The following is a 144179-nucleotide window of genomic DNA, read 5'->3' as shown; positions in this document are numbered from 1 at the left end:
ATTTCCTTGAAGTCCCTGATTCCCTGTTAGTATTTAATCCATTTTTATTGGCTAGGCTGCCAGTCCTGATTGAAACATTAGCATGTGCTACATTTTTTTTTTTTTTCCCCCCTGAGAAACCATCCAGGTAGCTTGTTATTTGAGGGGAAGAGAAGGGGAAAGAAGGGGAATTAAATTGGATATTAGTTGCTGAAATAAAAGCCTTGGCTTAGGATAAGGTTTAAAATACGCACATGGATGTTATTGTTATTTTATTTCCTCCATGGAGTTCACCGTTGCTATTGGTGGTAGATTTCAAACTCAACTGAAAGGCACAGCATAGTTTTCTTGTCCATTTTAAATAACTTTCTAGAGAAAGTGATGCTTTCAACAATACATAAGGGAATAAGATACTTCTGAAAACTGAACCTATTAGATTCCACTAATAAATGTAATGTTATTGATGATACTTGGACTTTGGAACACAAAATTCAGGTAAAATGTTTTCAGTCGAAGGAGATAGTATCTGTGCTTTTGATGTTCCTTTCATTTCGTGTGTGAGTGAGTACAAAACACCTCCTAGGCATGGGCATATGCAGCTGAAATAAAATGATTAAATTGTTCTCTAGCTCTCAAGATGGCTAATGCCTTTTTTTCCTTCTGTGTGAAAAATGTGTAAAATTATTGAAGTTCGGTATGGAAAAAAAACAACTATCACATTCTGACTATGTTTGTAAACTCTTATCTGTGTATGTTATATATTTGTTCCGTACCTTGGTACTCAACTTGCTTTTCTGAAAAATAAACTTTACAGAAAGTTGATCAAAAGAAAGGGTAAATGAAATGTTTATTGTGTGCCTTGTACACAGCACAGGCTATTCAGGAGAAAAATAAGATCAAATTGAGAGCAAATACCAGTCAAGAGAAGTAATATCCAATGCAGGCTGCATTTTTAATACAGTCCGATTCCTAGAATTTTAAAATGATTTTATGAAGGAAATGAAAGGATGATGTTTGTATAATTAATCAGAGAAAGAATTTTCTTTAAGGTATTGTTGGCAAATAAAGATTTCAGACATGGTACTCAGATGCTTGGTTGCACATCTTTGAAGCTGAGAAATTATGAAAAAGAAGTTATGAAAAGATACTTGCAGCTTTACAATATTCAGTCTGTGGTCTTGCCTGTCAAGTTGAAATAGAAATAGCAGCATGAAACTAGTAATATGTTTTTAATCTCATATTAGCATAAAATTAACTTAAAAACATGAATTTTGTGTATTGTGTATTTGTATTTGCAAAAACAAACAAACAAAATGAATTGAGCACAGAATAGTGCAAGAGGTTTGCTTTCTGTTTAAACTGTTTTTTTTTGGCCAATGCTGGAGACAAGTTACTAGACTGGATGTGTATTCGGTTTGTCTCAGATTTTATTTTCTATGATGCTGTAACTATCTGAAAGAAATATATATATATTAAAACTAGTATTTTTTCACAGGGATCTTTAGGCATGGAACTCCCTAAAGGCACTCAGAACACCTCCAGATACATTTCTGCAGTCTTCAAATCAGACTTCTTTAAATAATAGAACGTTTTAATTGTGTAATGAAATGTGTGGAACCAAAAATTCTTAACAGCTAAGCTAGAGCTCCTCCTGAAATCTTAAATGGTTATACTTATTGTGCTCTTATTAAGAAGTTAATTGCTGAACATGCTTGTCTCTAATTTTGACCTTTAATTCATGGTTTTCTACTATGCCCAATATCTTTTAAATTATAATATTAAGATTATATGTGTACGTGATTAGAAAGCAGGAAGGATTTGTACTGTTAGGTACTTCTCTGTCATAAGAAAGCTAGTTTCATCTGAATACAGGAGCTAAACATCTACAGAATATCTGAGAAATTCCATGGATCTTGAAATAAGCCTGTCGTGACTTTACTGCAAGGTATGACATATGTGACTTCAAAGAAAGGTTCCTCCAGCCACCCAGTCAAGTGGGGAAACATAGGGCTCCCATAGTCTGAACCAGTTATCTAATGGAGTGAAACTACTTACAGCAGTAACTGTCCATGCGTGAAAGGAAGCACAGTTTCTATGATCCAAAAATAGATAAGCTGTCAGTGTCCATTCTTAATATTTGGCACCGAAGAGGTGTGTCACATGACATTTTCTTTTCTCTACTTATGCATGTTGATTTGACAGCAATGAGGGTGTTGAAAAGCTTAAGTGCTTTTTCAGATTGATGAGAAAAAAATATATACCTGCTAATGCTAATACATAGCAGGTAGTGTATTTTCCATTTCAGTCTCTCTCTTTTTTTTTTCTTTTTTTTCTTATGTTGTCCATTTTGGTATTTATTTTATTTTATTTTTATTTTAATCTTTGCATCATAAAAACTGACTTTAGTAATTCTGTTTAGATGATGCATTTCTGGTAGGATTCTTGGAATCAAATTCATCAAATTGCTTTTTTAATGATAGTTTTTCTCTGGAGTGTTAGCTGGTGAGGTTGTGCAATATGTTTTAAGAAATGCATTGCTTTCTCTGGGAAATGGTTTATTCATACAGCAATAACACAAACACATCTCATTGTCACGGATTACATAAAATTCAGTTGTGCCTCTGCAAATTTCTTCGGTACAAAGAACGAAAATGTCTTGCTGAAAGGTCATGACTCACTGGTGTTGGTAATTAAACAGCTTTTGTAAGTTAAGCATTATAAAAATGCACCACTACCTAAAATATAGGTAGACTTAATTTTATCTCACAGGTATTAGGAAGATGATGCCAAAGGAATTCTGCTGAATTTGTAGATATTGAGTTCATAGTTCTTCTTCCTGTTACTGACCAGAATGTTCATATTGGGTAACAGCTGTTCCATTGAGAATGTGAGCAGGATAGAAGAGCCAAGAACTTATTTCAGTTTTTATTGGTGCTTACCAGGTCGTGGCATTACTGTATATTGTATTTTAAGATGATGTGATGTACAGTATCAATTTTTGTCTCAGAATTTTTAAAGATCTATTTGGAAACGTCATTGGAAAAATTGGATTAGTTTGATTCATTGCCATTTCAATAACTACAGAGCTCATGTTATTACAGTATATATTTTCTTTCTCTTTCATGCTTCCTCTACAGTCACAGAATCTAGCTTAACCTGATACCTTACAACTCTTGTTTTTCAAATGCAGCTATTTCAATTAAAAACACCACTGGTGAACGAAATATTGTCTTATTATATTACGTGAATATTTTATGCTTGCAGTGAGGATCCAGTAATAATAATAACAATCTTAGACTAGTCTATATGAGTCTTTCTTACCTTGATGCATTCACTGGAATGCAAAATCAGTGGGTGATTGCTTCCCTTGACGTGTGTGCAAAGATTCACTAGGGAAGGAGGTCATGCTGATTGTCTTCAATTTGCCTTTTTTTTTTTTAAGCTTTAGATCTTTTGATATACAATTTGATAGCATTTTCATATCAATCTGGGGTCATTTCTCTCACATATTTGCAGCTCAAAGGTTATTCTTAAGGGAGCAGAGGGAAAATGACTGAACCCTCTTAGAGAGTGTATTCTATAGGGTGGTAAAACTTATAAAGCTCATTAGTTACTTTAAAAATGAATTTGAACAAAGATAAAGCCAATGCAGTTGCTTTACCTTGGAAAGGTACAGAAGTGCATTCAGGGGGTGTCTGCATGGACCTTGCTCATGGGCAAATGGCCTGGTGGGGGTGTGAGGAAGTGCACGAGCGTGTCTGCAGCAGTAGGCCTGTCAGAGAGGGCATCTGTCTGGACAGTGGTCTTGCTGAAGATGATAACCACCATTTAACCTTAAAAAATAAACTGGCGATGAAAGCTTTTTTGAAACAAAGGTGTCAGCTTTTAAAAGTATGAAAGAAACTTGAAAATATACAACAGTCTTGAGGGACCTTAGAGTGAAAAGATAGAGCAGCCATCTGAACCTCATTTGGCACTGGCAGAAGTCACCCCACCAGCACGTGCCCTCTTCCTAGGCTGGGCAGAGCATCCTCTTCTGGACGTGGCAAGCAGCCTGGCCCAGACAGAGCAGTGGCAGGGCTGGGTGCAGCAGCAGGAACCCCTGCCTGGGTGCACGTCGCATCACCCTGGTGGCTTTCTCACCACCACCTGGATTAGCAGTTTGCAGGGAGTAGCAGTTGTGCTCATAAAGCTGGGCAACTGCCACTCCTACAGGAGATGTGTGTGTCAAGGGGAATCTGCACCCCTGAAAGAGGTGTGGGGTGGCTGCAATTATGTATAACATCGGGGGGGGGGGGGGGCGGTATTACAGCTTGGAGTGATTGTGTATCAAAGGATGTTCAGACAACTGCTTCTTAGACAACTGCTTCTCATTCTCCAAATAATTACTTGGCAATTACTTCTCAAAATAATTACTTGGCATTCTAAGTATCTCTCCCAAGATTTCAGTAAAATTGCAGAAGTCCTAAGTGGCCACAAGGGTCTGTTTTGGCTTAAAAACAAAACTTACTGATTTGTTCCAGTTGCTAAGCCCATTCAGTATCTACCGAATAAACTAGAATCAGATGTACCAATTCCTTTGTAAGGAAGCACTTTATAAAGAAGCCTTCAAAGATGTAATGCAAAAATGTGAGGTTGGATCTGCTGATTAGCACCTGTAAATGAGCTAGAATTGACTACAGTGGTAAGATGCTCATGTCCCCTCTGTATAAAAGTAGAGATAGTTACCCCAAAATTATTTCCTGGATGGGCTTAGGTGCTAAGAGTTTGTTCTTTTTGAATGCATCGTCTGGCTTCAGTGGAAACTTGCTGTCAGGCTGAAACCATCATCTGATATTGTCTTAATCTTACACCTACAGAGGACAGTAGGAAAAATTCAAATTGTTTACATCAAGTTTTGACTTGGTATTGAAACCTGATTAAGTAGTCTATAGTATTTTTTTAACACTAATGGCAAGAAATGCATGATTTCCCCCCCCGCCCCAGTCTGTAATCTGCTTCTTAGAAATGTCAGGTTCAAGGTATCTCAGAGCTCTTGTGATGTTTATAGTTCATGAACTGAATTACTTTTCTTTGATTTGTTCAGCCATATGTTACTCTTGTTGGTTGGTGGTCATTTTTCAGCTGATGTGCTGGTGCCAGAGTCTGAATTAGGTATTTTTAAGTCATCCTGAGAACAGTCTGTTACTTAATACACAGGTATTTACAAAGAATTAAACATTTTAAGGAGTTTTATTTATTTATCTAGTTATTTTTATTTTTATTTATTTATTTATTTAAACTTAGGAAGTTTGAAACTTCAAAATTATAAAGTTTATAAATATGAGACAGAGCAGGTCAGCTTCCTGGAAATGATTCTAAGGGAGTTTTCCTCGAGAGCCGCTTTCTTACAGAAAAACTTTAAATAGTCTCCAGATAATAAGCAGGTGAATCATGCCCACTGGGTTATCTTTCACAAGCCTGAAATCCTTTCTTAAATATAAATTGCAATAAAATTGCAGCAACACAGTTGCATGGATAAATGCATCCTTGTAGCAATGACAGCTGTGATGCTCAACACAGGTTCTCCAGGAAAGGTGCACCATTGGTCCTGGCTTGTGATACAAAGGTTTCTGATGGCTGTGACTTGTAAGGGCCTTCATATCCAGCCCAGTCAGCTTCACGGAAGTCTTAATGATTCTGTTTTGGCTAAAGCTGCTCTTACAAAACAGTTTATTAGATACTTGTTGCCTATTAAAATAAGTACCTATAAATGGAGACATCCTGTCTAGGTGGCTTTTTGTTTGTTTGTTTGTTTTTTAAGAGTGAAAAAGTGATATGTTGTGGTTTAAAGCCATCATTTTTTTTCCTTTTAAGAACTTCTGATATTTTTATATAATCCTGAATATGAAGGATGAATTTCTTAGACTAAACATCTTTACCATTTAAATATTTGAACAAATGTTAATTAGGAAGATTATAGTAGGTAGTCATACTTAAATCAGATGCTTGAACATTAATTATACATACACGTATGCTATATATATATATATATATATATCCAGAAAAACCTATCATGAATATTATGCTTTCAAACAATTGCAAGTATGAAATAAATCGATGCTTCAGTGAGTCACTGAACACCCACTAGGTGAGGGTCCTTCCAGTTCTGAGTTGCTGCTCTCTTGGGAGATGCTTTGACAATCAGGCAAGGATTCACTGTCTGGCAGACACCTGTATTAAGAATACTTTAGTTCATAGCACTGTTCTCATATCGATTTACGAGTAATGCAGTGTACTTAGATTTAGAATTTTTCATTGAGTTTTTTCCTCCGGAAAATGAATTATTATTCAAAGCAATTCTTATTTCAGGTACACATATTTTTATCAAAATGATGTTCAGTGTGTAGTTCACAGAGATAAGGGGAGAAAAAGACTTGACTCATTATCATCAGTATTCTGGGATGTCAGAGCTGTGTTCTCTTCCTTTTTTTTTTTTCTTTTTTTTTTTTTTTTCTTTTGGAAGGGAGAGTGCTTGAGAGGAAGGAGTTGAGGGAAACAAACTGTTTCTGGTATATCCATCTATCAAAAAGCTGTGTCTTCTAATAATTTCCAGTATATCTGCACAAATCAGTAAGAAAAAATTGCCTTATGCTTACCTATCTTAAATTAAAGCTAGTAGTGATTTTGATGATGGATGTAAGCTGTTTGGACCCAAGCTATTTTCAGAAAATGTTTATGATCAAATAACCAGCTGTACTATTAGAAATGAATTGGACCAAGAAAGCTTTGGAATTGGTGAAATAATGTTGGAGAGTTGACCCTTTTTTATAATTGCATGTAGTTAATCAGATTCTTTTTTGAAATATTATTTTAATGAATATACAAGAACTAGCCCCCCCCCCCCTCCAGCTCCATAATGTTAAATTAGTCACTTCTTGTGACTATCATGAGCCATCCTCAAACTGAATGGAAACGAGGCTTTACTTGCATACAAGATGGAAAATAAAAATAAATAATGTTAAGTTGCAGGTGATCTCCCAAGGTGCAGATGTGAGTTGAATGGACACGGTCTCTCTTTATTTTTTATTTTTATTTTTTTAAGAAACCTGTATCAAGCCATATCCTTGAAGTTAAGTTTGAGTTCATTCTATGCCAAATGAGTTGCACTTCTGTCACTCTTGACAATAGTGGGCAGTATTTCAGTGGAGAAGCATTTGCTCTAGAGATACAACTCTCTGAAGGATATGCTGCTTTGCTCCATTTTAAGTTGTTATTTTGATTCTAACAGCTGCTGACAGAACCAACCTCATATTCAGCTTCTTGTTAGTACAGCATGTCAGCTAAAATTCCTCTGGGATCAGAGGGGAAAACTTTTCTTAATTTTTATTTTGTACTGTCACAGGTGAATTGTTAATTACTGGCCTGTTGTGGTCAGGTAAACAGGAGATAAAGTACTCTTGTTTAATCATCTGAGAACAAGATGGTTCTTTCAGGACCAATGGTACTGTTTCATAGCATTTTTTGTTACCTGTTCTGAAAGCAGAGTTTTTTGCAACTGTTTAGTTGTTTACTTTTTTTATTGAGTAGTGTCACAGGCAACAGTAAAAGTTCAAGGCTGTGTGGTGGCATTGTATGTGCTTCAAACAAAAGATGTTTTTTGCTATAAAAAACTTATATAATGAGATTTATACGGGAAAACTCTGTAAGAGAAGACATTTAGCCTCATGCTTGTCTTTCTATTTCTTCATTCAACCTAGATTCTTTCACTTATATTCTGGTTTGATATCTTTTTTTTTTTTTTGCCTGATTCTTTCTCTCCTTTAATCAAACCTATTTATTCTTTCCCACTTTTCCTTTTTTATTCTTCCATGTTATCACTATTTAGTACTTTTTTTTTTTTTTTATCTCTTGTTCTTTAGATATACAGTTTCCCTGTAGCCCTGGTTTCTCAACTTCTGTTGCTAGCTGCTTTGATGTCCTAGTTTTCTAAGTTGAAACATTTTTTCTGGATCCTGTGAACTTATTTGTGAAATTGTGAATTGTGAAATTATATTGTGAAATATACTGTGAAAGTATTTCTTTATTTGAACATAGAGAAATGTATGGTGTTTTTTTTGTTTGTTTGTTTAATTTCATTGATAAATAATTGTGTAAAATAAATTTATAATGCTCTGGTAGGTAAAGAAATAGTACAAATCTCTGCCTACCTGTGCTTCCACTCTACTTTCACTGGGATTTTCCCAGCAAATTGGTGAAGAAGCCTGTAACAATGTACTGAGAAAGCACCCTATGGTCTTCCTCCCAGCAGCTTCACCAGGTGAAATGAACTTAAAAGAATTGTACCTGGGATATATTCATACCCTAAAGTGGAACATGTAAATCACAATTTACGTACATACAGGGGTTCCAAAACTAATTGGATACTTGTTTCTAATAACTAACTTGTTTAGAGTTTTATTTTTACTCAATTTCCAACTTTCGCGTTATGATTGTCTTTGTAAATTCTAATTTATATTCACTAAGTTTTTGATGATGATACTATGTATATTAATTTTCTATACAGTAAGGGAATAAAACGTAGGGTCTAATTGTGAGCAGGACTACTGGTATTAGAAGCTAATGGGCATTTTGTCATGACATAGAATAATTAATGGTCTCTAGAAGGTCTACACTTCGTTATAGTTTTTGAATGACTGACTTAATTAGGGTTTCAGGGAGATGCTAAATGAACTTATTCTTCTTGCCAGCATAGATTTCATCAGAAAATTAAAGTGGAAACTAAGACTTTCTAAAAGTTTTAGGTTTATATTGCACTTGCAATAATCTCTTAATGCCTGGAAGCTACAATCCTACAGTGGGAGAACAGCAAATGCTGCACTCAGGAGGGCGCTGATGTCCCCTGAAGGTAATGGAGCTAAGCACAGGCTAGATCAGCCTTGAAAATACAGAGACCAAAGAAACAGATCAGATTTTCACTGACCTGTTTTGCCCATTGTAAGGAATAAAGAAACCTGGATTAAATAGCTCATTTTCCTGCAGTAATGTGCTGGGAAAGATGAGAAAGCAAAGAGATTTCAGACAGCAATCTAAGACTAGTGAAGCATGCCCAATCAGGATGGAGAGTTCACCCAAAAGGTTAACTTAAAGCAACTGTGATGTTTAATTTTAGAGTCTGTCTTGTATTATTAGAGGGAGAAATTGGTTTAGCTGTATATTCTTGGGGTCTAAGTGCGAGATCAGGCCTTCTGCAGTTGACTTTTGTTGCAATAATTTTTAGCAGTACACAGTTTTTTACACAGTTTTCTTAGGATCTAACAAGAAGATGTATTTACCTGTTTGTACAAATGCATGTGAAGTTCTGGAGGAAATGTGTCTTTGAAACATACTGTTAAACCTGTAAATGCCTGGGGAAGAGAAATGGGTTTGAAGTAGGAGTAATCAAGGAGTCTGCATGTGGTGCATCTTGTGATTCTCTCTTCCATGGTGCCATGTGGCTTGCATGTAGTGCAAAGTGATGCTAAGCATTCATTTAGGATTGTGGAAGGATTGTGGTGGTGTTCTGAACTGTCTTCAATATTAGCGTTGGGGTAGCTGCACAGATACCAAAGAGAAGTGTCAACTGAAAGGAAGGCATCACTTATAACAGTAGGGGCACTAACAACAAATTAGGGTCAGGGTGTGTCAGAGATGCTATTTTCAGTGCACACATCTTTGGTCACTAGTTAGCATTACAGACCAGTTTCTCAGAGATCAACAAGAGAGCTGGGGAAGCACATGTGGTTGTTGCTTTTCTTTTTCCAGTGTAAGCAAGAACAGTCTCCTTGTATCTTCTCCATTGCTTTTATATTGTGCAATTTATAGGCCATAAATGTCCTTCGTTATTCTTCTCTCCCTCCTCTTGCCTATTTAAAAGGGCACAGCTTCTAACATTCAGGGTTCATAATTCCATATCGGCACAAACCTGTATGTATATTCTTTATACTGTTGTGTTTTCATCACAAAGGGAACCTTGACTCATGCTTATGTGAAATGAAATATTAGAAGTAGTTACTGTAATAGACTTTGGACATTGTAGTTAATGTAGAGGAATGTACTCTGTATGGATAGTATTTGTGCTGTAATTTGAATCCAAAATGCAAAGCACGGTTATAATCATACTGTTATTGCAGCAACAATCTTTTTATTCATAGGTGGTCATTAATATTTACTAAAGAAAGTTGTGAGTCAAAATCCTGAATCCAAATAAATCTTAAATTTGTGAAACTTTGGAGTTTTTGATTGTTGGACTGTTTTAAATTTAATTGATAGAATGAAACAGTGCGCATGTTATACAGGAACTGTAGGCTCCATGGCAACTGAGCAATATTGCAAAAATTTAATAAAGAGCAGCTACAGCATTAAAGATAGTCTAGAAAAAATAGCCAAATTGGTTTTATGCAGCAACAGAAATTCAAAAAGATAAAAGTTGGTCAGCTAAGCAGTAAATCAGCACAAGACACATTACATTTCCTGAACCAGTGAAGGTGCCCTAATATTGTGGCAAAAGGGTAAACTTTAGTTTTCCAGCACAATTTTTGCAAATTGAGTTTTAGACAAAAGTTTATATGGGTCAAATATTTGGACACAACATAGAAATATTAAAAGATGTTTGATAGGAATACAGTCTAGTTACCAAAAAGCACAGCTGAACTGAATATTTTAGACTTTAAGACTGTTGGACAGTTTTAGGCTCTAAACTGTAACTTGCTTCACCCAAAATATTCACGTTATTGTTTACAGCACTCCTAAATATATTATTCCATGTTATACCTGTTGGAGGTGCTCATGCTGACTACAGGTTATGGCTTACTGAGGACCAGTATTCTCTAGGTGCATCACCCCTGCCTACGATCCTGTCTGCTCCCATCGTGTGTCCCTGAAAGACGTTGACCTATTTGTGTGGTACTTCAAGGCTCATTTGTGCTTTTAAACTCTTCTGAAGTGGTCATAGTCTGGCCCCAGATCTTTCTACTTTGAGTCTTTCCAATTTTCTGTGATATGCTAAACCAAAAGTAACTAAGAAAATTGCCAGTGTTATCATGCTTTAGGATAAATAACGCTCTGTTCTCTATTTTACTGAAAAGCATAACTATTTATAGCGTATTCACTGTCCCAGAAAATTAGTCTGCAAATACCTGAATCTTTTAAGCAGTTGTACAAATTTGTGATGGAGACTGGACTTACTAATGCTAATCAAATAATGAAGTAAGACAAATACTATTTTCTTACTTTTTTTTTTTTTCCCCTCAGGTGTAAAGACACTATAGAAATACTAATCTGACCATTCTCTAACAGTGTTCTTCAGTCCTGCGTAGCATAATTGCTGTCAGGCCGAAATTTTTGGGAGGAGTGGGGGGTCAGGGATTTGTTTGACTGGAAGGACTGAGAGTGCAGCTGAGTCAGGTGGGAAGGACAGAGATGGAATCGGACTGGATACTGACGGGCTGCTTGCTGGTGGCTCATGCCAGGAGTTGCTTACTCTGTTTTTTTCTGTGCAAAATATGTCAGCTTTAGCTTTGGAAAGGGAAATTGCCCCCAGGATTTTGAAGATGTATATGCCATGTATATGTGGGGGCTTTTCAACATTAAATTTTTGTGTTAGCTATACAACATTGCTATTCTGTTTGTTAAATATTTGTTTGGCATGTTGAAACTTGTACACTGAATCTTAATCAGCAATACACAAATGTAAGTATGACATTCTTGTAGTGCCCTGTGTCCTAAAGCACTTCAGAAATTAACCTCTGCTACAAGGCAAACACCAACTCCACTGTATTGTTTTGAATTTCAGAAAGTACTGGGTTGGTATAATGAATCGCACGAATCAGAGTTAAGGTGTGAGCATGATTTATTTCAGATGATTCCATGAACCTTTTCTCCATTTGTGCACATAATTGAAAATCAGCCCTTTTTGTAAATGACATTTTAAAGAGTTTGACATTTTAGTCGAGGTGACCACAAGCTGCTAACTTCTTGAAAAATCAATAATGCAAATAGTGGTCTGTTAGGAGAAATATCAGTGAGGTCATCTTTAAAAATAAAGCTCACTTTACTTGCATCATTGCATCTCCTTTTGCGAAAAGGGAAAAAGTCACTGGTTATTAATTAATATCTATGCTGTGTGACACTGAAGTGACTGTTTATATAGGCAATCTGCCAGTAAGAGCTGTTATTTTGCTTTGTTAATATAGGGGAACAAGTAGTTTAATTTTAAGCTTGCATACTTGTCTTTTGTTAGCAGCAAAATTGTCAGTATAATATATGAAAGCAAGGGTGGTGGCTTTGAAATAAATGGTCTGAATCACGTATCAGCAGGCACACTGTTAATATGATTGTGCTATTTAACAAGACCATCTCTAGTCTGAGAAAGGAGGATAAGTTGTTTCCAGAAGTTAAATCCTGTATAGAACAATATTTTGTCAAAGAGGGGGAAGTCTATACGGTTCATGAATAACTCTGCTTTTCTTTTTTTTTTTTTTTTTTTAAAAAAATATATATATACTTGATCTTCAAATAGAACTTGTTTGAATTTCAGTTTGTACTTTTCTTTTTCTTTCTAGTAATTTAAGTATATGATAATCGACTGCAGTATTACGCAAATAAACTTGATCTATGCTATTCTTTAAAGATCTGTAAGAAGCCCCTTCCTGAAAGGGAGGAAGTTTTTACAGGAAGTGCATGAGAGAATACACATATGTAATGTTTCTTAGCATCTATTACCTAGCATCTATTTTAGTTATGGTGAAGAAACCCAGAGCTGAGAAGCTATTACAGTGTATAAGCAAAACAAGGACAGGTTTATGCAGGAAGATACCTCATAGTATCCCCACGTTTTCTGAGAGGTTAATAAAATGAAGCTTTAACAAAACCAGGAGGCATCACAGAGCTTTCAGCAGGCATTTGAAAGCTGTGACAGTTTTTGTGGATCTTTGACAAACTTCTGTTGGAGGGTTGTGTAGGCACACTTGCCAACAGCAGAAAGATCATTGTTAAAACAACCTGACTATGAACAGATGCATTAGCTCCAAAGTTGATGACTGATACTGTGTAAGGCTGATACTGTGTAAGTTACAAGGTCCGCAGTCTTTTTCTTAGTGTTTGTAGGTCTGGAGGTTAGGAAGAACAGACTAAATACTGGCTACAGAGGGTGTGGAGAAAGACAGAACTGGTTAACAGAAAATGCATGTGGCACTGTCCTGATTGCTGTGCTCCTTGACACAGACTTCCTGGAACTATGTGCTTCTGGCAAGATTTCTAAATCAGTGTAGGCCCTCTGTGGGCATTCAGCTGCTTTGTTACAAAGGCCTTATTCAAAGAAGTTCTTAAACATCACTTAACTACCTGAGTAGCTTGTGGAACCCAAAGTTAGGCACATCCTGAAGCAGCCTGTTCAGTTGGTACAAATGGATATGGGGATTTATGGTAGGTGTATTACATTAGGAGAATCAATCTGTAGTCATTTTCATCTGAAATACAGGGTAGCTCTGTGGTAACATTATTTTGGGTCAGGAGTGTGATTTCTGAAAGAAATATAATCATCCTCATCAGCTGTGCTTTGGGTTGCATCACGGAGTCATGAGACAGAGCTGAACAGACATAGTCAAGGTCTCTCTCGTGAGTGATGCTTTTGGGTTGGTTTCACTCCCTGATAGTTTCAACTGTTTCAGTATTATATATGCTGTGTATGTTACAGAAGTGCTCTACAGAAAAGAACTGTCTTGTCTAGCATGAGGGTAATCCAATAGAGTAGTCAAAGAATTGTAAAAATGATTCCATAGTGATCATTCAGTAGCAAATTCAATAGTGATTGTAAGTCTCGTTCAGCAGCAGTAGATTCCTACAGTTCTGGCAACAGTCAGCTCTGTTTTATTTTATTTTCATTTCTTAAATTATCTAGCTAATGACTCAAGCAAAGCTTATAGACCTGTCAAGTCAATACCTTGACAGCATGTGAAACTTGTGGTTCGTGCTCCCCTGGTGGTGTTCCCAGCATCTCCAAAATTGCTGAGCCAGCAGTGCAGCCTCTCATGGCAGAGCAGATAAGCGCGTTGGCTGGCTTTGTGCTCTGCTGGCCAGCAACACAGCCAGGGCCCTCCTGCAGGCTCTGCTGTCAGAGTTAAGATGCGTATAAAGATAATAAAAGGGAATCTGTTACCATGTAGAGACTATAGCAGGTAGACTGTCACATGCTTGTTTGCGAAAGCAGTGTTTCAGGACCTGCTTCACAATATTGACTCATGAATACAACAAGAGAAAGTAAGATGGCTAGATTTTGTAATGGCATGACTGAACAGTCTGCTCAAGTGCACTGATATCTTCTGGGTAGTGTTGTCACATTTCATAATTGCATTGGATGAGATAGAATATGACTTCTTCACTAGATGGACACCCTGGAGGTGGTTCAGCTTGTCATGCTAGATAAGATGTGTCCTTTGCCTCTGTATTAAAGTTCATTTATATTTGCTCAAATCTGACAAAATTAGACAAGGAAAGTTTAAAAAAAAAAAAAAAAGTCAGCTCAAACTAAATGAAAAGCTGCATGATGTGCCAAAGTGAATGATATTTGTTAACCATATTGAAAATACTTATTTTGAAATCATTAAAAAAAGTATATAAATATTGTAAGTGATACAAGACAACTTTATTTTCATTTATTCTTTTGTGTATTAATACTGCTCTGGTTCTGTGATAGACATTAAATAATTGATGAAGATGGTAATTCCCTCCTCATGAAAAATCAAAAGTAAACTTTGAGCATAACTAGTTTTCCCTTCTCTTTTTATATTGCTATGTACAACACTTAGGGTTGAGGAGTCTAGTGAGCATTTTGAGTTTTTTTCTTTTTTCTACCATAATGTGACAACTACCTCTCTCTAAGCATCCTATAGTCTTAATGGCCGTTTTATTTTCTTAATATTTGTGCCATGTCTTACATTCGTGTCAATTTTGGCATTCCTTTAGCCAGTCTTTGCCTTTCCAAGGCTTCACTTTTGTTGTGTGTTAGAGTTCAAGTGCTCATACTGATGGCTTCCATTTATATGAGCTGCAGTCCACTGTGTTAACTTGCTGTTCTCATCAGCGTTAACCCAAAATTGGGAAGCACTGCTGTTGTTTTCTTCTATGCGTCTTTCTTCACATTGTTTTTATTTGTATATGTATGTGCCACAGTGAATATTCAATGCATAAGTATTAAAATTCTGTTTTAATCCTAGATCTTATAGAACCTGTGGAGCTGCATGCAATGGGCATTTAAAAGAATTTAGTGCAGTGTAGCCTTGATCAATAATGTAATTCTGATAGCAGTAGGTGATTTTCTGAACAAATAGAAAGCTTCTACCTGATTAGACTACTGTATATTAGCCCTTGTAGATTTTTTAAAATTAGTTTTAAATGCAAAATATCTAGTGTAATCAGTATTATACACATTAATAGTTTTCATACTCTTTGAGGAGGAGTTGATTCAGAATAATGCCTATGTGGCTTTCTAGGTGAACAGAAACATCATTTCCATAAATAACACACTACTTGTGCTGTGCCTGGAATTTAGTGCCACCACTTTTGATAACTGGGTTTGCAGACTACTATAAAAAATAATGTTTAGATAATGCTCATCAAATTCAAGTTTGTATGTAATCCTCAGTGTCCTTCTCTAATGTGGTTAGACCTGAGGGGTGTTGGGAGGGGCATCATTTTCTGAACTTTTTTTCCTGAACACATTGTAATTATTTTTACGTTGGCCCTTTCAGTCACAATCAGTGACATTCGGTGGTGCTGTCATCAGAAGAGTCACCCCACTTCCAGAAAGCGTGATGTGAATGAAAGTGATGACTATTTCCTAGAACACATTGCGGATAAGGAAAATGTAATTGCTTCAGACAGGAAAGTTAAGCATAACAACTGTTGTCATCTTTTATAAATGATAACAGGTGGAATAAAGATGAATAAGAAGTATTTTCTTGAGATTATGTGATGTATACTGTTCTTGTCTGTCACAGACTGCACCTGAGGCTGGTACTGACCCCCCACCTGCCTTTTTTTTTTTTTTTTAATCTATTTACTATTAGGAAACAAGAAAATAAAAGGTGTGACTTTCCATATTGGTACCGCATGCTTTGGGACAGTCTGGTTTTGTTTTCCTTGTCTCATTAATAAATTTTCTTCATGAAACAGAGGAAATGCTCATGAACTCTATCAGGTCCAGACATATATATTTATTTCCTAATTATCTAGTGAAATGCTACATGAAAATCGACTCACATTAGTCTGCTGATGAAAAATATTTGTCTGGTATAGTACTTACAGAATACTTGATAAAGTAATTATGGTCAAGGAGATACTGTATGGAAAAAAAAACAACACCCTACTTTGTGTGCTTTTTAAGGGTTAACTAACTGATATAGAATTGAATATTTACAGGCTTCAAGCAAAAAGCATTGGCTTGAAGTTTTAAGATGTTATGTAATGCACACAATATGACAATATTTATTTTAGGGGGGAAGAAAAAGAAATTACTTTATATTTTCAGATAAATTAACATATTAATCTTGCATTATAAAATGCTTTCATTTACTCTGGCTGTATAATGCCAGAGAGACAAACTGTTCAAATATATAAATTGAAGAAACAGCTTCAGAAATTCCATAACAATATTATATTGCTGTCTCGCATTCTTCCTTCCTAGAAAGCCTTTGTGCAGGATTTTATTGACTTGTTAATGGGATAGCTGAAGTTTTATGCAGTCGTCTTGTTTAGTGTCTCTGTTAGACAAATACCAGATGTCCTAGATACCAACCACCTCTTATGCAGTAAATGAGCATTATCATTTCTGGAATCAATTCCTGTATTCTCAGTGGTTTTACTCCTTAGACAAACTTTTCTTGCCTTGTCAACAACTTTCTGAATTGGGGAATATTCTGGATGTTGTTTCACTAAAGTTTCATGGGAAAGATGTGGTCATGCTCAGTTAGAGGTCACAGAGGCCATGGTTTTCATCAGGTAAACTGTTTCAAAGGAATTCTGCTCCTTCCCTAAGTCTGCATATTTCCGACTGCTAAAAGCAAAACCAAAATGATTTGATCCTGTTTTCCTTTTCCAGTTGGTTTCTTGCTATTTTAGTTGAAAGGAAACACTTTAAACTGGGCTGTCTAATTTTGAGGCATGGTTTAGCAGTTTAATAGCAGGGTTAGGCAAGTCTCTTGCTGTTTCTTGCCCGTTTCAGCTACATGCAGGATTTGGTCCAAAGTCTCTTGTGTGTGTGTCTCATGTGTGTTCTTCATATCGAGTCAGTAGAAAGCTTTCTGTTGATCTTAGTTAGGATTGGCAATGGCACATTATTAATTCACAGAAAATACTGTTTGACATAGATTATGATTTATGAAAAATAAAATGTTGGGGTGGGAGATATTAAAACAGCTGTGATTTTTCACTATGGCTGGAGAAATGCCCCGAACAGGTATTTGGGAACAGATGAGAGTAGCTAGTTTATACCTTCTACTATCACCTTAATCCTAATGGCCTTTAAGGACACTTTTTATTAAATTCATTAACCAGAAGGCTTATAACCTTTACATCAGAAAGTATTTTTAAGAGGTGATAGACATTTAAGGAAATTTAGTATCACTACATAGCCATTATTTGAAAGTTTTACTGATTTTTACATTGGTTTGAGTTTTCTTCTATAAAATTAATATCATGAATAAAATGTATAATAATAGTATGAATAATGATCATATTAATATATAAATATCTTACATATACACACTTCTTTCACATCAAATCTCATGGCATCTCATCAGGCAGTATATTACACTCAATACATAAGATGATAAAAAGCATTTAAATTATTTTGTATGAAATGACATAATCCACAAGGAGAATTAAACATAAGCAAGTACTTAACATTTATGTGACCTACTCAGGAATTTCCCATGTGTATTTGGGGGGGGAGGAATCTGTTTTCCATGTGAAAATTTTGGAAATGAAGATGAGCTCAAATTTCACAGGAAATCTTACGAGTTCAGTATTAAACCTAACTTTCAATGCACAGTCCAGTAGTTTCAAAAACTTCCTTCTAAGTTTCTAGTTCAATGTTATTGAAATGAGAGGGACTAGAATTCATAGCTTTCTCAGACTTAAGATCCAAATTCTGTAGTACTTTTCTTTTTATTTCTTTCTAGTAAAGAATGTCTATCATGATATCTAAGCCTTCCCTCATATTAATTCAGCTTTGCCTAACTATGGAAGTCACAGATGTTGTTGGTTCTTTTAGCACGGTAGTGACTTACCAACTATAACATTCTGCTAACTAAGTACAGAACACTCAGATATCCTGCCTAATACATGAAAAATATTTCCATTTTACTAGTCAACAGAAGCATTTCATAGCATATTGGGTTTTGTTCAAATTCAGGCGCTGCTACAACTTGGAAAAATTATTAGACTATTTCATCTGGTTCTAGGTTGCTACATATTTTTCCATTTGTTTTTGACAGAACAATATCATGCATAGTATATAATATGAAAAGTACTATAAATGATTTTTCAGGCAGAGATTTAGGCACTTGGAAAACGTGCAGAGAGCAACATAAATGAGGCAAACTTCCATTTTCAAGTTTATAACACTAATAAATTTTTACAACATTCAAGTTATTTGTAGATTCTGCATTAAAATTCAAGCAAACAAAGTTATATGTGGAGCTCCTTGAGAAGACAAATTCAGATATATCTAGAGGAACATTTAATACACAGTGTCTGTGGCTGCAGGGGTTTCTTAGTGGTCTGACTCCAATGCACTTATTGTCTCACTTGCACCTTCTCTGACTCTGTCAGGGAATAAGGTATTAATCAGTGTTAATACTGGATCATTACTCATTCTGTATATTATGTCATGCAAAGATGGTAACTGGAAATATGTAAGCACTAAGCATGGTAGTGTTCTGATCTTGCTGTTCTTTAGGTGTCTTGGTAGGATAGCCGTTTCTGTTCTACTAGTGGCGAAGTACAAGGAAAAATCTCAGCATTTACCAAAGTTAGAAAGTGACAAGTATTTGATAAGAGAAGATTCTCGAATATGAGTTAATGGTAGATAAAGAAAACAAAATGGTCAAGCAATTTTTGCTTGGATGCTGAGGTAGCAGGATCTTCAAGGCTGTATGCTCTTACTCGGTGCAGTAGAAAAGACTGAACATTGTGATAGTCCGGTTTGCTGGCTACCTGAACGTTTCTTCCTTGTTAGTCAAAGCTAACACTGTCTGCAAACAGTTGCATCATATTTTACAAATATATGTGATGAAATTTAAAATTCATAAAGTCACAGTAAGGCACAATCTGTGCAATAACAGGCTCTAATTTAGATATTAAACTCAGAACATATGAAAATGTTCAATCAGTAAAGCAGCTAAATAAAATACTGAGGAAAAAATGAGCACTAGAAAAAACATTAGATGTTGCACAAGGAAAGCTGCACACTGTATGTAAGATTATCTAAATGTTACAAGACAGCATTTTTGAGTCTTTTAGGTGATGTCTGTTCAGAAAGATGATGTATGAATACACACCAGCATTCTTTGATTTGCTACCAATACAAATGTAGAAAATACTTCTACTTCATCAGCTAACCTTACATTCTCCACTCTGAACTATGAAAACATCAGAAGAAAGATAACTCAGAACAAATATCAGCATCCAAAGCTGAGTAACCATCTTTTCTGTTAGAGTAACATCTAAAACGGAAAACCAAAGTAAAATGCCTGTAGTCAGCACATAAAGCATATTATTGCAACTGGGTTGCTACTGCAAGGAAAGAAGAAAAGTGATTTAGGTTTGTGGTCAGTGTGATGTTTTTCCTTCTCTAAAATGTTAAAGAAAATATCATTTAGTGATTCTAGGAGGCATTTCTGTCCCTTGCACAAAATCCTGTGATACTCCTCTGTGCATCAATGGATGCTGCTCCTTGTATGGTGGTGAAGTGGTTTCTAACATCACTTCCTTTGCCTTTACAATATGCTTTGTCCTTTCATACTTGTAAAATGAAAAGGAGAGAACTAAATAAATTTAAAAAAAAAAAAAAAAAAAAAAAGTGTAGCTCAAAGAGTTCAGTCTTGGCACATTGAACGAGACCAAGTGCTTCATGTATAATGAAAAGGATTGTTTGAAGTCTTATGTTGTGCCTGCCCTTTTCCTTCCTGCCAAGGATACTACACAACATTTTGACTTTAGCTATAAACCCTCTTGCTAGGGCTTATAAAATGCCTGATATTGTAAACATTTCTTCAGAAATGAACTTATATAATGAAAAATTACTCAAAACTGTATAAAAGTGGAAGGAATGTCATAAAGAAATAAGAATAAGGCAAGAGGTTTTTTTTTTTTTTTTTTTTTTTTTTTAATAGAGCCTCAATCTTCAGCTGCTGGGATATATTAAGAAAATTATTAGTGAGCTAAATATCCTTACTGTTAAACCACTTGCAGCTACCTTTCATTAGGGCTTCAAAATCCTCAAGAAAAGCTCCAAACTAACAATAGTATATCAAATCTTGTCTCAGTGAAAAGCAGAACTTATCCAACCTGAATAGACTAGTCAAATGAAGGTTAGATGAGGCAGGGGATGTTTCCTTTTTCCATGTGTATGCATTGCACAGCTCACCTTCAGGGACCTGCTGTCTCTGCCATTCTTGATAATGCGCTGCTCTCTCCTGACAAAATGAAAGGAATTGTTGCTGATGATGTTGGATAATATTGATAGAGACAGACCCGTATCAGTATACAGTGCAATAGGACGGCAATTATTCTAATTCAATGCATGTGTTTTTAAAAGTTCATGAAGTAATGAGATTAGTTTTAGGCCATGGTTGTGACCCCACAGTTCTGGTTATTACTGCAGGAAGTTTGCTAATATTTCTGAGTGTTTTTCACTATCTGCTTTCTTTGTTTGCGGAAATAACCTTCCCCACACACCTCCCCTGTTCCCTATTCTAGCACAGAGGTCTCTAGTACAAATACAACAAACAGGTAAACCAGTGTATGCAACAGATGTAAAGTTTTGCTGCACACCGGTAGTGTGGCAGCGGTAATACAAGAGTTGCTTTGTTTCAGCTTATCAGTGAAGGATTACAATAAATCAGTGACTATTAAAAAAAAAAGTGTAGAATCAAGTATACAGAAAGAGTGAGTGTGCAGAAAGAGCAAACTGTGAAGAATAAACCATCACTTTGAAAAAAAAAATAAAATTTGTGAGTATCTCGTAAAATAGTTAGGTTTAAGAAAATCTTTAGAGAACTGAGCTTACATATTCATGACTTCAGAAAATGATGTCTCCTGAGAAGTGAATGAGTGAGATCCTTAGAAGAACATAATAAGGGTTAGAAGTTCTGTGAAGATTTGGTTTTGCTAATCCTGTCTTATTTTTCAAGGCAAGGTCCTTTCTATACGTTTAGTAATAATAGTTGGATGATTCAATCTATAATTTCTTGCAGGTTTAAACAATTAAGAACAAGCAGAAAGAGACTGACAACTCTTAATAAACTGGTAGAAGTACCAGTACCAGATGAGCACAGAGTGTTTTAGAGTAAAGAAGTAAACAAATCACCCTGTTTTTCCTGTACTTGTCTCAAGCCTCATTTCAAGCTCTTTCAGATGAGCCCTGTGAGCAGGGTGACCAGATGGCACTCACACAGGACCAAATTCTTCAAACTCAGCCAATATTAATGACTCCCACAAAATATATTTCAAAGGATCATAGAATGACCAGCTGGTTTGGGTTGGAAGGGACCTTAGAGATCATCTTGTTCCAAACCCCAGCCATGGGCACAGACACCTCTCATCAGACCAGGTTGCTCTGAGCCCCATCCCACTTCGTCTTGTGCACTTCCAGGGATGGGACACCGACAGCTCCTCTGGCAAACTTGTTTTGGTGCCTCATTGTGAAGAAATTTCCCTTTCCTCAACAAAGAGAGCACATTCCTTGCATCAGTAAAGATAGGTATAAGTGTTGCAGGTTTTTATCAATGTTTATATTTGAACTTAAGACTTCCTAAGTAAGAAAGACCATCTGAAGTGCAGTAAGTCATGGTGTTGAAAAAATCTAAAATTTTTCATGTTTCTCAGACGTAGATATATTAGAGCTGATATTGAGGTTCTGGAAAAGGAGAGTAAAATTGTCCTGACTTTTGCAGATGTGATCACTTGCAAAATTTGGCATTCAGAAGCTGTGGAGAAATTCATGTCCCAAAAAGTGTTTACCATCATTTACCTGACTTCTTTTTTTTAAATGTAACTGAACTGTTTGGAAACTGGCTTAGTTTATAAGCCAATTTATGAACCTTCTAGCTGAATAAGATTCAGTAAGTGTATTTAAAGGTTATTTTCAAATTGAAGAGGTTCTTGGACTGGTATTAATTACTTTATATCTCTTTTAAAAGTTCAAATAATCTTGAAGTCACAAGTTTTGAAAAAACGTATTCAGCATGTAGTTAGGCATAGGATGGATTATTTTATTCTCTTACATGTGGCTGCTAGTTAGTTCTAGTAATAATTGCTACCAACATATCAGAGTTTGACCATTGTTTGCAGTGGTTGGTTTTCTGAAACATTAATTTGTGGTTTTACCATATGTGCAAATTATGAAACGTCAGAAAAACTGTATGGTTTGATCTTGGTGCAAATGTAGCATGCAGATGTTTTTTATCCCTGTTAAATGAACCTGAACAAATGATATGGGTCACAAATTAGAGACTTTGTGTAAAGGCTACTAAGATGCTAGTATCTTAATAATGCTTTATGTGTTTTACATATGGTCATTATGCATTCAAGTGTATGCATACCCATATGCTTGCAAACACACATGGACTTTTCAGAGGAGAGCTTTCTTATTGCTGATGAACAAAGGTGTGGGCATCTTTCCCTAGGTTGATATTGAAGGTGATCCTAGTCCTATAAATAAATGAAACCCTGGGGTTTCATGGCTGAAAGCTGATGATTCAGAGCCTGGCTGGCTGATGCCCTACAATCCACTTCATTTAGCAATGGTCATCAGGCCAGAAAGTCCCCTGACTGTGTGACTGGAGTGGCTAGCCTCAGGTCTGAGGATGGTGCAGAGCTTATGTGTTGCAGACTTGAAGAAAAAGCTACTGAGATTCCTACATTGCATAGAATTTTTAATTTCATGTTCTTATTTTTTACTCTTCCCAGTTAGGTGACTCACTGACTCTTAGCTAGTGAAAGCAGATTTGCACTGTCAGTATTGTGCTGCGTCTGATCTTATGTCTTTGTTACTCTTGTAAATTAAAAAAAAAAAATCTCATAATTACTTCTCATTATTCATTTTATATTTATGCATTAAACTTACATAACGTTTTAATGTGCATAGTATAAATTTGTTGGTCTTTTTTGATCATGAATGGCTCAGGTTGTATAAATAGTGGTTGTCCCAAATATTTGCAATACTTTTTATGAGTAACTGGCAGAGATGTGGAAGGAGCTGTAATCTCATGTGAATTTCTGGTAGGTGAGTTGTGGCTATTCCTGGGTAATATAAGAAAATTGTTACTTTGAGGTAACTGTTGATTTCAGTCAGCACCCTTTCATTATAATAGCTATAAAAAAACTAGTGTTTAGTGTTTTCTAAACTATTTAGAAAAAGTCCAATTGACCTTTGAAGGGGGTTGGAGGAACAAACAAAAAAACGAAAAACCAAACCAAAACAAAAATGGAACCATAGTGCTGTATGTTGGCTCACTTCAATTTTCCTAAAGTCTCTCCTGGAGACGGTGTTCCTAGGTCTCAGGAAGATCTGTGAAGACTGAGAGAATAGATAGGGAATGGAGGAAGCAGGGAGGAACAGGTAAAGCAAGAATGTAGCTTAGGACAAAGAGGAGTGAAAGTAGTAAAAAATATTTTTTCTTAAATGTGTTGATTGGAAAGTTGGTCAGCATAACACTGTAATTCGAAATGGTGGCATGTGTGTTTTATGTTGCTGTTAATATTTTACATTTGAGAAGAATAAAACTGCAAGGAGTTTTTCTTTCTTGACAAGATTTCACATAATTATTGTTGGGTCAAGGTCCAAAGATCCAATATTTACCAGCATGTTTATAATTTTCAAATACATAGATCATTGCTAGACCTTTTTTGGTCTATTTACCATCATCAATATAGTGAGCTTATTAGCATTTGCTCTCGTCTCTCAAGCCTTTTGATGGTGGCATTCTTTGGAGTGTAGTCTCTCAGTGAAGTGATATTGTTGTCTACTTCAGATTATACTTCGGTCTTTCCTGGGTATCAAAGTACAATAAATCTCTTACTGAAGAATTTCAATAATAATGTGTAACAGCCTTGGCGCAGGGGAGAGGGATGCAGGCAGGGCAGAAAGATGCAACTGAAAGCTTGCAGAAAATCCTAAAAGTTGTTTTACCTGTTCTCAAACTCAAATACAGAACAGACTCAGCTGTCCCAGTGAGGTATTTACAATGACTTTGATATCTGCCAATTTTTGTTTCTGTTTGGGGGATATTTAATAGACTGTTATAGAGAACATAAACTGTCAATGGAAAGTATAAAGGGACCCATGTTTCCTCAACTAAATAAAGAAGGGCATGGCTCTGCAGAATGTTCCACGTTAAAATAATCATTTCTAAATGAGCCTCGAACTTTGAGAAATCAGGGCAGAGACAAGAAGGGGCAGCGTGGCAGCAGCTTTTCTCTATGCTGGTAATTAATCTTGCCGCAGGCATTCTGTGTCAGCCAGAGTTTTGCCAGCATGTTCTGAAAGTAATTGAGGTCTACGCTGGAATTCCTAAAGTGACAAACAGTCCCTAAAATGACAGGCATGGATTTGTATGATAGTCTTCACCAGATAAATAGAAAATAATAATTCCCTTTTTCTTCAAAAGCTTGAAGAAAAGAATCTGAATGGTGTTGCTGTGGTCAATGACATCTGTTTTCACTTTTTTGGGGAAGGGATATATAAAATATTTTAAAAGCATTTTAGTGTTATGAGATTAAAAAACATGGATAAAGTTAACGAGAAACATTTTTTCTAGAAATAACTGAACAATGGAGCTGTCTGCTCTTGAGGGCATTTGTGTGAGCAACAATAGGAACAGTTCTGGGTTAAAGCAGCTCTTGGCTTTAAGTCATTCTGGGTCAGCTGACACTCAAGTCCCCTGATTCGGAGTCGATTCCCTCATTCCCCCATCCAAAGCGTCAAACTGATCTGCTGATAACTTTGGGTTCCATCCAGATGCGTACAAAATAAATGAGCAAAACTTGCTGGAAGTAGATAAGCTTGGATATTTGACAAGTGTGATCATTTAAAATGTTAATGTGGTTTCAGCTGTGGCTAACTGAGTGAAATAGCTGCCAGTTCTGTTCCAGAGACATCACAAGTAGAAGTTATTTTAAGAGCTGCTTACATCATAGCTGCAGGTTCCTCTTCACGTGACCCCATGTAGCCTGCCCACTGCCCCCAGGCTGGGTGTTGGCACTTGCTGAGCACCCTGCAGGATGGGGCCATGGATAGGAAGATGCTGTGTCCTGCCACTGAGCGCTGATGGAGGGGTGCTGCAGCCATTTCTGCCACTTCTGTGCTGTCATTAGTGCCTCCCTGCTGTGGGGAGGTGGCAGTCACTGTGGGTAGAAGAGGTGGTTATGGCTGTCCCTGTCTGCCTGATTGAGACAGCTTCTTTTGGCAGTCAGCACCTAGTTTTCCTGGTTCCTTCCATCTCGCATTTCTTAAGTTCTCTCCCGTCACATATTCGGATGCTCCGATTCCGTTCTCTTCACAAGCCTCTTGTGAGAGGAGGAGCAGGAGCAAGCCTGGCTCACTGTGGGTTCCTTTCACACCATGTTGGAGGCATGCTCTCTTCTGCATAAGTTTTTGGCTTTCACTTACACAGCTCTGAAGCCAAGTTGCCTCTCTGGGTTCTTTTCCTATCTCTTTCAGAAGAGAACCTGGGTAGTTTTTCACAAAATAGGAAGTAGCAAATGAGTAACATGTTCAGTGGCAATGTGGAAAAGAACAGGATGTATTTGTAGTGTGGTGTTACAGACAAAGCTGAGCTACCAAGTAGTCTAGTTTTGTAAAATACTGTGTGGACAGGGAAGTTTTTTGCTGAAAATAAAGATGGCTCTGGAGCTGCGTCCCTGTCATTCTTGCATCAATTGCGAGTATTTAGTGTAACTAGTGGATAGCATACGTCCCTTGTGGATCTGTGTGCTGCCAACAATCAGTACCATTTCCAGGGTGAATTTTTATTTCGTGTAAAGTAATAATAAAAAAGACAATCTGGATAGCTGCTATTAAGCCCTGACCCTGAATAATACGTATTTCTTCATAGCACAATTAGCATTTTCTTCATGTACCGCTGCTTTGAATTGTGTCCTTCTGGTGTATTTACATAGGAAAACTGCACTTTGGGACTCTCCAGCCTTGACTAGAATGTAAATCTTCCTTTGGAGGAAAGAATATTGAGTGATCCAGCGGAAATTATGCAGAGGTGGTTGCAGTACTGACAGCTATTGTTCTGTGTCTGAGTAACTCACGCAGCAAAACTTAAATGCATACGTTGAATAAATATGCAAATAGATTAAAGGGAGTTTAAAATACTGAACAGTAAATGCCCAATTATTTTTGCTGTGCAAAAGAATTGTTTCTCTTGGTGCTAATATATTCAGGTTGATAATGCGTGCAGCTAAAGCTTGTTTGCAAATTTATTGTAATCAATGTTATTAAACTGAAGAGTGTTGCTTTACTCTTTAATGTTTCTTATGAATCATAGTAGTTTCTATAGAGAGAAATCAAGTAATTATCTTGACTGTAACCCTGGTGACCATTTCCTCTGAGGGGACTGCACTGCAGGTTCCAGTGATCCATGTAGTGGCGATGGTCTATATTCTGACTCTAAAGGATACCATTTACATGAGTTTGAGCTGAGTCCAAGTTAATAATGGATGAAGAAGCGAGGTGATATTTTTAGTTCAAATTTAATGCTGGGCTAATATAGTCAGGTAGCTTCTGGTTAACTTGGGGTCTGCAAAGAGTGCATGTGCCAGTTTTTCAGCTTTTGCTTTTTTTTTTTTTTACTTGTGATCTTCAAACCTAAAAAAAACACCCTAAATTTCTAAAAAGGCTCAGGAGTATGTCTGATCACAAAGTCTTGACTCTGTAAGACTCCTCAGTTTATTAAGGAGACTAGGTGTACAAGATTTGCCTTAAATCTTGACATTTAAAATCAGTAAAATAAATCCAGAGATTAAGGCAGGGAAAATGGCTACAGATGACTTGTGGGTACCTACAGATACTAAAAAGAGCCCCACCAAATGATTTGGTAAAGTACAAAACACAAAACCTTGTAATACTTCAAAATGTTACCTGTAGTAAAGAATTTTCTTGGACGTTCAGGAAACTGCTTGAATTTAATAGTAGAAATAATTATGAAAAGTCATAATTAAAATACTGAACAGTTGGATTTGCATTTTTCTCTTGTGATATATCTCATTTTTTAAAATGTAAACCACTAAATTCTAGCTTTAAAATTGGATTTTCAAAATTAATCATTAGTACTTGAAAAAAGGCAGATATTCACTTGATCTTTTCTTCAGCTTCACACTCATTATTAATTTTATGAGCAATAAAAAGCTCTTTGATTAATGCTTTTTATAATTTCCCCATATAGGACATCTGAATATAAATTTCTGTATTTAGGAATACAATGACAAACTTTTAATTCTTGTGCTTCAGTAGTTCTCCAAGGTGCGGAGAAAGCTCAGCTCCTGTAAACCAAACTTCAACCTTTGCAATTGGGCCCCTTCATATTTGCAAACATCCCTGAATAATCTGGAACCACTTCAGAGGAAATGGAAGTGAATGCTATAGGCATTTGTGTGGTGTAGCAGTGACTAAGCCAAATTCATGACAGGAACAAATCTGAAGATTTCAGTGCAGTTTATATCCTTGATTTTAATCAACTTTTAGAAAACTGGCCCAAACTCAAATAGATATAACTTGCTAATACAAGATTGGCTTAAAGCAAAACCAAAAATCTTGTAGAACTTATGAATCTTGTGTTGGTCAGATATATTGCTTTGCTGGGTGTTTTGTAAACTTGCCTAATGATCAGAAAATATAGTGTATATGTTTGTGTACATACATATATGCATACATACGTAGATGTATTTAAAATATTTATAAGCACAGGGAAGAGGGACAAAGGCTTGGATTCCTTCTTTCCATACTGATCTCTTTACTCACTGTCCCTCCTTTCATGAAAAAATATAAACAGGTATGCTGAATAAAATTGTCAGAGGATGAGAATTAATTTTGCCACAAGCTGTGAATGTGATAGAATTCAGTGTAACAGTAGATCAACAGTAAGTTGGCCACAATGAGACATTTTCCATAGGCTTGCTTACAGACATGTTTGCTTGTGTTGTATATTGAATAGACGTTGCCTTTCAGAAAGTTTAATACAGATTCTGAAATGTCAGCCATTGCAGTCACCCAGAGTTTTGTAACTGGTGTTGAAAGCTGTGGTGGCCTCCTGAGTTCATATTGCCTCATCATTTGCATTTAATACAATTTTCTAGTCCATAAAATGAAGTAAAATGTTTTTCTGAATGTCTATACTTAATATAAAAAGAAAGCAAAAGTGGTTTTGACTACTAGATAGCTGGGAGCATTCGTGAAATCAGCACAAAGCATTTCTTTGTATCCTCTCAGCTGTGGCGGTTGCAGTTAATTGCTAACACTTTTCCCAGAGGTGCATTGGCAAAAACACTCATTATGCTGGTGCATCAGCATTGGAGTACACTGAAATTGTTATCTTACATGCTGGTATTAAAAAAGAGAAGAGGAAAAAAAAATAAAGTCAGTGCTAACTAAATATTTCAAATATGGAAACATAAAATCTTGTAGGAAAGTTAATATTCACCTTTATGATTTCTAACGGAATATCATTATAGAAAACGTAAAAAAAAAAAAAAATCAAAATTGATCATGACTTAATGGGAAGTATGAAAACTGATTCAGGAAGAATTCTGGACAGTGAAGGTGAAGAAATATTGAACAGGTTTACAGTAAATAAGAAATGTTACATTAGAGTTGAGATGAAGCAACCTCTTTAAATTCAAGCAATTAATGATCAATACCCTAGATAATGACTCAAAAATATTTTAAGACAACAAGTTAATTGGTTTCTGCTACCACAATCTAGTCAGGGCTCTACTCCTATCAAAGATGGAGTTTGTGTAAAATATTCCTCCTTTTTGCTTCCTGAAGCTTGTTTTGTTTCTGGCTATTCTGTTCCTGTCCAAATTCACAGCCCTGAAGTCTATTCCACAAGGAAGTGAATGATGGCCATGTCGCAAACATCTTGCAGTGAAACTCCTGATGGAGATTCCTATTGATGTCTGCTAGCTTCAGCTCTTTTCTTTCTCTCCCTTTGCAGCCACACACTACAGAGACTTGTAAAGTAGGAAACATCCTCTATGGCTTTTAAATAATAATTTTTGAAAACACCAAGGAACTTCTAGCCAGAAAAGAAAAGGGACACCAATTTCTTTTGACCAGTGTGAATAAGACTTCAGCATGTTTCATGAAATTGGTCTACAAAATTCCATTCCCAATAATGTATAAATGGAAACAAAATCATACAGAATTGAGGGATTTTTTTTTCCCTAGATAGAAAGCACCTGTGTTTTCCCCAAATGCGTTTATTATCACCTTTAATGAATGCGTTTGAAGGACTCTTGGAAATTATACTGATAGGATCTAGCAAAGAGCTCATGTTAATCAATATCATACCATTTAAACAATTCACAAGTTTGGTCTTTCCTCTGTGTTTCCAGAAAAGTAGTTTGAAGTAATCTGCATTGATGCTAGCTAATAAAGATGTATTTAAATATATATATATATATATATATATGCTTGTACTGTTGATACTTAAAAGGTTTTTACAGAGAAGTTGTAAAGTTCAAACTTGTAACTGTATTCACTCGCTAGTATATTGATTTGGTTTTGAAATGTTGTGTTATGAAATACAGTATGTTAATTAAAATGAACCAAGATGGATTCTTATTTTTGTGTAGTGCCTAAGAATTTTTCAAAAGAGTAAACCCATTTGAAAACTGAATACCAGCACTTTCTTTTTGTTGCTGTAATGACAGCATTTTAATAATGTTGAATATTTAATTATTTAATGTTATCATTTAATATTCATATGTGTATTCCAGGAGCATCTGATCTAAAAAGTTCAGCGCAATATTAATAGTAAAGAATTACCTCAACTGAAAAAGTGCAAAACAATGAAATTGTTTAATGCTTGAAACTTACATTGAATATGGAGGAAAAGTCTACTCAGTGTATGACAGAGGCAAAAAAGGCTTTTGGCAAACATAACTGCTTGGAATTAGGCAGTGTCCAGATCAGTTACTCAAACTGTCACTGCAGGCTGTAATGAAGCTCTCTGGTCATATGTTCAGGTAACCATGCACGTACTTTGTGTATTGTTAGAGGTTTCCTATTTAGTATAAAGTTTTATATATGGACACAATACTCTAATTACTATGTCATTATACCAAAGCTGTATTTTGTGATTTGTGATTACTATTAATTCATGTATTTGAGAATTTTATTTCTAGGTTGTGAGGGATCAACATAAATATGAAATTTCCATAGCTGGGGCAGGTCTTTATTGCTTAGTAGTAGCTGAATGATGCTAACCAAATAGAACTCTGGAATTGCATTTAAAATACTGAAAGTGTATCATCAGCTTTGATACATGTGCAAGCATACTGAGTGATTTTGTGTATCTCACATCAGGGTGATCTCCTGGTTATATGAAGAGGTGATTGTTATGCATTGAAAAACAAAAGTAATGTGCTTCCATCTCATAGCACTATGCCTGCAGCACCTGTGCTTTGCAGCAGCAAAGGTACTCGTGTCCTGTCCAAGACCAGAAACTCTTCCACTGCAGTATCACTAAAGGGGGTGCTCTTGCCTCTCCTGTGCCACTGCCCACTGCGTTATATGAAGGCAGGAAAGTGGCACTGTCATTTCAAGCCCTGATGGTGACCTCTGAATCCCAGCTCCCAGAGGCTCAGGGTTTGCAGGCGTAACTCTGCACTGCGTGGTTCTCTGCACCTTGTCAGCTTCCTGGTGAATCGGGGTTCCCTGCTGTCAGGCTTCCCCGCTCTGGTAGTGAGGCTACATCGACGTCTGCCAGGCCTGCCTCTTCTGCTGCACCCTCCTATGTTAGCAAGAGGCTAAAAAGGTGCTAAAAGAAATCAGGAATGCTGATTGTGACAGAATGCAGTTACACACTGGTGTAGTAGTCATGGGTATGAAAGTGTGTTGCCTACATGTACTAAAAATACTGAGCACCTCCGTTTTTTTCCACTTCTGATTTGATCTTGAAAATGCTTTCTGTTATTCAGGGTACTCAGAAATAGACGTGCTGTGTAACAGACGCTGGGATGCCTACATGCTGACATGCAAATTCCTGTGGGTTGCATGTGTCTGGGACAGAGTTCATTGCCCCTGTTCAGTGATTCACTACAGAATCCCTCTGATTTGCCTGCTGGAAAAGCAGAAGAGCTAGTGAAGTATTCAGCATGCTCTGAATTATTCAGTGTGACAGATCAACTGAAAGAGGTGGTGGATTACAATCTTTTTAAGATTTTTATCTTCTACTACTCCAGGTTTATGAATATTGTGTAGATTAAAACGTTACACAAGTCAGGTGAATGTTAGTGTCGTAGGCATTTTAAATAGAAACAAAAAGTTAATATTTCAACATATGCTTCTTTTTTTTTTATATTTGCAGATGACAGTGTTTTGACACCATTTCTAATAATAAGTAGCAGCAAAAGGTTTGTTTCTCTCAGTTAGCTTAATCCCTTCAAAAATAACTGAAAGCACCATTATTCACCATGAAAAAAAAATTTCTGTGCAAAATGGGATTTTGCTAGTTTCTAACAACTTGAACGTTGCTTATCCTATAATTAATACAATCCATCATCCAAACTATTCTTAATGTGTACGATTTTGGTGGGCTACTGCACAGATTTTAATCTTCATCCAGTTGTTCCTAGCAAGCCTCTTGGACCAGTGTCTTTGTCTTCATCAGTTAGATGATAAAACCACAAGAGACCTTAATCCGAGCTTTGTTTCTCATCTAGGTACTCTGAGATAAAATAATCTCTTAACCTTCTTTCTGAGAATGTAACATGGTATAAACTCCAAAGGTTCTCATGATTAAAATACATATATATATATATCTTTAGTAATAAAAGGCATTCCAGTCCTTTAACTACCTTTTTTTTTTTTCTGAACTCTTCAAATTCTGAAATTGTGGACGTGAGAAATAGATGATCATATTCCAGCAATGGTCAGTCTAGCACCTGTATTTCCATTGATAATGTCAAAAGTTCATATGTCTAAAAATTACATTAGTCTTTCTGGCAAAATTAATATTGATTTTTTTTATAGATGAGAGAATGAATGTAATAGTTCTTAAAGGGCTGGGGAGGAGGCACACGTTTCTACAATGCATTAAATATTGTGCAGACATTTTTAATTTTGATATCTGAAAGGAATTTCAAAATACACAGATTTTCATTTGAAGGCTTTTGCTTCTTGCTTCCTGCCTATGAGTTCTGTGAGATTACTTACAATGGCCTTAAAGTAATTCCAAAGGAGCCTTCAGTACAAGAGAAACAAATCATACAAGTACCATGTTAGAGACCAAATGCAAGAGAGATGTTTTCTCTAAGCGTCACTTGGGATCTAACCTTGTATGGCTTTTCTAACAAAAATGGTTAGAGTAACTATCTATAAACAGGTGCTGCAACCTGGCAAACAGCAGAAAGAAAGTAAAAATACTTCTGCCAAAGAGTTTACAGTTCAGCTTGCAGGCTAAATATATAGGGAGAAAGAAGTAAATAAAGCTTTGGTTTAGGAACAAATATTTTAGGTATATTAATATTTCAAAGGATGAAGGGATAGCAAAAATTCTCTATTCACCCACAGGTCACTATGCAGTGGTTTTATTTTGTATTTCAGTACTGAAAATTAAATATATTTCAGGGTGGTTTTGGGGGGTGGTTTGTTTTTCCTGTAGAAGTAAATAATGCTGCCATAGCATCTTTTATGTCAGAAACATGAAATGCATGAAGGAAAAATGAAAATGTGAAATATACAGAGAAAACAGTGCATAGAAATTACAGCTAAGTAAATGGTTAGGGGAAAAAAATGTTGCATAAAAGTGATCCTGGATTCGCTGAATCATTTCACTGAATTGATTACAAACATGCTGCTCAGACTAAGCAACGTAACTACTCTAATATCATGATGCAGTCATTGAAGAGTCCAGTGCCTAGGACCTGGTCAGAACAAATTTGACAGCAGGAAAGTCATTGCTATGTCAGGGTTCTTAGAGTGTGTGCTGCCCAGGCCTCTGCTCTGTTCTTTATCACTATCCAAATCCAGAGCTGAATGGTGAAAGTGGTGAGGAAATTAAACGTAAAGAAAAATAGAATAATCTGCATAGCATCTGGCTTTAGGCCACCAAAAATAACCATAATTTTGAGTTAAGTAAAAAATGCCATAAATGTTTTCTGCTTTGCTGGTTGCTTTTTCAATTCCCTTCTGTGTATTCTGAATTTAGGATTTGGCTACACAACCAAAAATTGTGATTTTTTTTTTTATTCCCTGCTGGGAGGTGGAAAGTTTGGATTTAATTTAGCTTCCACAATACTTTGGCTTATCCCAATTGCTGTTCAACATTCATGATGTTTCTCTGTTCATATTACTAAGCCTTTTTAGTTCAAGGTTTTCAGAAAGATGATTCAAATCCCTAACATTCTTGTTCTAAACTTTCCACTTCTTTAAATATATGGTCTTTAGTAGTAGGTTACAGTTGTGTCCGAATAATTTTGCTATCAAAACAAGAATAAGAAAGTATTTTAAGAATATTGAGCTGCATGCAGATATTTGAGAAATAGAGGGATATGATCTGAAGCAACTTTTGCCTGGTATTGTTCTATTTTGGTCCTTGTGCATATGCAGTTGTCATTTGCTTCCTTGAGTACTGGAACCTTGTGTCACAGATGTGTCAGTCCCCATTGCATCCAGCAGCTCTAGTGGAGCAATGCTGCAACAGTGGCTGTAGATGAAATAGTTTTAGTAGACTGCTTTGAAACCTAATTTGATTTTGTGTGAAATTGGGATCCCTAGTATTTTTATTAGTGGAACCAGGTTTTTGAAGTGATGTTGGTCCTTTTCTTTTTTTTTTCTTGTAATTGTTTTTTATGCTGTGTAAAGTGACACGTTTCCCTGTTGTAAGCAGGATTCAGTTCTTTATTTTGCCCTGTTTCTGTGTTCTACATAACAAGATAGTAAGAATGTGTAATAAGATGACCATATAAAGCCTTGGGTCCTTCATGCACTTTTTTTTTGGCTAGCTTTCTTCCAGAATGTGAATCGAGTGGCACTGTCCCCCACCCCTGTGCCCCCAAAAAAAAAAAAAAAAAAAAAAAAAAAGGCTTAGTAGTTTTTGTTTTTTAATTGGATGTCCTTGAGATGTATTACAGTCAAAATACTATTGTTTTATCCACAAATAAAAGCTTATGCTATTGAACCTAGTAACTAGATTTCTACTGATGCTTGAAATGTTTCGACTAGGAAATGGGAGGAGAAGGAGAAAGTGTATTAGCAGAACGTAGAATGACTGAGACACAAATTTATTGATCTATTCAGCAGGGTATTTCACAAAGAAAGAAGTACAATTGTATGAAGAGTTGGTAAGAATGTCATGGGATACTGTGCCTGTCTCTGGTTGCTGAAGATCAAGCGATATGAATTCAAAGAAGATTGAGTGTAAAGTGCTGTTCCTTTGTGGTTGAGGGGAAAATACAGCAGAGAGGTTGGGAGGAATGGGAAATGACAAAGGGACGGAGGCTTAGGGTGATGTTACATCAACCAAATGTGAATTATGTGTTTTGTCTGTGCTTAATGAAAATTAAAACTAGGAATCTCTAGGAAAAAAACACATTGTTACATGAGATCCATGAAGCATCCATATGACTTAAGTATTATAACTGTGGAAAAGAATTATGTAGATATAAAAACTTTGGCCAGAATTCATTATTACTATTCACATGAAATTTTCTGCTAATGAATCTCTGAAGTGACTTTAGTTTTTCCAGACATTTTTATATTATTATATATTTTCATGTTTTGAATAAGTAGCCTGTAACCTATTCATTTAATCATAAACCATCTAATTTGCTCACTTGTTATTCATTATTTTACAATAAATGATTGGTTTACAGTATATAATTTACTGTGCTGTAGCTTTTGCTTGCTTGAAAACTTAGAGATAGTGGCTTGAATAACATTTGAATATAGTCAATATTCAGAATTCATACATATCTAGTGTGAGATCAAAACCACCACACATAGGTACACTGAAAAAATGAGTGAAGTAATTAGAAAGTTGTTATTAATGCAGTAAGAGATTTAAATGCAAAGCATAACAGAATGTCAACAGAATAGAATTGTAAACAAGGTCAGACTATGAAACAGTGCAAAAATCATTAATTCCCAGAGGAAAAAAAAATGGCTACTCATACCTGTTATTTCAAGGTAATTATTTCTGTCCAAAATAGAATCAGATTAATAGAGTTGTGTTTCTTAACAGGACATTCTGAATCAGAGTATGCTAAATGTGCCTATACAGAATTACTTCGTTATATTGAAATATAAGGTCGTCCAGATACCTATGCAGGTACATAAAGATACCAGTCCTCTTTCTTACTGTTAAATGTCAAGACATCTTCTCTCATAGTTTCCCATTATACTTATTTTGTTCTTTGTTATTGTCCTTAATAGGTTCTCTTCCATTCTCAGTGGGTTCTTTTTTAGCATTTCAGAAACCATTCACATCTGCCAGAGAGAGCCTAAACAGCAGAGCTGATTTCCCCAAGGAATTTGGGAAGGACAAGAGTAGTTTGTGTGGATAGGGTGTTCTCTGATTTTGTAATGATCTTCATATATAACACGTGTGTTAGTTTTAAAGTAGTGCCTAGAGAGCCCCAGGTCTGTATGTGGCAATAGGTACATACAGACTCCTACAGACTAGAAGGAGTAGGAACGATAAAGAAAAGTAAAATAACTACTCTAGAGTCAGACACTAAGACAAGAAGAACAGAATTTGGATAATGCTCTCCTTTGCACAGAGCTGTTTTAAAAGCATCCAAATGTATCATTACCCTGTAAAGGGTAATGACAATTTATATATATTTATATAAATACATAATTTATATATATATATATATTTATATATATGTGTGTGTATTGCTTTTTAAAGATTTGTAATAGGATGTGATTTTTTTCTATTAATATATTTAAATTTATTTTCATCTGGCCTTATTCTTTTATTGGACTTCCTAATGAATAGTTCCAAACAAGTTGGCTTCTTCTGATAAAGGAGAGAATTTATATTTTTTTCAATTTCATGTAGTTTAACTTCAACAAAATCTGCAAATTATTTTTCTCCTTGATAAAGGAACCAGCTAAAACTATAGTTGTATTTTGACTTTTTAAATGCAGTTGTGATCAATTGTAGAGAATTTACTTATGTTATTTATTTAAGTTCTTTACTGTTTTTTTATTATTATTATTATTATTATTATTATTTAATATGAAGTAAGGCAGTGTTTGCTTTTTACAAAGTACTCCCAGCTGATTTAACATTCTAACATGCTGAAGCCTGTGCTGCACTAGATATTAGTTTGAACCATTATGGCTCAAGATCTGCCTCTCAGAAGGTATTGTGAAAGAATATATAAATTACTGCATCTATATGCTTAATATCTTTATATACTTTATATGTAAATTCTTATAATGGAATTGAAATCAGTGGTGACTGCCTCTCATCAGAAGCCAGAAAATTATGAGACTCCATGTTAGGCAACCTGAATTCAAAATAAGAGTAAGAAACTGATTCAAGAACATTCCCCTTTTGGGGGAAAGCAAAGAATTGTTTGCCAGTTAGCAAGGGCAGAAGCTTGTTACAGTTGGTTACTCAGGCGCACGCACAGTAGCGGTCAAGGTATCTCCATGACAATATTGACCATGTCTGTTCATCTTGATTTCTGCTTGATTTACATGCTTTGCATTGAGAGTGCTCTGTCAAGCCAACACTGACTGAAGCGTTTAAATGGATGACTTGGTGCGTATATAAGAAGTTCATTCGTGTCAAAGATATTGATCTTTTTTTTTTTTTTTTTTTTTGGATCAGGGTACTGTTTATTCATATCGTCTGACACATCTACCGAAGTTAATAAATGCAGGAACTTCAGTGCTGCAGTAGCACTCAGAAGATGGTTGTCGTTTCTCAGCAGCAGGCTGTATCGAATAAAATCACGGGACACATTCTTTCAAATTAACCTAATAATATCAGCATAGACTTGGCATACATATTCCCTTCCATTCAAAGGGAAAAGAATAATGTAAGGCTTTATTCATTCTGCAGAAACGAAGTAATGGGAAATGGATGCTTATGGTTACTATGGCAGTTGCAGCTTCTCTGCTCCCATAGTTTTAAAACCAAACTCCAAGCAAAGTAGGAGCTGGAGAACAAAATTCAGAACCAAGAAATAGTGTCCTTTATTTTGAAAGAATGGGACCTTCTTTTATAGTGTGGCTGTTCATGGGTTACAAGCTGAAAACCCAGCATAATTGGAATCACAGGCTGATGCTGTGATCCCATACATTGTGGTCATTATTGGCAGCTCAGTCGGCTCAGTTGCTTCTCAGGTGAAAACAATATTGTCCTGGGTCCTGTTGAAGACCAGCAGACTTGCTGATGAATTAGTATTGTTATCAAATCCCTTTTTCAATGGAGTTTGTCATCAACAGATATTGTGGCTTTTGGAATATTTATAGGGAAGCAAGCAAGAAAAATTTTACTGCTTGAGCCTAGATCAATGTATTTTAATTCATACAAATTAAAAATGAATTAAACCATGAATTTAAAAAGTTGTGCTGCTTGAGCCAAGATCAATTCATTTTAATTCATATGAATTGAGAATGAATTAAAATGATTTGCCTAGAGGCAATAATGATCATATTTTAAGTGATGGCTCTGAAAAGTATTAATGTTCCAAATAGAAGCATGGCTGAAGAACTTTGTTAGCAATACAGACATGAGAATACACATGCGTGAGCTGACAGATTATGATGGAGCATTGTTCATGGGAGTTAATGGAGTCAAATGTTTGTTGTTGTGCCAGAAACCTTAAACCCAGAGAAGTGCTTGTGTGCTATGGTAAATTTCTTGTCATTCCTTTCACTCATTCTTGAGCTTCTGTGAGTGTTATTCCTTGATGATGCATTAAATTGCAGGAGGAAAATGGCTTTAAAATGAATGAGATTTAGAAATAGGGTTTGGTAAAAATACGGGATCATTTTTCTCAGCAGTCTGTCATCAGTCTGCATATCTTTTAGACAGGGTGCAAGTGCAAGGAGTAAACTTTTTCTAATCTTTATTCTATTCTTATTTGAACCTTCATAAAAGAGACTGAGGGATAGAAGGAAATTTGCCCAGTGATTACATGAAACAAATCAACGCTTTCAAAGTAGGTGCAAGGTGCCTGTTTGCTGCAGGGTGTCAAGCAGCAAACCTTGCTTGGTTTGTATATGAAAAAGAAAAGTATGCTTTAGGAGAAAACAGTTTAGCAGATGTCCAGAAGCTTGTAAAGCTTTTTGACATGATCTGACCCAAAAGAAAATGAAGTACTTCAGTGTTCAAGTTATTATATAGCTAAGAAAGTACTTTGATTTTAAGTGTATGCCCAAATTGTGCTTTTATCATTTGAGACCTTGCTGCTCTAAACAATATTATTCTCTGAAGCAGTGTTTCCAGGAAGAGAAAGGGGAAGGTTGAGTATGCTTGTCCCCTGTGCTGCCCTGTGTTTTCTTCCAGGAGGAGAAGTTCTGAGAATACCAACATCAAATGAGCAGAAGCTTCCCTAGCTGGGAGACAGGAAAAGTAGAGTGAATAGTTTTGTTGGCCTGCTGTGAATAAATCCCTCTCTTCTATTTGCATGTGTCTTGCTGTTTTTATAAACAAATAACAAGAACAAAACCAAAAGATCCCCAACTAAACAACAACAAAACCAAACTACCTACCATGTAACTATGCTGAAATCTAAGCTAAAGGGAATTTAAGCCTTTTAAAATGCTTGAATAGCTGTGTAAGCATGGGATGGAAGTCTTCTGCAGAGAGAGCTGGTAGTGGGCTGATGCATGTTGCTGCTGCTCACTGTGTGATGGGAACTGTGACTCTGAAGACTGCACTTTGCGAGGATACAAACACACACTGCCCCATCTCCTGCATCTAGGCTGTTAGTCAGCTGATTTTAGACTGGTTATTAGAGTTTTCACATTTTATTGGACTCTGTAACCATATTAAATATATACAAATATTATTTCCAGAATCAATGCAAGTGTTCTGACTTGAGTATATTTGGCACTTCAGTTCTTGTCGTTCAACCTTTCTCATTTGACTTTATAATGAAACTAAAAGTGTTGAAACGACCTCTTCCTACAGTGCAGCTGACATAGAAAACTTAGACTCTGTTAAAGTGATCAGTAAAGTAACTGCAACTCTGCACTGATATGCCTGAATGACTTCTCTCTGGTTTCTTAATCTCTCAATCTCTCCTTTTTCTCTAATTTCTCTTCTACCAACTGACAAAGTAGCAGAGAAACATAAGTGTGTTCTCAAGCTAAGCAGATTTATTTGCCACCCACAAATCCCCAGCTGCTGGAATTTGATCTGTTTTCTGTGATATAAGCACAGCAGTGGTGTTTTTATACGCTGTAGTAGAGATCCAGGGAGGAAATCACAAGACTATAGACAACTTTCCTGTATTTAGAAGTGCTAGCTTTTTAGGAAGTTCTGAGGCTTGGCATTTTTTAATTTTTATTTGTTATTTTTTAATCAAAATAAACAATAAATGATAGATAAGATTTACACAAAATACACAAAAAATGCATAGTGAGGAGCTACAGGTATATCTGGCTTGAAAGTAACTCTGTAAATTTTCTGTATTTTTCAGCTCTTCAGAGAAAAGCTTGTAATTCTCTGTTGGTAACAATAGGGAACATTGAAATTAGCCGAAGTTTTAGTGTTATGAAAGTAAATAATCACGTGTCTGGTTTAAAAGACAATTTCTTTTTTCATGCATTGCTGTTTTTTTTCTGTTGAGTAAACAATTAATTGACTCTGTCCACGCTCACATTTTGATTCTTCCAGTTATTTGCTGGTATATTCACATAATATTCACCAGATAGCTTAGTCATTGAAGTGCTTCTGGTTAAAAAAACCTTGAGAAAATGCATGTTTCTGAATGCAGCACAGTTTCCTTGCATGTGTCTGTCATCACCCATTTATACCTCTAAGCAGACAGCATTTTCCAAGGGAGGGTGAAGGCTTTAAAAAACAAACAAACAAAAAAGTTAAAGTCAGAAGTATAGATCTACATTTTGGTTGATTTCTAATACTTGATGTTTGGGGATGACTGTTTATTATTATTTCCTGGCATTCATGACGTATCATGAATGTTTTTAATGTGAATGCAGTGCGTTTGGCAAGGATTTTTTCTTCAGTATATGTAGTGATCTATGTTGTTTCTTTGATTGATTAAAAATAAATAAAAAAGGGTTGGGGAATGCACATGGGCTTCTTTGAAGGCTTTTTCCATTTCATAAAATGTTGTTTACAGTCTACACTGCTATTCTCTTATATTTAGCTGATAACATGAATGATCTGAAAGCAGCTTTTAGTTCTGTGTTTCACATTTGTTCCTTGTGTGAAGTGCCAAAGGAGAAGATAAGGGCAGGAGGTGAAAAGCCAGAGATTGTTCTGGGATGGCTCAGATATGGAATGGCAATTGCCTGGAGTGTAAAGTAAACATTAAATAAATGAAAAGGATAATCTTAGCTGTCACTGGGAAGGAGGAGCTTTCCAGGGGAGCATTAAATGACTTGGAGTGAATCCGTTTGTGGTGGTAGTTCTCTCATCTAATCCAAATATCTCTGTTCTCCAAAACAGTAGGTTTTTATAGCCAAAGTTTTACCTTTTCTATACCAATGCAAATTTTAAAATACCTTTAAGACTAAAATTCTTTAATTGCCAAGTGACAGAAGAACAACTTCTAGTATTTTGTAATATTGGTGTTAACTTTAAAAATCCTTGTTTCTATAACAAAAAGAGAGATTCCCATAGATGACTTTATTTAACCGCATGTTTTTTTTAAAAACAGGCAATGCAAGGTACTTGGATAATAAAATTTGCACATATTTTACACGCCTCCCCCCTTTTCAACTACTTTTTCCTTTCATTTTTTCATTAATTTTGGCACACTAGAAGCATAAATAATATTCCAAGTACATTTCTATTAGTGATCTATTTTGTCATTCATTTTGATATTTCATTTTGTCTTTAGCTTCAATTTATATGTTGCTGGTTTCTATTGGCACAGTTCTTTGAGAGGTATTTGTAGTAATGTGAAACTTGTTTTCTGCAGTCACTCAAAGTTAATGTTGATAAAGGGAATAGGATTCCTCAAATGAGCTAGAGTTGCAGAATTGAGGGTTTCTAGTCCCGAATCAAGATGAAGCATTTATATTTCTCATGTTTTTATACATACAAATAAGACTTAGACTAACAAACATCAAAGTAGAAAAGTGTTAGAATATTTCTGCCTATTCTGCATGTGGAAATGTTGTGGTTTAACCATTCAACATCATTTAAACGTTTCCTCTTTCATCAACTTCAGCAGAAATTGTTAGGATTTGAATGTTATAGGTAGGGAGCTTGTGGGTGACTAACTGAGAGTACATAGACACACAACTGTAAATGCAGCATTCTTCAATCCTTGGTAAACTGATGCTCACCCAACATCCAGAAAACTAGTCCTATAGCTTTGTATGGTAGAGATTTTTAAAAAGCCTCATTTTTTGAGTTGAAGTAGGGAAACTATTGTTATCAGGCAGTTCTGAAAAATGCTACATACATTCTTAAACACTATTTAATTTCATATTGCTGTCAAGTCTGTTCTTAAGTGTCATAATTTAATGCACGGAAAATAATTGTTTGTGACAGACACTCTGCTTGTTTTTCTTTGAGTTTTTCATTTTGACTGCTTGAGTGATGGTTCTTATTTTTTTTAAATGTAAAAACTTAGTGACTTTATATACGTTTAAAAAAGTGACATCAGAAATATATTTTTTTTCTAACAGCACTACACACAAAATAGATCACTAATACAAATGTACTCGGAATATTCTTTATTCTTCTAATGTGCCAAATAATATAAAATCTTTCTGGAAGATCTGATTGCTTATCTCTATGGAGGCTGGAGAACTACTTGATCTAGTTATCAGCTGATTTATTATTTAATACTGATCTTACTGCTTGCAACAAGAAACTGAGCTGAAAAAAAAAAGTGATTTTGAATAGAAGTAGAATGAGAACATGAGAAATGTCGTGCTCTGTTCTCTTATTTTGTTACACTGCTTATACATCTTACCTACAACCTGGAAATAACTGTAATGTGCATCAGTTAGAAAGATGAAATTTTAATCCAATGCGACCACTCATTTAGGCAATCCCCCTTTACCTGTACTTAAGGGGGTATAAACTGTTCATGCTGATTTATCCATGACTAAAAACAACAAAACAAGTGATCAATGCACACACACAAACACACAAAAACCAGAAGGAACAAGCAGATTTTTTTTTCTCCCTGTATTTATTAACTGCGTTTATTTCTTATAGGTATGAAGAAATGCAGCTTTGGTAGATGCTCTCCACAAAAAACAGCTATTCATATAAAATATGCACTGGAAACAACGTGAACCAGCTGTGAATATTAATGACAACGATGGCTTCCCAGGGTACTCCTGACCAAAGCCTACATGTGAGTCAAATTTATTTTTTTTCTAAAACTTCAAGTGCATCATTTACAACCTACACCTGATAAGAGATGGAAAAGGAAAAAGTGAGATCTCTGTGAAGTCACAGATTTTCTTGCAGAAGCTTAGGTGTCATGATGGGGAGTAGGAGGACTGCAAAATTTGGTCAGGTTTCCTGAAAGTTAATTGCTGGGAAGTCCAGGTTTCCATGATCCATAGCCTCAGGATAGCCATCACCCACACTATATTTGAGGTTTGCACTGTGAAGTTGATGTAATAATTGACACTGGGAAAGCTTATATTAGTAGCCTTTAGACAGGAGCTTTGAGATTTCGGGTACTTGCAGCCTTTGATCTGAGAAGAAATGGGTTTGGAAGTTAGAGTTGAACTGGCACCTTCAGCATGGATATTTCTGTTGTTAATATCTTTTACTCCAAGTAGAATGTAATTTATTTTTTTTTCTTTTTCTTATTTATTTTCAAGAGCTCTACTCAAAATCCTGCTGCAAAATGAGGATAGCACAGTTTCAGCACCAATGACTCTAATGGAGTAATAAGGGAAAATAAATTGGTGAAACTGCAAAAGTTAGAGCGTTAAAGTGAAGAAAAATAGCTGGGGGGTGGGGGGAGGAAGGAAATCATTCTTTCCTGAAGAGTTATCTCTGATTCATTGTAGATAACCCCTTTCCTTTGACAGTCTGTAAAGGATCTTCATGCCCCATAGGAAGTATTGTGTCTTAAAAGCTTTTCTGAGCTCGTTCGAAGAATGCTGATATGCTGTCAGTATAGAAGTGCATATGTTGTTTCTTTACAGTGAAGTAGGTAAAAGGGAAGCCTTTATCAAGGGCTTCCAGAAGAAGCATGCAGGACCAAGAAAGCTCATTCTCAGTAATACATACACATAGGAAGATTGTGTGCTCCTTAGTGATGTCACTGAAGGAAGCAGTGATGGCTTGTTTTTAATTTTCTGGCACTCATATGGAAAAAGCTCATTAAAAATTCCAAAGCTACAGACAGTGTAAAAAGCTTCAAATTTTAGCACCAGCCAATTAATCTATCAGCTGTTCATTTATATGCATGGTACACTTACGAGTTGCACCTTTCAGTTGTTTAGGCTGTCAACATGTATTCTATGATGAAAAAATGAGGAATCCTATAAAAGGTCTTTTATTGAGTTTATAGGTCCTGGCAATAAATAACTTTATTGGACTGATATAGGCAATTATGATCAGCATAGGTTATCTTAGCAGTTTGCATTCCTTGGCAAAGGCTCTGATTATACAATTCTTTCTGTCCATTGTATCATTGGAATATTGAACTACAAATTGGCTTGCGTTCAAAACCCATCTTATTCATGACCCTGCTACTCTGGGTTTGTACCTTCTGCTTAGATCTCTTCTAGATCTCTGGCAGGCCCACACATCTGAAGTAGAAATCTTATAAATCTTTTAGGTGCTCACTGTTGGTGAGAGACCATTATGGAAGCTGACAGAGCTATCCGACTTTCACGGCTGTGAAATGCTTGGTTTCTCTTTAACAATCTGTTTCTATTTATATATATATATATATATATATATATATATATATTCTATATATGTCTATTTAATAACAAATGTGAAAGGTAAAAGTAGAGAAACTGATTATTTGTTTACCGAGAACATCTAAATTGGGAGAACTGAAAAGAGCTTACAGCTTTGCTATTAACCATCTGCTTTAACCATTGAAAATACACATTATGAATTATAGCACGAGTTTTGTTTTATAAGTGCCTTTACACAGTTTTGAGGAGGGGAAAAAAAGGTGTAGTGAAAAGTATAGTGGCTTTTTATGTGGGTGAAAGAAATGGGCTAAATCTACCCTTTGACAAGCCAGCAGAACTGTCAGTCTGAATGCTGCACGTTGAGCATATACGTGATCTGTACCTTGTTTTAATGTAATTTGTGCTAAATAGCTGAGAAAGGAGACAGATTATGCTATGTACAGCTGTGATCTGAAATTATAAATTTGTTATCTTACCATTACTTAAATAATTTACTTACTCCAAAAATTTGTCTCACAGTTGGCTCCCTACTTAAGAAATAAGATACTATTCGATATAATCAAGATAAAAGACTCCAACTCTCTGGCTGACTTCCTAGTACAAATTCAGTTGGGCTGAGTTCTGGGCTCACTAATACTTAAACCAAATCTAGTACTTGAGCAGCAAGCTGTCTACTGTTTGTTTATACTGTTTGCACACTCAGCTTGAACATAACGTGATTGCAGTCCTCCTATTTGCATCTGTATTTCTTTCTAAAACGTGTTGACTAGGTTGTGTCCTGTTCTGTGGTGAGAGATCTCTGAGACGCTACAGATGTAAATAGACAACTCTTTTTGTATAATTTTTGAGTCTGCTGTGTATTAGTGATCCTGCATTTCAGCTCATGAGATCTCAGCATCTAGACTGCATAAGCAAGTCAATTTAACTGTTTGTTTATGGAAATTATGTAGATGGAAATAAGTGTTAATGTTTGTATAGATGAACAATACAGTATCCTGGGGTACCCTGTGAATCCTATTTGTTTTATCCTTAAAAGAATTATAAACTGAATTTCAGTAAACACAACATTTTTTAATAGGTATTTCATTAGTTTAGGAAAGCTGGTAAATTAAGCTATCCTTTTTTTATCCTTTGGAGAAGTAGTGAATATTTCACGAGCATAAAGACCAACAGAGTGCTGATGCTTGTGCCAAAATATTTGTCTGAGCCAAGCGTAGCTCAAGTTCATAATGAGGATTTTCCAAACTGCCCGACGTGTACCTTTTCATATCCATTTCATGTTTTTCTAGCTTGACTTCATTCTTGTCTGTCTTTAAAATCAGCAATATTGGAAAAGTAAATCCGGTGCTTAAGAAGATAGTTAAATATATGCTCATGTATAGACTCTTTGAAAACAGAACCCCGCAGGTACAAGGCCCTATGGTTAACTATGAAGGTGCTGTTGAAGCCTAGTATATTTGTCCTTGTTACCTCTACAGGAGAAAAAAAAAAAAAAAAAAAAAGGAAAAAAAAGATTAGTGTATCTGCTGCCACTCTAGTTAAATATCTTCCAGTGCTCCTCAATTCCAACCCCTGTTCATACCCCCACCCCCCAATCCCTTTTTTAAAGGAGCAACCTAACAAAGTTATTTAAGTTCTTTTCTCAGAAGTTTTGTTTTGTTTTGTTTTGTTTTCTTTTAGAGTTAGATTCTCCTGTACACACATGTAAAGTACAAGGCATAGGCACAATCTGAGCCATGAAATCCTGGCCTCTCTGAAGTCAGTGGGAGTTTTGCCATTGCACAATGAGATCTGGATTTCAACCAAAGCATTTAAATGGATTTAAGTCATGCATAGACCCTTTGCAGTTTCTCTGTACAAAGCTAAAATTCTCCCAGAGGGCAGATTAGTGAACTAATATGAATCCTGATATATAGTGATTTCCAGCAGGTGATACTGGCACCCTGAAGAACAGAATTCTGAATAGTTATTTTAATTAATTTTTTAGAGAACTGCTTTACATATAGAGAAACCATAGAAAATTCCCCTTAAAAGAGGGTGGTCAATTAGAAATGTATGTACATATAAATTGGAAGAAACATTTTCTATTAAAAATAATACTTTTAGTAATTTTTGAGGGTATCAACCTTGCCATAACTATCATGCTCTCTGCATGAGAGCTAACATCGAATTTATTGCAATGCTGCTATGTAACTACTATACTTTCTCTCAGCTGAACTTTAAAATTACTTTAATGTGATTTGTATTTAGGGTAAGGTAATTTCACCTTATTTTTCTGTTTTAATATATATATATATTTTTTTCAATGGGAATTTGAGAAGACACCATTAAGTGAACTTTTTTTTTTTATATCATCCTGCAATGAGTCTTAATGGTGCCATGAAAGATAGTGAGGATTTTCATCTCTGATCTGTTTTGGAGACAAATGTTTAAAGAGCATTTTCAGGTACATCTAGGAAGTGCAATATATGCATGTAATAATCATTATTAGGCTAGTTAACATACTGTGTAAGTTGATGAGTTATGTTGTTGTGGACATCTTAGAATGATTTGGCTCCAAACTTGGGCTTGAGCTACTCAATATGAAGCTCAAGTTAAGATCTTATCATTACCCATTTATGGAAGAACTACTTAGCATGAAGCATGACCTTGCTTTTTTTTCTTTGTATCCACTGTTACTTCCAAATAAGTACTAACAGTTCTTTAATGTTAGAATTGAACTAGAATATCAGTTTGTGGTTTATTACTGACTGCCATAATTCTTTGAGAATATAAATGCTAGTTCTAGATCATCTTACTACTGAGGCTGGATCTTTGCTGAAGGAATAACAGTATTTGAAGGAGAAGTTAATTCTCTTATTATTGAGGATTCTGCTGCAAATCTTGGACTTCCCAAAATGTGCTTCTGTGCGAAAATAAAGTCATGTCATTTCACTCTTGCTAATCTAAGTAAACTCTGGCTAAATTATGAAATTTAGTGTTTACCAATCTATGTCATTTTTCCTGATTTGTGGCTTCATTCACCAGGTGAGTGAATTAGGGCTCCCCTTAATTGCTTTTACTTCTAAATTTATGATGGAAATTTTGTTTTCTGACTACTTCTGCTTACAGTATGACAGAAATTCAATTAATATCGTACTCAGCTTTAAATGGGGAGTTCTTGCTGTAAATCATCTGTGTGAAACCAAGACGTCTGAAACTTTCCTTCACTAAACTGAATCCCCCAGGCTTCCTGCCATGCATCTGTAATCCCCTTTGGTCTGACACAGCTTGCAATATTGGTCACCAAAGCTGGAAGTACTGCTGTTACTCTGGGAAAAAGTGCTACATCCTGTATTAGGGACAACCCTAAATAAAAATTCTGTGCACCATTCAAAGAAAACGGTGGGGGGGGCTTCATGAAGTGCAGCATGAAAAAAATAGGACACTTGCCTAGCTGGTAATACAGGTGTAAGCTATCTGTAAATATTGCTTAAAATCAGCATTAGTAGAACTCTCAAAAAAGCATTTCAGTGATTCTTCCAAACATCTATAATTTCTGCTATAAGAACGTCACATGAAAAATTTCTAGGACCTTCTTTTCAAATGCAGTACTATGTAACCTGCTTTCTCTGCACAGATCCATCCGTGAAGCTTATTTGAAGGTAGCTGTAAACCCAAACTGCTTTCCTGTTTCCATTTTGGTATACTAGTACAAGCAGGAAGTTGATCTGGAAAGATGAAACATGCACCACCTCAGCAGATAATTATATGGCTTCCTTCTGACTGATGTGAACTTGCTCCCACTACAAGTCTCATTCACTCCTCTACTTCCCCTACAACTTCTTAAGAGCAGAATATTGTTGATGTGAGGTCCTGTTTACCTTTTTAGAGCCATATCCTTCTCATCTTTTAGGATTCAGCTATTTGAAGTTTTTTTATTTTTGGATCACCATTCTAAATCAGTTACCATGGGCTCCTAAGACCATAGGGTTCTAGTTGCTTTTTCTACAGCACAATAGACATTGGAGCAGGTGAAAATGGGAGGAAGAAAAATTAACAGCTTATTATACATTGCGCTTTTAATCAATTACTTAAAAACCAAGCTACTGATGTGAATAATCTATATTTAGACATGAGATTAAACTTCAAAAGTCAACAGAATAAAGTTTTCCTCTTTCTGTATTAACAAGTGATTATTCTTTTTCCAGCACTTCCAAAGAAGCAAAGTTCTAGTAAAAATCCACTTAACTGAAAAGGATGAGAAATAACGTAGTTTCTGAATCTTAACACTGCAGTTCAAAACCATATCCTCTTTCATGTAGTACTGGAACAGTTTTTTAGCTTCTGAAGAATTTATGAAGAAGTTTCTATATCCCATTCAATCCCAACTCAGTACAACTGAAAAATGTATAAAGAAATCAAGAATATATTTGAGGAAGAGTTTCTGGACGCACCATAGTTGGGGAGGGGGGAGAGAGGAGGGTTGTTTGGCACAAAAACTACATTTTATGTAGCTAGATGCTGTATCACGCATTAACTTTAAACCTTGATGGATATTTAGAAGGACTTTAGAATTGTTAAAAATAAAAAAAAAATAAAATTTCAGTTGATTGATAACGAACCTCACAAAACAGATTTAATCTGGCAGATATGAATATTTATTTTCTGAACATGTCAAAACTTTCTCTAATAATCTTCTTGATTTCTGAAATAATTCACTAAGTATTTCCTGTTATTGATTTCTATTTTTGATTTGAAAGATGACTGAAAATAATTTGAAGAGCTTTTGATTAACTTCTGCCTATTTGTACTATGCATTATGTATGAATAGGCTGTCTTGCTCCTCAGTAGCTCTTCTTCAGATATGAAAAATGCCATTGAAATAAAATTGGATTAAATTTCATTATTAAGTAATGTTTAATGTAATCATCAAAAAAATCCATGTGGTATGGTTGACGTGGTAATTATTTTTTTGCCTCTAACTCATATTTCTTACACCTATTTTAAAATAGTCTATAATAAAGATTTGCAAATCAACAATACAAAAGGAACATGTTGTTTTGAAAGGCTTGGTACAGATTCCTAAAACTAAGATTTTCATTTATAGTAATTCAGCATAGCTCTAATGACAGTAACAAATTTTCTGCTCCTGCTAAAGATTTAACCCATATTCTTGAGGCTATGATATCTTTCAGATGCAAGTGTGCTTTTCCTACTGGAATCAATAATATATTACAGCACACTTGAAAGCAGAATTTGTCATGGAAATATTCAGGTTAGGACTAGGCTTTTTGGTGTTATTTAATCTGCTTTAGTAAAAATGAAAAAAATACCACGCCCCTGGCACAGCATGGGGGTGAGCTGGTAGGATCCCTTGCAGCAAGAGGTGCATCAGCAGCAGCCATGGGGAAAACCAAGTCCAGAGTGCTTCTAAAACTAGTCCCAGAGTAATTGCTGTGACTCTGACTTCTGTGAGTGTTATCCTGTTGTGAGTTTCAGAATGGTCACTGCAGGAATTACAGAAAGGTTTTTTCCTATTGTTTACAGAGAAGGTCAGTTATACAAGCTATTCATTTATCATCATAAGACCTGAGACAAAGTCTAGCCAGTTCCATGGCAAGGGAAGCCAAAAATGAAGTGGGCATCTCACTTCAATTGTGCATTTCTGGGGTTTATGTAGGCTTTTCTATGGACCAAAACCAGTATGGTCCAAAGTGCCAGAACCAGTCCTGGCTCTTCCAGGTGAGTGTTAAATACAGGGTGCCAGGACATTCCAGCTTATTCAGATGGGTGTGAAGTATCTACATACCTGTTGGTCATCCTATTCTTTTCAGTAGTTGCAGACTGAATTCTGTGTTGTCTTAGTTTTGGATGCAATTTTATACAGCTATACCAAGAGGATATCATAAAATACATCCCCTAAATCAAACAGTCTCAGGATGTATTCAGGTACATGGCAAACAGAGCGAAATCACAAATACAGCTTCATTTTACAAAATCCTATTTCCTAAATGTGGGAAGAGGTTAGACCCTTCTTTTTCAATGCTGTCACAGGGTGCTGTCACCTGAAAACATGGCTCAGAACAATGAGACCTTGACTTGCATCTACCTAGCTCTTACCTGAGCTGAGAAAATGAGCAAAACACAGATATTTGCTACAGAATAGGCTTACCTGAAAGCTCTGGCCTACATCTGTCTCGATGCGATGTTTTAAATACATGTGGGAAAGAAGCACAGATAAACAACTTTGTGTTCTTTGTAACACATTTGGGGCAGGAAGTCAAAATGTGGCAGTAACCCACAGACTGATACTCAGTCATCAGCAGGAAAATCAAAGAGATTGGTCTGTGGCTGATAAGGCCTTGGGCCTGTGTCAGCCACCTAAGCAAGGACACCCACACCTGGGCACCTGGCTCTGCAGACGTCTGAGCCAGTGGTGGAGGCATGGTGCACAGGTTGGGCCACCAGGCAGGACCCAGACATGCAGGGTGGTGAGGAGTGCCCAGGTCCTGTTACCCTGGGTCAGTGGTACGCTGGTTTGAACTGGACTGGAGGAGCAGGAGCCTCTCTTGCTGTACCGGTAATGTGTGTGGGAAATCTTAGACTGGAAATCATTATCTACTCCCATACCTGTTTTAGCTAATAAACAATGACAGGGATAAGTAATATCATCAGTACAGTGCTAACTGTTACGCTAAAGTTTGTGATTCAACTCTGTGGAGTTGCTTGTTGTGTACATTTAAGTATATGCACTTTCAATATGAACATGCTGTTCATACTTTTTCTCTGAAAAGATGCTTTGAGCAAGACGTTGGGGCAGATGACCTTCAAAAGCAAATTGTTCTGTGCATTTTTTTCTTCAATAGATTTTCAATCAGACCTATTATGTACGTGCATATCTTTTTGCAAACAGTAGACCTCTTGGAAAGCATTTGCTTTGGGAAGACCTCTGAGAGAAAAGGATGTTAACTGAAATGACTATGAAATGGATTTAGAAATGGATCAATTTTTGCTCTGTTTTTTTGACATGCTTTTTAGTGAACCTGGTGTGAGGATTGTGTTTGCTTCTAGTAACTGTAAAGGGCCCTAGCTAAGCTGTGTTGGAGTCACTTGGGAGACTCCTTTTGACTTCAAAGTCTCAAACTCCTGGGGAAAAAAAAACAAAAAAACCCAGTAAGCTACTTGGTCTTCAGTTTTATACTCATTAACCAAGAGTGAATCTCTCCCAAAGCAATTTATGAAAGATAATGAAACAACTTAATTTGTCATCAAGATGCTTCAATTTGTGTTCTCACTTGTGTTCATGCCCAATAGAATTGCATCATTATTTATCTCTAATTTTAATTCTTAAGCTAAATTGTTTACCAGAAGGAATTTTTACTGTATCTCTCTTCAACAACATTCTATTAAGTGCAGAGTAAACACTGAAAATAAATCAAAAGCAAATTGGGACACTTGCTGACTTATTGAACTTGTAGTTTCTTCATATACTTTGTTATGCGAGGCAAAGAGTCTCAGTTATTTGCAGCTAGTTGTATGTCATTGAAACACTTTAACCTCCTGTAAAACTCAGCGTGGGGAGATGCTGTACGTGCAGCATTCATACATGGTAGAACTGAGGCTTGACTTATTCACAAGGGTTGTACATAAATAAACGCTCTTGAAGCAACAGACCAGAGATGGCTCAGCTAACCAGGCTGAGAGAGGGTAAAATGAATTTTGTGATGACACGGGATTCTGAAAGAGGTATGGAAGGTCTCCCTGACCCCTAGGGGCAGGTCCTCTTGTGTTCCTCTGCTCATCCTCTAGGCAAGTGCCTGCTTTGTACAAGTCTAAATCCAGCCATATCTGTGCCTGCATCTTAGCACTACTTTATCTTCGTTGCCTTATTGCAGTTTTGTGCATGCTAAATTACTTGCACTGTACATTTGACTAGGTAGAGCTGTAGCAGGCAAGGAGAATGTAGGCTGCTTTCTCAATCTATTGCTGCTGTGTGATTATGTATATCAGATACTAAACTTATGCCAAAATGTGGGGAGCTGCCCTGCTGAGAAAAACTTTTAGATATGCTACAGCAACTGTACAGCTTTTCTACACTGATAAGTGGTATGCTACAAGGAAAAAGGGTTTGTGGTACCTTGTTGCAGCATGTAAATACTGGTTTAAATTTAATTAAATTTAAATCAATTATTAAATTGATTATTTTAAATTAATTTAATTTAAATTAATTATATTTTTATTATTAATTAAAAATTAAATATAAAAATTTTAAAAAGTTTAATTTAATTAAATTTAAAAGACCTGATTATAGAGGAATGTATCTAATAGTATGATCACACATTTAAAATGTTAGATAATTAAATATTAGTGGCTGCAGAGTTCAGAATGTAAAATCCTCGCTTTCTTACATATTAAAAACAAAACCTTTCTAGTTCCCTTAAAAGAAAGGAATAAATGGGTTAATCTGAAAACTCTGAATGTGGGAGTCAGAGTAGGGTGCCTTACACATCTACAATAGATTTATTATTTGTAAAAATGGGTTTCATAAATATAGCAGTAGAGGAATCAGTGCATTGGGATTATATATATTAAATGCCAATTGCAAGGTAAAATGCAGAGTGCTGAAATGCCAAGGACTGCAGAGCAAATAGTGACTGTGTTGCATTTTTGTACATGACTGCCTGAGGGATTTCCATTGCTCCAGAATGGGATATGTTTAGGGAGAGGAGTTGAGAGAGGTAAGGTCTAGAACTTGCTGGGTCTGATGGACTATTTCTGAAGGTTTGTATTGCCTTTTACATAATTGACAGGTAAGACAGTGAGAGCTATAATACGATATAATATTGATGACTCATTTCCATTGAGTAATCTTTCTAGAAAGATAGTGGCAGTGAATAAATGTAAATAAATGATAAATAATGTTTTCTAGTAGTAAACATAATATGCACGGAATAACTATCTTATTTTCATTAGTCACTTAATATACTGTCTTATAGCTCAGTGTTATCCCCAAGGAAAAATAAACAGATTTACCTATTTCAGATTACTGTTTAAACATACCAGTGATCCATGGGTACACAAACATGCATTAATGAAAATAAACACTTAGCTGTTACTCTCTTAAATGTTATGCAAAAATAAAGGTAGATTAAATAATAAAAAAAATAACAAATAAATATGAACAATGGTCTGCAAGCCACAAATCTCATCTTGCATTAATTTAAAACTATATTCAGGCTGCTTGCACTATCTTCCTCATCTTCTCTCTCACTATTCATCCACCACTAGACGCTAAATATTTGAAGAAAAAAAAAGCAAACTACTATAAAATTGAAATTGTTTCAAGGCTAGAGAAAATGGAAATGTTGAAACCATAACTCTATTCTGTGCGCACCATTGTTTATTTGAGTGCTAGACCAAAAGACAGCAAATTTCAGAAGGTTTTTAAACCACCATAAGCATAGTGTAATTTAGACCATGAGCTTAGCATGAGCTTGCTCTGGGTAGGCAAATCAAGTGAAGATTTTGATGAGCTGTAGATATTCACCCTTTTGGAACTGAAAATCATTATAGTCAATGAAAGCAGTGCAGAGAGGAGATCCTAATGGATGTTTAATTTTAAGCAGAACTTGAACAAGATGAAAGGAATGGTTTCTTATAATGAGTATGAAGCAGGGAGTTGATTCTACATTTATTCCTTTACTTTGAGTATCAAGTACAGTATTTATGGGAAAATCTTGGTCAAAATTCATTGTTCTAATCCTCTCTTAGAAACTGAGCACAATTTGTGCACTGTTCAGTTTTGCAAGTGGTTATTTTAGAGAGGTCGTTGCCCAAGAAATCAGAGGTGCAATGCTGTTGATTTCTGAAAATAATATTAAGTAGAGATGAATGAAAGCTGCGCAATATAATCTTACGGGGAAGGAAACTTTAGTAAATGGACTAGAAGGATAAGTGATTTAATCCCAGCAGCAGGTTAGTCAGAATATGGTCTAAGAACACTTCTTCATGAAACTGGCACTTTCCAAAAAACATGGTCACATTTTTATCTATTTCAAAGGAGAAAATTTCATTTTTAAGTATTTGTTACAAAATTAAAAAGAATTCAAGGTCTGTATGAAAGAAAATACTGATAGAAGAGGCAAATCTTGCAGATGTGGAGATAACTGTTCTATCGTATCCAACTAAAAAATAAACTATTTAGGGTATGTTCCAGGAAGCCTCGAGGGGCTGAGTTCTCCCCAGGGTAGAGGCATTAAGAATTCTGTGGGTGATAGAACTTCCTAACTATTTGCAGAGACTTCTGTGCCTAGCCCTGAAAACCCTTTTTTCTAGCTAGAACTTTCCACCAAATTTGTGGAAACCTTTTGCAAAGGACTATTCAGGAGGCTTCATGGGAGATTGTGAACAAAGGCTGAATAAACAACTATTTTAATGTATTTTTAAACTGTGTGGTTTCTGAGGTTCATCTGTAAACAAATCATTAAAATGTTGTTTGCTCTTTCCGTCAGTAAGAACTTCCTAATTTAAATCTGCAACCTTTATATTTTAATCATTAGCTCTTAAAGATACTCATGTCTCATATTTTGTCATGCATTTTCCACTTTGCATTTAGTTACTTACAGCAGAAATCGACCATCACTGCTGTTTTGCACATACATTTATCAATCTTCAATTTTTGAGGTTTTAACTTGAATTGTGAAATAAGGGAAAAAATTCAAGATTATTGTTCACCAAGTTTTTGAGTTATGCTTAATTTTTTTTTCTCTGAATATTACCTTAATACTTATTTCCTGTATGTTAAATGAAACAACTTATTTTACTCTTTGATACTTGGGGTCACAGTCCTGAAGATCAGCATAATACTAATATAAGTGCAAGCACATAGGCAGTGGAAAACATGTAGTTACATGCATGTACAGAGAGACTGCGTGCACCTTTGCAGACAATATGCATACCAATATATCTTCCATGCAATGTGGGCTTTGTTAAAAGAATGTGAAATTCCACAGAGAATAGTTCCTGTTAAGTAATTACGTCCATTAGCAAGAAGAACACTTGGCTATATCTTAATTGTCATCCCTTTTCTTAAAGAGGCAAAATGATCATCTCATAACTATCTGACTTGCATTGTCTTATTACTTGACCAATTTAACAACGTACAGGGCAAATATGCCACAAAGCCAAGCCTCTCAATGTTAATTCGTCAGTAGATCAGGAAGAGTACATTTGGAGGATGAAAGTGTTTGTGTCTCAGAAGGGAAGCACCATCCTACAGAAGTAGGATATTTCTTATTTAGGAAACAATTCTTTTATCTTTACTTTACAGAAAGAAAAAATGACTTTTCACTGACTTTGTATAGGCACTTACGTTACCTCCAGTGCATTAAACTCTCAAATAATAACCTCTAAGACAATATCAATTTTAATATGTCACTGCAACTTCTGATAATGATTAGATATTTTCTCATGGTAGTGATAGGCACAGCAAAAAGTGTAAATAGTCCAGCCAGAGAGAAAATGTATACATGTTAGTACGCTTACGTGCACATTTTTATTTTTTGGCTATGATCATCATTATCTTTAAAATACCTAAATGAAGTACCAAATTAGAGAGTATAGTGCCTAGAGAGTTTGTCATTCAGAGGAAAAACATATTTCTAGGTAGTGGTCCAGGCCACCTAATACCTAAGCAGGTCACCTTTATTTCAAGTGTTGTCTGCATTGTATTTCTTGAATATTGTATTATTATGCATATTTTTCAGCAACTGATTTTCACATAGAAAAATTAATTCATTTCACAAATAGAAATGTCTGTCTATAAATAATCTGGTCAAAATCATTGGATTTGAAATCAAGCAAATATTGAAGTTTTAAATGGTGGCTAAACTGAGCTCTTATCCTAAAGTGCAGAAGGACAAAAGCTCCCCGATCTTGATTTTCAGATTGTTAAAGTGGGGCATCATGATCTTTCTGACTGCTCCAGTTTTAAGCAGCCTGCCCTAAAATGAGTGAATGCTATACTCATTTGCCTGGGATTTGAGTGAGATTGTTATTCATGCCATGATATATACATATTCCGTGTCCTGATTCCATTCTGTATCTGTATGTATATTGTCCGTTGCCAAGAACAGACCTTAACCTTGGCTTCTGCGAGAAAGGCATTCCTGTATTTTAGGCTGCAAAGCACAAATTTATATGAGAATCACGGCAGTTCCAGGAACCCTCCTCTCATCTACACTTTAATGTGCCAGATCAGGCCTCGATTTGTTACGATATTTAAAGAGGTGATTAACAGTAAACAGATGTTTGAGTCACTTGTTAAACAGAGAATGTCAATGAGCAGTAGATGACATTCTTTATTTTGTAGAATCCAAAAGTACTTTCGTAAAGTAGGGATTTAGCCATAATTTTTTTTTAACCTTCAAATTCCTTTTGTCTCTGGAACTATCACGGTAATAGTGTGTCTATTTGCAGAGACTACTCAGAGCCTATAAAGTTCTCAGTTTTATCTTGATGCTTATTAGATGAAATCAGAAAAAAACTTAGGAGTAAGGTCAAGAGCTGAAGTTTTGTACCTGGTAAACACCCTGGCAGCTTAGCTGCAGTCGTACTCTTCCGTGTTCTCTTTCCCTCACTGCTTTTTGCCAGAGGAGTGTAGGACAATTTATCTCAACGTAGTTTATAGGTCATTAAATAGGGGACGAAATCATGGACTTAAACTTTCTGAACCTTTCTGTTTCATGGATAACTTCTGAAACAACTGGTCTTTCATATAAAAGATACAGCCTTCCTAATTCAGTAGAAGTAAAAGACGTAAGTTTCCTGAAAGTTAAGAAACTATTGGTAAGGCTTTCCTGCTATTCACTTTTGGGTATACCTTGCAGTGTACCAACAAAAGTGATTCTCATTATTGATACTTTACAATAGTGGAGAGCATGCATAAATAAACACCACAGCCTTGTATGAACTGCCATAGACTTCTCAAACAAGGACGAATGCTCCTACTGGGCATCGCTCCTAGTTTAATATCAGCAAAATATATCGGTGAGTGTAGTAGCAGTATTGTGTATCTCAACAGTTTACCAGCCGATCTAGATTTTAATGCCAAGAATATGAATTAGTTATATTTAGGGTCAGGGGGGATCACTACAAGAAATTTTAGTGAGCGCAGACTCTGACATTTAAAAAAGCAAAGGAATAAAATAAGTTAGTTAAGGTAAGCTACCAAGGAAACTGTCAAAGGGGGTATCTATTAGGTATTGTGGTGAATTGAAAAATTAGAGGCTACTTGTATTGGTTTGAGTATGATTAGGTCAGCAGTAAATTTATCCTTTTAATATAAAACTGATATTTTGAAGTGAACATGTAAGTTCGCATCATTAAAGCAGCAAGGATGTAGACATCTACTTGTCTTTACAAATGCGTTTGAGATTTCCAAGATTAAGGAAGCATCAACAAACATTATTTTGTGAGACTATGACTTACTCTTACAGTTATGCTATAAAATGATGATAATTAAGACAATGTGTGCCATAGCAGGCATACTGCTGACCACCCAAAGATCATGCAACAGGTGCCAACTTAAATGAACTGCCATTTGTATACTTCTGAGAAAGAACATTTAGGGAATCTTTTTTTTTTTAATTATTTTTCTTTTTCTTTTTCTTTTTTTTTCCTGTGGAAATATACCGTATGCCTTCTTCAAATGACAATAAATCTAGAATGCACACTGTTGGTAGTGTCACCAAAACCACTGCTTTAATTACTAATTCCAAAGTTACAAAAGGAGTGGCATTTTTCAAAGCTGTTCACAACAGTATTTTTTTCAGAATTGTATGAGATCAGCTGTTCAGAGAGCGATAAAAGTGCCATGAGTTTTAATGGAAGCTACATTGTGGCTGTAATTAAAAATTAAATTTCTATTATTAGACACTGGCCTGTGCTTGTGCGAATGTATTTAATGTATTTAGATTTATTTCTTATGCATATTTTGAAGTTTTTCCTCATGTCTCATGAAATCCTAGAACAAAGATGAGTGAGCGTAATGAGATTTCAGTGTTGCGCAGAATCCAGACATTCCCTAATGTGATGGCAGCTGGTACACAAAGACAGAGCTGATTCCTTTTAATCTTGATAAAATTGGTCTTTTAATTAGGTAGTACCAGACTGTTTTCAGTCATTTGGAGGATTATTTAATTGTATTTCATTCTAGAAATCACAGTATTGAATAGATCTTTTTACACATATAAACACACACATAGAGGAGACTGATATTTTGGGTTTTGCTTGGTCGTTTTTGAGCAAATCAACAAAGAAGCATCTTTAAACAAGTCACAATACATTAACAGATCGATACTATATTGAGCAATGATGTATGCTCTCTGCAGTTCAATATTCTTATGTTTTTGGATCAGACCTTTTAGGGAAGGGCTGTCTTTGTGCTAAAGAAAATAAATTGATTTACAGTATGGAACAAATGTCATCTGACAGCATATCAAGTTGTGAAATGGAGCAGAAGCAAATACATACAATGAAGAATGACTTTGTTTTCATAGAAAGAAGTTGCAATGAATACAAGCTGTGCCAAACCAAACATCCCCAGTCTCTAATAGCAACCTGATAAGGAGCTATAAAACTGTGTGTTGTGAAACTGAAAACTCAGGCTCAGGAAATCTTATTTACCATGGTAAATAAATGAAGAGTTCTGTTCTTATTACCATATCTGCTTGACTGCCTTGAGAAACAGCAAAGACATGATTATCTCTTACTACCTATGAGGAAACCCTTTTGAGGGCATTGCTTTAGATGCAAGTATAGCATTGTAATCTGGGGAAATATGCTAGTGTATGATCAGAATAATTGTAGTTTTATTTGCTTTTCAGTTTATTAGTTTAGTAGTTTTATTACTCCCTGGCTGCCTATTTTATGCTATTGGAAGTGATTTCGATAAGTAATTATATTAGCAGAATTGAACATTTTATTCACAGACAGCTTTCCAGCTGAAAGGTAACAGGGAATTATTTAATGTTTTACAGTAACTTCTTTTTTTTTTTTTTTTTTTTTGTACCTTACTTTATTATCCATGTACTATGGTAACATTTTTCCATTCTGGAAGGATATGTGCACACTAGTTGCACAGATTTTTGTCCTAAGGTTATAGATGAGGGCTATTGTCTGTTATAGTCCTGTTAGTTTCCCAGAGCACCCTCTTATCAGACACAAGGACTTAGAATAATTCTGTGCTTCTGAGTCTTTGGTCTCCTTATTGCAACCCTATAATAAAGCATTTTGTTTGTACTCTGACAAAACGTAGCTGCTCATCTGAAGACTGATAAAAATCACAGTGGATTGCCTCCCTGTTAAATACATTCAGTGCAAGTTTTTTTGTTCTGTTATATAAGATCTTTAATCTGTAGAATTGCTTCTAGATAGCTACAATTTCTCTTTAAATCAAAAGCAGTCATTTTCTAATTCTTTTAATTGCACTACTTTGACCAGTAGTTGACTAACAGTGAATTGTTTATAATTCTGGCAGTTTTCAATGTGTGCTCATATTTTAAAGACTTTACTGTCATCTCACACTTAAACTGCATATCTTAGCAAGAAACACCTGGTCTCAAACTCCAATTCACCAGCAAATTCTTATGACAAATTGATAGCAAGCCATCAGGCCAGGGCTGGGCCCTCATACAGTTACTAAAAGGTATGGTTAACATGAAGCCTGTGGCTTCCTGCTAGTAATGTAATGTTGTTTTTCCTGAGCTGGTAGCTAGAGGATTTAGTTTGTGCTTATGTTCAGGTTTAAAACAAAATAAGTCTGAATTATGTACTTCTAAAGTTAGGGGTGCAAGAGGCTCCAGCAGAAGGAAATGTTGGTGCTCTAAACGTAAGTTCTCAGAGAAACATCATGTCAGAAAGGGGTAGTCTCAGCTTAAATGTAAAAACAGGTAAGTGAAAGAGACTATGCAGGTAACTTATTTCTATAGATGACGCTGGTTAGGCTGTTAAAGGAGCAATATGTCTAGTTTAGGTGCACTTTAGGAAAGGTACAGAAGAAATTCAGAAAGTCCAAAAAAAAAAATCCTCTGGAATTATGTTGTGGCTAGTTAGAGTGCCTTATGTGAGATATACCTTTTGGACAGACTCTACTTTTTTCTTTTTCTTACAAGTAGAGTAAGAGGTAGGAAAAATACAAAATGTGAAAGAAAATGACACAGCTGTCAGTACTTGAAGTAAAACAAAAAGTCATACAAAGCTTCTGTGTATTTATTTTCAATAGCAGTAATGGTAATTAACTATTTAAACACTTCCCTAAAGGAACTGCTATCTTCTCTTTCAGCTAAAATTTAAACTACAGATCTCTGAAGGACTATTTCCCTTCAGGAAAAAGTGTTGGGCTGAGTACAAGTAAATGAACTAAGTGTAGTAGATTTTCATATACAGCATGTTAGACTTTCAGGTGCAGTAATTACCTTCTGAGCAGTACTTTTAAATTAAAATATAAGTACTTAATACACTGGATGTAAATTGTTGAAAGAGACATATCTAACAGGAATAAAACATTCTGAAAAAGTTCAATGTTCCAAATGCCTTATTTCTGATGGAAGGAATGTTTTGCTAAAGGAGAAGGTTCAATATATGAACAGATAAAGAAGTAGGAGAAATGTTTTACAAAATCTGTCTGAAATATCATAAAAATATTATTAGATGATGTCAGTAGTGACCTTATGTGGCCTTAAGACTGTTTGGGTAGATTGAAAAGCTGTGTCCATTGTTAAAACAGAGGCAAGGTAAATGGTAATTGCAGATAATGGGCTAAAACCAAAATAAAACACGGTCTGTATTTTGAATAAAATGTTTAGAAACCATGGAGAAAAACAGTAATTGAAACAAAACCCATTTCCAACTTAGACATTTGAATAGTGGAATAAAATTATGCTAATCTAACATATCTGCCTTATTGTACTTTTCTGTTCATTATGCTGCATGCATAAATATGAGATGGTTATTATCCCTTTGATAATAGTCCTTACTTATCTGCTTCAAATTGGTATGCTCTTTCTGAGTTCTGCAAATGCTGTCTTTTGAAGGATCTTGTTTACCAAATGAGCTTTCTCTGCTTGTTATATTGTATTTTAATTTAGTTTTGTTTACATCATGTAAAACGTATTGCAAATGATAATTACTAAATTGTATTGTAGGTTATTTTGATGCTTACATATTAGTAGGTACCTCCCACATCATCTCTGGAGGATTCCATATCCAGTTCCTAAGGATTATATTGCAGGTTAAAAATTGGTCATGACTAGAATCCTCTCTCCAGTCATAAGCAATGCTAGGCACTTCAGAGGAAGATTCAAGCTGTCCTTGTAGTCTACCTCATTATGGCGCAGGGAAGGATTTCTTTGGGAATTCTTGCTGGTGATCATTTCATGCAAGTAGCCTTAGAGCTTTTGTGATTTGTGCATTACTTATTGTGTCTAGTGTTATTTTTTTCTGGTAAGATGTTTTTTCTCCTAAATGTTGCTGCTATTTCAGAGTACTGCCTGAGTGTTTAGCGCTTCAGTAACATGCATTAAATACTGGTCACACAGTGAGACGTGACCTTGCATTTGCAGTGAGGTCCAGAAGTACCCCCAGAGCATTTTCTGTGAAATGTATTATGTCCTGAATTTCAAAATCAGCCCATCAGTTTAATGATGAGGTCTTGTTAAAAGTTTGGCCTTAAAGTGCTATTGTAATCATGTCTCAATGTAACACAGAACTAAGATTAAGTTACGCAATTCTGTAAACCTTAAATGATCTCTCCTATCACTTCTTTCTCTCTTGTGTTTAGTTTTTATGCCTCCTGAAATATTTTCTTCCTAGTAGCATGGTTTCAGTGTGAAGGCTGGAGAAAAACCTTTCTTCGCCTCCCATGTTACATTAGCCCTAAAGCAATTGGCCAGAATCCTTACTTGGGAGACAGAAGTTTGAGCAAACTTGGGCAAAAAGTAGATGGGCACTTTGGTCTCTGTGACAAAAGTTTATTGCAAAAAACTAGACTACTGTGCAGAAGTTTTTTTTTTCACTTTTTAAAGAAAAATTAGACAAATGGTGTCTTTGATTCTGTAGGTGTGATTCATTTACACTCTGAAAAGTAGTGGCATATGATTTTTTTTTATTATTTTTTTATTATTATTATTTTTTTAATCTTTAGGTGTAAGTTGGGATCTGAAATGCTGAATGGAAGCCTGCCAGAAATCAAGTTTCTCTGGCCATTTCCAGTACTAATATTTTCAGCCCTGGAGGGATATTGAAATTTTAACGACTTAAATTCAGTAAGTACCTATTGTAGACACCACTAGTGTAGACAATAGTTTACTGGGGACAAGGTGGTAGAGGTTTACTTTTGGTTTGATGTGCCTAGAAGTTTATTTTAATTGCTGAAGAGCATATTTGTGGACTGGGTTCTTACAGGAATCAATGGAACATAAGAGCCTGAATTCAATACATAATATAGTAGGATATTCCAGTAGTTTGGTAAGGAAAATGAGCCTGTGCATTTCTTAAGCACATTCTCCCTTCTATATGCTTCACTATAATGATGGAGAGTTGCAGACAAACCCTAAGAAGTCTAACTTGGCCTGGGCCTCAATACTTGGAACTTCTATTGTTTGTGGTTGCAAAAATGAGGCAGGGTAAGCACATATGGAACAAGGATTGAGGGGAACAAACTTGCTGATGAGATTTAGGTTAACAGCCAAATCAGTCTTCAATGAATACTGAAGACAGGCAATTTTATTACACTGGATCTCAAAGTCTGTGTGTGAGATCACACAGTTGCAAATTATGGGTCTGATATGTCGTGGGCACTAAGTTGCAAGAGTGATGTCTTGGAATGTAAAGGGAAACACAACTTTGGATTTCTGATTAAGCCTTCTGTTGAAGCTTAAGTATGTGAAGTAGTTAATCCTTAGGTTTTGTGGTTCACTTCTAGATATGGGAGATCTAAGATCTTTTTAAACTGCACCTTAGGTCATCTAAGATCCAGTTTTTGGGTATCATCCAAGGTACTTTGCTAAAGCACAACAATAATTATTTTCAGAGGCACTAATGTTTTTGCACAGATGTCGCATGACCATTTTTAGTCTTTAAATATCCAGTCAAAATCTACCCTGAAAGTGTAGTTGGAAATGTGGCAACAATTCTTTTAGCTATAGTTTATTAAATGAATTGTACAGCTGCAAAATTTTAGCAATTTTTATATTGGAACTATATCAAAAGCTTTGCATTGTTTAAATGTGCATAAAAGACTTATTTAAATTTAATCAGTGATGCATAACCTAGATTTAATCATGGCTGGCTTTCTGCTATGCACAAACCCCTTTCTTAGTAGTGGATGAACACTGAATCAAATACATCTAGAGCCTGATCTGGGAAAGGACAGATTAATCTCAGAATGGCATGACAATCCTCTCATTTAAGCTGATAAGGGAGCTGCAAGCATGGAGCACTTATTGATGTTGACCTCAAACACCCTGAAAAAAACAGTGGACCTGGATTCCTTCAAAGGATGGTTATATTTGGTTTTAGAAAAGCACAACCTTCATGTCCACCCCGCCATAAATTTCTAGCTGTTAAACCTTTTGAGCTGTCAGTGCATTATGGTAACTGCACAGCCATCAACTTTCAGTTTTTAGACTAGTTTCTTTTTAGAATATTACTAATTTTATTTACCTCATTACTTTTCAGATTTCTTTGGTAGATGAAAAACAGTTTAAAAATGTTAAATCTTTTGTTGGAAAAATCTTTGAATCAGAAGAAAGTGATAAGAAAGCATTCATGAAAAAAAGCATTCATTGAAAACAAGCATTGTCTCAGCCTTATATCAGACATGATTTTCAAGGGGCAGTGCACACGTTTTTCCAGACTTGTTTAGAAGTACTTCAACTTTGACATGTAAATATCTGAGAAAGGTTGTCCTAAAATAAGATGAGTGTTTTAGGTGTCTTTTGATCAAATTTTAATTTATAATATAATCCATCTTCTTTGCTTTTATTAAGAGTAACTTTCTGTTGTGCTGCATTTAATTCCAATTTCTAGGAAAGCTATGATGATTCATCATAATTAGTTTTTATTTTATCTCAGCTCTGAGTTCAATCTGATAGTGGTGCCATTATCTGTATTCTCCAATGAATGCTTAACAGTAAACTAGGAAAGGCAATTAAATAAAAATATAAGAAATATTAAATACTTCATGTGTAGCAAACCCTGATTGCTATCAGAGATCCATTTAACAGGTAATCTCCCACTGATTGCTAATAAGCAACATAGCAGCAGAAGAAATCATGTGTAGAAGTATTAGAATCATAGTAATTTAGGTTGGAAAGTATCTCTGGAGGTCAGCTGGTGACCTCAACCAGAGTGAGGTTGAGGCCAAACTCTAACTCAAGGCAGGGCTATTGTAGAGTAGGGTGCACAAGGGACCTTTTCAGCTAAGTTCTGAGTACAGAGATAAGAACTCTTCTTAGCTTTCTCTTAAGACTGAACAAACATTCTTCTCAGCTCCTCCTCAAATGTCATGTTCTCCAGCCTCCTATCATCTTAGTGGCTCTCTGCTGGACTTTTACTGCATGACATTTAATTTCTTGTATTATAGAGCCCAAAACTGGGCACTGCACCAGATGTGGTCTTGCACATGATGACTAAAGGGAGAATAATCACTTTTCTCAATCACCTGGCTACAGTCTTGCTAGTACATTCCAAAACATTGTTGGACTTCTTCACAGCAAGGGCACACTGCCGACTTGTGTTCAGCTTCAGACCCACCAGGAGCCCCAGCTCTTTTACTGCAACGCTACTTCTCTGGCACACAAATATGCTGGCACACAAGGCTATACTTCTGCAAGGAGTTATTTTGTCCCCTAAACAGGGCTTTGCACTTGCCTTTGAACTCTACTGAGGTTTCTATCAACTCAGACTGTTGAGTCCCCTCTGAAGAGTAGCACCACCCTCCACTCTACTAACAACTCTCTGAGTGTCATCTGGAAACTTGCTGAGAGTGCCTTTTCTCCCTTTTTCAGATTGTTAATAAAAGTGTTAAGTAGAATTAGCCCCAGTATTGATTCCCCCCCCGTCCAAGAAATACTACTTAGAAACTCCCAGTTGGACTTTGTAATATTGATTAAAACCCTTTCAATCTCATAAGTCATGCTGATTTTATTCAGTCATAATCTTATCCTTCATATGCCTGAAACTGTTTCCTCCTAGATTTGTTCTATAACCCTCCTAGGATGTGAGATTAGGGTGTCTTGGGCTGTAAATCCTTGGATCTTTTCACCCTTGCAGGTGATGATGGGCTTTTTCTAGTTATCAGGAACCTCTCCTGTTTGCCAGGACCTTTCAAGGATGATAGCAAACAACCTCACAGTGCTGTTAGATATTTGATGTCCCACTAACAGGCAAAATATAATTCAAAGAAATGCATAATGGAGGCTGATTGTCTTTATTCACATGAAGTATATCATCAGTAGTGCACTCTAGTGAATATGGCAGAGGGCTTCAGCAAAGATTTTCCAGTTCAACAGCTATTTCTTTAAAGAAAAGAAATACAGCATGAACAGGGCATTACCATAGAAGACCGCTTTAATTCTGCGTTTAAGCTTTTTTTTTTTTTTTTTAAAAAAAGGATAATATGCATTAATAAATATAAATTAAGACTTTAAAAAGCCACTGTTTATTCCTACAGTATCATGTTAACCTTTTTCTGAAGAAACTATATCAAGTGTAGTCTTCCAGAGAGAATCCTTCCCTATTGTGTTCAGACTTGAAGAGTAGGAGTATATACACATAATCATTTGGTTAAATGTTAAAGCTAATTAATAAAGATATTCCTCTCTACCATTCTTTAATTAAATAAATCAGAAAATAATAAACTTAACAACACTCAAGTAGTTAACACTGTTAATATCCAGCCAGTCTAGAATTAGGAGCTAGCACTGCACTGAGATGAAGGGGATATTATCTGTCTTGCCATGTGACTGTTTCAACCTGACTGCAGCCTTAGGCAGACGTCCTATACATGACACATTTAAAAGGTTAGCTCTGTACCTGGAATAATGTTTAGAGCCTTAGGCTAGAATTTGACTATGTTTTGCTTGGTATCTACTATCACAAGGATATAAAGCAACTATAAACCTGTCTAACCAACCTGTTAATCCCAGTTTATAGTTGTTCTGCAGGTCTAGAATGATGTGAAGTAGTAGGAGCAAGTAAAAAAAATCTGGCCCTCGTTGTTTGTAAATGGAAATTTAAATTTTGAAGCACAATTAAGTAGAAATTAAAAAGTAAAAAAAAAATAAAAATTATTGGCAATTACATTGCAATTTACATGCTTATGTAGTCAAATTATACACAAGACCCTGCTGCACTTTCCTTTGAAAATATTCAGCAGGTGCACAATCTAATCTCCTTTTATACACAGATGCACACATCCATTTCAGTGACATAAACTCTTGAAAAATGTAACCAATATTGTGGTACTTGTAATTTCTCATAATGTAAATGATCAAATATTAATAATAAGGATGGACTGAAGAAAAGAACTCTTGATTAAAAAAAAAAAGAAAAGAAATTTCTGTATAACTAAAATATTGGCTTCATTTTTTCCAAAATGAATTTAGAGTGAGGAAGGGGGGGGGGGGGGAAGTGTACTGACTTAAAAGCATACTCCAGTGAAGTTCATTCTAAGTAATAACGTGCCAATCTATTACAGTTATGTGCAAGGGTGATAAACAGCTGCTCTTTCTGAGTAGAGAAGAATGTTCTTCTGTTCATTATGAGAGAATTTTTGATAGAATGCAACTTTTGAAGTCCCTCTAATTAAATATATTTTTAGCTATCTTTCATATTGCCAAATAAGAGGAGAAACTAAACAGATATTGTTTAGTGAATAAAATAAGTACAAAGGGAAAAATAAGTCGGCATTAAAGGTCGTTGTTTTATTTAGAATATTGTGTGAGGAATATAGGTTTTTCTTTTTTCCTCTGGTGCTTTTTATATCATTGCTTTTTTTTTTTTTTTTTTTTTTTTTTTTGAGGAGGAGGAGTTCTGGGAGATTAGTTCTTCATTCTTGCAGGTATAATGGCAAAGTAAGTGTGACATCCTGAACTGGAAGAGAGTGAGAATATTTTTGCAGGCAGTGCATTATGTTTTTAGGTGTGTGTAATTCCTCTTATAAAACCTTACACTTTTTCAAGTAATTAAAATACATTTTGGTGATTGATATATTGACTCATTCCAAATAATTCTGTTCTTTTCATCTGAACACTAAGATTTGGTAATCACTCACGGTCACTGAAATCAATAGGTCTACAAGCCAGAATTTCCAAAAGATACTTAGAGAACTGTGAATTCTAACACAACTAGGCTCGGAAAAGTTTTGGAGGCCTGACTATTACTTGAAAAATTCTAAGATGGAAGGATGATCTATCTTGACTAATTGCAGCTATATCAAAAGTAGACATCTAGACTAAGCTAACTGTCTAGGCTCTCTGCAGTCAGTTAGAAATGGTGATGATTCATCCAATGTACCTTAGATATCTGAGGATAGCCTAGAGTTGCATCAAATAATTTTACCTTTCATGATGCATGCTAATAATGTAAGTTCTTTGATACACGCACTTTGTTCAAGATGCTGTATTTTTACTGCAAGTATTTGCATAGCTAAAGAATTTCTGGTTGTGAATTCTATACATTATAGCACTAAAATTATGTATAAGATATAGATACTGTTTATAAAACAGGTTATATTTCTGCTGTTACAGATCTAGATTACTTCAAAATAATTGTTTAATTTTGTTGCAGTTTTTCTTATCTGTGAGAGCTGCCTAAAGATTATCAAGAACTCATAGAAGTTATTAAAGGAGAAAAAAAAAACACAAACCTTTCATTTGTTTCTACCACAAGGTAGAGATTATATTAACTAGAATCTGGAATTGATAATCATCACCTGAAGGCAAAATACCATTAACAACGAGATTTTTGGCCTACTACATACTAATCAAGTAGATTCATTAAGTTAAAGCAAGTGTTAACTGCCAAGAATGTTTTTAGGTGTTTAGGACATGTCCATTGTTCACTAAGATGAAAACTCTCTTTTGTGATGATGAGTACTTTTGCAAATACAGTTAAATATAAGCTTTTAAAACTTATTTTCCACCATTTGGGGTAGGAGGGAAGGTGTTATATTGGTTTATTCTGAGTCTATTGTATTTTGAGTTGCAATGAACAGACTGTAAGAATCTTATGGTAACAGCATTAAATGCAATGATTTTTTTTTTCTTTTCTTGGAAATAACATGAATGTGATATTTACTTACAAGGGAATTTCACTGCTATTTGGCATCAATTAACTTGACATAAAAATCATTTGTTACAATTCCCATGTAAAGCAGAAATATTTATCTTAAGTGGCAAATTACGCTTAGCTCTTTTGATTTTTATGTTGATGTAATTTTATTCCACTGTAACTAATTTAACATTAATTAATGTCCAGATTAGCATTTCAGTGCTACTACATCATCACTGGGAATTGCTAGGATTTGTCTTTTACACAATTCAGTTGACATATGTAGTTGGGAATCAGGGAGAACTTTTTCTTATTAGAAAGCTGATGGAACTATTTTTCTGTTATACTCTATTCCTGAATGATGCAGGGGATGGGATTCTCCATGGCTCCATTAAAATGTTTTAGAAGAGATGTGAAAACATCCAGGTATTACTCCCGATCATCATTGTAGGAACTTTATTCTGCAGAACTTCCCTGAGCAATGGGACTAGCTGCTTGGTAGTGCATGTCTCTGTCTTTATTTCTGAATGAAACGGTGCAATCGTTTCTTAACGTCATTCAAAAAGTAGCATTCAGTGAAATATATAAAAGTAAAAGTATTGGCAGTTATTCTGTCGTATTCCACTAAGCATAGTGATTCTATGGCAAGATTTTTATTCCTAAGGACGTTTTTTCTTAGTCTTGTCCAACTGAAAAGTTGATATTGGTTGACTTGCGTTCCTTTAGGATCCGTAACAGAATGTTGCAGGTTGGGGTTTTACAATCAGACACTAGGTATTTTAAAAAGGAAACTGTTTTCATCAATCTTGAAAGTTCTTTAACCATTTAACTTCTGTTATGTACTGTAACATACAAAATGCATAAATAGTGTAGTCATAAATATGCTTAAACTTAATTCAGGAAAATGTTGTTGAAAGTATACCACAGTTGCATATCTGTATGTAATGGAATTACTATCATTGACTGTGAGTACAAAACCAAACTGCAAGTAGTGATGTGATCATAACTGCGCAAGAAAGTAGTAGTTCACATTTTCAAACCAATATGCCAGTTCTGTGTTTTTAAGGAATGATTTATATTTTGTATTTTCTTTCCTTATATTGCAAATACAGGCCACTGTAGAGGGGAGGACCTGGGATGTTAACACAGGGACTTCGGTGTCAGTACAGAAAGCATTTTACTCATTGGTAAAACAGTTAAAACTGTGTCTCCGCATAGACCCTTTGTTTTACAGCTGCCTGAACGCTCTGTGGTGCCCAATTGTCTTTGTCCTGATTATGAATCGGCCCTTTGTCTTGACTGTGAATAGCTTGTGAACATGCTGCTGTTTTGAAGAATGTGTTTGTTATTCTATGAATGTTTTATGTAGACAAATTTTTTGTCTCCAGATTGTTCACTGCTTGTCTAAGGAATGAGTTAGGTTATAGACAAATTCCCCCTGGAAATTTATTTCTCTTAGTGATTCATTGGACTCATATGAAGAGAAGGTGAACAAGCAAACATGCAAACTTGCATATTCCTTATTCATAATATATACCCATGGGTAAACCTACTTCTAAAAGGTTCTGATTTATATGAAATAAAAATTACTTACCCTACTTACATATGTGGCTGGCTGAAATAATGTGAATTCTGAGCCTGAATTGCCAGAATGGGTCGTGGTAGGACCCTCACTGTGGTCACTATCTTCCCTCACTGTGAAGAGAGAGATATTTTCCCATGATCACATGATCTCTCGTCTTTCACAATATTTAGTTATAGGAGTCCCGCTGTAATATGCATCAACTGTTTTTTATTATTTTTTCATTTTTCATAGCCCTTCACTTTGCTGAAGAAAAGAAAAGTTTGCAAGATTCCCTGGGTATCCAATTGTTCAGCAGCTACTAGGCAGCTCATCTTTCTGTTGTCATCAGAAGGATGAAAAGGATGCCCATCTGATGACAGTCCCAAGAAACCAGTTAACAACTTAGGAACAATTACAATGTAAGAGCTAATGACAGCTGAAGCAGAGACAACTCAATTGTGCAGAATCCTTTTTGTATCAATATAAAAAGTATGAGAAACTTTATTGGAGGTACTTAACAGCAGCACAAATTGGTGGAAATGAAAGTGGGGTCATGCCCTATACATGTGAGATGGTAGTAGTAGAAAATTGGAATGTCCCAGCAAGGTAAATTATGCTGGTTTGGAAATTATAGAGCAATTAGTGTCTCTGGGCAAAAAGAACAGTGCAAAGCATAAGATCACATAAAGAAGAAAGCTATCTTTGTAGAATGATGTTTAGATTCACCACTGTGAAAAAAATCAGAATAAAAAGGCACATGAGGTCTGGTTGTCACTCATATCTTGATTTAAATGCAGAAGTTAATAGTGTTACTTCAGTCTAAAACTGGTTCTACTGAGTAGAAAATGTCACCATCCTAAAATACCAGAGCATCATCCCACCATGTGACTTGAATAATTAATCTTTAAATAATTATTATTTGTTGTTGTTGTTTCCCATTACTCTTTCTATATAATTACGGCACTCTTTGCAGGGGGGACTCTTACAAATGACTTGAAATTTTTTTCTTCTTAATACTGTGAAGATAGCAAACTTTGGAAGGGACACAGAGACCCAGGATTTGTCTTGTAGAAAATTTTAGTATTAGTTAAATTGTGGAGTTGTCTACATTGGCGAGCATTTCAGTGAAATGTGGTCAGTACACTCAGAGTTGTTGCTGAGACTACTCAGGTCTCTATTATATTTAAATTCAAGAGTTTATTCTGTGCACTTGTTCTCTTAATCCAGTGCCACTGTATAAGTAGTGGAATACAGTTTGAAGCGTTCTGAAAGCAAAAGGTGTCAGGTGCACAGTGGGTGACTGTGGTAGCATCAGCCATACGCTTTCGAAGTAAAGCTGATGGTTTAGTTTCCTGCAAAAGGAATACACTTGTATGCACCAAAACTGCTGTGAAAGCTGAACTTGTGGTATGTGGAAACCTTCAGAACTACAGTACTTCTCTAAAATAGGTACAATCTGTATATTTATTCTTGATGTTCTAATATGCTCTTAAACCAGCGGTCAGCAGTGTATTAGCGTGGTCATCAGGAACAAAACAAAGCACCCAGAGGCTGAAGAAATAGGCAGAGCTAGTGACAAGTATTTTGTTTGCCCTAGTTATGAAGAGCTCACACTTCTGTTGTCTCTGGCACTTAGTAGGTCCTGCTGTGCCCCACCAGACGCTATTGCTGATGGCTTCCATCTTGGCTTAACTGCTGCATGCAAACTGTTTCTTAAGAAGTCAGAAGTACTGTCATACAGTGGCTGAGGAAGAATTCCAGCTTTTCAGAGCTTTGCGTGTCCCATAAGTTACTTTGCACTACTGTAATACAACACAAACTACTCAAAGGTTAAATTATTTATTTTTATTCTTAGTATTCATGTCATGCACTGCAAAATAAGGCTTGTTGGAGCTGTGCCAGGGGAACAATGGCAAGGCTGGGGGAGAAGGCAATGGCCCGACTGAAGTGCATCTACACTAATGCACGCAGCATGGGTAACAAACAAGAGGAGCTGGAAGCCATTGTGCAGCAGGCAGGCTATGACTTGGTTGCCATCACGGAAACGTGGTGGGACCACTCTCATGACTGGAGTGCTGCAATGCCTGGCTATAGGCTCTTCAGAAGGGACAGGCAGCACAGAAGGGGTGGTGGTGTGGCTCTCTATATTAGAGAGTGTTTTGATGTTGTGGAACTTGAGGCTGGGACTGATAAGGTTGAGTCTCTGTGGGTTAGGATCAGTGGGAAGGCCAACAAGGCAAGCATCCTGGTGGGGGGTCTGTTATAGACCGCCGAACCAGGATGAGGAGACGGATGAGGAGTTCTACAGGCAGCTGGCAGAAGTTGCAAAATCGTCAGCGCTTGTTCTTGTGGGGGACTTCAACTTACCGGATATATCCTGGAAGCACAACACAGCCCAGAGAAAGCAGTCTAGGAGGTTTCTGGAGAGCGTGGAAGATAGCTTCCTGACGCAGCTGGTTAGAGAGCCTACCAGGGGAGGTGCCCCGCTAGACCTTCTGTTCACAAACAGTGACGGACTGGTGGGAGATGTGGTGGTCGGGAGCTGTCCTGGGCAGAGTGACCACGAAATGGTAGAATTCCCTATTCTTGGCGAGGCCAGGAAGGGGACCAGTAAAACTGCTGTCTTGGACTTCCGGAGGGCTGACTTTGGGCTGTTCAGGACACTGGTTGGCAGAGTCCCTTGGGAGGTGGTTCTGAAGGGCAGAGGAGTCCAGGAAGGCTGGGCACTCTTCAAGAAGGAAATCTTAATGGCTCAGGAGCGGTCTGTACCCATGTGCCCAAAGACGAGCCGGCGCGGAAGAAGACCGGCCTGGCTGAACAGAGAGTTATGGTTCAAGCTTAGGAGAAAAAAGAGGGTTTATAATCTTTGGAAAAGAGGGTGGGCCACTCACGAGGACTATAAGGCTGTTGCGAGGCTGTGCAGGGACAAAATTAGAAGGGCCAAAGCTCATCTGGAGCTCAATCTGGCTACTGCGGCTAAAGATAACAAAAAATGTTTTTACAAATATATCAACACCAAAAGGAGGACTAAGGAGAATCTCCATCCTTTACTGGATGTGGGGGGAAACTTAGTTACAAGGGATGAGGAAAGAGCTGAGGTGCTTAATGCCTTCTTTGCCTCAGTCTTTAGCGGCAAAACCAGTTGTTCTCTGGATACCCAGTACCCTGAGCTGGCGGAAAGGGATGGGGAGCAGGATGTGGCCCTCACTGTCCACGAGGAAATGGTTGGTGACCTGCTACAGCACTTGGATGTACGCAAGTCGATGGGGCTGGATGGGATCCACCCGAGGGTACTGAGAGAACTGGCGGAGGAGCTGGCCAAGCTGCTTTCCATCATTTATTGGCAGTCCTGGCTATCAGGGGAGGTCCCAGTCGACTGGCGGCTAGCAAATGTGACGCCCATCTATAAGAAGGGTCCGGAGGGCAGACCCGGGGAACTATAGGCCTGTTAGTTTGACTTCAGTGCCAGGGAAGCTCATGGAGCAGATTATCTTGAGTGTCATCACGCGGCACTTGCAGGGCAAGCAGGCGATCAGGCCCAGTCAGCATGGGTTTATGAAAGGCAGGTCCTGCTTGACAAAACTGATCTCCTTCTATGACAAAGTGACACGCTTAGTGGATGAGGGAAAGGCTGTGGATGTGGTCTACCTTGACTTCAGTAAGGCTTCTGACACCATTTCACACAACATTCTCCTCAAAAAACTGGCTGCTTGTGGCTTGGACTGGCGTACGCTTTGTTAGGTTAAAAACTGGCTTGATAGCCGGGCCCAAAGAGTTGTGGTGAATGGAGTCAAATCCAGTTGGAGGCCGGTCACTAGTGGAGTCCCCCAGGGCTCAGTACTGGGGCCAGTCCTCTTCAATATCTTTATCGATGATCTGGATGAGGGGATTGAGTGCACCCTCAGTAAGTTTGCAGATGACACCAAGTTAGGTGCGTGTGTCGATCTGCTCGTGGGTAGGAAGGCTCTGCAGGAGGATCTGGATAGGCTGGACCGATGGGCTGAGGCCAACTGTATGAAGTCCAACAAGGCCAAGTGCCGGGTCCTGCACCTGGGGCACAACAACCCCAAGCAGCGCTACAGGCTGGGAGATGAGTGGTTGGAAAGCTGCCTGGCAGAGAAGGACCTGGGAGTACTGGTTGATAGTCGGCTGAATATGAGCCAGCAGTGTGCTCAGGTGGCCAAGAAGGCCAACAGCATCCTGGCTTGTATCAGAAGCAGCGTGGCCAATAGGTCTAGGGAAGCGATTGTCCCCCTGTACTCGGCTCTGGTGAGGCTGCACCTTGAGTACTGTGTTCAGTTTTGGGTCCCTTGCTACGAGAAGGACGTCGAGGTGCTCAAGAGAGTCCAGAGAAGGGCGACGAGGCTGGTGAGGGGTCTAGAGAACAAGTCTTATGAGGAGCGGCTGAGGGAGCTGGGATTGTTCAGCCTGGAGAAGAGGAGGCTCAGAGGCGACCTTATCTCTCTCTACAGGTACCTTAAAGGAGGCTGTAGCGAGGTGGGGTTGGTCTGTTCTCCCACGTGCCTGGTGACAGGACAAGGGGGAATGGGCTAAAGTTGTGCCAGGGGAGGTTTAGGTTGGATATTAGGAAGAACTTCTTTACTGAAAGGGTTGTTAGGCATTGGAATGGGCTGCCCAGGGAAGTGGTTGAGTCACCATCCCTGGAGCTCTTTAAGAGACGTTTAGATGTTGAGCTTAGCGATATGGTTTAGTGGAGGACTTGTTAGTGTTAGGACAGAGGTTGGACTGCGTGATCTTGGAGGTCTCTTCCAACCTAGATGATTCTGTGAAAATCATTGGAGGAGACACTCCTCCCAGCCTGGAAGATACAAAAGTGATTTTCACAAAGTTTCAAAGAAGCCAGAAAATAAAATCATGACTACTTCTGATTCCTACTGCCGGAATTGCTAGCTAATACATCCAGACTTTCCCTATGGTGCTGTATTTCCTGTAGTTCAGTTATAATGTTGATGCAAAAATATTTTTTTGGTAAGCCAGTTGTTTTGTCAGCCTCTATCAGCAGAGGTTTGGTATGCATCCATGGGACTACTCTGCCTTGATACCAGTGTTGTCATGCATTGATATCTTTTCCTGCTGCTAGACTTCTTGAGGATGAGTTGGCTTTGTCTTTGCTCAGTGTAATATTAAGAAATAGCCCATGCAAACTTTGTTTCTACTCTAACTTGAAAGCTCTAACCTGCAGAGATGTAAATTTTATAGCTAACCAAACACCAGACTTGATAATTGGTCCTTCATTTACCTAAATGGGATTCATTTGAAATACAGGCCATTTCAGGTGATGGACAGCCTTCTGTATACTTTGTTTTGATCTTTTTGAACACAAAGTGTTGCACTTTACTGTGAGAGATAAGACAGTGATATGTACCTTGTGTGATATTGCAAATATGAAATATCAGAAGCAGCTCAGATTTCTTTAAATAAAATGAATTTAACAGAACACATTTTAAATTACTCTGAAATAAGTAGGCCAAGTCAGCAGATGCTAGGGAATTCAACATGAAAGTTTGATTCAGATCACATGGATAATTCATACTTCACATTCATTCTCCTTTTAGCTCAGGATAAATCATGCTAAAATTCTAATCAAGACCACTATACATTACCAAATAATGTTTCCACCTACTAGAAATTGCTTTGTGTTTCTCTGCTCCTCATTCTTTATGTGTAACTATCTTCCTACCCTAAACTGGTAAAATCTCCTCTGAGTTGCCCAGCTGTTGGGGGGGGGGGGGGGGAGGGGGGGGAGGAAGGGGATGATTCCTTTCACTGTTCTTGCCCCTTAAAATTTCAAAATGCTTCAGTTTTCTCCGTAGGAAAGAGGATCACCAGTTTGGTGAATTGTTTTCATTTGAGCGTTTTGTCCTCACTAAGTCTGTTCTGTCTTCCTGAAGGCTCTGTCCAGAGTGCTTTGAAGTCACTGGGAACTGTCCCATTTTCCTCACAGATATTTTCTTGAAGAGTCCCAAGATCCCAGTACACTCCACAAAACCAGAAAACTCTTGGTGTCCTGAGAAGTAGATCTGGTCCCTGCTCTAGAATACTTACCTTAATTTGAATAAAGTGAATTCAGTCTCCTCAGAGTTGTATACCTCATTTCATGTACATGTAAGTTTTTCCTTCTTCTTTACAGTCAGGGTTTGTTTTTAAAAGAAGAATGTTTCGGCTTTTATACAGTGTTGTATATGAACACATGGAACCGAGGCATGGCACAGAAGTATGTGGGCATGCGTTTAAATGACAAGTTAACTGTACTGACTAAGGTCCTGTAAAGCCTGCTGCAGCAGGATGTTCTGTTAATGAAATTATTTTGTACCAAACTACTTCAGTAATATTTTAGACAGTTTTAAACTATTTTTACTAGTGTGATGTCACAGGTTTTTTTAGACTGTATATCTAGACCCTTAGTTCCCATCAGTTAAGTTTCATATATCAGAGAGACAGAAATCATTACAATTAAAAATGACCATAAATGAGTTCTATGGTCATGTGTATGTTGAGGAAAAAATTGATAAAGCCCAGTTGCTTCATAGCACACTTGGAAACACAAGCATCTGTGGCATTGTTCATACAGGTGATGCACAAATGGATGTAGCCCAAGGTCTGTGGTCATGATACAGCTGCCTTCTGTGTACTGCATTTGTATAACACAAGATTTCAGCAAGGTGTTTGCATGATCCAGGCCATTACTGGTCCCTTCATTACTAGTCAGTGGGATCTTCGTCTCCTCTTTATAGAAAGAATGGGAGAAATGAATAGAAAAGGATGCTTGACTAGGATCTTTACATATGGTTCTTCACTGAACATGCAGCAGTAATAACCTTCTTCCAGTTCTGGAAACTTGGCTCTGATCCCATGACTTCCTAAGACTGATAGAGGATGTCACAATCTCCACACCCCTTCTTAGGAATATGCCTGTCTCTTTGTAGTACAGTTGCTTTGAGTCTGAAATTGTTTAAAAGGGTTCAAGTCTGTTTATATTATAAGGTCAGTTTAATCTCACAACAGTGAAATGTTAATTTTTGCATTGCTCAGATGTTGTCTTACAGCTATGTGTACATTTACTGATTTTTTTTATACCTGAAAATGTAAGACAATTACATTGTTATTATTACTATGCAGTAAAGAAATTGCCAAATACCGTATTTTAGAAATTCAGATTGTTCTTATCATTGAGCTAAAAATGATACCTTAACAGTAGTATCTTCTGTGAAACATCTTGCACAATTACAGTCTTAGGCAGTCAGAACATTTACAGATGACGTTATATCTGCAACTATCAGTTCTTTGTTATTTTAACATTTATGCTGGCCTAATTGCTAACTCCTATGTTGAGTTGAATAGAGCTTCTGTTCCTCATACTTTGCTTCAGAGATATTCATTCCCAGATTCAGTATGAAATAATATTCATTTTGCATCATTTTATCATCAAATAATTCACATATAATCTCTTCACAGAATGTTCAAAATTGGCATGAAAGTTTCTTAACATATTTAGAAAAGGAAAAAAAGTTCAACAGAATGGATTTTCCCCATTCTATAAGCAGGAAAGTTAGGTGAGTCAAACCCATCCTAACTTAAGAACCGATGAAAGAGAGAACACATGCAGGAAAAAAAAAAAAAAAAACTTATCTATAAAACACCTGGAAAATGAAAGTGTGGTTTATTAAGTACCATCATTTCCCTTGCAACACTTTTTCAGTGTTGCTTTTTGAGTAAATTCCTACTGTGCAGCATGATTTAAAACATTACATTCCTTTTCAGTTCTTAAGAGCAAAATTTGTTTTATAAATGTGCAGTATTAACCTGGCTCCTCTTTGTTTATTCCCTTCAATTATCCTTTATGCTGTAGAAGAAATATTTTTTTAGGAATGATAATTTTTAATAGACAGTATGGGATTTCTCTTAGTGCTTAAAGTAGCTTTATAGCCTATGCAGTGTTCAGGTTAAAGCAGTTTTTGCTCATCTTATTTAATAAAGTGGTCTTTGGATAATGTCATTCAAGTTCTAGGATTTCTGTTGAAAGTTTATTTTGTTGGTACCCATGATATTAATCTGTAGAGTTGGCTTTGCAGTCACAACCTATAAGATACAAAGTTTTCAACATAAAACTTTTTTTTTTGAAGAATGTTTGGCTGTAAAAGATCAGTTTTTGTTATCAGCATGTGTGTGTCTGGAGTATTGTGCATTGATGGCTCAGTTTCCAAAGCGCCTTTATCTCCTGTAGTTGAAATATTATATATTGATTACGGGTTTAAGTTAAAGCCAATTTATATTTTATTCTCAGAGATGAGAAGGGAGTGGCAATTTTCAAGTCAATTCCAGTCAAGGTTATACAGAAAGAGTTAAGCCAAAGAAAGGTTTATAGAGAAGCCAAAGGTTTATAGACAAGACCTGCTTCTGTACTATTGGACTCTAGAGAACTATATGCTAGAGCTAAACTGTTGAAACAAAATGAAACACTTTGTGTTCTAGTGAGCAACCTAGGTTATCTACTTATTTAAAGCTATTTCTGAAATGCGCATTCAAACTTAGTGAAATCTTCATACGCTACCTGATCTTAGAATATACTTGAAAAGTAACATAGTGGGTTACTCATCCAGTTGGTTTAATGCTATAGTCAAACCAACAAGAAGCTAGTTATGAAAAGTGTAGCAGAGGAAACAAGACCAGAGTTCGCAAAGACAAAGCACCTTATGCTTGTCTTTGCTTAACCAGTTAGTTTCCTAAGTCTCCTCTCTGTTTTCTTCTGCTTTAAAAAAATCATTTTAAGAAAGCTTACATGTATGCATGCTGGCTTAGATACTGATGGTAATGTGATCAATTATCTGTCAGTTTTAGTGGTCAGTGTTGCTAGCTTGATTTCTGGTTATTCCTCCATTAGTCTGCTCGGACTGTCCATCTTTCAAATGCCCTTTTAACTTTCTTACCGGATTATTTTTCATGTGTTTCTCATTTCATTTACAGAGGTACATCAAATTGACATGGGGTATAAGGATGTATTGCCATAAATAAGAGGTGTTTCTTCAAAACTAGTTACTGTCGAAAACTATCTTTTATTGCTGATAACATTGTGTTTCCGTATTAAAACAAGGCCTTTAAATATTATTTGTATCATTTGGTGATTTCATACAACTGCTGTGACAGTGACAACTGATTTTGGGGAAGAGAAGAGAAATATCATAATTTCGCTCTAGTGTTTCCTGAAACTAAGTATAAAAGATGGAAAAAAAAACCTTAAATTTCTAATGATGCTAATCCATTCAAAAATTGGTAAATGAAAGCTGTTTCACGTTGGCCTTATGTTATGTTCTCTCAAAGGGATAGATCACACAAAATATTACAGAAGAAACAGCATTTCCAAGACTAAATGTAAATGACTATAATACTTTCTTCCATGTTTACTTCTCATCAAGCTTGCTTTTAACTTAAGTCATTAAATTAGACATTTCATATGTATTTTCTGGTATATATTGTCATAAGATGGATAATAAAGATGCTTGGTATGTATTTGATTTTGATATACTGATTTTGAGTATTACTATTTCATATAAACCTCTTGAAAACACGTAATGATTTCAGTTCTCTCATAAGTGATTAAATAAAAGGTGGAAAAATTATCTCTGAAAGTACAGAGTTTGAAACTTCATTCTGCTCCAATTCAGTTCTGTAGAAGTCTGTATTTTTCATCTGAACAAAAATTGGTCATAAAAGGCTGGTAGTTTCTCTTGTACAACTTTACTACGTTTCACTGTTAAAATATAGCATGACGGTAGAATCAGCTGCTCCTCGGATTTCATAAAGAAATATTTGGCCAAGCTCCTCCTCTGATTTCATAGTGAAATAGTTTTGAAATTCAGTGGATATACTTTATCACCTTTTTATAGTTTAAGTCAAAAGTAGAGTTCAAATCCTGTTTTCTTATGTAACACCCACTGGGAAGCTCATTGTGCTGTGTGAGAATAATGTTCTGATTTTAGGCATTTCTGTTGCTGTTGTTTAGCATTCTGGCCATTAGTAAGCTCTACAGTATTTTTCAGTAAAGCCTTTTAAAAATTCTTGGGCCTGCCAACATGCATCTGAAGTATCATGTCTTTATGGAGGCACATCAAAATGAATACGGATGGCTTCAATCTACGGTGTGCATTTGCACTAGGAGCCATATTTTCTCAAAATATATTTTCTAACTCAGTAACTTTATGGGCAGTACAACGTCCATAAGCACTGACAAAGTCAAGCACCAAACCTTTATAGCTAGAAAACTGGCAGTGGTGTTTTATGTAGAGTGTCCATTTTATATAACTGCCGACTATTGTTTCCGTGGCAAGCTGCGATCAGGTGAAACTGTTTTTGCACTGCAGTTTTTTCTCTTCCCAGTTCTATACAGAGTTACTCCTTTTCAGTCAGTTTCGATCGCTGTGTGAGCATTTTAAGCAAAAATATTTTCTCATGTATCTTTTGTGCAGATGAGATGATTAGAGCTGGATCTTCAGCAACGGCAAAACCTGTATTTCACAGGTTTGCCTTAGTGAAACCATTCTAATGTAACACAGCTAAAGAAAGGGCTGTCTGTGTGGTCTGGCTAGTGTGAAATTCCATTATGGGTGACAGTCAAAAGATGTCACTGCCATCTGCAATTGGTGTTAGGCATGCAAGGTGTAAGTACTTGTCAGTGCATGTTAAAAGTCTTATCTTTTCCCTTCATTTATTCAGTGGTCAGCACAGGATGGTCCTGTTCTTGGACTAAAATTCCTAGGTGCTATGACAACATAAATTTGTTTTAGTAGTAAATGTGTCATAAGTGCAATTTGCAGACTAATTTGGAGGAACATTATGGCTCATTACAGGTGTAAGTCTTTATTTAGAATCTTTATTCTTTTAGGCTGATATCTAGACAAGTAAATCACATTGAGATTCACCAAATCTGGGCATTCAACTCTCACAGGTAACTCTGAAAATCACTTAAATGTCTATATTTATAGATACTTTCTGAGTAATTTTACATAATTTCTAAATGTAAAATGTCCTTAACTTACCTAGTCCTTTCATTGCTTGATTATTCTGTCTGATGTACTTACAGTTTTGCAAGCATAGTTATAACTGAGCGTAATTTCTCACTGGAAAAGTAATAAAAACAAGATCAGCCACAAAGCTAGTTACTTAACTTCAGCCAGAGGATTGCTGCCAGAGAAGCAAGGCTGGGGCTCAGCATTTCAGAGTTTGTTCTGGTTCTTATGAGTCCATGCAGGGTTGACTAACAGGTGGTGATACCTACAAGTTGAAGTTAGAACCTTCTGTGTTTCCTATTACTTGTGAAGTTACATTGATGTTTCCTTGTTTATCATTTTTCCAAAATATAGATATATATTTGGCAGAAAACAAATGAAGTATGCTTTGTTTTTGGTTGTTCTAAGACTCCACGATCCTTTCTAACAATATGAAATGTATTTATAATTGATCTTTAGTTTACACCTGCTTGGGATCTCTTCTTTTGGACGAAGCTAGTCTTCAAAACTAAAGATGGAAAAGAACCAAAACCAAAAATAATCTCAAATAAATATCTTGTGCTCTCTTTTGGTTTGTGGCATAACAGATTTTGGCCAGGTACACAGTGAATTATTTGCATTTGGATTTCACTGAGAAGTGATTGTGCTTGGCTTCTGTAAAGTGTTCATTACTTTCTTTAGAATCAAGCTGTTGATTACTGACCCTTTGTCCCCTGAAAGGTAAGATGATTCCCTTGCTAAGCCTTTCACACTCATGGGTATCAACCTACCACTTAAGACAAAGGAACAGTCACTTTCACCTCATTGCTGGGCAATTTAGAAAAAAAAAATTTCATGTCCTTTCTTACACTGTGGGATTTTTTTTTCCCAAGTTGAGTAGTGTACTGAACTTCACTGTCTTCTGTATGCAGCAGCTATTTTAGTTGTTTTGTATTATAAGTGAAGATTTACCATTTATATTTAAGCAGTGATTTGTTGGATTTCTAGATATCTAATAGCTGTGGGGACCAAATGTGAAATTCTTGAAAAATATCTGCAGTATCGGTGAGGAGTAATCCAGCATCATCCGCAGGAAATAGAGAAGTAAAGTATATCTCATACAATGTCAGTCTGCACAATGCAGGGTGCATCTGGCATTGCTATGAATAAACTTCTAGTGAAGGCTTGGTTACGTACTCAAGGCCTAAATGTTTCTGACAGTACTAATCTGCATTTCATATTGAAATTCATAAGAGGTTTGAGTGTATGGAGCTGGATACAGAAGAGAAATTGGAAGGCATTCCTCTCTCTTTATATTATTTCTGTGCTATATATGTCTCTTATAAAAATATATATATATTTGTCCAATGCTCTTTGAAACAGAAGTAAAGCAACAAAATGGCAGTAAGTTGATTGGTGAGACGAAACAGGTTTATCAGACTTATTTAGACATAATTTCAAACAGTGACTCAACATAAGTATTTTTTAATTAGTGACATTTAGGACACTTGTTAAGGTGTCATATCACTGTGACCTAACTGTTAAGTAATACTTGAATATGTTATGATTGGAAGATTACAGGTATGGTGATGAAATTACAGCACAACTGCTTATTGTTTCTGCTTTTCCTGGAGGAACTGATATATTCAGCATTTAATTTTTCCCCCTCATCAATAGTATTTAAAATGGCTAAGAGTATTTTAAATTTAAGACCCCTAAAATTTGGGTTCCCTGTTCTAAACAGGCCAGGTAAATTGAATATTGCAGGGTGGAGTTATGCATTGGCATGTCATAGAGATTTTTCCATACACTTCAGTAGAACACTTAAAAGATAAATAATTAAGATTAGAAGGTCTCTTTTGCACTCATCTTCAAAATTTAATAGGGTTACACAGGTTCTGAATATCACCCGTATTTTGAATATCTTCGAGGCTGGTGACTCCATATGTCTGTGGGCAAATATTCATGGGAGCAGAGCAACAGCAATGTATGTAGAGCATAGTGGATCAGAATGTACCTGATCCTACCAGCTGCCTGCAAAATGTTGTTGGAGACACATGGCATATAACATAATTAGTGAGAGAGGTGTTTTGAACCAGATCACAAATCAGATCACCACTTCATAGTGGGTTGCCTGGATAGATGGATACCAGAATAACCGTGTAGTCTTAGGCTAGAGAGTCTCTATTAACTTGTTTTTCACATCTAGTATTTGCTTTACCCGGAATCTGAATCTTTGCCAGCACAGTGGTCTGATTCATGGTACAACCTTGCTGTAGGAAGGTGATACTGCAGCCACTCAAGAGCCATGAAGTCTCGTTGCTTTGTCAAAACAGCCACTAGTGGGGAAGGACCCTACGTAATCTTGTAATTGGTAAACTAAGAGAGTTTGTTCACTTTGCCTGTTTTTCCTCAAAAGTTTTCCCCAGCTCTGGCAGTTCCTGTGTCAGCTCAGTTGGAGATGTGAATATGTACGTATACATATATGTTTCCCCTTCTAATCCCCAGAATTTTGAACATAACATTTGTCTGCAGTCAGTAGAGGTGACAGAGGGAAAAACGAAAAAAAAAAAGTCAAAGTTTAGAAAACAGTACGAAGAAAACATACTCAAATGCAGTCTTTACCTGTAAGCAAGTTCAGAGCATTTCAGATTCTAGGAGGGATATCTGGCAGGGAACCAGTCTTTCCTGCATTTGTACCACCAGGGCAGCCAAGTCAGTTATGGAGTTCTGTATTTTCACCACACTCGACAGTACTGAGAAAGAATTTAAGCAATTGATTAATTTGCATCCCTTTTCTTTTTTTTTTTTCTTTTCTTTTATAATAATATAGTAGTATTAACCCCTTTAAAATTGGAAACACATTAGGAGCTCTTTAAGAGCTTGTAATAATTTCTGAATATTCTATTTTAAATGTAATTAGTCCATTTCTCATGACATCTTGATTTTGTTTGCTGACACATTTAATTGTCTCTTATTTAATGTTTACCGTTAACAAAGTTAACTTTAGCTGATATTCCTCTCCAGAAGTGATCTGTATTTGATGATGTGACAGTCCATTTTGCTGCTATCAGAAGTATACATCTATATTTTTAAATTCTTTTATCAAAAAGAGGAAAAAAATCTACTTATTTCAAAAACTGTCTCACAGGGACTATAAGGGCTCTTTTCACTAAAAATACTAATCTATTGTATACAGCATTGAAATGGACCTCTGAAGAAAAATAATAATATAGTTACAATACATGGCTTTAGAAGTTGATTTTTTCATTTGGTAATTGAAAGTATGTAAAACACTGCTCTTACAATTTTTTTAAAACTGTTTGTTTATTTTATTTTTTTCCTAAAGAAACAGCACAGTATATATGCTTAGAACTAGCAACTTTATTTTTTCTGTCCCAAGAACTGCTGGACACCATATCTTATAGGTTTACAAGACAGGTATAGTTCCATAGCATCATAATTTATTTAAGATCACAAAAATGAACAGTTGGTTTTATGATTTGATTCATTGCCCACTGGAGTCTATGGAAAGATTTCTATTGATTTCTTTGAGCAGAGGCTTAGGCTTTTATGGTCTATTCCTTAAGTCAAGTGTACATAAATAACTCTGTCATATTCTCTGAGTCATGTTCCCTCCTGTGCTCCCAGCGTTTGGTAGTTTGAACAATTTGGGATTAAGGGGAATGTAAAACTCAATACAACTAATAAAGAGGCAGTGTATGGCTGGTGTAAGGATTAACTCTGAATTCATAGAGAGTTTCTTGAGATCATGCGCTTCAGTGAAGTAAAGAATTATCACTGATATATAACAAAGTTATTACTATTGTTTAGACAGGTGGCTTATTGCCCAGAAGATTGTCTAAATTTTCAAGAGTGAATTTAGCTTACTGATCCAGGTCAGGGATCTTGAGGCTCTGAGAACAGATTTTTGTCTGTTACAAGCCATATATAATATTTAAATTGATAAGTCTGTGTGTATATGCAATTATTTAAATTGCAGGTCCCATTGTGTTAAATGGAAAGAAAATGAGTATATGTAGGAGGAAATTATGACACCATTAAAATCAATGAAAACTTTGTATTTGTTTATTTAAGGATTTTATATGTAATACTGGAGTAGAACACAATCCTGAGGAATAAAATCTAGTCTCTTAGCTTTTACCTATTGGGTTAAAGTTAAGTTAAAAAGCAAAGCCGAGGATAATCAAGAATAGGTCTTTCCTAGTGTTAAAAGGGAAGAAGACATTAACTGAGAAGCAAAGTACCATAACAATCATTGAGCAGGTTATTTCCAACTCCAGTGAACTTTAGAGCCAACCTTATTTCCAATATAAAGAATATATGTTATGTCTAGACAAGGATCTCAGGAATACTCTTTGAATAAAATCCTAAGCCCTGTTTCTCGGGGGGGGACGGACACAAAAAAACCACAATGGATTAAGATAAAAAATATATTTTGAAAACACAAAAACTCTTTGCAGACGGGTATACCTCAAAATCAAATAAGTTCATTATGACTTGGAAAAAGATTAACAATTATTTATAGTTCTGGAAGTGTTTGAGGCAGTTCTGAAATTACAGTTCTTGTAATAATGTTAGAAATGATTTGTAGAAAGAAAACTCCTTTGAAAGGTGAATATGAGAGAGACAAAATTAAAATGCAGTTCAGGTATATTTTTGGTTTTGTACCTGTCATATTTTGAGCCACCCTGCAGCAATATATATATGTATTTATATTTATATATATATATATATATGTATATGGGGTAAAATAGTTCATGAGAAAATGTTTGTGAATTTTAATGATGGCTTCAGGGTTTTTATGACCTATCAGCTCTGGAAAAAGTATTACTGGTTTGTAAAAATATTCTGTAAAATTCATATGGCAATAATAACAGTGGGCTATTTGTAGATAGACAAAATTGGTTAAAGACCAATGAAATGTTAAGCACTGACCTTGGTAAATCTATGGCTTTTGGCCATAGTTCAAGAGATTTTCAGTGATTCAGAGCGATAACTGTTGGACAAATATAGTATATTTTACAGCTGTGATTTGAAAACAGCATGTGGCAGATTGGCATAAATTATGCCAGAGTATATTTTTATTGCATAACTCATTACTCTTTCCAGTGGGAGCCAAGAACACAATCTACCTAGAAAAACTCCTGAAAATCCCTGTGGTTTCCTGCCAGTCTTCTTAGCCAGATAAACATCTTTGAAGCTCTAACCCATTAGGTTGCTCTTATCAGGGAAAGAAAATCCTGTTTTCCTGTGACTAGGAAATCGGTATATTCTTTCAGAAGGTGAATGCATATATGTATGTTAATGAGAAATATGAATGTGAAGGTTGGAGATTCTCTTAGTAAAGTTTTTTTTTTTTTTTTTTTTTTTTTTGAACCAATGAAATAGAGCTGTCTATTTTTCAAGGAAAAAAAATGATGTGGAAGACAATGATTTTCATGGATTATTTTTAGAAAAGCACTTCAGAGAAATAATTGATGCTAGGGGTATTTTGAAGTCAGTCCTAGATTGCTACTGGCATTAGGTCAAAGTGTGAAACGGGTGAGATCCTGCACTCCTGATCAGTGGCAAGATGTCAAATGACTGTCATGCAGTGATATTGGCTCTTTAAAATCCTCATCCATATTCTTTTCTGCAGAAGGAAAATGATCTCAATCAACGTTTGTATTTAGCCTTATAAATCCTTCAGAGCTATCTTTGCTTTGTGTGATCTTGAAAATTAAACAGTGCAGTGAAAAGGGAGTTAGCCTTGTAGCAATTAAAGTTGGTCTTGAAATGAGTGGAATAGTCAGACTTTGTCAGTTAGTGAAATTCTTAGGTAGTAGACTAAAACAATTGCTCCACTGACAAATATACAACCTTGCCTAGTAATCAAAGATGTGAAAAAAGACTTTGCCACTCAGAGATGTAACAAATCTCTTCATAATATACTGCACAGTGCTGTCAACAAACAGCTGCAGCTCATTACATTGATGTATTCGTTAATGCTCCGCAGCATGTTTTCAAACAAAATCCAGTCAATTAATGTAGATAGATTTATTGTGAATATGTGAAATATTCACCAAAATGTTCTCCTCTCAGATGAATGAACAAACTTTAATTGACTTCAAAATCTGTATTTCTGTCAGCAGAAAAGAACGATCAGGGGTACTTTTCTTATGGAATGTTATCTATTTAATTTCTTTTGTTATTAATAATAGAGTGTCTTGGCAAACATAGTGATTTAAAAATCATGTTTGAAGTAGTTAATGGTAACAAAATACAGCCCTGATTTTATGACAGCAGTCACTTTTAGAAGGGTAAATTGTTTCCATAAAAATGGAACTTAATATGGCACTTTTAAAAGGCTGATATACAGTGGAAATCCACCTATGTATTTCTCTCTAGAATAAGTGATTTAAGAGGTTTAATTTACACACTCGAGACAGTGTGGGAAGTTAATGGCACAATTTAGAATTGAACCTAGATTCAGGCTAGCTTATTGTTTAGTGATCCATCGTTTTCTCCAACAGATGACTAGGTCTCATTCTTCTTTTGTCATTGTTTGTTTGTTTTTAATTCCTCTCACAGTACATTCCAGGCTCTTTAGCATCTGCTTCATATCATTAACTTCTAGAAGCTTGTTCACATATTGATCCTGAATTTAAACATTGAAAAAATTTGATGACCAGTCACAGATAATCAATCTTGTCCCCTATCACCAGTAGAACTCTTCAGTGCACTTCAATGAATGAAGACTTCTGCTTTAAGACTGAGCTGACCAGTGCAATATTATGGTTCTATATGCTTGCATGCAATTTGCAAATCTGAAGAGGGCATGACGAAAGAAATAGAAGTTGGTTGTATTTATTTGGAATTTTAAAAAATAAAAATAGTTGCTGTTGAAAGGTGATTAAGATCATGTTCCAGGCAGTGGTTTCTTGTTAAACAAACAGTCTCTTGTCATGTTATAAACTGTGACGAAGGCAACAGAGAATTGGAGAGTTTAAGTAAATCTGAAGTTCAAGCTCAAGTTTCTTGAAACCTTAGAAGTACTGGCTTGTGTCCACAACACAGAAGTTAAAGTGTAAACATATACCTTCATATGCCTGTTTGTTTAACTAGGAACAACAAAATGGTAGACTAACTGAATTGTTGTTAATCAAACAAAATAACTGGGATTGTTTCTATTCAAAGCTCCACACACACTCACCTTTTTTGTGTCACTTGTCTGAAGTTCATAAAAGTCCAGAACCTGCCTGAGATTAAAATATATATGAACTCTTCTGTACTCATGCAAAGTGAAATGAATAAGAATTTATTGTGAAATGCTAATGAAAACAATGAAGTAGATGGTTTATATGGTGGTTGTATTTTGCTGGTAGATCTGTTCCCTTCTTCTTTCTTATCATTAAGATAGACATCCCCTGTTGCACAACAGTAACTTTTCTTTCTGAAGCTTTAATAGGGATAGATTACTTAGGTTATTTTTTGACAGATTGTAAATTTGGGTAATCATTTTCATCGGAAAAATCATAGATGCCAGAGAGAATTTTAGTTATTTCATGTATCCTGAATGAAGGAGGAATCTTAGGGCAAGATTAAATGATAATGTTTTGGAGGTCATTTAGGAGTGGTGTTTGTGGAGGTGTTTGTTAATTGTACCAAAGTAACCCCACTGTCGTTCAACATACCGGCATAGAACAACTGACACCTAATAATGCAGATTTTCATGCTTCCTTCTTGGGGATGTTTCATCATGTGTTGTTTAGTTTGCATTTCTTCAAACGTGCTGAAAATATTTGTCCTATCCAGTGCTCAATATATTTTCTCAGAAAAAAATATGATAGACTTTTTTTTTCCTGTTTACACTTGGATGTCTAGAGTCCAGTGAAATATTTTAAGCTTTTAAATGTCTTATTTTCTTTCTATTACTTGCAAGGCAAAGAGCTTTTCTGCACCATTAATTTTTTCTATAAAGAAAAAAAATTGAACAAATATATTTGTCCAAACAATTTTAACTTATTTTGGTCAGTTTTTATTATGTAAGGTAATACCTTTTGATTCCCATATGCTTTTTCTTTCTGGTTTTCATATGGGCATTGCAGTCTTCATCATACAACTCTAACGAAAATGGGCTGATACTTTAATGGAATTGCTTTAATGAAAAGCCACAGGACTACAAGGAAAAAAAAGTGGGAAAAAAAGTTATTTTTATTAATAACCTATCTAAAATTGTTGAAGCAGTTAATTAACAAGTAGCTTAGCTAAGCAATGTGAAGATGTACTTATTTTTCTTAGACTGCTGGCAGCAACTATATCCATCTGTAATACGATTTTTTTTTTTCCTCCCTGCTGCCTGACAAAGGTATGTCTAAACAACAGACCTTGTTCCTTCTGTGCAGGAGAAAAAATGCTAAAGAGTAATTTATTTAATTTATTATTTAAAAGAGGAACCTCCATACTTTGATTAAGCTTTCTTCACATACCATCCCATTTCATTTTGAGGTAGGTGTCTTAGGTCACTTCTTATTTCTTAAGCATCTTCATCAAGAACTGCACAAAGTTTTCTCATTGATTTTCAGGGCTTTTTTCACCATGGAACTCAATAAACTGAAATTTCTCAGAAATATGCAATGCTGTTAACTCATTAGCCTTATTTATTTCAGTGGAATTTATATAGTGCTACTTAGTTGAAAAGTGTATGGCATACAATGCATGAATTTGTAGGGACGAGGAAAGTCAGACTTTTTTTGCTCTTTTTCTCTAAGTATACTTCCTAATATAACTAAGAATGAGTAAAATGAATTAAAGTGTTTTATGAAGCTAAAAATAAAGGAAATGAAGTCTTTTATTTTTTCCCACTTTTATTGAATTTAGCTCTGGAAAAAAAAAAAAAAAGGAAGTAAAACAATAATTACGTTAAAGAAAGAGTGGCAAAAAGACACATGCATTTAGAACTTTCAAGAAAAATGAGATGATGTTCTGGGTCTTAGGTTTTAAAGAATTGGCTAGAAATAAAAATATGTTATAGTAACTTTATATTAAATTGTACCTGGAAAGTACCTGTTTTAATAGTCAGTAAAAATAGTGGTTATATTCAGTTGGGTGTCTCAAGATTTTCAGATGCCCTCAAGCAGTCTCATAAAGAAGAATAAATAGAAGGTATTGCTTGTTTCAGTCAGGTATTAGCTTCCATTAAATTGTATGTACATCATCAAAAATATTCCAACTCTTTAGAGCCTTGAACTCTCATTAGAATTTACAGCACACCCACCTCTGTTTTTACGAGGTTTCTATTCTCCTATCAGTCAGCTTACTCTGATTTATTTTGGAAAAATTATGTAATAACTAATCATGTAGACCTTCCAGGAGAAGATCTCTTTCCTGAGTAGCATCTGATCAATGAAAAACTTTTTATTGCTTTTTAAAGTAATTTACCCATTTGATAGGGTTCTTCCTGAAGGGTGTTAGGTTTGACCCATTGAGCTAGTGAAACCCTTCAGAAAAAAATTAACAATGATAAAAGCTTACTAAAATAGCAATTCTGAATAGCCATTTTTCCATTAAATCATACAAATTATGTATATCCTAAGGCCTTGATGTTTTGCTGAGTAACAATATCCACATCTTGAAGATCAGGAACCAAGTGAAAGGAAATATCAAAATAACATTTACCATTCCATTAATCCCCATGGGTGTCAACATTTAAAAGATACAGTGAAGTGATCAGAAGGAAACAGACTTTATTTAACGTTTCTAAGATGCATCAGTCATAAGATGAATCTGTAGTAGAAAGAACCAACAGAAAAGTTGTTGGCTTTTATTTTGGTGGTGGTGTGTTTTTGTTTGTTTGTTTGTTTGTTTCACTGACCTCTAGCATTTAATTTTACAAATCACTGAAAATTAACAGTCAGGAGTTTGAGTAGAATACTATCACAAACGGGTATCCAAAATGGTGCAAAGTTACTTCTGTATAAAGGATTATTTCCCTATATATTTCTCTGTTTTCTCTGGGGGACAAAATAGTGTGGTGCATAGTCTTCATCTGCTCAATAGACTCCCCTGCAAGCTAGCTTCCAGCCTTGCACCTTCTGCCTCCACTGGTAAACCTGGACCCAGTTCTGCAATGGAGCCATGCCATGCAGCTTTTGAAATAGCATGACTTTTTTGGAAAGCTTCTGGATATATCGTAGGATTTTTGGCTTTTTCCTCTACAGTTTGTGGTTTTGTTGTTCTGAAAACTGCTGTGCTATCAGTGTTTCCTGAGCTTTTATAAAATTAGTATCAACCTCCCGCCTCCACCTCTGTGTGGCTGGAGGATTAATTGCTGATCGTTGCTCGTGTACAGAGTGCCTCTGCCAGCCCAACACTGACCTCTAGTGAGGGACGTCGTAAGTTGCAAGTTCAACATGAATCTCAAGAGACTTGAGGGACACCGGAGGTTGGCGATAGAGGAGAGAAAGCGATGCACCTAGCAGCGTACCAGGGACCTAATTCTGCCATCAGACTTTTAGAAACTTTTGTATTTGAATGTATAGGAGGTTCAGCCTAAATCGATCAAGTGCATTTTTTTTGTTTGTTTTTGCCTTGAACTGTGTCTATATTTGCTGTTGCCCACTCAACAACTATAATAGAAACACAAAACATTTTCAGTTAGCATGTTTTCTGTGAGCTTATTATAGTACCTTAACACATTTTCACTGCTTATCTTTTATATTATGTGGAGAGCAGGAGATGGAAGCAGTACTTAAGATACTTGTTCAGGATTGTGTTAGAACCAGGATTGCTCAGTTCTCACTCCTGTCTTCAAAGTTAATCTATACTTGTTTCTTTCTGAAAACATAGATATGTTTGGTTAGTTGAAATTATAATGCAGAGCTTTGTTCATAGATGCGTGTTCTGAGATCTTGAAATCAATTTACATAAGCAGCTGAATATCTGTAATAAATATTTTTTCATTAAAATACTGAATACTAATACCAAAAAAAAAAAACAAACACAAAACAAACAAACAAAAAACCCACTGATTTGCTGTAAGGTTTTGCAAGAACCAAATAGGTATCGTTTAAGGCCCAAACTTTACATTAACTTCAAAACAATACTGCAGACATTTATAATAATGCTCGATTGCATGTTTGTCAACATTTGACCCAGTATAGATATACATTATGAGAATAGCAGCACTTGATTTTAATCTGTATTGTAAAGTATGAAGAAATTCAGATAGACGGAAGGGGGGTACACAGACATGTTTCATTCAGCAGATGCACACCTCATTGTTAAGTCTCTTCTTTGAATTTCTAAAGGGTGTTAGACCACACAGCAAGAAGTGCAAAACAGATGTCCATTGTGCATTGGTACTTCTTTATTACTTTCCTGTTAAAGGAAAAAGCCTCAGAACTTATCAACAGCCATTCTGAGAGGGCTTTGTTGTACCATGGTATTCATCACTGTATAGGAAAATATTTTTCCAGGCTAAAATAGTTTCCTTCTAATTATTGTAAAATGTATTTGATTGGTAAACATTATTTAGAAAGTATTTCGTATATGTAATGATTTATCTTGTCTCTGCCTTGAATTTAGATATATATCATCTTTTCTGATCTGTAAAACGGATGAAAGTGATGCCAAATACTTCCATTAAATGAATTTATTTTTCCTCTTGGAATATGAATGGCAGCTGGTCACTGTATTTCTAAACAGACTGTTTAAGTCAGCAGAAAAGGAAGACAAACAGTCCTAGAGCTGAACAATATAAAACCCATCAAAACAAAAAGAGAAACACCTGTTCTGTTCTGATTAATGCTCTATTCAGAACTAGTGGTCTGTTTATGTCTTGTCAATGGCCTGATCTGACCATTTCCATCTCTGGAAATAATGTATGTCCATAGCTTTAAATGAAATTTAAGGTCATTATCTGAAGGAGCAAATATATTCTTCAATCACTAGGTTCAACTTAACCTCCACCTGTATTCTAGATTTAGACTGGATTCACCTGACCTACAGTCATTTTTCATGAGTGCCTTCCTTATCAAATCACAGTTATGTTGTGGTCACAAGCTGCAATGGTGAAAGATGTCTTCAAGGAAGATTGCATTTATGAGACCTTTCTTTATCCTCTGGGATAACTAATTTAGGCTGCAGGGTATTTTATTTATTTATTTATTTATTTATTTATTTTATTTACTTTTTATTTTACTTTCTTAATTTTACTTTTTTACTTTTTTGTCTGTTCCTTACTAACTGCTCAGAAAGAGAACCTTTGGGAGTCAATTTCATGAGTCATTCTAACGCCTGTATTAATTTACATTCATATCCCCTCATATTTTTCAAGCAGTTGGGTGCTGTATAGACCTATTCAGGGGAAAAAAAAAAAAAAAGTAATGAAATGCAGTTTAGTGTTCAAAGGCTTAATGTGCTCTGTACTCAAGGTTTACTAGGTCTTTTAGGCCTTCCACTGAATATGCTTTACACTCTTGAGATATGAGATGTCTTCTTGAAACTGAAATCTCATGTAAGAAACTGTTTCAATGACAGACATTGCGGCATGGTCAGGTCCAACGTTATGTAGTCTCTTACAAATCTTTTCATGATTTCAGAGGGGGCTGTTTTCTGCAGTTTGGGAGAATGACTCTGAGAGGCAAGAGTCACGCTATAAGTCTTTGTTGCATCTAATATGGCTGAATGTTATGCTACATGCACAGTTGTGTGGTGGTGTGGTGTTTTTTTTTTGTGTGTGTGTGTTTGTTTTAATGACACCCATTTGCAGGCATCTAATTTCCTATTTGTGGTATAGATACATAACAAAGGACCATAGATTGCAAGAGACAGCAGGATCATATATGTCCTTCAGAAATCAGAGTCAGGATTCCAGTACATTCATTCTGTTTTGGATACAGCTCTTAAGCACCAAAACCTATATTCAAAACTAATGAAGATGCTTAGGAGTCTAAATCATACTGGCAGCCAGTCGAATATTAGTAATAATCTACTAAGTAATAATCTACTGTTAAGTATTCAAGCAATATTTAAAGTGGGCTTAATTTTCTAATTCACTAAGACACTCGTTAACTTTACCAGTTAATGCATTTCCTATGTGCTGTTTTGAAAATAACTTGCTTTGGGGTCTCTAAGCTGCCCTGTCTTTTGTGTGTTTGTGTTATTTTAACTTTCTAATAACATACTAGTGATTTTTTTTTTGTACTTCAGGTATAAAGATAGGGTCAATTTTAACTAAGATAGGGTCAATTTAATTATGACAGGGTCAATTTTAAATGTAAATACAGTTGGTCAGTCCTTAGCTTGCTAATTGACATAACCTCCACACAAATAACTAGCACTTTGCTAGTGTCTGGGCAAGTTTAGTGAACTAATGTTCTTGATTCTCCCCTTAATCCTCTTATCTTGCCACTTAAAATTTTGTTTATTTGAAGGTATTTATATTAGGTATGCTTATATGATTATATTTCTCAAAAACACTATAAATAGTCAGCTACTTTTATGGTATTTGTTTGCAACATAGATCTCAATTCAGTCCCTGAAGGACTACTTTCTAGAAACACTACATTATGGAAGGATACAAATACAAATCTCGACAAGTCACGTTATTTTGTACTACTCACTGAGCAATAAGGTGAAATAGAAGAATGCCTACAGTTTCCTAGTAGGACGAAAAACATTTCTTTAGAACACCACCACAGGTAATAATATACTGCAATTACATTGTAAAAGTCACCTCAAAAATGCTTTTTTTATTTAAGGCTATTTATGGTTTATTAATTTGTTAGGACAATCCATCACTTTGTACTTCTTACTGTTCTTCACTCCTAAGTGTACAGAAGAATATTAATCATGAATAAGTTGGAAGTATGCAGAAACATTGGAGACTCCAATTTCCTACATGATTATAGGTTTACAGTTTTTTCTGTGTACTTACTCAGTAGTGGATATCCTAGCTCGCCAGGCTTTTCATCTAAGCCCTATTAGAAAGGAAAGAAAATGAAGGACAAATTCATCACTTTGAATTTGTTTTTAATAGAATATTTTCAGGAAAGCTAAAATAATACGGATTGAACAGTAGCATTGTACACAGTTTAAATCCTCCTAAGGATAATGAAGGTCAACGCAGGACTCAGATAAAAGGTACGGATTAGATATTTCGAACATAAAATCCAGTTGATAATGAAATCTATAAATGGAAACCTTTTCTGTGTAGTATAATGCTAACACGACATTTTGCTGTCTATATAACCTTTAGCTTTTCTGTCAATATTATTGGGCTGCACCAATTTCAGAGATGGCATTAAGCACTGTCAGAATGGAAGGCATGTTTTAGTAATAAAGCAATTATTATCTGCTTATGATGTAGGAATGTAATAGGTTTTTAATGTATTGAATTAAACACTATCTGCTTCAATAATTGTGTCGCTAAAACGATGATCTATAATTTATTAAGAATGGAAGAAAAATTGATGTCAAGAATGTAAACTGTGCACTGCAGCAAACATTTGATAGATACTCAACATAGATACTCAACAAATGGACTGAAGCATCCAAGTATTAACATCAAACTCAGGTTATATGTTTGTTTTAATTTAAGACGTAAGCTTTTAGATTTAAAAAATATAATTGGTCAAACAGCAGCAGCAGAAGCCGTATATTAGAGATCGCCTACGCATTATTTGAGTCATTCTGTTCAACAAACTCTTAGAACAGTCCAACAGAACTTTTAATTTCATTTTCAAATGTAAGGCATGACCTCCAATTAATTAAACAAAATCTTTTCAGGATTCAGTCCCGTCTTGTTGCTTCCTTTTATATTTTGAACTTTGCTTCCAATACATAGTTTGTTGCAGGCCCAATTTTAACTAAGCAGCTGGTTGTCTCTACACCTTGTAGTATTCCAAAGTGTGTGAGCACTTCTGCTTGCTACTGTATATTGTGCAACTTGCCTAATCTGTTTTAAGTTTTGTTAAAAACATGCTTAGTAGCAAGAACAAAAATCTCTTGCAATTTTAGTGGCTTTTTAAGAAATCTTGCTTCTGTGTTGCTGACACCTCTGTGAAAACTGTGCAAGTATATTAGCACAAAATATTGTATATGTATAAGGGACCAAACTGCAGTGATTGGAGGGGTCAGAAGTCTACATAACCATATATTTGTACAGAACAAACTTCAACTGTGCTGTAAAACCAACATCATGGGGTTTTGTGCTCCTTAAGTAATCCCGGTATAACAATTTTTTTTTGTGAAAGTGAGATCCAGCTTCTGCAGTGATATGAATCCTTTGCATTGCTGAGAAGTCAGAGCAACTTTTGCCTCTCTTTCCAGTCCAAGTTAAGAAAGAGAAAGAATAGTGAGGTATTGCATTTAATAAATACGCACTCTGTACTGATTTTCAGTATTGAAGAAAATACTTAATGAATGATCAAGAAAGCATTAAAGAAACATGCCAAAAGCAAAGATAAACTCGCAACAGAAGACCCTCATCTGCTGGGTGCTCTGATATCAGTAAAAGTTGTGTAAAGAGCAGTGGAAAGGGAATTGCTTCAAAGGTTTGCACTAATTTTGATTTAGGGAAGCTTTTGCAAAGTTGCAGGATAAAGCTACAGTGACCATTGTTAATTTAACCTCATATTCTTGCTGTTCATTTGAAAAGAATGGATAGCAAACGAAGTTTAAGAATATATGAGAACAGATCCTAGTTTTGTCATCTGAGCTGTGCAAATTTAAGAATGTGTCTGGGCACATCTTCTTGCAAGACGAACCTATGTGATAACCATCTGCGGGTGTGTCTGCACTGTAATGTACCAGAGAGAAAACCAAGCTAGTGTTAAATGAGTTTCTGATGGGAAGTAGTCTATCTGTGGTGGGATGGTAAATTATCCTCCCAGAGAGCTGGGCTATTACAATAGGCTTCTGCTACCAAAAGCAAGCTGTTGATTATCTGCAGAGTGCACTAAGTTGTGCAGCACAGATGGGAAGGAGGCCTCAGTGCTACTTCTGGCCTGGAGTCTGGACTGCAGTGGGAGAACATCTTGTTCTGTCACACACTCTGTGGCAGCTTTAAGAAAGCCCAGATTTTCTGATCCAGAGCCTTAGATTTAGACAAAACTTCCTGTACAGGATCACTAAAATAAACATCTTGAATTTTTTAGCTGCTGAAAGCTTAGTCCCTCCTGAGTTCATTTGAACTAAGTTTGAAAAGTACCATTATTTTGATTCACCAATTAGTGATCTTGTGAAGCAGTTTGGAAGATTAGCCAAGTACTTATAAGAGGTTCTTCAGTGCTCATAAATGGCAATTATTCATCACTGTCATTAACAACCTCTGTTATCACAAAGTTCATATTTGCAGAAACTGACCTTCCCTGCTCTGAGACTTAGTTCCCAGAGCACTCTGACCCCACAGGCCTTGACTGCCAGCTGTACCAGTTACCACACTGTAATTCATGCACCAGTTCAAATGTGTGAAATTCATTTTCAAATTAACCTAGTCGCTGGAGTTCAAATCTACAAAAACACGTGCTGTGAGGGCAAAAAAGCAAAAGTGATTTTCTTGGATCATGTGCCAATAGATTAGCCAAAAAAAAAAAAAAAAAGTTTATTATCGATTAAGGTGATTTCAGAAAGCCTATTCTTTCTACTTACAGTGAGAGTTGTGTTGGAAATTTCAGTGCAATCAAGTGTGTTGGAATTCACTGAACAGCAAGTATACCTCAAACTGCAACATTAATAAATCTTCTATATAAAATTACAAATATAAAATGGGAACATTTCAGGAGATACACAAGGAATGCTTTCATAAACCTATGAATTACAATGCAAACAGAATCTAAACCTGTAGCTAATTGGTCATACTAATTTATTTTACTGTTTCTGGAAGGAAGTTTGTTAAATCAGGTTAAGAGTATGTGCATTAAATCTCACTTCTGCAATGACACAGTTAATTCTGTTGCTTTAACCTTAGAGGAGTCATGAAATGCACTTGCCTGAAATATATTCTCTTCAGAGACCAGACAGTAAAGCTTGCTTTTAATCAGGACAATGACTTAATCAGGACTTGCTTCTACTCTGCAAAGACAGCTTTACTATAAGTAGTCTGTGGTAGCCAATTCAGTTTCATCCTTATCAAGATTTTTTATAATAGCCCTTGATTAAATTATATACATCCTGATAAAATGTTTTACTAGTCCCTGCAAAGAACCCTTTCAAGCCTGTGAACATCCTTTCTTCTAAAAAGGGAACTGCCTATCTCCTTTCTTGTTTTAATTGACTTCTTTAGCTATGAAACGTTTACTCTAGAAATTATATAGTGCCCTAAGTGCATTCTCCTTCCTTAAATGCTAAAATATGGAATTTTAGAAAGTGCAGTCTGAAATACCATGCTTTTCAGAGGAGGAAGGATTTACAGCCTCCTTATGAGGTAGAGAGCAGAGCTCATAGCAACACAAAATCCAAGGATTCACAGTAAAACGGTTCCTAAACATGAATAGAGGAGATTCATAGGATTAAATAATTAAAGATGAGAGAAGAGTGTTTACTTTGAAGAAAAAAATGCAGGAAAAAAATACAAAGGTAAGTAATGCCATAGAGAAGATAATTGTTCTGTACCATTGATCTTGATTTCCAGAATGGAAAAAGGGCTTAATGAACTTTATAAAGGAACATGTTTTAAATGATAAATATAAATACTTTTTCTAAAGGAAAAAAAAATTGAATAGTAGTTTTTGGGATTGTCATATAGTTAAGAGACATAAGTAAATGTCAAAAAGCCTGCAAGACTGAGTGGTGTCATTTGTGAATGATTCAGGTTTTTTTTGTTGTTGTTGTTTTCATCTGGGATATTCACCTTTAGATTTAAAGATAAAAATCAACCATTTGCTGGCATAGTTTTCTTTTTATTAATATTATTTTTTTCCCCCACTGAAGTGTCACTATTGGAGGCAAAGTCACAGCATGTTGTTTTGTTTTGGAAAATAATCTTTGTGTTCCAAAGATATCCCTGTGGCATCCCTGCCAGGAAATGATTTCTCTGTGAGAATACAGCTTGATTGGTTAGCAAATAAAAGGAAAGATGCAAAGGACATATCACAGCCCTTTTTCGTCTTAAAATTTTCACCTGTTCATGTGCTAATGATCTAGGCATCCCTACTGATTTTTGTCTGTTCCTTGATATTTACTAGGCATCTTGGATCCAAGCACGTGCACAATAAATCACTCTGCAGATGCTTATTCCAAGGTCAACTGAAGGTAGCAGAGTAAGCTTCAGCTGCACAATGTATGAGTTCTGGAGACAATACCTGAGTGGCAAAGACTTTTATCTGTAACATGGTCAAATTAAAAGCAACATACTACAGAAAAATCGAAAAATCAAAGAGATGATTCCCAACTGACAGCCCTTGCTGTGGCAAACTTGAACTTTAGCTGTAGTGCTGTTAAAAACAAATAAAAAACACAAGTAGGATATTATAATAACAGTACATTTTTTCCTGTCTCTAAGATTAATTTATTTTTTATCAAACTAGTAAGGTACATTTAAACTTGGACTGATTATAGAAAAAATGTCTATTACACAAAAGTCAAAAACAAAAACTAAAAGCAGTTCTATAATCTTCAGTATAGTGGTTGTTGTTGCTCCCTCTATACTTCAGTGCACACCCTTGTCAGAAACACGGGAATTTGGTTTAGAAAAGAAGGCATATTAGTAAGAACTTAAATGACCCAGGCTTTAAAGTAAGTGGATATACTCAAATAAAATATTAAATTTAATTAAAACTGATGTTATTACTAGCTGCTATAATTCCATTTGTTAGCAGGAAAACATTAAGGAACTTTATATAGCCAGACTGAGCACAAATTTTATGTGATTACTCTACATGCATGTTTAAAGAATACAACCAGAATCACACATTAAACAGTGGAACGTTGTATGCTGTGTATGCTGGGACAGGTGAAGCAAGACAAGACAGCCCTCTTCTGCTTCAGAAGCAAAGCTTAGGTAACATTATGAGACAACAGACACTGCAGAAATTCAGAATATGACTGAGGAGGAAGAGCTGTGCAGCCTTACAGCATTGCTCTGCACGTGGCTCCAGAGTGCTTGCTGACCTCCCTAGTGCTTATGAGAGAATAAGTAAAGCTTCCTTAACATGTGTTCATTTCCCTTTGTGCGTAAATCTCTCTTTGAAATATTTTTTCCTCTGCAAGTAGGAATGCAGTGTTTAAAAAGAAAAAGTTAGACTTGAAATACTCCTGATATGCCTGCTAGGATTCAGTAGCTAATGGTCCTAATAATAATAATAATACATTCTTTTCTAATTCTAGGCTTTCTGCAATGTAAAAAAAAAAAAAAAAAAAAAGAGAGAGAGAGAGACAAAAGTTGCATGCTAGGTCTGTTCCATGGAATAATGTGAAATTTTGAATCAAGTATTTTTTTCAGAACAAAGAAACCTTATTTTATTGCTTATTTTTTTTATTCCCCCACTCAGAACTTCTGGAAGGAAATAAAATTAAAGTGTTTTGAAGTTCTTTAAAGAAAGTGAGAATAAGTGCCCAGTTTCCAAGGTTTCTGTCTCAGTCATAGTGTCCAGCTCTCAGATCTAGCAGACTGATAAAAATCATCAAATTTTATAGAATCATAGAATCATTAAGGTTGGAAAAGATCTTCAAGATCATCTGGTCCAACCATCACCCTACTACCAATGTCACCCACTAAACCATGACCAGGGCCTTGAAGTCCTTCTTGTGTTGAGGTGCCCAAAACTGAACACAGCACTTGAGGTGCGGACTCATCAGCGCCAAGTATAGGCGGACAATCACCTCCCTGGTCCTGCTGGCTGCACTATTCCTGACACAAGCCAGGATGTCGTTGGCCTTCTTGGCCACCTGGGCAAACTGCCAGCTCATGTTCAGGCTCATGTTCATTGACCAGCACCCCCAGATCCTTTTCCACTGCACAGCTTTTCAGCCACTCTGCCTCAAGACTGTAGTGCTGCATGGGGTTATTGTGACAAAAGTGCAGGACCCAGCACTTGGCTAAGTTGAACCTCAGTCATGGCTGGACTGAGAGCTTTATAGCTTTGGAAGATTCTAGGCTGTGAAGCCAAGAGCAGATCCTACAATCCTTGCTATAGATAAGACTATGGGATTTAATGAGTTTGCACCTGCAAACTATCAGGGCTAGCAAATATCAGAAATTCTCTCAGAGCTCTCGTTTTCTAAATTTTTACATGAAGCTTCCACAGCTTCCAGGCAGCATGAAAGTTTTGAAGCCTTATGGTCAGTCTCCTAAAGGTTGGGACAGAAGGTGGAGTTGCATTGTGCTATAGATCTATGAAGAAATGGTGTCCTCTAGATCAAATAGTCTTTTTGATAGGGCCATTCAAGAGCTCAGGTCCATACCCGATGCACTTCTGCCCCAATGGGGGTGTGAGGGACCTAACCAGTGATCATTCTGTGATTCAACACATGCAGAGGGCATGTTCAGTCACTGTTGTCAGTTACTGATCACATGTTTATTACTCTGTCTTGCGTATATATTAATTTTGATGCTCATGCACTTGTGTTTTTAAAATCAATTTACATGAAAATAATTTTTCAAATAGATATTTCAAATATTACCAGCATGCCTTTAATTACCAACACATTAGTGCCATCCCACTGAAACAAATATATAAAAGTTGATTCATGTTTTTCTTAGAAGTTTACATGCCAGGCTCCATAGTTTGGTAGAGAAACTCTTTGGGCTCTCAAATCCTTTCAGTGATAATTTTTAAACAGGTAATCAGATGAGCTTCAAGGCTACATGAACTGAAAACTCTGTAAAGTGCTTACAAAATGAATATTATTCGTGAAATCAATTATGGTACAATAGCTGTTACAGGTCTCATTTGAATATCTTTGAAGCTGATAGAATTTGCATATAAATTTATATTCTTAAAAAGTAGTGTGAGAACTGATTTTTAGAACTTAAAATATATTTCAATAATACTTAAAGTATTGCACATTTTTGGGGATACTATGAAAAATTTGACTCAATTTAAATGTATTAGCCTATAAAGTTAAGCAAATACAATGCAAGTATTAATAAACCACTGTTCCTTATTTAGTACAGTTCTTGCCTTTGAGGATGCAAGGGTTTTGGTTTCTTTCACAAGTTTTTTGAGTCATGTTAGCCATTAGCACATGAGAGGAATTAAATATTTCACACTCAGTATATGACTGTTAAAATACCTGCCTTATAACCTGAACTTTTGTTGCAGAATTTGTCACTTATGTCACAAATATTCTGTCAGAGCAAAAAGGTAGCAATTAGATTTGAAAGGCAATCCTATACATACATTCCAGTTAATCCCCACCATAAATATAGATAGAGGGACTCCTTGGGCCTGTAATCACCTAAGGGGTGTGAAACGGAAAGCCTAAGATCAATATAAAAATGTTCTAATCTTCTATGGTAATAGTCCCCATTTAGTAAATTTGTATTATAAGTGGTGTTGGCGTGGGACGATACTTTCTGCCAGGGGACATTGGACATGGTAGCACTAAATGGGGGTGGGAGCATTGACTAGAGCAGCCTTTCATGGGGTCCAGCTACATAGGGCTCATCAGAATTGTACAATTTCTTGTTGCCTGAGTGGTGCAGGTGACTTTCCCTGGAACTGCGTGCCCTTCTGCAAATAAGCATTCCTGCATGGAGTCTTCAGCACCCAAAAGGCAGTCTATCTTTTCTGCACAACATGGCTCCTCACTAATGCAGTTGTTAACACAAGTAATATTTTCTGCAGATACTTGTTTTTAACATACTCTGTTATGAGTCACTTTGCTTGGTATTTTAGATCTCGACTGTAGCTTTCTATTAATAGTTGAATTCCCTAAAGGCATTAACTGTTTCTAAAGACCTTTCTCGCTCTAACACCATTCATACACTTTACAGAAATACGTTTTTTCTTTGTATTTCTATTTGAAAAGAGCTCCACACTAAAATATAAAGCCACCAAGAATAGTAAAAAGTATTCATTCTGATAAATGCTTCTCCAATTGAAAGTCATGATGATACGAGATTTCATGTTCTCTTCTTTTCTTTTTCTAGTCATATTCTTTTAGATGCAAATAAAATAAAAACAAACAAACAAACAAACAAAAAAACCTCCAAGGACTACTCAGTAGTTGGCCCTTTACTTTTTTTTTTACCTTTTTTTTTTTTCTTTTTCCTGCCATTAACTCTCGCATGTCAGCAGCTCTTGCTTGAAAAGATATCACTAACATGTATTGTCATAATTAGGAGACAGCTTTAGACTGATTGGTATATTTATCTAAAGGTGTGCTAGCACTTTCTGATGAAATATAAACCAGACTGACTGACTCATGCTTTGTCATCCTCAGAAGCCTGACCCTTATTTTATTAATCCACATGAGAAAATATATTAGATAGGAGTGGATAAAAAGTGTAATAAATTTGCTGAATTCACTTTAATAGACGTAGCTGTCTTTAGAGAGCAGGGTGGTGAATGTGAACAGTAAAAATCAGAGAAGCTTTGTATATGGAATATAAGGAAATCATTCTTTGAAATTATGACACATGGTATGATAACTTATATTTCTTAGTCTGAATAATTATATAAAGTAATGCAGGTTGTCCCCACTCAGTAATAGATGTACTTATATTCCTGAATATACAAATCATTACTTACTTGCAATGGAGCAGTTAAGAGTAGAGAAGACAGTTTTATATTTTTTCCCTGATTTTGTGTTCCTGCTTAAAATACTATCCCTCATAAGTATTGTACTCTGTCATATATACAAAAAAGCAAAGACACAGGAAAGCTGACCAGCAGCTATCTCTGATCCCAGAGATTTAATGAAAATAGTTCTGTTCAAAAATGTGACAACCTTTCTCACATATTTTTGAAGAAATCTGTCATGGCATACCTCCTCAATTCATAAAACACAAAGGAAGCTCTATGGGCAGCTGCAATTAGAAATCCAAGAAGAAATTCAAAAGCTTCTGGACTGATGACAGGAAATACGTCTACAAACAAATCAACCTTTGCCTTGCTATGCTCAGAGTCATTGCAGGGAGAGAAAACGGACAATGAAATGCAGGGAAATTAGTTTCTGTCTTCATAATACCCTAAGTATCTTCCTGTGAAATATCTTCTGAAAGCAATTCTACAACAATTTTAAGGTAGAAAACAGGGTTTTGTATCAGTGTATGCATGCCTATGACCCAAAAAAGCAATCTGTTTTGAACATATTTACAAGAAAACATAAGAGGGGTTGTGCCAAGTTGTAAAATAAATGAATAAATCACTCTGAATTCAGACTATTTTGATGTGCGCTCACACAATTTGAAGTGCACAAACTTGTTTGTTAAGAAGGCACTGCCTATAAATGACTAGAACAGTTAGGGCTCCTTGTTGCCCGGTAGACATGAGGTCAGCAGCTAGATCATCAACAAGGGAATAGAATAGGGATGGATTTAATAAGTGTGCCTGCTGGTAGACAGGAGAAATGGGAGTGTGAATGCAAGCTGGAGATCTAAACTTGTTCCTTTCAATTAAGTTAGTTTGTTCTTTTCAATTGAGTTAAGAAACACATACAATCTGTTAGAACACCTCTGGTGAGAGTGTAATATCATTAAGTGCAGTAATTTGATCACTTGCGGTCATCTGAACGACCCTAAGTTTATCCCTCAGGCAGCTCCATGGACTTCAGTGGAACTACTCCAGGGATGAATTAAGCCCCGTGCCCAGAGAAATAAAACAACGCCTTTTACATATGTTTGCTCAAATTGTGCTGATTGGACTAGGTGATCTTGGAGGTCTCTTCCAACCTAGATGATTCTGTGATTCTGTGATAACAGAAGATAACAAAATTCTATTTTTTTTACCTAAGTAAAGTCACCACCTGTTTTAAAGTTACTACCTGATTTTTTTGTCTAGGTGTTGGGTCACACAACTGCTGACAGCACTAGACTATTTTATTGTCCACTGCCATAATGTTTTCTGTCTGTCCCAACTGATAGTGTAGATCCTTCTTCTTTCAGTGCTTAAACAGTCCTGTCTCATACTGGTTTCTGGAAGAACTGTCCCAGTGCAAGCGCTTACCCCTACGAGGAGAGGGATCCACTGCAGGTTTTTGCTGCATCTGCTCCTTTCCCCCTGAAGGAGAGATGCACCTGCAGTGCCCGGAGAGGACCATCTCTCACCTCTTCTGGAGAGTGGGTCTGCCAGCTTAGTCGCATTCTGCATCCTATCTGCATAGCTATCGTCTCATTGAGGGGTTTTAAATCATGGGGACTTCTGCAGAAAATTTGATCCCTGCTATTTTTCATACAGATGGAGTGAATTAAAATACTACATGTGCATGTTTATACATATGTGCGCGTGTATTCCAGGGGTACTGTTGTACCTCTCCTCACAGTATACTTAATTACAGCAATAGAGCAAATGAACACATGGAAGGACCAGAGTAATTTATTTGCCAGAAGTCATGCAATGAATCAGTGGCAGAGAACTACATATGACTGCTGAAGCTTACAGCCACAATAATCCTCTTGTGGCTCTGAGTCCTGATGCATACTAAGACTATGATTCCTGGTGATGCTGTACCATTGACCTTAAGTCTCATATGTGGTCAGTCTCAATTTCTGAGATGCTTAGCAGACAAATTGGGCTTACTGATATGATTCATTCCCCATGTTCCACTTTCATATTTTTGTTCTTTAATCATATCCCTAAATTTTAAAAGCAACTTTTTCTCATAGAAAAAATAGATTCTGTATTTATTATTTTTAAGGGGAAAACTGTCTTTCAAAGTAAGTAGTTACTTATTTGGAATTCCCTTACTTCCTTTATGTTAATGGTAGTCCAATGGACTACCATTAACATAAAATATTGAATTTAAAAATAATTAAAATATTTATGGAGTTAATCTGAATATATTGCACACTAATATTTATTTAGTTAGTTAGTTATAGGTCCAAATTATGTCTAAAAAAGGACAAACCTGAAATAAATTGTTGGCCTTTACCCATCTACAGAATTCGCTCATATCTCTTTTAGGATAAAGAAAAGCACTGAAACAGTTCTTAACAGTAAATTTTATGACTTTTTTATTGAATTTATACATTTTTCTGGTTTTAAGTGTCATAAAGAGAAGGGATTAAGAAAGGTGTTTTCTCAAAGAAACATGATACAGTCCTTTACTTTCTTAGGGTCATTGCTGTATAATGCTATTCTTAAACAGTAATGTAGTCTGTTTCAGAGTTATTGAAGGAACAGTATACCACGTAATACAGAAGGTGTTGTTTTCTTTTCAGGCTAACATCATTGAGTTGGATAAAGAAAAATTTCCTAGGGAGATGCAAGCCTAGATTTTCACATATGTGAGTATATGAAATAATATCATGTTTTACGAATAGCCATTTGAAATAAGTACAGACTTTGATGCTTCTCACTGGGTGAAAATGGCAGTCTGGAAAATATAAATGAGATTCTAGTTGTGATATCTAAATTCCTTTAGTGAAGTAAATTAATACTGCATTAACAAGCAGGTTCCCTGAAGCCAAAATGGCCAGAACAGAGCTGCTTGCATTCAGAGAACTAAATAAGTGTGTTACTGTTTCCTTTTAAAATAATGTTTCATTTTAAAATCATATGTCTCAAAAATTTAGGAACTTGAGAAAATGTGGCTTCTCTTGTGCAATATTTTGGCTGCTTGTGAGTCCTTATTTAGCTAGTAGGGAAATCAGCCACCGTTATTCTGTACATAAAGAGCAGTGGCAAATTCAGTTTCAAATGTGAAGCATCTTGCTTTGGGAACTAAGCCTCAGTGTGTAAGAGGCTTTGAAAAAAAATTTTTTTTGTAGTAATTTTAAAAAATAAAATAATCTTATTCTTTTCTTTCCCTGGAAAAGTCTGGGTGATGTCACTGTTGTCCTCACCTAAGATTCCTGACCCTGAAAAGTATATAGGATTGTTATTTCAACTAGTGTTCTGCTGTTCATACTGCTGGCTTTGTGAGTTGTAGAAAGCCATGCAAAAATAAAAATAATCCAGTATGGAGAACAGGGGAGGGCATTGGTTTGTTGCTTGTTCATGTTTTAATCTTGAGTCAAGCTGGCTTCATTTACACCGTTCCCTGGCTGGATATATTGTCATTTCAGTAATGGTGATTTCAGAGAGGAAGGATTGGAATGTGTAGCCTGAAGTTCATGCATTACAAGACTAAGAATTGTTGAAAAAATAGCTTCAGAAAATGCACACGATTTTAGCCATAGACAAGATTTTTTATGCCGGTTTCTCGTTTAACTGGGTTTGAATAATGTTTTCATTCTGGGCAAAACCAATAATAGTTATAATTATTGTTGTCTTTTGATAAAGATTTTCTTTTGCTTGCAAATCATTTGTATAGACAAGACCCGTTTTGAAAAAGTGAGGAATTTCCCTAAGTTACATTTTATCAATTTGAGAAAGGAGACTGCTGAAGCAATGCTGGGGAAGAAATTGTAAAGGCAAAAGCAGCAGTGCTGTAGGATATATGTTCACTAGCAGCATTAGGGAGGTCGGAGACCACCAGAGGAAATTATGAAATGGTAGACTTGAAAATAAATACATCCATTCTGAAGGTTTTCAAGCAGGTTTCTATGTAATTCAACCCTAAATCTCTTTTAAAATGATTACATAAATTACTTGTTTGTACTAAGTATTTAGCCTGTCCCATTCTCTCAAGTAATGACGGAGATAAGCAAGGGTCTCTTCAGACCTCTGAAATGCTACTAAATGAAGAAAAAACATGTTGCTATGTAATAATGGTATTAAGCTTCTCATAGGTAATAGTAAAGGTGAACATCTTAAGATACAGCAACACCAAAACTATAAAACTCTAATCTTATATGTGAGATTGTAGTTAAAAAAATAATAATAATAAAAAAAAAGGGGATGTGGGGGGGTAAGATTGGAAGAAAGTGCCCTGAGAGGAGAATGGAAAAGTACTGGTTGAATAGTTGAACTGAATCTGTATGCCATCTGTATAAAATACCCTGTGCAGATATGCCAGCATCCAATACAGCATTTTCAGGGAGCAGCTTTTGGAATGTGTTCCATTTCTTCTAACTTATTGGATGAAACTTTTATATGGAAATGGTTGGAAACTTTACATTCTTCTAAAAGAATGAAATTTGACTTTGGGAAATATGGTATCAATTGTTGATAGATTGAAGTCAGTCTGTTCAGTGCCCAGAGCACTGATTGATGGAAATTTAGTGAGATGTTGGGCTACAGCTAAACAATTCCATTTATTCTATTCCTGTCTTAACAAACAATCCTGCTAAAAAGCAGTTTTTAAAAAACGGTCTTTGGAGGTAATGATAGTGACTGAAACAATAACCTTAATGCTCCAGAAAAGTGGTAATGAACCTTGTAGAAATCAGCATTTGATACAAAAGACCACATAAGTGCAGATTTTAGAAAACTTACTAAAAATATTTAATAGAGTCGAACAACAGTTAAGATCCCTTTATGATTTCAAGGCCAAGTCAGACAGCAGTATACCAACATGAAGAATACTGGTTATTTACTATATGATTTAACAAAAACAGCTTTTAAAAAACAAAGTCAATGTACAGCATGCCAATCAATGCTACTAGCAGTGCAGTAGTCCAGCTTCTGTCTCATGGATTTCTATTAACTTAAATAGGAGAGTTGCAGTTCACACAGCAGGAAAGGCAGGTTGTTCTATAACTGGGACTCCATTTTTCTAAGAAACTGACCATAATAATCAGTCAGGCAAAGTTGCCATGGCACATTGAGGTCAGGAATCTGTGAAAACTGAACAACTTGTTCCATTCAGTTTTTTTTTTTTTTTTGGTGTGTGTCCAACTAAACTAACCTATGTTACTGTGGGAAGGAAATGCATTTTGGAATTGATAAAGACAGTCTTGGTTACTATAGGGTAGGAGTGACTCTGCCATTGAGATTTGAAAGGCAAGGTAACAGATGCAGTTGCATTCTGCTAAGTGTGTTAAAGACCTACTGTGTACTCATGAAAATACTGAATTACTGAATTGTTAAGCAGAGCAAAAGCAAATACTGCTCTATATCAAATTCCCACGTTGATTTTGCTAAGAGAGGAAAGAAGCAGTTTGTACAAATTGAGGGTGAAAATCTGAAAAGACTTTTTATACACTTTATTGTACATAAAAAATAATTTTAGTTTTTTTCTAAAGGGGGTGCAAGCATACTGCAGACATGAACATAAAAATATAATGAATAGAGCAGAGAGGTCAGTAGATCTGAAGATAAATAGTACAATAAGGGTCACTACAGTCTACCTGAACAATTAAAATTTATTCATGTGCAGACTGGAGTTCTAGAGCTTCTATATTCTGTACACTTATAAACAGCACTACAGCTACAAGCAATAGCAGCTATGTGCTGTATTGAAGTATTGAAAATACTGTAACAGCTACTTGATGAAGTAAAATGAAACTGAATCCTTGTCCTGTATTGCAAAGTGTTGTCTATGCATAGATGAGTACATATGAGGGAAAGTAGAACTGAGTTCATATATCTATGCTACATGGATCCACAAGGTGAACATGATGTCCACTGATCCTCAGGCAGTTAGAAAGTGCTTCTCAAGGAGATCCCTCCAAACAAACCAATTGTATGGTATTTAATTCTGGTATTGTATTTATAGTATTTAATTTTGGTCCATCTCTCTCTTCTGGTTCCTAATGCACTGAATGCAGGACCTCTGTTTTTTTTTTTTGTTTTGTTTTGTTTTGTTTTGTTTTTTTCTTCCTTGAAATACCATCATTTATCACGTCACTTTTTATTTTTCTTCACCTAAGTCATTTAGGTCTTGTAACCTAATATTGAACAAAATATAACTACTTTCTTTCAAACCATTACCCCTGGAAAAAAATCATTTACACATTCTTATTTCCTCCTGAATACTTTTCAAATTACTTAAATGAAGTTCAGGGAGTCTTAGACATTTGAAGAATTACAAAAAGATATTACAGGAATTATAATTGCAGTGGAAATTAAACCATGCATCTCTTGACTGTCTGCAGGAAAGTGGTTGAGACTGATCTGGTTGAGCTATGTATAGTTAAACTGCTTTAATTATCAAGCTACAGGAAATTCTATGGTTTGTGAGAAATCTTTTTTCCAAGGCAAAGATTGACTTTGCACTATAGCGGTTAGATCACTTCCCTGAGCTGGAGGAAACAAGATTTCCATCCTTGTTCCAATGAATATATATACAAAATGAGACACCATCAACAGCATTGAATTTAATATTTTCCATTTTGGGATATGCTCGTTTGTGTGCACTTGAAGATAAGTGCATTCCTGTAACTTGCAAAGGGAGAAGAGTAACTGAAATGGTACAGGGTTACAGAGTATCTAAGTTTTGACTTGCATACCAAGTGACAAGCACATATATCTTTTTGTGAATCTAAGATTAGTGACAGAAATTCGAGCCCTAAATTTCCTGCTGGAGAACTTAGGAGCCTAAATCACACTTACCTAAAAAGAAAACGAGGAGGTAAAATTTCTTGAAGATGGTACTTACTGTGTAAACTGCATTATATTTGCATAATAGTGTACCTGCATAATAACTTACCTTGAAGTAAATTTCTTGTCATGAGACTAGAAAAGTGGTGCAAAGATGGTGACTTAGAATGTTTGAGAACTGACCACATTTAAAGGATTTTTTTAAACAAAATTGTAAATGTTCTGAACTTAGATTTTGTAAAAATTTATTCAGCATCAAAAATCATTGCTCCCATAGGTATTTATTTAGAAACAGTTGTGCTGCTGTCATGCTAAGGAAAGCGATGAGAAATAAAAGAGTGCAGACACATATACCTAGCATTTCAACAGCCAGTGCTTTATCTTGCTATAAAGGAAGATAACATGAAATATGATTTTATATGAAGGCTTAACATCACTTCAAGTGAGGGACATACACTTATTCAGGAGTTTGGGAATGCATAAAGTAGGTAATCAGTAATCAAAGTTCAGTAGGTACTCCATATAGTTAGAATAAAGGAAAAGGTTAAAAAGCTATATTTGGTGGTATGTAAGACTGCTGCTTGTACCTTGCCTTTCAAACCTTGCCTTTTTTAAGCAGCTTCACAGAATCTGTGGTAGTAGCAATATAAACCTTATCTTACAATAAAATAAATAAATAGATCATTTGGTTTGCCAGAGGAACTTTGTATCAGTAAATGGCCCACATTTTTTTGTTTGTTTGTTTGTTTTTCTCAGAAATTTGACGTGTTGTTAGGTCTAAATGCAGTCAAGTATGACAAAGTTGCTTCATTTCATGAAATGTCAAATGGAGCAGTGGAACTTTTTTTTCCAAACCATTAACCAATCTTACTAGTTATAATTTATCAGAAAACTGGAATTTGTTTGGTTCCTTATTTCCTATTTATTTATTTATTTATTTAGGGGTATAAAAACAAAGAACACCTACGTATTTCACAAATGAAACATTTGGTTGGTGGTTTTAGATAGACTGAGCAATCCCGAGGCTTGTGCTCTTAGCTTAACAGGAAGGCTGTGGCCTATTGCAAGCAGTGGTAAGCAACACTGTATTTACTGAATTAGGAGGCTACAGCTAGTTAGAAGTTGCAAGTTTCCTTTTATGGCTGGAATCTCAAAATACTGGCTTGCTTGTTATAGCTCAGCCCTTTGTGGAGTCAATGACAAAATTCTCAGTTGCACAGAGGAGAAGGGGTGGTTTTCTTCCCTTTGTCCACTTTTGCAATTTGGAAGATGCTCAAGAATGTGAAATTCTGATTCAGGCAAAGTGGAAGCTGAGCTGAGAGCAAGTATAATGAGCAAGTGTGTCAGACAAGTCATTTCTTACAAGGCTCTGAAGAGTTTTTTTTTCCTACTGTTTCATTCTGATGTGTGAAGGTGCATGGCTTTACTGTTAAAAACTCTCACAAAGACTAAAATGAACAAAGAATAAACATTATTATTCCACTTTGAGAACTGTAGGATTTTGGTAAGTTTGAATTGCTCAACTAACATCCAAGGTATTGATACTTGACCTACTTCTCTATCACTGATTTATTGTGTGGCTACATCTGTTTGTCACTCATTTTCTTTTTCTCTTACTCTTGGTATCTGTTTAGATTCTATGGTAGCAGAGATTGATTCTTACTGTGTGCCCACGTGGTGCACTGTTCCATGGTATCTCAAAGAGCCTCTCTCTAATAAGACAGCAAATAAGATAAAGATCAATACTATAAACTGTCCAAACACGCATGCAAGGTGTAAGGAAAATTTAATCCACTTAGTACTTTTTGAATTATAAGTTTGCTTGGAAAAAATGTTGAGAGAGTCTAGTAGGGCTAAGAAACAAGTCTGGACTTTTGAAAATGATGCGCAATAGACAATAAATCTTTCAGAACTATAATTTAAAATGTGAAGTTTTATTTTACTTTGAGGCCTTCCAGTGCTTTTTATTCTCTTTCTTTTGTTTACTTTATGTATTTTTTGTTTGTATTTTAATTGCAGTTGGTTTTTCTTAGTGTTTTGAAACTGCTTATGACTTGCAAAACTCAGAAGTGAAATAAAAAGTTCTGTTGATCCATTTTAGAAAATTGCAGATGGGAAATTCTCACCTGATCTTTCTCATAAGTACACTGAAATTAATATACCCGAAATGGGATAGAACAATGCAGTTGGAAAGGACCTCTAGAGATCATCCAGTCCGACTGCCCAAGCACTTCAGGGCTAGCCAAGAGTGAAAGCACATCATTGATAGTGTTATCAAAATGCCTCTTGAGCATTTACAGGCCTGGGGCATCAACCCACCTGTGTCTGACCATCCTCCCAGTGACGACATTTTTTTTAATGTCCACTCTGAAACTCGCCTGGTGCTGCTTTGTGCTGCTCAGTATCCAGGCAGCAGAGTCCAGTACCTCCCTCCCTGCTTCCCTGCCCCAGGCGGTTGCAGGGAGCAGCAAGGCGACCTCTCAGCAACCTCTTTTCCAGACTGGACAAACCAAGTGTCCTCAACCTCTCGTCACAGGACATGCCTTCCTGCCCTTTTAACCACTTTGTTGTGTTCCTCTGGATGCTTTCTCAGGTACTTTAACATCCTTTTTATGTTGTGGAGACCAGAACTATATGCAGTATTCATGGTGAGGCCACACCAACATTAAATGTAGCAGGAGAATCACCTTTTTTTGACCAGCTGGCTATGCTGTGTTTAATGCACTCCAAGTAATTTAAACTATATGAGATTTATCCCATGTGTTTCACAGGTAACATTTTACTCTGTGGTAAGGGACAGATTTACTTGAGGGGAAGTGTTTTCTGGCGTCTCCCTTCCCCCCACGTGCGGTGCACGTATGTATTCCCCATCCCAAAATACAGCTGCACACCTCTGCACAGTCTCTATTCTCCTCTGCCTTTATACCTCTCATTCACATTGTGGCTGCACCTGTCTGATAGATCACAATCTTAGAATACTATTAATAGCTTTTTGCTGAATGACAGTTTTGAAAATCCATGCAGTCTATCTGTATTCTGACCAGACAACTCAGTCAAAGACAGGTCTCTGAGTTCTTGGGGAGAAGTATCACTGTCAAGTTCAGCACTGGTGGTAAGGTCACCAAGGAGATGATCTTAAGTGACAATGTCATGAACTTGCCAACTGATTCTTGCCAGCTTGCTGGGGTTCTGGCCAAACCCTTCAATGTGATGGACAGGACAAGTACAGATGAAGCCTCTGCCTTGTTGCAGCTAGAGAATGGCTGATGATGAATAGAAATGACTCCCGGTGCAACGCATTGAATTGTATTTTATAAGCATAGTTGAGCTGTCTCCAACTTACTTGTGGGCTTGAATAACTTTCCTGTAAATAGGTGTTCTTAACAGACATTCATATGGATGAAGGTATATTTTTTGACCACAAACTTCTATTCAACAAATACGGAGATCCCGCTTTCTTTGCTTTGATAATGTGTTGTGTTTTTTTTTTTCCCCATATGTTTCCTTATTATTTGTGGCTTTTGTGCATTTGGTTCTATTGGTTTGTCTGTTTGTGTGGTACATGATTTTAACACAGATTCTTCTTATTATACATATGGAAAAAAATATCTAGTTTGTAGAGACCATTCCAGGATACTATTAGTTAGGCCAAACAGTTACAAATTTGAATCACAGAATTTCAAAAGAAAACCTATTCTTATTTGTTGAAGTTGGTCAGGTAAATAAACTCAGAATAATGGAGCCATGCTGTAAGAATTTGTAAAGAAATATTCATAATTTTATAATACATCCTGAACTCCATTTAACTGAAGTAATTAGTTGGGAAAAATTATGAACAGTCACACTCAGGAGATTTATTTACAGAAAGCCTAATTTAATACAATGGTGAGATTCAAGCCATCCTCTCTCTTACTCTGGGCTTGTAATTTTCATTAATATTGAGAAGTTATGTGTGCATGAACCAAGAATGCCTGTCTCCCTAACTGCTTAATTGCTGTATTCAAAACTGTTCTCCTTATAAAGGATTTAATATTAGGATTATTCAGAATTGTATGTGGCTTGACTTTAGGAAATAATGTTTATTGTTACTTGGCCATTATTTGGAAAACTAAAGTTACAAGAAGTTGAATACATAAGTCATAGTTATTATGTATGTAGGATCCCTGATAGCTTCTCTCCTTGCAATGTTTTCTAAACTTACACTAATAATCTATGCTGTGGATTATTGATTGTATTTCTCTTCTTTCAGGAATTAGAATTTTAAGGATTTCATATTGTTCCCCAATACTGAAAATCATAAGATGATTCAGGTCAGAAAGCAAATAGTGAGGTCTCCTGTTCAAGCCCTCACTCAAAGGAAGATAGCTATGAGCTCAGACTAGGTTGCTTGGGACTTTACCCAGACAGGTTTGGAAAACCTCCAAAGATGGAGACGATGGAGACTGCAACAGCATGCACAAAAACAAACAAACAAACAAACAAAACAAAAAAAACAATAATTTCATTATGATGAATATATACTGACTGGTACAGGCTCCCCAGAAAGCCCCATCTGGAAAGTTCTTGCTTGCTCTGAGGCGGGTCTGTTTGTGAGTGGATAGACTTTGCATCAGTCAGTATCTCCCAGGTGTTACAGGTTAGCTGAGTGGTGTGAAATACTGGCTACTTAGCTGGATCCTCTCTGCAAATGGTCAAGGATGTGGCTGTACTGAAATCAGAGGAATTAGACATCTCTATTCCCATTAAAGATCAGGTCAATTAGCATATGGCAAGACTTTTAAGTAACGAGCTACATTCAATACAGCAACGAGCTAAGTGATTGAACTGATCGGGTTTGGCACTTAATAGCCAGGAGGAAGAGATGACTTTCTCATGTGCCTGATAGGGGCATATGGGACATATTATACTTGACAAGAAAATGTCAGTAATATAATTACCAAGACAGTCCTTACACAGATGTTTATAAAATATATTCACATTAATGCTTATAATGGTAAGAATGAGGCTAGTAATGACTACAAGCTCCATCTGTAACTGGAATACAGTAGCTGTATAGATTGGCAGTGGGTCAGCTATCTTCAGAAGTGTCAGTCCTTTCATTAAGGATACCAGAAGCAGCCTCAGCAGAAATATTTTCTTTTTCATTTTAGAGCAAGATAGTCTTATATTGAAGATGCTTTTGTTCCCATTGAATTGAAGAGCAACAGAAGTTACTTAAACTTGCTCATTTCTAGAAATGAAATACCTGATTATATTGCAGATATTTTAAGCTTTCATTAGGATAACTTCCAAAGCTAAACTTCAGTCCTGGGTTCTGCAAATCTTAGTCTATATCTTCATCCTTTTACTGCTTAATTTGATAGAGATGTGGGTCAATCAGTTGTCTCACGTACAGTAATGGAGTTCACAGCTATTTGTTTTATGGGAAACTAGTAAAACTTTAGTATAGCATCCACAGAGAATGTTATATAGTTGGAAATAATAAAAATGAAAAGGCTTGCTGTTTTTTTGCACTGGAAAGATACAGGGTAGTGATGTAACTTGCTGACTGGATTATGAAGAGCACACTTCACAGTGCATTGTGGTCTTCTTTTTACCTTTTTTTTTTTTTTTTCCATAAGCATAAGGTTTAGCCCTTACGTTTTCATAAAGGAAACTGCAGTCCACCAAAAAGTAAATAAAATTTTGAAACAAGTTTTCTACAAGGAAATGTAATCTATAGGAATGTAATCACCATTACCTGAAATACATACTCTGTTTTCTCAGCAGATGTCTTACTGAATAGAGTGGTCAGACATTAGCATTTTTAATGTCTCCTAACAGCATATGACAAATGTGTCATGAATAATTAGATATTACTAACTACTGAACAGTGCTTAATTCACTTACCTGCTGGTACATTTGCCCTTTCTATCTGACAGCTCAAGTTGAATAAATGTTGTCTTTGGGCTCTGAACCACCAGCTGTATAGGGCAGAAAGGTCGGTCCCTCACATCACAGAGTGAAAGTTCTTTACACTGAATAGCAACGCAGCTCCTGAGTCTCTGCTGTTTGAATGGAACCGCCTGGATGGTCAGTGGTATGAACTGGTAAGGAACTTTGCTCCCTACTTAAATTACTAGACTCATGGTTTTAATGCAGGAGAGGCATGAATTAACTTCAGTGAACTAAGAAAAGGTTGTTCTGCATTTGATTTGAATTTGTAAAGTCAGGTTTACAATATTGTGCTCGCTTAAAGTATTCTTCACACATCTCTAAGGCTTCTTATTGGCTAAATCCAATAAAATCAGATTTACAACTGTAATCAAATTAATTACCTTATCATCCTTTGCCAATGTTATCAACAATTTACTGTTTACCAGAAAATGAGGTTACATGAAGGGCCAAGACCCTGCTCCAAATGGCATTGGAATCAATGGAAACTTTCGCACTGACTGCAGAGTACTTAAAGGTCACACTCTAGTCCAAATTTTCATGCTGGAAAGCTGCCCAGTGCTCCCAGTTGGCCACTGAACAAATAGGCACAGAAAGAAAGTTGCAAACTGTAACAAGCAGTAGTACTTTTTAAGGTTTAGAGGGTGGAAACATTTTGCTATAAACAGTGGACATACCACAGGAAAAGTTTTTCTATACAAATAGATAAATCTAATGCCATTTTAAAAAACAGCATCTAATTATTACTGTGATATTTGGATCACCTATGCTTAAGACAAAAGTTAGTTAACATTACTTTTTAACATTTTCCCCTAGTTTTCATAAAATGCTGTAGTTTAATTTTCTTTTAATATAAGCTTTTAAGCATAGAGGAAAAATGTACTTAAAAAATACTAGCAACACTACCAATATGAACAAACAGCAGTTGGATATGAAAAGGAACAGTTAAATTTTTCAATGATTCAATGTGTTTCCTGTAATTAAAGGGAAAAATGGTATGTGCAGGGGGCATCTGAGGAGAAAAACAAATGAGAATATAGGTTCTTTAGAACCACGAGTTACAACGAGTAGCTCAAACAAGGCTGAATTACATGAATGGAAATGAAGGCTGATAAATAAGAGGAAAAGAGGAAGAGAGAGCAAGATGTCAGGATCTTCCACGTAAAGATCACGATAAAAGTTTTGTGATGTCTTATTGCATTTTCCAAAGTTATGAGAAAGCAATTCATAATCATTCCTAAAGTCGAAACCTAATTTAAAACCCAGTGACATTGATGCAGTGTTAGAAAGGTCATTTTTCTTTTATGAAGCTGGATGTTAAACTCTGACCTTCTCAGCTTGTACTAAGTCTCTTTCACTGCTTCTTAGCAAAAATGCTTTGTTTATATACCTGAAAGATGTATTTTGGAGATAAGATGGGATGAGAGCTTTTGCATCTAAGCTGAGGAAACAGGAATTAAAGAAGCACTGAAATGTGCTTCTCTGATGTGCTTTTTACTGTTGAGATGTGGTGCAGCTGTTTCTTTTCAGGGGATGAGGTGCATAGTACAGGACAATGCAGTGTCTTTGTTGAAATATATGACATTTTGTCAAGGGAAGAGATGACTCTTGGGGAGGAGTGAGCAATACATAGCATTAATTTCTTAGTCATATTGGTGTCTATTTGTCTGGGAGACAAATGGTGGAAAATGGTGAGTTCAGAGAAGTTCATGACAACAGCTTCAACATCTAATTTAGTCTTCCAGGAAAGAGAGAGAGGCAGGTCAGTCAAACCAGCAAAATGTAAACTAACAGTTTACATGACAGTTAATAAACAGTTAGTTTACATATCGTTTTACACTGAAAGTAAACTAACTTGGCAGGACCATTGTTACTTTGGGTCAGAAAAGCTCCTATTATTAAATTTTATTGTTCTTTCCTTAACTTTAAAAGATATCATGCAATCAAGGGAAGCTCATGTTCTTTTCTATTAATAACATATTTTAGACATAGAAGATTCTCAGTCTTCATTTGTGTGTGTAATTCTACCACATTGTAACTCTTTAAGCGTTTATATTACAATACAAAAATATTATAGATGATTTTCTACTGTGTGCTGAGTGTTGGCTTTTTTATTATGAACTTCAATCTGCACAATTATACCTTACACAGAAATCTATTTCATAGATTTATGAAGTAAAATTTCCACATTTCATGGAAATTTGCCTTAATTTTCAGTTGACAAATTATGTAACACTTGTGTTACTACTAAATTTTGTATGGACATTCTGCATCTTCTAATCTGAAAGTTGTTGTAAGGTATAGGTCAAGCAAAATCTGTTTACTTAACCCATATATATATGGGATGGAATCCTTGTCCTTATGGATGGTCAAGCTCTGCTCTGCATGATTTCATTAGGATCAGGATCATATCAGGAGTATATTTTGGCATCACATCTTTCTTAGTATGTTTGAGAGACATACTTACATGTAATTTAACTACTAAATCAGAACAAATAATGATCCATAGCTAAAAGTGAACACATGGACATCTGTGTGTGTGAGTTTATATTTTTAGGTGTGTTTATATCGTTCTCCCACTCTTCATTTATGTTTAACTTCATGGTTGCAAAAGGCAGTTCTTTATTTTGGTAGTTTTTATGATGGTCATAGTTGAATACTTAATTCAAATATTATAAATATGTATATATTATATTGTGTATATTATATAATTATATTATATATGTTATACATAATGTGTATATATTATTACTATAACGTACAATATACATAATATATATAATATATATTATACATCATGACTCGGGTGTTGGTTTTGATCCATAAGAGAAATCCTAAATTTTCCCCCCCATCCAGCTGGTGATTAACTGTCTTGGGAGTATTTCAAAAATTCATAAAAATACTTATTTTCTTTTTATTTTTTGTAATTCTGTGAAGTTTATCTACTTACAGGATGATGTAGTACATATACTTTTTTTTTATCCTAAGTCAGAAAGTGGGGAGATACTATATTTATCTTATGACTTCATGAAGAACCTAAAGTTCAGAGGCCAACAGTTGGAATTGTTTCATAACTTTTTGTATAAAAATCATAATAAAATTTTAATCATTCAATGTCTCTCCCAGCATACAGTGAAATAATATTCATTCATAAGAATGGCTTGAAATTACCCATTGTGAGTTTATGTATGCGTATGATGACATACAGATGATGAATCAGTTTACCAATTTCATTCAGTAAACTGCTTGCTGTGACTAAGCTTAATAAAAAAGTAAGAAGCATAAGGAGTTTCTTTCAACATCACTCAAACACCTCTCAGTTGGTAAACTTGTCAGGACTCGGGTTATATCTACAGTGTTGGTTCATTCCTCTGCTTTTCAATGACAAATCATATTTTTACCATTAATTTTTTATTCCCTAATTTCTGTGAATATTTGCAGTATTAGGCTCTTTGATCTGAACTGTGGTTGCTCAGCATTTTCATTGTCATCATTATCTGGGATGTAACTTTTAATGTGTTTTACCACATGTGACATTTCAAAACTGTACAGTCAGTCCAGTGACCATTACATTGAGTAGTCTGTGTGCATCCACTCTGTTGCATATAATACCAGACTGGATAATGTGTGGGTGAACATTTCCTCCAGATGCTTCCTGATGATACTGTATGGATAAGCTATTAGTAGCAGTGCTTCATTAGAAGCTTAGGATCTATTGTCTCTGCTACTTACAGAATATATAACTGGAAAGTAAGATCTTGTTTCTTTCCAAACAGCAAGTTTTCTGTTCAGATGTGTCTGTTAGTCAACTTGCTGTGTAGTTTTTCATTTCCTTGAAACTTTTGCAGGGTTTCTTTATCCTTAGAATCTCCAGAATCCTCTATCTCCTGCAAGGAGGGCACCTTCTAATTGGTAGCAACTGTGATATTTTCTCTTCACTATGTAGTCATCTTCCTTTTTTGGTAGTGTGAAATGATGAAAGGGGTTTCAGACAGTCTGTATGATCAGTATCATAAATTATCTAAATGTATTTCTGTGTTATTTTACCAGGCAAATACTGAGCTTTCACCAGATTTATCATTTTTGTTTGCTTGTTTTCTGACATATATTGTAGTATCATTAAAACTTTTCAGCAGTATTGAAAGAACTCATGCCTGTAGGTAAATGGAAAAGTAATATGGTCCTTTCCTCACATTCGCAATAAATTTTGTATGCTGTTCACCCCAAGGCTCTTAGTATTGAGTGAAAAGCACTCTTTAATCAGACATGAGACCTCATTGTAATTGTAAATCTGCAGTCAAAAAAAAAAAAAGCCTTAAGAATACTTGCAATATAACTGTAATATGTTCCAAGATGAACAGTTACAGCTCAGTGTTTAAATTAATATGGAGTAGAGAGACTTGATCCAGTCCTGCAGTATACGGAACCTGAAACATGAGAATTGGAACGGGAATATTACTGCGGATCACTCTTGCAAGTTTTGAAGCTCACCATTTTCTTTGCTATATATATAGCACACTATGTACACAGACAATCATGCATGCTAATTTAAGTAAGGTGACTATCTCCTAAACGTGTGGGATAAAAATGTATTTTAGGCCTCCAAAATTAACACTCCTAAGGACTCTTAAATGTGAGAAGTTTGACTAGTCAAATGACTAAGTCACCTACGTTCCTCATTATGGGGGAACAATCGTTTCTGTAAAATGGTCGGGAACTTGAGGAATTTGAGATGAGCTTTGAGGAAAGTGGGCTGGCTAATAGGTGAGAAAATATGCTTTGTCTTCTGTGCAAGGCAGTTTCTGAGGATTATGGCACTGCTACATGTACAGAACATGTTCTTTAAAATAGATATGGATTTGTTAGTAATTGTTGCATTATGTTACTGGAAATGTTGGTTGAAGTTACCAATAGCTTGTTGTCTGAGAATAACCTAGATCAAAAATAGCACCCTCAGAGTGTGGGAACTGCAGCTGAAGACAGCTACCCAAACCTACTATAATTAGGGTTAGTGTTCTCCTTATGCATTTATTTCTAGGACAGATGAAATTTGCAAGAACCATTTTGGTTTTTATTCTGTCATCCACCTCAGACGTTCTTTTCAGAGCAAACAGTTTCCAGTTGAATAGAAGGACTAGTTTCCCTTGAGTAAGAAATCAGAGAAAAGGAGTAGGAAAAAGTAAGCAAAATTGAAATTGTCAATGAAATTGGGGGGAGCACTTGGTGAGAGCTAGGGAAAAATAAAAGGAAAATGAGAAGAAGTAATTCCTCAAATCTTGGCTAAGTGATGCTATCTGGATAAAAGGATACTATAAACATACCTCTGCGATTAAAAAGACTGTAAGATAAGGAGTATTTGGGGGCACAGTTGCTGTTGTTGAATACTGTTGGCTAAATCTTTACTCCCAAGAATGAGAACAGTAGGCACTGAGGGTTTTCAAGAACTAAAAAATGACCTATTTAATTAAAAGCTTTCTCATTTGATCTGAGCTTTTCAGTAGAAGAACTGACTATTCATCTGTCATTATTCATAACTGAATGGTGATGGTATGTATATATAAGCTTTAGCTCGCTGTTGTCAGATAATCACAGAAAGATGTAAGTTTGAAAATTAAGGGGAAGGGTGTTTTAACTTTATTTTTTTTGGTGGTTTTTATGTTTTCTTAGATTTAATTCTTTTATGAATGTATTTTGAATTTTCAGATGATGATGAAAAGGTGGCTTAGTTGTAACCATAATTACATAGTTACTGCTCGTAATAGCATTATGGTTTTAAAATGCTTTATAGAGGAACTTTCAGTGAAACCACATGGTCTAACATCATTGAAATTGTCTGTAGTTCCTGGTAAGCAACACTACCAGGCTTTAGCAGATTCACCTGCAGAAGTTAATGATGCATTCATAACATTATATTAGCCTGTTGTAGATTTTTATTATGAACACAGTAGAAAATGAACAAACCCTGAGTAATAGGGGCAAGTTTGCTGACAACCTTGTGTACCCCTAATGAAATAATGATCTGCTACTTATTGACCTGTTTCCTGCACCCTCTCTTTTATCTGTAGCTACGTGACATTGACTGTGGGTTATTCTGTGGGTTTAGTAGTTGCTCCTCTAACAAATATAGTGGTCGAGCTCTAGCTTCACACTCTTGTCTCTCGTTATTTCCTTTGTTCTCTTTAAAAGATCAATGGCAACATTTAAACTATTAATGCTTCTCTTCTGTACTTAACTAGCTCTTTACTTCTTGTGTTTACAATAATCCAATAAAAATATGAATTGCACAAGTACAGAAGGCCCTCTGACAATTATGATATTATGCAAACTGAAGTTTTGGCCTAATATTTTTAATGTATGAAGTATATATCAAGATAATAGAAGAAATTGTAGCTGGTCTGTGGAGGAGTATATATAGCATAGAGGATATAGCTCAAAAACACTTCTAAATACATATCGCTTGTTGAGGACCAACAACGGTGAAAACCCAAAGCCCTTAAGTTCAGAAAGCATTAATCTCTAACTGATCTCGAGGCACAGTGGGATACATGCTTTTATTGAGAGTTCCAAATACTGGTAAAATGGTTGAAAAAAGGAAAGCTCCCTTATTACACATAGCTTGCACAGCAAATACAGCCCTAAAACCTGGGTTAGAGGCAAAGAACTCTGTGGGGAAAAATACATTTTAATTTTGTAGAAATAACTTTGGTGCACAGAGTCCAGGCTAGAGGAGATCCAGCACAAAAGTGGCAACAACAAAAGATGAAAAACTCTAAATGGTAAAGTCTGGATCAGATCAGTAGTGGATTTGGATTTGCGTCCATTTGAAAACTTCTCTTAAAGAATCAAGTACTGAGTCAGGGACCTCCAGACCTAAAATTCTAACTAGTCACAGCTCAGGATAATGGAAGAGACATATGACAGCTGTTTCCTGTAGTAATTTATACCAGATGCTCACAGAAGGAGTATAAGACCCTAAAGCTAATACTGGCTTTCACCAGAATATTTGATAATGGCTAAAATCGAGTTACACCTCTATACTCCTAGTGTTATATTACCTGTGTTCTAAGTTCACACCAACACCAGGAATTCCCAGTCATATATGCTAATTCTGCAGATCTACAGGCAATATGGGCGTATATATCCTACGTGATTTCCAGCATAAGGCTAGCATGGCTGCCAAAGTCCATAACTGAACCAGTCACTTACTTCAGTGGAATTAAAATTGTATTGGTATGAACCTCTTAGCAAGACGTGTCTGGACCCAATATTTGCAGTAATAGTAGTCCAAATCCATCAATTTGGAGCTATAATTTCACATTGTTATTATAATTTCAGTCTTTTATTATTACAGGATGAATCATTCGCATTAACAATCCACATAAAAATGCATGTAAAGAGTAAAAAAACATCTAAGCACATCAGCTAGAACTAGATTTTGAATATACAATTTGTCTATATTAAGTGTATTTCAATCCATATGTGCTTTTTGTTTCCCATAGCACATTGCAGTATATATTATTTCATGTAAAGCAAAAATAGACTATGCATGCACTGTAGCATTAAGGTCTGAGGAATCATCTATAGGTTTGATGGCTTTTCAAAACTAAAGACAGTATAATGCAAATTTTAATTGCTTTGCAGTGAGGTAGTTATTTTGAAAGCTTCTTTCTTCTTAATAAATCTGTAGTGCAGCTTTCAGAGGTTTAAAGAAAAGTATTTCATGGCCTTTTACTTATCCCCAAAATCTTCATGCATAGATGTTCAACTGCATCAATTGTATCATCTGTAGTCTAATTATCTCATTTACATATTTCATGCTTGCTACTTAGAATGCTCCATGGGACAGTGAAGATTTAAATTGTGTGCTGTCAGACACAACCAGTTAAGGGGGATGCATTTTTATTATGTATTATTATGAATTGCATGGTACATTTGGTATTAAACAAATAATAAGTAGTGCTTCATAGAAAATATGTTAAAGAGTAGTTGAAAAATCAAGCTCGAAGAATTTAAAATTTACTAAAATGTTTGTGTTTATACAATCAAAATGTACAAAGTGTTTGTACAATCTTCCCTGGTCCCCTCCTCCCCCCCCCTCCCCAATATTGCTCCCCCTGCATTTCAAGTCTTGAATTAATGAATCTTTTTTTATTATTATTTATTTATTTTTTTATTCCCATTTCAGTTTGGGTAATAGAAAAATTCTCACTCTCCTACCAGTTACATTTTGCAGATGATACCCTGTAGTAAAAAATTGTTCATGATAGAATGTCACATAACTGATAAAATAGTGACATGATGGAGAATATGAGCAGTGTACCAGTGAAAATACAGCAAGTTCTTGTAGCTGTAGGTCAGTCACACCTAATTAAAGACATAACTTTGGCACTATTCATGGTCTGATGCTTAACAAGATAAAATACTTGAAGTTTGACTCAATATATAAATTCCAGTGTGAATTTGGTACCCTTCATACCACCTGAATGCATAGTTGTCCCTTAAAAGAAGGTGACTTCTTGAAGCCTCCGGGTTAGCGGGTCCATTACTGTGAAATCCCTTTAAGATCAGGCATCTTAGTACCATGAATGCAGGTAGGCCTCTTTCTCCCAGTTCCTTTGAGTACTCCCATGCAGCAAGGTAGAAACCTTGGTAATCTGCTCCATGCAGGCTGTGTGACTCTTACACATTCTGCATTACAGGCTTTTGTTGAGTAAGTTATTTTACATGCAGAGTGCAGAAATGTCATGGCTCACTGACTAATGGCTGCTAGCCCACTTCTTTGTACAGCAAGATTAATTTGCTATAGGATGAACGTAATGAGCACTCTGGACAGGCAGGATGTGTGTCCTTTCAGTGGCTGAAACTAATAGTTATCCTGGTTAGTACTGACCTTTCAGTCCTATTGAAGGGCAGCTTAGTATCGTTCCTTTATTGGAGGAAAGATATTGCTACTCTTCCTCTGCTACGTACTGCTAAAGAATAGCAGAATATGGCCTGTAACAAAATGTAGAACTCCACAGAGAACATAGGTGATCCTTTGAGGTTCTTTTCTCCCATGAATTGCACCTTCAGTCATTTTATGTTTGATCTTTATAGTTTACTTCTGCTCCATAAAAAGTACTTTGACTCTAAGTGAACAGAGACATTTCTGAGACCACCTGTCTACAGATGTCATGCATGGATTGCTGGCCATAAAAAGAAAACCTCATTTGAACAACTTCTAATAAGGAAATCTCAGAATCACATAAAAGACTACGATCTGTTTATACAGCTATGAAATCAATCGTCAGTACCCGAAGCCACTGCTTATAAGAGGCCAGCAATTAGAGTGCATATTTGAATGCAGCTCTGGAGAAAGAATTCTGTGCAAAACAGCACCTTTCTGAATAATAGTTAATTAATTAATTTTATAATTATATTAATAAAAAATAAAAAATAAAAATTAATTTAAAAAGTTAATAAAAAAAGTTAAAGTAAATAAAGGCAAGAAAACATTTTGCAAAGTGCAGTTCAAAAATTTTGCAAACTTTTCTCTTACTGTGGTCAGCAGTGTGTAGTGCTTTATACTGCCCATGATAACGAAGAGGGCACTTGACTTCTTTTTAATGCACTTAAGATTCAAGATATGTGGAGTTTAAGTATTTCATTGTGCTCATTTATGGTACCTTCAGGTACAGCAGATTTTTCACATCAACCAACCAAACAAAAGGTGATGAAATACAAATATGAAATACTTCACAGCCACAAAATTAGAATCAATGAACTAATAAAATCATGAAATGATGCCTAATAGCTCAGCTATTGAATTCACTATGTTCATTTCTTTCCACATACAGAGGAGCTGATACCATCCCCGTCCCCAACCAACTGAAAATGTAAATACATTCAACGGAAAATTAGTTAATCATAATCTAGGGTGTTTTCTTTACATGTAGGACCTTAATAGCCACATTATGCATTACTTCGAGTGCTCACTGTTTCAGTAATACTGTCCAAGCAGCCCTGTTTTTTTTCACCTACATTTTAGCCTCACAATTGTTTTACTCAGACTTCTCCTATACTCAGTAATTTCTGTCAAGAAAGAAACAAGAGTTGCCAGGGCCTAATGGCTTTGACTTTAAATGTCTTGTTTAATTACAGTTTCCTAGACATTTACACTGCTCCATATGTATTTTTGGCAGCTGTAAAAAAAATAAAAATAAAAAAAATAAAATCATCTAGTAATAGTAGTGAAAGGGTATCTATTTTTAAACAGAATTTTGTGGATTTCACTGCTTGAATCTATGAAAGGCTCTCTCTGTCCAGATAAATTCTCATTTCTATATTTTAGTTTTTAGTTTTCAGTTACAAAAATAATTCTTTCTGCAGGGCATTTTACTCTTAAAAGATTATGGACCAAATAGACAAGGGATTTTAGGCATACTTAGGTGCAAATCTTACATGCAAATGTAAACATTTCTTTTAATTACCTGATGCTAGGTTTTCATTTGTACACCTAGACATACTGGAAATTACATTCATGACAGTGTTTCTAAAGAGCAAAACAAAGCTTTTTCTTCAATCAGGGGTTAAATCTCCAGATCTTTTATCAATTCATAATATATTCAGATAGATTTCCCATATAAATGAGTGGAAATCAAGTCTAGATAATGATGTTAACATGGCCTGGCATTATCTGCCTTTCTCCCAAAGGAAAAAAACAGCAAATCTCTATTGTGTTTCTGAAGGAGCAAATTCAAAATGGCTTATCATTAGCTCAGCCTTCTTAGTAGTCAATATTAAATCTCATATTTATTTTAGTGGAATATTAGGTCAGTTCTGAACTTCCAAGAATCTAGAGTGACTGTCTAATTCATAATTCTTCTCTCTAATGCCCTTAATAAGCAAATCTTCCAAAATAAGCACAAAATGGATTGTAAAGTCTCCCAAATGGAATGACTTCTGAAGCTGGATCTAGTTAGCTCTTGTTAAACAAGTTTAGTAATCCACAACTTTGCAATTTGTACAAATTTAGAGATCTCTGAAGCGAATACAGAGAGGATGGATTTAGATTAGGTCCTGAGCTGATATGCTCTGCTAGCTTGGAAACAAATTATAATCACTCCCATTTCAAAAGTGCATATTCTTATCATTCTGAGAAACTGAGTAAAATTACATTGCTTGCAAGGAGAGCTTTCTAAAATAGGTGCTGGGATACCACTGTAATGATGACCTTAGTAAAAATGCTTAAACAGAATGTGATCTCACAAGAGAAAAATGTGGCATAAGACTAATTGATAAAACTGCCTTGTTAACTGAAACTATTTGTAGCGTGTCAAGTATAAAGTTGCTCAAATTTATTCTTTGTAATTGAATTTCAGAGAAATATGAACTTAGTAGGCTGTATGTTTTGTGTATTTTACCCAAATTAAGTGAATACATTACGAAGATATTTGACGAATTTTGCTCTAGTTGTTATCTTAAAAAAAAAAAAAAAAAAAAAAAAAAAGGAATTTCTCTCTTTCGTGTCACACACAATTTATTTAAAAGCTTAAGTGAGCTTGAGAAAACTAGGAATCATCAGAAACATATTCTGTAGGATGGTATGTATTGTCATGTTTCAAAATGAAATTACTCTGCCTGGTAATGGTTTTCTTCTATTAGCTGTTTTTTAGTGATATTTACTCAATTTTTCAGACTTAAGTGAATACACATATTTGCTTTGTACCTGAAATACTGATCTTGTAAAAAAAAATAATTAAAAAAAATAAAAAAATAAATTTTAAATTTAAATTAAAAAAAATAAAAAAAATAAAAAAGTATATCACTTTCATGTAAGTTAGTCTTCAGTAAATTCCATTATATCTATATGGCAAAAAATGATGACTAGTTATGGGGCTGTGCCTAGTAAAGATGTGCATGTGTAGGATATAGGGGACTTTTAAGAAGTGCTTAGGTTTCTAGTACTTGCTAATGTCCTAACTTACTATTAATTCATAAATACTCATTTGTAAAGGATAACTGTTTCTCAAACATGCATATAACAATGCTTCTAGGTGTGTGTATGAGCAACTTCACGTTTCTAAGAAAATAGTGTTTGTGAGATTTGTACCTTTTCAAGATGTCCCTAGGGTTCCTGTTTTTAGTTTGCCTCCCTTATATCTGCTGTAGAGCCAAAGTATAGTAAAGAAATTTCAGACATTTGTTGTAAAAAGTGCATCACAGTGCCTGAATTAAGGAGCTTTATGGAGCATATGAAGTTGTGCTGCACAACATCATGTTTTATACAAAAGTAATATGAAAGCAGAAGGATAGAGATTGAGGAATTTGGAATTTTTCCTGGTGTCACTATAAAAGATACTGTGTTATGTGGTCCCCTATTACCGTCAGTTTTTGTCACCATTAAGGAATAATAATATTACCATAAATAATGCTTATTATTATGTGACCTATGTAATACGAGATTTTAGCTGTAAAATATAATCTTCTTCCAATACAACTGTGTACAGTATACCATCAGTACCATTAGAATAGAAGGAGAGACAAACAAAAACAAACTGAATAATTCATGTGAAATAAAAAAAGACAAAAGGTAAATGAAATTGATGTTAAGCTGTCTGGATGGTCAAGTAGAACAAGTTCCTCTTCAGAATGATCATTGAGAGGAACCTTTGGCCTTTGTGGTTAACCATCTGTCCTGTGCAAAACTAGGCATGTGTAGCCCTTCACAGAGTATCTAAGAGTAGAGCAGCTATCCTCCAGGATGCTCTTCTGCCCCTAATTGCATTGTGGGTGACATTTGTGGTCTGGGAGCCTTGAAAGAAACTTTGTTTTATATCTCAATAGATTTAAATCACACTAAGCAAATCAATAGAACTGTTTTTCCGACAGTTGGTTCAAATCGTTGCTGTTAAACACCATGTCATAAGGTTCAATTTGGGGGAAATTTTTTTGAGTGATTGATGTTCTATATAATATATACACTATGCTTGTTGGCCTGATGACAGCATCATCACATTGGAGTATGTGAAGTTGTTAGGCTTTTTAAGCATCTAGTAAAAGCTCTAGTCTCGTTTTTAGCAGCAATATTTTTCTAATTTCTCTTGCCTAAGTAGCCGTGAAAGACGTCTATGATTGTTTCTGTAATTAAATAAAACATGCATAAGTAATAACTATAAGCAAGAGAGGGGTGATTTTGTCATCCATAACTTAAGTGCAGTTTCTTTAATAATTTACAGTGTGCAAGTAAAACCATTAACATGCCTGGGTGCAACTGCATAGTCATGCTATGGGATTTTTCCACGTATGCAGTAAGGCAGGATTGGGAGTTGTGTGGTGCTTAATCACAAGTGGGGAGTGCCCAAGCCTTTTGTGAGAGACAATGAGAGCAAGAGACTGGGTGTTTGGGGAAGGGGGATTGAAGCCCTTATTGAAAAAGCGAACAGGAAAGCTTTGATAAAAAAAAATCTTGTACTGCTGCTTTGAGACTGTTTTGAGAAGCTTTGCCATTACCTCAGTGAAAGTTGAAGAACATTGAAATAGAACTTTTCATGTTTTAATAGTTCATGTGGAGTTTCTTCTGCACTTCATTTTGAAGTATAGGCTATAGATTACAGAAATAGTGGGAAAAGTGTGTCTGGATTTATAGTATTCAAAGAAAAATACTTCAAAAACTGACAAAATCATTTTAGATCAGCCAAAAACTTGTGCTTGTGTAAGTAAATAGCATTGCTGAACTTTATGGCTTGCTTTCTTTCTTTCTTTCTTTCTTTCTTTTTTTCTGTAGGTCTACAGCTCCCTCTTGCGTACGTGATTAAACACGTAATCAATTACAGTTTTGCCAAGTCGATGTATATTTTATATGCATTATTTCAATCAATTTAGACAATAGTTAGCATTTTCTGTTTGCTTCACTGCAGGAAAATGGGCTAAATCACTAACCTAAAAATGCTAAGCACCATGTCTGAAAGCAATAAGATTCTTACATATTTTTTTTTCTGAACTAGCAAGGTTAGGTAGTAGTAACAGCAACATTTCTTGTAGCAGCCAGTAGCCAGGTCCTGCAGTACCTGCTTAGGTAGCTGAGCAGAGCTGTGTGGTGATGCACAGGACAGCTGCATGTACCCACAGAGGGCTCAGCTCATTCTGCCCCTGAATGACTTTGCCATGCGAGAGTCTGATGCCTTCCAGTTCAACATGGAACTGTGGTTTACAACAAAAATAAAAGGCTGAAAATTTGATGGGAAAAATGTTTGACAAATGGGACCACTTTTAGTACTGATAAACTAGAATAAGATTCATAAAGAGTAAAATAAGGATCAAATGAAATGTGGTTCAGTATCATTCTGGTTCTGAGCAGGACATGGCTGGCCACTTCCAGTTGGCAGCCTGGGCAGTATTTGTTGTCAGTGGGGATGATACTACCTGTTTTCTATACCATACTGAACAAGGGAAAAATGCCCTTAGAATGAAATGCTGCTATTCTGAATTCTGCAACCTGTCAGCCTCTGCTAGCTATCTGTAAGCAATTATTGCAGTCCCACAGAGAACACATGGGATCTGTGGTGCAGCAGTAGAAATTGGGAGATAAGATGATGATGTGCACTTGATTTGATCGACTAACCTGTTGAGAGTTTCTAAGAGGAGGGTCAAGCAGCTGTTTCTTTATAGATTGACATATTACATAAAGTGCTGTAGCAATAACTTCAACATTTTTGTCCTTCACTTCTCATTGTACTGTTCACAGAAAATTCCAGAGGAAAAAAAAAAAAAAAAAAAAAAAAACAGTTTTTCACAGGCTATATATTTATTGTACATCTTTATAGCAGAGCAAGGTTTTGTAATAACAAACAATTATTCACCAGGAGATTTGTACCCTCATCTGTTTTTCAGTTTTCTGCATTAGACTAAACTGAGATATTACATGACACAAGTGATTGAATTCACTGACAATTTACCTCTGAAAGCAGGATAATAGGGGTTACAAATGAACTGAACAATGACATTGTTAAAGGAAGGAAGAATATTTTATAACATCTTTTGTTTGAGATGAGAAGTCTGGAACTGGAAGCATTATATTGCAAATTAGAAAGCTATTATCAGGGTAGGAACTGATATTAAATTAGATAATTTGCTTTTCATTTTTTCTGGGCAGAAAGCAATTCGAAATGTATGACTTAAAGAAACAACTATTGCGCAGTTTCACATTACAGAATTTCCTATATTCAGCTCAGAACACAAATGCATATTCTTACTGCAGATTTAATAAAATAGAGAATAGTAACTAAAGAAAGATAGCATGTGCTAATGCATGACCATTAGGATTTATGAAAAATGAAGTGGATGGCTTCAGATTAGACAAGGATTCTATTTTATTGTCTTTTATATCTATTTTTACTGCAACAATCCAGCTGATATGTCAGAGCTCTGCAGTCTGTCTGATGGGAGAAACGCACAGATGGAACTACATTTTTAAGTTTAACCTAAATGATATTCAGGCTTGACAGTACTCTGTTGTCAACAGTGTACAAGGAAACTTTAAAAAATAAACAAAAAAATGAGGGTGCTGACTACTGATGGCCCTGATTTCTGAGTACCCATGTTAAAATCTCTAAAAAGGACCAATAGCTTGGATACATGAAAATTCCTCAGAAAATCTCTTCAGTTTAAAGATTTTACAGAAGTGTATCTCTGAATGTTGTAAAGATGGCTAGACCATACAAATATGTTCTTTACTTGCTAATACATTCTGTCATAGTGTATTGACCTTCTGCTGTCTTGGATCAAGCCTCCACTGGGGAATTTAATAATCATTATTGCTGAAAGTGTCTGTATCCCCTGCAGGCTAGTTTTAAGGTCAGTGTTTATAAAGAATGACTGCTGAAGGAAGAATAAATATAATCATTTTTTCATCAAACCGATAGTCTAGTAAGCATGAATGAATAGTGGCTGAAGATTGCTCATTAGGAGAAGGCAAAAATAGGTGAATCAAAGAATTTTAGAGTTCTAAGCTGTAAATTGTGAAGTTTACTATTTCATCTGTCTTTCAAATATAGATGGAGAAATTATTAGATAATAATTGGAAATAGTTCTTTCTGTCCATCTTGGGACTTCATGCCAATGCTGCAAAGAGTGCAGTCCTTCAAATATAACTTCATGTAATGATTTTATTCTGTTCTGTATAGTTCAAAATTACTTTGAATAGATAGCATTTCATAAAACATTTAAATATTATTCAGAACATGGGAAAAGTAGGAAATATTTTGTGAAATTTCCCATTTTTAGTTTAGCTTAGAATCCTCTGCAGATAGATTTGTTTCTCAAATGGATAACTTTCTCTTCATAGCAGTTATCGTATGGACACAACACTTTCATGAGCTTTTGATCATGTCTGTGAATATTTTCAGCCTATCCTAAGTTCAAATGTCATGTAATACTGAGAGCTTTGTCTAAGCAGATACTGCCAATACATATTTGGTTTAAAAAAAAAAATAGTGAAGTTTTATGAGGATTTTTTTTTTCTGTAAAATAATGGTTGTTTCTGTTCAGATGCATCATCTCAGTTGGCTGTGCTTTACAGACATGTTTCACAATCAGAAGCATTTACCAATTACCTATTTTTTATTTTTTTCATAAGCAAGAAATAAAGATGGGAAAACAAAATATGATAGGCCTGTATTTGACAGAAAGAAATGTCGTATGGGGTGTTTGTTTCATCATTTCCTTGGCTTCTTATGTTTGTAGAGCTCTGGATTTTTGAGCATTTGCAGAATACTTATATCTACCAGAACTGTAATTCCCAATGATGACTTGTGCTTTTCTAAATATGCGCCAGCTCCTGATTATTTTTTCTGGGGAAGCTTTGTAAAATGATTCAAGCAAGTTAATAGTGTCTCAAGAATTTTATATTTAATGTTTCCAGTTTCAATCTCTTATTGATGTATAGTTGTTCTCTGAATGGTAGAAAGGAGGGAAATGAGGATGATCTCCTTTGGCTCCATTTGAAAACGGATTAAATAAAGAAGGAAAGAAAAGTTTGGGAAAAAAAAAGAAAGTTTGAGTTCACTGTGTAATTAAGATGTGGAACCCTTTTCCACAAGACATGGGGAATGCTGAAGGTTTTTGAGGTAAAGCAAATAGAAAAAATAGGGGAAAAGAATCTGTCAAGGGCTATTAAGAATTTAAAACAACAACAACAACAAAACACCTTGAGGTGTCTCTGAGGCACAGAATGATGATGTGGTGGCTGGGAAAGCATGAAGGGGAAATACAGCCCTAGGTGCTGACACCTGGACATACACTGTTGGTCATAGCCATAGACAGAATAAGGTTCTAGGCGGATCTTAGTGAATCATTAAATTCCCTCATATCCTCATATTGTTTTTCAAATAGAATTGTTAATGAAAAAAAAAAGATGACTCCATCCAAAATCATACATCACAAAAAAAAAAAGAAAAAAAATCAAAAACCATAGCCCAAAAAAGAGCAGCAGCAACACTGGCCATGCATTTGGAGGTGTTAGAAAATTAAATAATACGTAGATGTTATGACCAGCTGGAGTTATGTATTCTAGGAAACACTGTGCAGAAAATTTACAGAGACATACACATTACTCTAAAATTTTTCTGACCCTCTGATGTATTGCTATCTTAAGATATTGAAATGCAAGAAATCTGGAGTATGTCATTGAGGATTTACACATCTGTGCCCTAAGCAACTCTATTTGCTATGTGATTTAAATATAATCTCTCAATCATTTACTTCATATTTCTTAAGAAAAATCAATGTATTTGGAAACAGATGAGTTGATTATTTCATGTTACAAATCTCCAAAGATATCACATCTGTCTGTATCATTCTAATTTTCTTTAAACATAATGCCTCTATGATTGGAATTTTCTAGATTGAGTTTGTATTGTGTACAGTCATTGCATACACGGGCATGACCACCTGCAAGTCATTGTGCAAAATGATGAGGAAGTTATTACTGGGAAGAACATTCTTGAAAATATGACACTGTGTATCAAGTCTCAATGAGGCTAATCACATACTCAAAAGAATTCACCAATATAAGTGTTTCATTTTCTTGCCATGATATTTAAAAGACCAGATTAGTGTACTTTAGGAGAGAGATTTTTCTCCACTGAAAAAGCTTACATTTAGTCTCAGGTAAGAAGTTAAGAATCAAAGTAAAACACTGATAAATACAGTCATTACACGAACACTGCATATTTGTCAACATATTGCTAAATAGTTAAAGCTATCTAGTTTTAGTGAATATTTGATCACTGAACTAAATTCAGTTAAATCAATGTGATAGTTTCTGTCTTTCAACCAATAACATAAACTTCCACATTGCTGAACTTTTTTCAAAAGCATGCCCAGTATTTCAAATACTTTAGTAAGAGATGATAGGTTTGGTTATATGCATTAATAATAGAAATACACAGTTACTCCACTGTTAAGACAAGGAAGGACAGCATTAGAACAGAAACAGTAATTTCTAGAGATTAGATTTACAGGTCTAAAATATGAAATTTTGGTTGGTAAAAATTGCATAAATTCTGAAAGCAGAACATGTAGTGACAAACATACATAAATCCAAGAATACAAGAAAATTAAAAGTTTACTGCAATAGTAAGTAGCACAGGAGATGTCTGAAAAAAAAAAAAAAAACAACAAAATAGTGAATCTGGATCAGTGTGGAGTCAGAAGTTGTATTAAAAAAAAAAAGTTATCAGTCTTTTTAATAATACATATTAAAAGGAGGCTTGGGCACAGTTGTAATGAGCAACTGAAAGGTAGAATCTGTTATTTGAGTGAGTCCTGAAACTGGAAGCTGGTTGGTTACTTGGAGAAAATAACACACCTCTGCAAGACAGAGACATGTTTGGTTTTAATTCACTCATTTTACTCTCTCAAAGGTAAATTGAGGTCTTAGGTGGAAGAGCATCTAGAGTGTTTCATGGCCCACATCTGACAAGCACTTCTTTTTTATATCAGTAACTCCAGTAATCACTTGTGTATATGAATACCTATTGCAATTATTTATGTGTGATCATATTTAAGAGCAAAGGCTCATTATTCTCAAGAATATTGTAAAGGTAACCAATACTTTGGAACAATGGGAATGGATTAAGTTGCCTGTATGTTAAACAAGAATTATAAGATCCTATATAAAATTATGAATAATAAAATATGAAGTAGAACTATTCATTCATATATGCTCTGAAAAATTAATTATGGAACCTACAAGTTATGACTTCTATATTTTATTCTTCACTTTGCTATTAAATTAATACATAGTGCCAATAGCTACAAAGTCAAATTCAAGAAAATGCCTAAAAGCATTTCTACATTTAATGGCACACTAAAGCACACTGTTATGCTGAAATGAAATACAAAACTTCTTTCATGCCTGTTATACAAGTTTTACCTATGCATATTTAGTAAGAATGGCACCTTGAAAGCATATAATCTGAAATTCAGGAAAAAGCTGCTTTCTGCCTCTCTAATACTTATTACAGTTTCTTAAGAAGATGGATATGTACTACTATTCAGTGCCAAAGTCTTTTTCTACTGATAATCCTAGTAATTAAGCAATATGAAAAATATTGGAAAAACCTTGAAATCTGGACAAAAATAATTTTAAAAAACATTTGTCTAACTTCTACTCCCATCTAGTAACTTTATTCCTTAAGCTGGGAGCCATATAACATGGTATAGCCAAGAAATGCTTGTATAGCTCAAACTAAAAAAAAAAAAAAAGTATACGGAAATTCAGTGCCACAGAGTAGAAATGTGTGATCATTCCTACTTCCCAGCTGAGCAACAGTAGCTTATCAAAACAAAATGTGTTCACCAGTGAGCAGCTGGGACTACCCTTGGAACAGTTACCAGCTACATGTCCATGGGCCAGCAGCAATTTCTGTGTCCCACGGCCTATCTGAAAAAAATACGAAGTAATTCCTTGTCTTGCAGAAACATCTCTTTTCTAAAAGTACGCTGCTCTTGATAAGCTGTGCTGAGATAGGTAAATGAGAAAGGAAAATTTCTCTGCTTACAGATACTTAGAGAGGAAGGCAGAATTTAGGGGAAAGTCATCTGGTTCAAACAGGACTCGAGAAAAAGTATAGTGAGCACATTCCTTGTGAAGATATTTATTTCTGTCATCCAGCATGGTGAGCAGATTGCTTTTTCAAGCTCAAACTTCTTTATTGGCTATCAGGAGCTCAGGAGCAGAAACAGCTGGAATATAATTCACACTACAAATTAAATAATGATTCCCTTTCTTGTTGCTGAATGCTTCCGTGTGCAGAGATGTCAACTTTGGTACCCAGTGAATGAAAACTCTATCCGTATGAGCTATGTCCCTTTGTATACAGGGTTTCCCAAGATGACCCATCTAAGAAATAGACAATTTACAGTAAGGAAGAAAAGGAAAGTCATTTTTACTGTGTTTAGAGATATTAAGTGTACATTTCAGGGTTACTCTTTCTATGCTGCATGCCATTGAGAGCACCCCAGATCTCAATAACACGTTCAAAATCTTTAGTTACACAAAATATTTCAGCCCTAAAAATTACAATACCTGATTACAGTAAAGAAGAGAAAAAACAAGCCATCATTAATTTGGAGAACCTCCACGGCAGCAGTAAATTATGGGGGCAAGAAATACCAGTAGGTAATCAGATGATGGTACATAGAAAAACAAACCAACTGTGCAGCACTGTGCAGCTGGCTCATCTGAGCTGAGGGAGGTTCCTTTAAAATTCAGACATGGTAATTGTGTGGTCTTGAGCACACAAACCAACTCCAGCCAGGCAATGAGAGAATTTGATGTGCAGCCTTAGCAGTTCCTATTTATTTAAAGATTCTCATAGAAACACATGATTAAATAGCTTAAATTTTCATGACTGTGAAGAAAAGCTTATTAATACAATCTCAGGCCTAAAGATAAATGAGAAAGAGCTCTTAGGTGTGCTATTTGAAAATCAGTCTCATGATCAAAGTAATTGCAGTTTTAGAAAGCTTTGGGGAAGATGACGTCATTTTTTGGTTGTTCAAATCTTAGAAACCTCTAAATACACACTCATGACTTTCATTGCTGTAAACATGCTACAAGTCTCACCAATATAACAATGAAAAACTTATTTACAGCTTAGTGCACTATGTCTAATAACAATAATAAAAAGATCTTAAAATTACAGGAATTTATTCAAGACTTTTTACAAGGAAGTAAGTTTTTCACTGAAGGGTCTAGTTGTCTAGTCATTTGTGCTTAAGCCTAATTAATATATTAACCAAGCAGCCCAAGTATATTAGATGTGTACCAATTTTAAAGAAACAGATGTCTCATTATTATTTTCCTATAAACCATGCTTGGAGCAGACTGTAAGCTTTGTTTCTTCTCATCAAAATGTAATATGAATCAGACAACAATGAGGGTGATTTTTCAAAACGAATTGTCCATGTTATAGAAGTAAATGGAGTGTGTAGGCCAACTTCTTATAAACTGCCTGAAAATATTGATCTATTTATGTAGGGAGCTATCACTAAACTGCGATCAGTTACTAAATTGATACAGTAGTGTAATCCCAACAGAGGTGGTCCCTTCTTTCATCTGTTTTGAGGTACAAGATTATAAAGGTAGTTAAAAGAATCCGAGTTATAAATTCTAGACCAATTTCTTTGTGTTCTCTTAACAAAGAAGCCCTGCCCAACACTGATTTCTGTAACATAGAAAATCTGTCAGAAAATGCAGAAAAAATAGCTGAATAGAGTGCAGCCAGTTATAGGCAAACAAGTTAGAAATTGCACAGTGTTTGTAAGGCAGATGTTGTGGTTTAACCTGGCCGGCAGCTCAGCGCCACACAGCCATTCACTCAACCCCCACCTCCCAGTGGGATGGGGGAGAGAATTGGGAAGAAAAAAAGTAAAAACTCATGGGTTGAGATAAATAAAGTTTAATAGGACAGAAAAGGAAAAGTAAAAATAATGATAATAATAGAATGCCCAAAGCCATTGATGTGCAGCGCAATTGCTCACTACCTGCTGACCAATGCCCAGCCCATCCATGAGCAGTGATCCTCCCCCCATCTGGACCAAACAAATAGTATCGAGATCAGGTAATCAAAAGGTCATGGCCATTTTAATGTAAAATGATAGCTTATTTGGAATGCTACTAGATCAGCTGTCTTTAAGAGCGTACTTTAGAATTTTTAGAAATTAAATGATTTAAAATTAGTAAAGATATTTAATTAACTGTATTACAGTCATGAAAATGTGGCAGCTCTTAAAACAAACAGTTTTTCAGCTCTTCAGAGCTTTAATGCTCATATAATGTTCTTAACCACTGTTGCCTTCATTTTATTATCTTGTAGAAACATTGAATTGGAACATCCAGTCATAATCATTTTTCATTCAAATTGATCACAGCTTTGAAATTTGTGCTATGAAAGTAATCACATCATAAGAAAGATGAAAAATTAGGTCAGTTGAATAAAAGGAAAATTATCACACAACTAGAACACATTCATCTCTCTTCTTGCATACAGTCTTTCAGGCAAAGTTGCCCATACAGCAATTTCATATTCATTTGAATGTTTTAAGGTTTAATGAATTATGAATGATATAGCTGCTATTGCCTTACACAGCACTTCGAAAAATGTTTCTAATTACAGTGACCTATGACAGTTCTTATTAGTTTGTTACTGAGCATTCCCTTGAAATTAGGCATGTGACAGAGTTCAAAAAAAAAAAAAAAGTAATTCATAATGGAAAGTAATTGTTGTCATAATGAAGTAAAATTATCTTTTCTAAGTGAATAATTCATTTCTGATAAAAAGCAAAGAGAGATAGCTTTTCTGGAAATCAAATTTCCAAAATTATGAAATTGGAAAGCAGGAGTCTAATAATAGAAGTGCTTAGGTCCAAGGCAATTTTGCCGATGTCAGCCCCTAGCAGGAGTGCATAGAGAAAGGGTGATGTCAAAAGAAACTGCGTCTTTCATTCTGTGTAAAACTCTCCCTTCAGAGCTGGCATGAAGGAGAGCTCTGTACAGGCCCAGATAACTGAAAGGCAAGATCCCAACAGCCTGGTCCCCAGTAGAAGGAGATGACAAAGCCAAAGATAAAAGTACAGAGCAATTTATACATATCAAGATATGGTAAGAAGAGTGGCTTTGCTCCCGGACAGACAGAATTTTTAAAGCTGTATTTTTTGCTAGCTAATTTTGTGATTTAAAGAATAGATATAATGCCTTTTGTTGCATTTGTCTCACTGCAGTGCATATTAGGTTGTATGTGCTGTATTTCTGCAGACTTGAATGCTGTTGATACGCTGAAAACTACATATTAACTTCTGACAGCTTCCTCGAACCTTATATGCACATATAGCAGAAATGCCTATATTCTTAAACAGATAAATAAATAAATAAATAAATTTTGAATATAGTTGAAAAGAAGAAAGAAAAAATTCAAAGCAAGCAAAGAAACAAGAAAAAACACCTCGAAACCATTCCTTAAAGCCCCAATTCTTACTAGTTCTCTGTAAAATGAAAAAGGGATGACAATTCTAGCAAATTTTAAAATTTGAAAAGATCTTTCTTTCAAGGTTTTGTTGGAGAATAGATTTTAAAGGGGGAAGAGATCCTCCATAGGAGAATATTCATAATGGAGTTTGCCTGTTATTTATTCTTTAATTATAATTAAATATTAGAGAGAATTATAAAGGAAGTATGGAGAGGATTATAAGGGAAGACAATTATAAAGGAAGTATGAAGAGTAATCGGTAATATTTTTCTGCATTCCAATGAAACAGAGATTTTGTATTTTTATATGTTCTTATAAGGACTCCTTAATATTATTGTGAATTTTTGAGCACTACATTTTATACTGAGCATTTGGAATTTATCCAGGGAAAAGAATAAGAACTGTTAGTGAAAATATAACATATGAGGAAAGACTTAAAGAACTAGGTTTTGAGGAGGAGGAAAACATTATGAAGATCTTTGACAGCCTAAGAGTAACATAACTTTTCTTATCAGTTTTTTTTTTTTTTTTATAACTTTATTTACAACATGGGTTTATTGTACTCACCTCAGAATGAAGGGGGAGGCAAAGAACAAGTGAAGTATTGTATGAAGTGTTAGTACCAGCCTTGGAAGAAAATAGCCAAACTGCTGTTATAACAGGTAAGAGCAGAGTGAAATGTCCAGGACATGGGAAAAGAAAGGAAGAGCAAAGAGAGATGCAGTCTTCTGTGTCCTCTAACCAGCTGCTGTGTCCCTAAAGACCTCTCCTGCCCACCTCTTTAGCAGTAAAGTGTCTCCTCTGGGGCCAGGCGAAGCGGGAGTATTCTGCAGACATAGTATTTGTTTTGTCTTGCCCACCTGTTCTTATGTTTTACTTTCTACGCTATTTTAAAATGCACTTAAACTAGTAGAAAGTCTTTCATTATCGTCTTGCTCTTAACTGTGAGACAGATAAATGGAATAACATGACCTGCAAAGGAGACTTATAAATCTAGTATTAAATTAACCATTTAAGTTATGTGGCACAGCATTAAATGAAACATGAAGCTGATGGTTTCTGTTTGGAAGAAAACTCAGTCAAATTCCCTTGTTTATGTGCTAGTGGTAAGCAAATTTCATTTACTTTCTACAGTTTACCTCTTTATTTAAAGAGTAATACTTCTACTGTGGTAAGCCACTTTGTGATCTAAGCAGTCACTTGTACTTTTCATGATTGCACACTGTTCACTTCTTCCAGATCCTGACCAGGTAGCAGCTAGCATACCCTCACAGGAGTCAGTGGAATTATACTTATGCATACTATTTGAAGTTTCTGTCAAAAAGCTACTTGATGTCTATCAAAAATCAAAGGAATCTGATAGCAGCTGATATGTATTGCATTTTCTCACTGTAATCATATTCAATTGTTGAATTTTAAGATAACCAAAAGGATAAGAACAAGGCATCTGTAAAACCAGTAAGATATCAAGGTGCTATGTAGAATAATATGGTAGAAGAATATCATTGTATTATATTCATTTGCATTTTTAGAAAAATAGCATCAGTTTCTAGGTTGAATTATCATTCACATTTAATCGCAAATAGGCTTTATTATTTAATATTACTTTAGCTTAAGAGACTAATCTGAAGATTGTCCAGAAAAAAAACAATTGTTGCAGACTTTCTGTATTATCAATGAATTCAAATATAATTCCATTTTGTCTAGATATGCCATGATGCCATGCTATTGCTCCTGCCTTCTCATCATCACCTTCTCTGGTTAGGAAAAAGCTAATCAGAGACTGAAATGCGCTAGCTGTCCAAGTATTTCCCATTGCGTGTTTGATGAGTAGTCTGTCTAAAAGGACAGGGAGCTCTTCGAGGAGCCAACACTATGGACAGATGTTATTAAAGGTAAAGTCAAACTTTAAAGCTGAATAGCTACAGCTTAAGGTGAATATTCAAGTCCTTTTATTGAAAAGTTAACCCATTCATAAATTACAGTCTTTCGCATATAAAGATAAATACATTAGCACATAATTTTAAGTTGCTTTGTCTCATCCCATGGCAGGGCACTGAATGGTAACTTTAGAATAACTTGATCTGCCACTTCTACCAAAGGAGCCTTGAATGCTATGTTTTGAGGCTGATTAGGACTTTTCAGAACAGTTTCCTGACTACAAAAAAAACTTACCGGCATTCAGTCACTGGCTTTAAGACCTAGTAGCTACATCCAGCTGGTCTAAAGCCATCTTCTTTTACTGAATATTTCTCTTTGCTCTGATTAGAATGTTCTAAAAGAGAGGTAAGGGCTGTGCTAGGAGTTTAGCAGTGCCACTGATAAGGGGCCCTGGACTTGGTTACTGGCCTTCCTTTATTTACCAGTGCCCATGTGGAGTTATTCACCCTTACTCCTAGATTTGCTCATATTTCTTGGTATCATTTGAAATCATCATCAACCAGTAATCATTTGAAAACTTCTCAGCTATGTCTGCTTTTCCTTTCCACCAAATCCAAACCTCTTTCTTTAAAAGAGCTCTGCCCAAAGTGGGGCTATTTCTTATAAAGGTACATCATTCTGCTAGGGTCAAAAACAGTAGCAGAGAAAGACCAGTGTATTAGATTGGCTTTTTTTTTTTTTCATTGTTCTTTTTTTGAGTAGACTAACCTCTCATCATTAAACAGATTAATAAAATTCAGAATTACAACAAAAAAGGGGAGGTAATAACATGGCATGATATTTTCCATTAATGGGTAGCATTTACCCAATAGCTTAGATTAATACAATGTTTCTCTGTTTTCCATTTCACGTTCTTACTTCTTACTGTAAGAATATTTTATATCTACAGACCTTAGAAGGGCTTGGGGTTATTACATTTTCACATACAGAAGCTCCATTGTTTTATTCTGTCAGTCAGTGCTGCAAAATTCAAATAAAAAATCTTCCAGTTTCTAGTCTTGTTTTGAAACTTCTTGTCTTCCATAATAACATCATCTCAAGATGGTAAGAATTGGACTGTAGAAATAAGCACTACTATCATCAGTGTTTGAAGCAATACCTTAATCAGTTTTTTGTTTTGTTTTGTTTTTGTCACTCTCTGCTGTGTAATTTCCCACATCAAAATACCAGGAACATTAAGTGTGTACTTGTTATGTGGAAAGTGTATAATGCTATCTTGCCTCTGCATATCACACCTTTTCTCCAAACTATGTAGAAATGCTGCTACATTTTGATCTGGCAGTACAGTGCAACTGTTGCACAAAAGAGCCATAGGCTGCTTCTGTCTGACTCCACACTGTCTACAAAAATGGGGAAATCCTTGCAATGGGGGAACATGCTGAAAGAGGTCTCATGCTGGGCATATTTCCACTATATAAATCATGTGCAGCTTAGCTTGTGTTTGAGTTCATCCACCTAGAGAATAGCACCCTTTTATTTTTCAGTCTTCTACTTCAAGAAATGATACGAGAAAGAGATCAAATGCATGCAATTCTTAGCTTCCTCATGTTCCTTCCTCTCAAATCCCCCAAACCTTTTTTCTTGCCGTCAGACCAAAAAGGAAATTGCTCTATATTATTTTATCCATCATGTACCTGAAGTGGCCAAGAGTAATTCATGTAAAAAAAATATGAAAGGACTATTTGCCTTAGGTAAGAAACCTACAAAGACATAAGGAGTGACTTACTGAACTTCCTGCTGAGGGCAGTTTATAGATCTATTTATTTATTTATTTATTTTAAGCTTATTGTTGCATGTGAAAATAATACTCTGTTTAGAATAAGGTTTCAGCTGTGAAGTAATAATGATCTTTTTTTTTTA

At 35.7% G+C, this 144179-nt stretch overlaps 1 long non-coding RNA gene across 1 annotated transcript; it reads left to right on the top strand.

Annotated features, from left to right (window-relative positions):
• The first annotated feature begins 62702 nt into the window (after positions 1-62702).
• On the top strand, positions 62703-117001 carry LOC126913389 (uncharacterized). Its single transcript, XR_007708605.1, has 3 exons — positions 62703-62823; positions 106731-106796; positions 116856-117001. It is a non-coding gene; the product is annotated as an uncharacterized LOC126913389 (long non-coding RNA).
• The last annotated feature ends 27178 nt before the right edge of the window (positions 117002-144179 follow it).

Source organism: Cygnus atratus, chromosome 8 (assembly GCF_013377495.2).
Source record: "Cygnus atratus isolate AKBS03 ecotype Queensland, Australia chromosome 8, CAtr_DNAZoo_HiC_assembly, whole genome shotgun sequence".
Lineage (NCBI taxonomy): Eukaryota > Metazoa > Chordata > Aves > Anseriformes > Anatidae > Cygnus > Cygnus atratus.
The sequence above is the reverse complement of the archived record's forward strand: the minus strand, read 5'-3'. Positions and strand labels throughout refer to the sequence as shown.